We start from the raw sequence: 144,179 nt of genomic DNA, 5'->3' as shown, positions 1-144,179 counted from the left end.
CGTGGTATGAATGTGACCGTTTTAATGTGCATTATTGTGTTTCTTGTAAAACTAGCTGTATCCAGTATTAAGTAGTAAGGATTGAGCATTCAGTAATAAGTAAGCAAAATGCCGTTTTTCAACAAGCTAAAGCAGATAGGAACTAGGAAAGGGATACTGGAGGAAGAAATTCCTATTCCCCCTAGGGACACTCCAGGTAACTTTATGTATCACAAACATGGCATAGATGCCATATTGTATCTAGACTTATGGGCCGACTATACGAAACATCTAGACGAAAGACACAGATGGCCCGCTACCGGAACATGGGATGCCGAGTGCATCATGAAGGTAGAAGAAGCATTATGGAAAAAGAAAGCTAGACAATCTCAGAAAGACGCCATAGAATTTTGGCGTAAGGAATCACATAAGCGTGCTGAGAAAGCACTCCGTAGAGAAGACAGACTTAAAGAATCAGAAAAAGCCCAAGAAAACGAATTAGTTACTGAAGGGATCCGAGTAAAAACAGAACAAATAGACCGTGCCCGAAACAATCTCGTAAACGGTATGTATCTCGCGGCCGAGGGTACACCTGAGGCCCTATCAGAAATACCGAAAAATCTACCGCCACCATTAGTTTCAACTAAAGTAATGCATAAGACTACTAAAGACATATTCCTAAATTCTTATCTAGAGGATGTAGCACCAGCTTACACCAATCTGCCTGTTCGTGCCTTGCCTACTGATAGGGACGGGGATGGCACTCCGCCCCCAGATCATGTCCCGCCGGTACCGCGACAGACCTCCCCCGTTCCGCCAGCCCCGCCACTTCCCGCACCCAAAATTGACCTACCGAAACCACGTCTACCTGATCCTACTAAACGACAAATTCAAGTTCAGATACAGACTCCACAGGGAGATAATGCCCAAGCCTCCGCTTCAGGAGGTGCGACCGCGGGTCTTCGGACCCCACCATTAACACACAGATTCAATCTCAGGGATATGCAGAGTCCTCTCAAGTTCAGGTCACCCCGCCTTGACGCATTAAAAGAAAACCTTTCAGTTTGCAGATATGATCCAGTACCCGGAAAAGACGATCCAATGATATTGGCATCACTACGGTTAAGATCTGCTACTGATATCTTGCTATGCTATGTAGGAATGAAGGACCGTCTAGATAGAATATATGAGTTTGTTCAGACAGGGAAAGACCCTGACAGTATCAAGGATGCCATGGAGAAACAGAAAGTTGACGTTCAAGCACAGATACTACGATTTTTCATAAATTGTCTAATAAGAGAACGAGACAGGCCTGGAACAGATCAGAGTGAATTAGATGCACTGAACAAGTGGGGTCAAAATATAGCTGAAGGAAAACATGACAAGGGGACTTGCATAGCCAGTATGTACAAGAAAATTAGAAAAGCAGTGATAGCAGTACACCAAAAAGAGAAAGAAAAGGCTTCCTCCTCCGAGGAAGAAGAACTTGAAGAACCAGAAAGAGCTACAGATACTATAGCATATGTAGGTAAGGGAACTTACCTAAGGAAGGGTATCCGTCTGGAAAACAAGAGAGTTTTTCTCTCTGCTTTAACAAACCCGAATTCTTCTGAACATCAGTTCCAGGAGACTGATAAAAGACTACGAGAAAGAATGGGGTACCATGTACTCAATTCGATGGATGAACAAGAACTAGCCCGGTCAACCATATTATGGGCCGAAAATCTAGGAGGGATCCAAACAGATCAAGGATGGGTGACGAAGGGAAAATCTACATGGTTTCTCCCTGACTCTATGGTTCAAGTTATGATTAATACAGCACATAGTCCAGCACATCTAGGAGAGAAAGCGATGTTAGACAGTTTACAAAATCTTTGGAACAATAAACACTTACGAGCAGCAGCGAAACAGAAAGTGCGTACTTGCATGATCTGTTGTCAGTTCAATCCAGGTAAAAGCGTCCCTGTAGAGCAAGGTGGATTTCATCCTCCCGATCACCCTTTTGAAGTCCTCCAGATGGATTATATCCAGATGGACCGTTGTCGAGGATTTAAATATGTTCTCGTAGTTGTTTGTGCTCTGTCCCGCTGGACCGAAGCATACCCAGTCCCAGATTACACTGCTCCGACCACTGCCAGGCAGTTGGTTCGTGAATTCTTCCCACGGTACGGCTTGCCTCGTGTCGTGTACTCAGATAACGGTCAGCCATTCTCATCCGCATTAATGAAAGAAGTTTCTTTATTGCTAGGATACCAGTGGAAATTCCATTGTGTCCGACATCCTGAAGCCGCAGGCCTTGTAGAAAGGCATAACCAGACACTAAAGATCCGCCTCGCCAAAATATGTAAGGAGAAAGGGGTCGACTGGATAGTCGCCCTGCCCGTGGCACTATTCTATATGAGAATGGTTGCCAATTCGAGATCAGGGCTATCCCCGTACGAAGTGGTTTTTGGCAGACCACCGAATATGTGGGGGACGCCCATTCCGAAAAAAATTACTGATGTTGATTGCAATATGTTGACAGATTACCTTGCCTCCTTGATGTCTGCACTCCAATCATGTCGTTCACAGGTTGCCGCAGCCTTCCCTGACAACACTGATGTAAAGCCACATGATGTCCGTCCTGGGGACCTAGTATTGGTGCGAAACTTTGATAGGAAGAGCCCGCTGGAGCCCCGCTGGAAATCGCCAAAGACCGTCCTTCTCACCACGAGGACCGCCGTGAAGATCGAAGGGAGAAAGGGGTGGGTCCATACGAGTCATGTGAAAAAATTCCATGAACTGAAACCAGACCGAGACTCGTCCACCCCCACCAAAGACTGTGTTGAGCCAAAAGACTTTACAGTATCTGAACGAGAAAAAACTCCCCAAGAGGAGTATCGGTCGAAACTCCGATCTAGCAAGTCAGACAGTTTAATTGTTTAAGTCCTCCCCTAGGTGAATCGGTTAAATAGTTTCTGACATGTATCCCCTAGATCGAGATAGAGAGAGAGAGAGACGAATTAAGAAAAATGCATATTGCAAATCACTTCGTAGTCACTGTATAGTGACACTATTAATCATGTTTATTCTGAGTATTTTAATTATTGTTGCTAGCATCTTACTACCTATCTATTGTCCTATTTTCAAGCGTGAACAATCTGCCTACAATGTATCTGCTGAACACACTTTTAGTGAGTTGCCTCCTCATGAACTCTCCTACAGACTTGCGCTGCGCAACAACACATTCATTAGTATGCTACACCATTCCCATCAAACTAACAATGCTACAGATTGCTGGATATGTGGCCGACTCCCTCCCTACCAGAATTACAAGGGAGCTCTGCCCCTCTTTCCGTACCCGTTCACTCACAATGGCTCCTGCGGTGCATGGTTTAAAATAATTCATTCCTTAGATCCTGATATTGCTGTTTTCGACGGGGGCTGGGTTTGGGGAAACCTGAACTTGGTCCTGCTCGACGTCTGTTACCCTGATAAGGAGGGACTCCCCACTAGAATAGGAACTGATCTAGAAAATGAAGTGTATGGATTAGGTAATTATACAATTAGCCTTATGATTCTTACTGTTGAATCCGAAGCCGCACCTGTTATACCCACTATGTCAGTATTGCCAGTCACTGGCGAATTATGTATCAGGAAGAAAGGTTCAGTACACTTAGGTCATAGTAAATGTACTACTGTGATCGAATTCAGTGATCATGGAAAATCGTCCTTTAAAGCTATTCGTCATTCTTACTTTGTTTGTGGTCATACCGCATACATACGCCTACCTCCAGATTGGGATGGTACCTGTTACATTGCATTCCTTCTGCCACCTGTTTTCCTAGCTCCCCCTGATTACCATAGAAATACAAATCTAGTAAAGAATAGACCCAGAAGAGATATCCCACTTGTCGACTACACAGAAACGGCATGGGAACAGTATACCGATTTTAATAAAGGATTCTTTTTCTTCTTAGGACCCGTTCAGAATAGTAAATTAATACGCAGATTAACTAGAACACTTGAAGCAGTAGTGAATGAAACTGCCTCCGCCCTAGGTAACTTAACAGAAGAGCAGTCCGCCATGCGGGTTGTTGTCCTTCAGAATCGTCTTGTTATTGACGTCATCTTGGCAGATAGAGGTGGAGCTTGTAAGGTCATCGGGTCAAGTTGCTGTGTTTTCATACCACAAAACGCACCATCTGTATATCAAGCTATTACACGTCTCCATAAAATTGCAAATCAGATACATCAGAATCCAGGCACCTGGACTTGGTCCGGTTGGTTCTGGACAACGTTAACCGCTTGGGGATGGAAGATCCTATCCTTCCTAGGCATTGGCCTAGTCCTAGTATTCAGTTGCTGCCTGTGCCTGCAGTGCGGGCCAGCGATTTGTGGACTGTGTGTCACATCTTGTATTGAACATTCCAGTTTTCTCTCAAAACGTAAAAGAAAGAAAGAAGAACAAATGATGTTACAAGAACAAACTGATCGATTCATGAGGATCGAGATTTCATGAAGGGTCCGTAGGGAACAAGGAGGGAATGAGGAAATATAAATCTTATGGTCAAGTTGTGTTCCCTAGCGCGTACCCCACCGACTCCATGTACCAGCTTAAAGTGCATGTAACTTCCCTCCTGTGTCAGCTATGAAGACGCAAATACATTTGCGTCCAACGTTAACTTGTCCTCTTTCAGATCCACCCTGAATGGATTAAATAACCCGTTCCTAAATATGCTATGCCAACGTCTTTTTGTAGTGTACTTTACATGTTTTCCTGCTCTGGCCAAGTAGGCCCTGAATTTCTGCCATCGAGCCTCTTTTCTGGCTTCTGACTCTGACAGCCTCAGCCCAGGCTGCCTCTGTACCCGTGAACTCTGACTTACTTCCAGCGCGGCCCCTCGCGCTCAGCTCAGCCTGCTTTCTGCCAAGACTGACTATAACCTTCGAGTTATCTGTTCCGCTCCTCGAAAATGCATTCCTGCCTACTAGCTTCAGTAAACATCCTCCCCAGCTGCAGAGCCAAAGGGCCGACCTGTCTCAGTACAAGTAATTCATAGCTTCTGTTACCATGCTTCCATGGAAGGCCCCGTGCCCCCACGCTTCTCATGCAGACACTTAGGCGCTTATACACGCATCCACAGTTAGTATAGAATGGCTTCTGCCCTAGAGACCTTTCCGTCCAGATAATATGGTTCCTAAACATCAGATATCAGATATGATAGAAGTACAAGTTGATCTGACATGCCAGACTTCTGTCTCTTTCCGTCAGTGTAAATGTCAAGTCCCCTGCACCCTCCAGTTTCACGTCTATCACACGTCATGCAGCTGCGCGCGCATCCAAGCTTCCGATTTCTGCTGACATTGCAACATTCCTGTTTAGTGCCACCCCTTTGTGACACCTACCTGTGACGTTTCTAGCACACACCTCCAGTTCACGCCTAGTCCACGCCTCTTGATTACGTACTAGTAACACGTGTATACTGTTATCTTGTCTTCTCTCAGCTGTTACGCCTCCTGCACTGTTTCCTATGACATGAATTAAGTATATAAGCTATGTACTGTCAATAAAATGTAGCGCTCTATCCCTTCTTCCACCCCTGCGGTGGGAAGAACATGATATTATAGTCCTGACCATTCCTTTTTGAGGAATAAAACCCCTAAGAACTCTAACACCACGGACTCTGGTTCTTTCTTTCCGATTTGAGTTATTATTGATTAAGTACTTACCTGCATAGAAATTAAGAGAGTAAATTAATTATTTACGTCAGCTCGCTGCCTAAGCGGCCATCTCGCTGCCCGGTCGGCCAGGATCTATGACATTTGACCACACATTGCCACACCTGAAGGCGCTTAACTGGCTACCCTACGAAGCTAGAGTCCGCCAAAAGATGGCCTGCATCACTCATAAAGCTCTACACCACAATACCCCCAGTAACTTTCCCAGAAACTTACTTTGTCTGGAGGAAACAGACCCTCTAGGAGCTCCGACAATCTTCTCCTGAAACCCTCTCACTTCAGCAAGAAAAAAACTTCTGACAGAGCATTTTCCGGAACAGCACCAAGAATATGGAACTCGTTTCCTCCTTGCATTAGAAAAATCTTTTCCACACTACTATTCAAAAGGGAAGCAAAATCATTCCTGATGATCAAATTCCTCCCTTAATTCCGCACATGCCTCACTGTATGAGGACTACTAACACACCAGCTATTTCATTGACTTGCAAGGCACTAAACCAGCCTACTACATCAAACTGGTCTCTACACTCCCCTTAATGACTCCCTCACCATCTATAACTTACTCGTACCCGAACTTGGTCCCACTGTTCCTAACAGTCCACCTCGATTATCGCTTCTGCTACCTACGAACCTTGTATAACAATGTTATGTTTACTTTCTCTACTATGTTTTTGTAAAAAAATGTTTTATACTTACTTTGCTTTGTTTTGTAAAGCGCTCTTATACCCTATTCTGGGTCTTGTTCGCGCTATAGAAAACTCTAAAAATACAATGCAATGAAATTTATACACATAAATTTTGTGAGCTCCACATAGGTCCAAAACATATATAGACAAATCCAAGACACAAGACATAACATTATATATCTAGATGGTCAATTATACCCAATCATACCATACAAAAAACAGACATATCAAGACATTAAGCATGAATAACTCATGATAATAATTCCATATTAATATTCAATTTGTTGTATAACTTTAACATTTATTATATCCTTTTTTTCATTGGTAAAAACAAAATCAAGGAAGAGTTGCGCCTACTGGTCTACGGTTACAGCAAAACCAGTGGTTTTCTTTAAGTGAGGCTAGGGTCTATCCTGGGGGACCAAACTAAACTCCAATGACTCTCCCTAGTCCAGCACACTCAGGTGCAACTTTAGAGCATCAAGACTCAGTTCCCCAGGCGGCGCTTCAGGGGTCAGTGGCGTTCAAGAGGCTTCTTTATCTGTTGTGGCCCTGAGGGCATAACAGGAAGTCGACCAACTGACTCTTGAAGTCAGTTCCTCTGTCTGGGGTTCGGGATGATGTTCCCTCAAGCAGGGCATGACAGGCATATTCCTCTCTTTGCTAGCTCAAGGATTAGCAGGAGCAGTCCAGACTTTGGTGCAGACTGTGTTTGCCAGGTCTGGGGAACAGTATAGTAATCTCTCTTCTGTGCTCTCTATCAGTGCAGATGTAATCTGAGGTCTAGTTGCCAGGGGTGCCACTTTTATGTCCAGAACTTGCCCTTGGAAGATGCAGTGACTACTAGCCAATGGGATGCCATGTCCTCTACCACTCAATGCAATATGTGGCATCTAGCTTTCCCAGAATGCAATATTCTGTCCACTCCCAAAATGTCAGGATCTCTCTCGATGTGGTAGCTTGGTAGCCCAACCCAGAGGTGTAACTACCTACTGGCTACACACCCACGAGAAAGCTAATTTAGCTACCTGTTTACCAGAACAAAAGAGCAGCCTCTCTTGAATGTATCCAACATTTGCCCTTAAAAGGTGGCTTTTGCTTTGAAGCTCGCCATTTGGACACCCGCAATGTTTGGCTTTTCTGCTAGGGAGAGATAATACCTCTTCCAACAGCTGGCCCGTTGTGTTCCTTTCCAAGAGTCGTTCACACCTCCCCCAGGAGGGCAGAAGGCTGTCTCATGGCTAGCAACCATAATAGTCACTCGAAAACATGGGCAACAGAGTAGCAACTTTCTAAAGTTGCCATTTACTTAAAAGTGAAGTTAACCCCTTCCATGCTCATGACCAGCTCAGCTCGTCATGAGGCACAGTGGAGCTGTGCTGATGACGAGCTGAGCTCGTCATGAACAATGGTAAATCTGGGAATGCAGCACTGGCGGGGAAAACCTCTAGCAGCCAAGGTGTTAAATTTGATTTGAGCATTAAGTATATACATAAGCCAAATCAAGTGGATTTCATCACAATGATGTTTTTCTAGGTAGAGCAGACCTCCGAAAAATGAGCGACAGATTCAGAGTCAAAATCATGGTGACCGCTGCTGCAGAACTCCATGCAGACTCGAAAGCACTAACTAACACAACAAGTCGAAGAACTGCAGCCACCAGTCAAATACTAGAAACTATACTGGATGACTATGAGGGCCGGTTGTGGCGCCATAACGTACAGATAATTGAAGTTCCGGCGTGTGCAGAGGAGCCGGCAGTGAACCTTTTTATGGAGGAACTAGTGACACAGTACCTACAGCCATGTGGCCTCTCAAAATTCTTCTCAGTTGAAAGGGCACACCGAGTCCCTGGGGGATGCCCGAAACCCAGGGCCACACCAAGACCAAAATTGGCTCATCTATCCAATTTCCAGGACTGAGATACTATATTACAAGCCGCTCATAGTGCTACACCTGTAAAATATGAAAACAATACTATAACCTTATTTCCTGACTTTACTGTCAAAGTTCAGAAACAAAGGAGGCATTTTTTGGAAGTCAAGAAATTGTTGCTAAATGCTCCATACTGTTCCCTGCAAGGGATGGTTCTACCAGACATGGCCTGGGAATGGTTGGTTGGCTGGAGGGAGGTAGGGGGAGGGGTAGCCTCAGCGCACAAAGAGTCAGACAGTCAAAAAGATCAACAGAACGCAGGGAGCAGCAAACACAAGAAACTGGACGAGCGAATCCCAAGGAACCAGAAACATCGGAATGAGAAGGCAAACCCAGAAAAAGAGATGTACCAGTGGGAATCTTTCGACATTGGTGGATACCTATGAACGTTGTCCCGGGAAAAAGACTGAACTGTCGCAGCGTGAAACTAATCCTTTGTAAACCTGGTCAAATTTACTGGTTCCCGAACAGTATAGGGGAGGGCGGTGGATGTAGGAGTGAGGCCACAGTCCTCCATAATTCAGGTTGGGATGGAGCAACATGCACTCTGCATAGTTAGAGAAGTGGGTAGTTTAAAACACGGATTGCAGGGAGGCAGGGAGGGGAGTGCAACAAGTTCTATTCCTAAAAGTTATTATCTCAATAGCAAAGAGGGGAAGGGTGGGACGGTGATTTAAGAAGATAATAACTTCTTAAATCACCATGCCGGGCTTCAGAAGAGACAAGTGATTCTCTGTAGAGAAACAGAAAAGGATTTAAGCCGCCTGAACGTCGTAATAGATAACACAAGGAACGACTCCTCATGGGGCAACTGGTCGTCACATAGTAATCCAATGGGAGAAGGTAACTCAAGTAATTTGCTGGATATGGAGGAAGTAGGCGCTTTGAGTGACGTTGAATAGGATGGAGGGGGGTCGCAAGATTTAGGTCTCTTAACCTGGAATATAAATGGGTTAGGCAATGAGCAAAAACATGAGTATATAAAGGAAGTCATAAATAAAGTGGACATTGCCTGCCTGCAAGAGACCTGGTTATGCGACAATACCCCTACATTTGACGGATACGCCCAGATACAGCAGTCAGCCATAAAGAAAAACCAGGGACGGCCCTCGGGGGGGCTGCTGACTTTGATATCAACAAAAGCTATGAGAAATTTTGAAATGTTGAATACAAAATGCAAATGGCTACAAGCATGCAGAATTGAACTTATGAAGGTGGATCAGAAATATAAAATGTTGATTTTAATGAATGTATACATGCAGTGGGATAATGGGGAGGAATATGACAGGGAAATGAAGTGTTTCAAAGAGGATGTAGACAGTACTTTAGAAAAATATCCCGCAGAGACAATAATGATAATGGGGGATTTTAACCATAAACTAAATCCAAAAAAAGCAGATCTATGGAATAGGGAACAGTTAGAGGTGTATGGAATAAACACGGCTAAGTTCCCAGTTGGGCAAATCTCGAAACAAGATGTCGGTCTTGTACACACCCTAGGAGGTAGAGGCTTTCATTGCGTAAATGGGAGAATGGAGACAGACTCCCCAGCAGGAAAGACATTCATCCAAGGGCAACAGAAATGCCCAATTGATTATATATTCTTGCAGGCCTGGAATTTCACCCAGATCAGGGATTTTAGGTTAGAACAAAAAGATGTGAGTGATCACAAACTCCTGTATATATCAATGGCAGGGGGAAGTGAACTACAGAGAGAAAGGGTGATCACTCAGGAGGTCGAGTATCCCAAACGGGTGACGACACGCCTAACTGAGGAATATATGGAAAAATTGAAGGCTATTCAAATTAAAATAGTACCGGAAAATTGTGAGAATAAGAAATTGGAATGGTTCATAGGGAAATTAGAAGAGGTGGTTCAATGCCTAAAGATAAAGCTAAAAGGGAACCATCTCACAATGGTTAAACAAATAAATCGATGTAAAGGGTTTTCTGTGGAGTGCCAAAATAAGAAAAAGGAGATACGCGCAATACAAAGAAGACAAAAAAAGAACTTTACATCAGAGAGACAGGACCAGCTAGCCAAGCTGAAAAAAGAATTTAAGATAATGGTAACCAATGCAAAAAGGGTATATAAAGAAAAGTGCTGGCTAGAATTATTAGAAGCCATAGAGAATAAAAATCTAAGGCAATTTTGGAGATTATTAAAGTCGGTAGCGGGAACACCAGATGGAGAATTGAACTGTGTGGTGAGTGAGGCCGCATGGGAAGGGTACATAGGGGAACTATATGGGGTAAGGACTTCTAGAGAGGAGGTGGAGCCTAAAGTATGGCAAGAAATCTCAGATGACTTATTACTACAATTTAATGAAGACTATGTTGAGCGCACAATAAGAGAACTCAAGTTAACTCGGGCAGCAGGTCCGGACAATCTTCCTGCTATAATTTTGAAATCCGAGGTAAAATGGTGGGCAAGATTTCTTGCCAAGATGTTCCAGGTAGTCCTAAAAGAAGGGGTAATGCCACCAACCTGGAAGGGGGCAATAATTAGGCCAATTCACAAGAAAGGGAGCAAAGAAGAGCCACAAAACTATTGGCTAATCAATCTGCTAGATATAGGCGAGAAAGTGTTCTCTAAAATTTTGTTGAAACAATTGAATGCATGGGTAGATGAGTTTCAAATAATACCCACAGAACAGGGGGGATTTAGAGCAGGCCACTCTACAATAGACCACGGATTTGCACTATGGGCGATGGCAATGAAGTCGACGGAACAGAATGGCAAATTATGCTGCTGTTTTGTCGACTTCAGAGCAGCCTTTGATTCGGTGGATCGGGCCTGCCTATGGGAGTTATTAGAGAGGCTGAAGATTCCCAATGATCTACTCACTATAATAAAAGAACCCCACAGGGAAAACTGGGGGCAAGTAATTAAGGATAAGGTGGGTTCCTTAACACCAAAAATACCCATAGCGAATGGATTAAGACAAGGCTGTGTGTTGGCCCCACAGCTCTTTTCGATCTTCCTGTCAGATCTGCCGGCACATCTAGAGGTGGAGGGCAGTGCCAGCCCCAAAATGGATGGCAATAAAATACCCTGCCTATTGTACGCAGACGATCTGGTGATAGTAGACCAGACCGAGAGGGGCCTACAAAGGAAGCTTAACGCCTTCAAAACATACTGTGCCAGTAAATTCCTAACAATCAATTTAGATAAAACTAAAACCCTATGCTTTGGGAAAAAGATAAGCAAATTTACTTGGTATATAGGTGATCTCAAACTGGAGACTGTTAATGAATATCGATATCTGGGTTTGTGGTTCGATAGAGCTTTAAATTGGAACTCCCATCTGGATACCCAAAAAGCTAAGGCACTCTCCTCCATATGTGGTCTAAAAAGGTTTAATGGGGTATATGGAGAGATGTCACACCGACCTATGCTGAGAGCTTTCGAAGCAATGATACCTTCTCAAATTTTATATGGCGTAGAGATCCTTTATTTGAGCGGTAAGGGGTCCTGGGACGTGATAGAGGGGAATTGCTTAAAAAGACTCTTATCCCTTCCGCAATCTTCGATGATACAAGCCATCAGGTTAGAAATAGCCTCAAAATCCTGGAAAATACAAACCCAGATGGCTGTGATTAGATTCTGGAAGAGATTGGAAGACCCCGAAAGCCAAAAAGTAGCATATTGGTGTCGCAATGAAATACTGAGAAGCGAGCTAAAATGGGCAAAAGTCTGTAGGGACAAATTGAAAGGAATCTGCAACTCACTTGAGATCGATTGGGACCAGGAAACGCTGCAGGTCCTAAGTACCAAAGGGGAGCTGAAACAAAGGGGGAAGGAAGTTTCTAAAGCGATTGATATAGGCTATCTAACAAACAAAAAATCAGTGGCGCATATGCTAAATGCCTGGCCCAACGAAAATTGGTTCCCCTACCTTGATAGACTACCTAACCGCGGGTTCAGGCAAGAGATCCTGAGGTGTCGAATTGGGATTAATCCGTGGATAATAAATAAAGAGCTCAAAGTCACAATTCTAGACCAAGAAGGCCGTTGCAAGTGTAAGTTGAGAACTAAGGGAGACTGGCCGCATATTATGTTGGACTGCCTGTTTCTCCTAGAGCAGAGAAAATTATGGCTGCGCCCAGTTTTCCTAAAATATGGAATTAAAACAAGGACGCAGGCAGCCAGCCTCCTAACAGAAATACCCTTCATTGATATCGCAAATGCCCTAGGGAAATTTTTAAAGGTGACCCAGAGTGTACTGAGAACCAAGGGAAAAATGTAGTACTGTATGAAGTTTTACTGACTGAAACTGTTACGATGGTAAGAAAAGTGAATAGGTTTTTAATTTTTATAACATGTTTTAAGGCATTTGTAACTTTTATTGGTGATTAGTATTTTATAGTTGGACTTTGTATTTTTGAAAATGAAATGTAGAATTGTTTTAAAGAATAACTTTTTAAAAATAAGTATAGTTATTTACGGTATACACCCCCCTTATTGCGTTATGCTCACTGCTTGTTTGTTTAAAGACTACGGTCATAATAAACATACTTTGACTTGACTTGGATTTGAGCATTAAGTATATACATAAGCCAAATCAAGTGGATTTCATCACAATGATGTTTTTCTAGGTAGAGCAGACCTCCGAAAAATGAGCGACAGATTCAGAGTCAAAATCATGGTGACCGCTGCTGCAGAACTCCATGCAGACTCGAAAGCACTAACTAACACAACAAGTCGAAGAACTGCAGCCACCAGTCAAATACTAGAAACTATACTGGATGACTATGAGGGCCGGTTGTGGCGCCATAACGTACAGATAATTGAAGTTCCGGCGTGTGCAGAGGAGCCAGCAGTGAACCTTTTTATGGAGGAACTAGTGACACAGTACCTACAGCCATGTGGCCTCTCAAAATTCTTCTGAGTTGAAAGGGCACACCGAGTCCCTGGGGGATGCCCGAAACCCAGGGCCACACCAAGACCAAAATTGGCTCATCTATCCAATTTCCAGGACTGAGATACTATATTACAAGCCGCTCATAGTGCTACACCTGTAAAATATGAAAACAATACTATAACCTTATTTCCTGACTTTACTGTCAAAGTTCAGAAACAAAGGAGGCATTTTTTGGAAGTCAAGAAATTGTTGATAAATGCTCCATACTGTTCCCTGCAAGGGATGGTTCTACCAGACATGGCCTGGGAATGGTTGGTTGGCTGGAGGGAGGTAGGGGGAGGGGTAGCCTCAGCGCACAAAGAGTCAGACAGTCAAAAAGATCAACAGAACGCAGGGAGCAGCAAACACAAGAAACTGGACGAGCGAATCCCAAGGAACCAGAAACATCGGAATGAGAAGGCAAACCCAGAAAAAGAGATGTACCAGTGGGAATCTTTCGACATTGGTGGATACCTATGAACGTTGTCCCGGGAAAAAGACTGAACTGTCGCAGCGTGAAACTAATCCTTTGTAAACCTGGTAAAATTTACTGGTTCCCGAACAGTATAGGGGAGGGCGGTGGATGTAGGAGTGAGGCCACAGTCCTCCATAATTCAGGTTGGGATGGAGCAACATGCACTCTGCATAGTTAGAGAAGTGGGTAGTTTAAAACACGGATTGCAGGGAGGCAGGGAGGGGAGTGCAACAAGTTCTATTCCTAAAAGTTATTATCTCAATAGCAAAGAGGGGAAGGGTGGGACGGGAAAGGAAGTCACTCCCTACTTTTTGAGTTTTGTTTGTACAGTTTGACATGGGGGCAGTTGATATATCATACCAAATTGTAAACCACCCCGAGACTTCACATTAGAGAGGGAGGGTGAAAGGCAGAACACTAGTGAATCACTAGATAGACTAATGCTGGCACCAGGGCGGACCCGGGATTGTGACTTTTCTCTTGGAACTTTAATGGTCGGGATAAGCTGAAAGGTAGTGCTCTAATACATATAACAGCACTCCCCAGATGTAGTCCTGCTACAAGAAACACATCTGGTTGGTAATACTGTCAAGCACTCGACTGATGGGGGTATAAACTAGTCGCTTATGCAGGCTTTACCATGGGGTCTAGAAGAGTAGGGATACTCCTGCAAAAGTCTTTCCCCCTGGCGATAGACCACACCTGGGCAGACACACAGGGCAGATATTCGGCAGTGTCCAGTCCACGGGAAAGCAAGACTATTATATTATCCTAAAGTTATATGTCCCCTCTGCATTACATAATACCTCCATGACCTTGGTGACGTGCAGCTAGGTTTGCCAGATGGAGAGTTCCTGATAGGAGGGGACTTTAACACAACATTGTCAGATCAGAAAGACCGATCCCCCCACCTCCGAAGTCCACTACGCACACTCTCACAATTCTCTGAATTCCTGAAAGCAATGGGACTGGTTGATGTGTTGTGGACTCATAACCCAGAGGCACAACTCTTCACGTTTCATTCAGGAGCACACAATAGCTTTTCCAGAATAGACTACATACTCACCATAGCCGACCGAGCGATACATTTTAGAGAAATACGTCACCTGGCAAGGGATGTACGTCGTTACAACGCATGCTTTTACAACGCATGCCTTTACGACGCAACTTTTACAACGCACGTCGTTACAACGACTTGCGTTGGGGGGCGCTGGATAGTGAATAGTTTAATTTACTATTTCAACTCCAGTCCCCGTGGATAGTAGGGAAGGTGTTGGATAGTAAATTAAAACTATTCCCTATCCTAGAATGCCCCCCAGTGCAAGTTGTTGTAATGACTTGCGTTGTAATGGTTGCGTCGTAAAGGTACTGCGTCGTAAAAGTTGCCTTGTAAACGCTGTTCCTCCCTGGCGAGAGGCATTTCGAATCAGACTCTGCTATGGGCAACCTACACCACAAGCACGCCGGAATCCAGAAAAATGATGTTGCTAAATCTGTGGTACCTGAAGGTCCCACTGGTTAGGAAGAGACTGGTACAGGCAATAGAACACTACTTTAAAGAAAAGGAGGCATCGGTAGAGTCAGCACAGACTTTGAGAAGCCTTTAAGATAGTGATAAGAGGGCAGGCACTCTCCCTGGAAGAAGGTTATAAAAAGGATAAGAGAGCAGCTATAAGTCGACCAAAGAAGGAAATCCTAGAGCTGGAAAAAGAACTGACAAGGGAAGACCCAGATACCACCGGGCATACCCTGTGCCTTAAGAAAAAGAAGTATAAAGATTTAGCGACAGAGGTGGCAAAGGCTAGATATGTAACTGCGTAGCATAAAATATATGAAGTGGGAGATAAGGCAGGGAAATTGCTCACCTGGCTTGACTAGCATTAATGAGCAAGTAGACTAGTCACCCACACTAGCACTGATACAAATAAGAAAAGTCAAAGACCCACAAGAGATAGCGGACTCGTTTGCGACCCACTACTATCCTTTCTACTCGCCGAGTGAGACATCGACAGGACCAGAGGCTAAAGAAGTGCTAGCTGTTATACCCCTTCTCACCTTCACCCTCACCCCTGATGACCTAGCATTGATGGAGAGTAACTTAACATATGAGGAATTGGCCCAGGCGATCTGCAATATCCAGTCGGGAAAGGGAATGGGTCCCAATGGCCTCCCAATTGAGCTGTATAAATCGCCGGCAGCCTGTATCTGAGAGGAAGACTTCACCGGTGAGTGGGGAGTGGGCCGGGGGTTCGGCAGCCTTATCGAGCAGCGGGCCGGGAGGTCGGTGCTGGGCCTTCCCGAGAGGACCCCCCTCCCCTCCCCCTGTCCTCCGGGGTGATCCAGCATCCTGAGAGGCTACATCTGGACTTGTCTGGTCGGGCCCTGGGGAGTTCTGCTGGTGCTGCTCCTTGGACGGGAGGGTCCCTTCCTCCTAAAAGACTTGACCCCAACGGGCCCTCCGCCCCCCTGACCTGTCCCTTGACACCCTGCCGGGAGGGAGTACCGAGCCGGACACTGTGCTGCCACCTAGGACCGGGGCGCCCCTGGCTTTGTCCCCATAGCCCTGGCCTGTGAGGCTTACTCCCAACATACCCGGCCTGTCTCCTGCGGAGGCCCCTTCTTCCTCTGTCGGCTGCCATTTTGGGGGGCAGGGTGCTGTTGGGCGGCTTCCCGCCCTCTGGCGGCCCCCCTGCTCCCTCCCTCCTGGACAACGCCCACCAGAAGGCTCGCCGCTGAGGGCGCCTGCGGCCTTCTCTCTTCTCACCAATCATACCGCCAGACTGCAGTGACGTGTGGTATCTGGATGGCCCTGATGCACCCCTTGTCGCTCTCCTGAACTGTGGTGCTCACCCTGATCCAGTGGCTGAACTGGAAAGATTTGCGTACCCACAGTCAGGCACTTGGTTACGGTCTGCGTCCCTTCATTCCAACTCCTGCAGGCCTTGTGGCGCTGTCTGGCCACCGACTATGGGAAAGGACAGGGCTCCCAAATCTGCCGCCGCCCCCGTACAAACCAAAATGCACCGGTTCACCACCCTGGGGCACGAGCCACCTGAACAGGCCGATGGCGCTCCCCCCATCCCAGGCACAGACCTAGCGACCATCCTGCAGGCCATCAGTACCTCACAGGCATCGCTGGAGGGGAAGATAGGAGAGTTCAAGGTGGATGTTTCTCTCCTCCGGCAAGACATCTGTAATGCTACGGCCCGAATAACTGAAGCTGAATCCCGAATCTCGACATCAGAAGATGGTATCCGCCAGCTTAAAGATCAAGTGACCAACTTAAGTTCGCACACCAAGGAACTCTACCGGAGTGCAGAAGATGCGGAAAACGGTGCGTGCCGCAACAACCTCCGACTGGTGGGGTTCCGGAAGGGGTTGAGAAGAACCAGGCGGCCACATTGTGGAGGCTTGGTTCACCTCCTGGATGCCGAAAGACTCCCTCTCCGCTTGGTTTGTCATAGAGAGGGCACACCAGTCCCTTGCTCCAAAACCACCAGTCGAGCTGCACCTCATTCTATCATCCTGAAGATTCTCAACTTCAAGGACCGGGACTCCATCCTGCACGAAACGTGCTCTCTGGGTCCTCTAAAATTCCAAAACCACACCATCATGGTGTTCCCAAACTACACCAGAGAAGTGCAAGACCAACGTCGCTCATACATTGAGGTTAAGAAGAAGCTACAATCCTTGGGCTTTCAATACCAGCTGCAGTTTCCGGCACGCCAGCGGATAATTTTCCAAAACACGACACATTTCTTTGACCCTCCTCAAGCGTCCCCCCAGACAGCCGGTTACCCAGCCCTTGCAGCCCCGGTCGCTGGGGTGCCAGCACCGGCGACACACACATTCCCGTTGGAGACGCCTGTATCAGGTGGCATCCCAGAGAACCTCAAGCCAAACAGCTCATAGACTCTGAGACTCTTCAAGCCCCTCTGCCTTCCCTGCCTCCCCAAACTTCAATCCTCTGGCGGCCCGCTCGTGGATCCTCCACTGTCGACTCGGCATGACTCCCCAAGGGCAGACGCTGATCTCTCTCGTAGTCCGACCCTCTGACGTGCTGATGGGTGGCAGACAAAGCTGCAGGCACTTAGAGGTCATGCTCCGACCGCCGGAGTGCCTGGGACTCTGGTAGACTGTCTGCTCTGATTCTTAGTCTTTCTGCCGAGACACTGCACATCTGTTTGATATCGAGGGGTCCTTTCACTCATCTCAACCCAAGATTTTTAGTTTGGTTTTCTGGTTTCACTAGGGGGCCGACAGATGCTTCTGTTTGCAAAGTATAGGGTGGGGGTGGGGCGGGGGAGGGGGTTGGGATTGTTCTTTCCCAAAGTTTATTTTTGTTTTTTGTAGTTTTGTTGCACCAGCACTCACTTGACACTGTTTTATTTCCCTGTGGGACGCATCTGGCCCCTTCCTGGCTCCTGGTCCAGTGCGCTAGCGATCCCTCTCACGACCATGACTCCTGGTAAGGCTTCCTTCCGCCATTTCGACCACCTACCACCATGGCTGATACACCCATACCAAGGGTTTCCCTTCACATATTGTCCTGGAACGTCAATGGCCTCCTAGACCACTTCAAACGTATGGCTGTATTGCGATATGCACAACGCCTCGGGTAGAGGCTCTCCTACTTCAGACAACACACTTGCTGGGTAATCACTATCCCTTTCTGGCACATTACGGGTATGATTGGGTATGGCATTCTGGATTCACCAGGGGCTCCCGAAGAGTGGCAATCCTGTTAAAGCGTTCCCTCCCCTTTGTGACTTCAAAGGTCATTCACGACCCACAGGGCACGTCAGTGGCTCTGTGCGGCTCATTGAATGGCAGCCCCTTGAACTTAGTATCAACATACTCACCCCCTTCGATGCTTGCAGCGACCCTGGCAAAATCTGCCAAACTCGTGTCCTCACTGCCCCCGGGCTCCACTTTCATTGGAGGGGACTACAACGCGGTTTCATCCCAGGAACTCGATACGTCAGACCCCCAGTCCCACAGTAGAAACGTGCAGGCGAAACACTTAATGAACTAGTCCGAGTCACAAGGGCTCTGTGACACATGGCGTGTCTGGCATCCACAGACCAAACAGTTCACCCATACCTCTGCAGCCCATCACATGCAAGCATGCATCAATGCAATCTTTGTCCCCTCAACGGATTTTGTTGCGATCCAAGACGTCCGTATTCTCCCTATGGGTATATCCGATCACTCTCCAGTCCTACTTAGCACGGGGCCCCCTCCTCCCTCAATGCGTCAGAAGTGGAGACTGAATGCATAGTTCCTCCAGGATAAGGAATTCCGGAAAGTAGTGGGACAGGAACTCGAGTAGTATTTTTTGGCCAACGATGAGTCAGTGTCTTCTCCAGGTACCCTATGGGAGGCGAGCAAGGCCACAATCCAAGGTGTCACTAAGTGTCTGCTTAAGCGTCAGCGGCAGGAGCAACTGCAACAGATTTTCTTGCGGGAGGCGCAGGCGCTGCGCCTTGAACAGACATTGTCTGTGGGTGCGGACACGTCCGGGGAGAGACTTTTTGCTTACCTCCGCGCTGAGATTGGTCGTCTGTCCATGGTGGCGGCTAAACTTCTCTGGCGATCATTAGATGCCAGAGTATATGGATGGGGCGACAAGAACGCCTTCCTCCTTCACAGATTGGCCACCTATCACAGGGTGAACCGCATTATTCCTGAAATAGTCAATCCAGATGGCTCGGTGTACCCCTCCCCCTTGGAGATGGCTCACGCCTTCGCCTCCTACTACCGCCAACTATACACTGCCAAATCCCCAACACTTCACTCACGAGTTTACTAGAGAGCGGGGACACTCGCCTTCCGTACCAAGATCCCTCCATCCAGGCAGACCTGGACCGCCCTATCACTCGTGAGGAGATCGGTGAGGCAATAACCCTTACCTCCTTTGGCAGAACACCAGGCCCAGATGGCGTCCCGCAAGAATACTACGCTCTGTATCGCAAGACCCTCATAACATACCTTGCTGGGTGGTTTGAGGAGGCGGGTGACAGGGTTTCCTTCGGGTCTGAGACAGACATGGCCACCAACGTGGTTCTTCCTAAATCCCAGCCACCCTCCTTATGGTGTGCGGACTACCGCCCCATCTCCCTTATCAACACGGAACTAAAACATTTTGCGACAATCCTTGCCCAGCGGCTCCAACCACTCCTGTCTGTATTGGTTCACCCAGACCAGTGCGGTTTTATGCCCTTACGTGGCACCAGGCATTGTCTCCGACAGCTGCATCTGGCCCCGGCCCACTGTCACTTGCTCACTCCATATTTGGCGGTCCTCCTGGTGGACTTTGAGAAAGTCTTTGACTCAGTGGACTGGGGGTTTTCTGGATGCCGTTCTTACCACGATGGGCTTCGGTCCACATTTTCGGGGCCTGGTCCGAGTCCTATATGCCCACCCGAGAGCTCATGTCCAAGTCAATGGGGTCTTGTTGGAGCCCTTTTCTGTTGCCGGGGAACGAGACAGGGGTGCCCCCTCTCCCCATTACTCTTTGCCTTGGTGATGGAACGCCTGGTGGCTCTGATAAGGTCTGAGAAGTGTGTGTAGGGTTAGGATTGGCCCAATGCAGCGGCCGACAAGATCGCCCTCTACACGGACAATGTTCTTATATACCTGGCCGATCCCGCCCGGTCCGGCCCTCACTGCCTCTGGATTGTTCAATCGTTAGAGCGGGCTTCCGGCCTCCGGATGAATCCCGACAAGTCGGTCCTGGTCCCTCTCCACCTATCCAGAGAATGCTATGACTGGCAGTCCAACATACCACTCCGGCGCCAATCATTTAAATACTTGGGGATATGGGTGACTCTGCTCCCCGAATTGGGCTGGGCCCTAAATGTTCCTCCTCTGGTAAAGAAAGCTAAATTAGATCCCTAGAAATGGCAGACACTATCTTTGAACCCCATGGGGAGAGTCGCCCTGTTTAAAATTATGATTCTTCCCAGGTTCCTCCACATTCTCCAAAACACCCCCTCTGCTTTCCGAGGGCCTGGTTCCTGGAACTGGACAGTATGGCCTCTAAGTTCCTATAGGAGAAGGGAAGGGCTCGCCTGGCCCGAACATCTGTAGGATACCGTCATTTGATGGGGGTCTGGCGATGACTCACTTATATCTTTACTACCTGACCACGGGATTACTCTCCATACACGATTGGTTTAACGGAGGTTGGTCCGACCCAGCCTACAGGCTTGAGCTGAACGCACTGGATCTGAGTGACATCCAATCTATGCTATATGGGGACCCCATTCCATCCCAACTACCAGACGTGACGCGCTCTGTGCTGCTGGCCTGGTGGGCCGCACTGCGGCACACTCCGTGGACACGAAGGTTGACCCAGTGCACCACCCTCTGGCAAGGCACCTGGCTTAAGGAGGTGAGTGGACTACAGGGCTTTCATTCCTGGGATCTTATATGGATCTCACAGTTGGGTGATGTGTGGGCGAGTAGTCATATACCTCTTTTGCGGACCTCCGAACCCGGTACTTCTTGCATCAGTCACAATTTTACAAATACTTACAGCTGCGCTACACCCTCCATGTCACCTCACTGAAGGCACGCGGGTCCCTCAACACAGCCCGCCTGAGGCACAGATCATGCTTGGGGACTTGGGGAAGGGTGGAATCTCCCGCATCTACCGCACACTGATCAATAACACACTGGCCACGCTAGACCGAATCCGACATCAATGGGAGCAATGGGCGGGAGATCTGGATGAGGAGGACTGGCGCAACACCCTTATGGCCCCCAGAACTGTCACCGCTTCCCCCACACTCCGCATGGTCCAACTATATTACTTGCATGCAGCCTAACTGACCCCGTCATGCCTTCACCGGGCTGGTTTTTGCCCGACCCCCCTTCATGCACCAGGTGCGCCCATGAAACAGCTGACTTCTTCCACATGGTATGGGCTTGTCCCCGATTGACACGGTTCTGGGGTGACATTGAAGAGGAACTCATGGAGGTGTTAGGTTGGGAGGTTCCCCATAATCCTCGACATGCACTTATGGGTATAACAGATGAGCTGGATGGGTCCAGGAATGAAAAGTTGTTTCTCACTACTGCAGTGGCTGTGGCTAAAAGGGACATAGCTGCTTCTTGGAAATGCCCGGACCCCCAGAGCGTTGGATGCTGGCAGAGCGGGGTTGACTGGTGCGCCACACAAGAGAAAACACTGTACGAAGCACGTGTTTGTACCAAGAAATACAGTAGGGTGTGGGGGAAGTGGTGGGGGAAGTGGTGGGGGGATTGGTTTAGATTTACAGTGAATGTCTACATGTACTACTTTTTGTACCCTACAAGATTCGCATTTTGGGAAAGTCTAGCCGTTGAATATATTTATGCTCTTTCATTGTATCGCAATGAGCTGCTGATATTGTGTGTGAAAACAATAAAAATGTGTTTATCAAAAAAAAATTATAGACCAATAAGTCTAATTGCTTCTATTCAGAAGGTCTTTTGTCAGATGGAAAAAATTCAGGGGTGGATTGATGACAAAGAAATTTTAATCATCCTGCGAGCTGAATTCAGGCAGAAAACTAACACAATAGACCATGTCTTCCGATTTATGCTTTTGTATTGGAAAATTGAGTTAATCTGCAGAGGTCATTTTGATGTGGCCTTCATCGATTTGAAGCATGTCTTCAACCCGATACCCCAACACAAGTTGTGGCAAGTATTACGGGATATGGTTATGACCCCAAACATCTTATTAGTTGTCATTTGTTTGCATGAGGGCAACTTCGCAGGAGTATGATAGGGCGAGCGAACAGGGACAACTTACGAACCCAATCTTTGTTAACAAGGGCATCCAACAGGGTTGTGTGCTTGCCCCTATTTTGCTCTCTTTGTATCTTAATGACGTAGTACATTTCCTTTTATTGTATCCTGCTGATGCTCCATATTTGGCTAAGGCAAATGAACCCACCCTACTGTTTGCTGATCACATCTTATTAGTGTCCCAAACTCCAATCGGGCTCCAAAGCTTATTGAGTCACTTTGAAGAATTCTGTTCCTTGCGTGGCCTGTAAGTAAATACAGCTAAGACTCAGTACATGCCTAGTAACCAACATAAATCATACAGCTGGAGGACAATCCTGGGTGGAGTAGAACTGGAAAGAGTAGATGCCTTCATATATTTAGGAATTAAGATAACAACTAATATGTCATGGAAGATGCATTTGATAAAATAACCCTGAAACATAAACAGGTTGTGGGTGCTATTATGAAAGAACATCATGCAACGTATAGCAAACCAGTCACTCCAGCACTTCAACTTTATGTTTCAAAGGCTGTGGGCACTGCTATGCAAGGAGCAGAACTCTGGCGTTTTCGTAACTTACCAGACATGACTAGATCTGAACACAAGTTTCTGAGTAATTTAGTCTCCCTTCCTTCCAGCACACTGATATATCTGCTCAAACTTGACATGGGGAGGAAATTGATTTTAGACAAAACAAGAATATGACCGGTTTTGTTCTGGAGGAGACTGTTAGCCATCCCTGAATTAGCTGTTTATGCTGAAGCCCTGCAAAAGGTAGTTAAACAGGACAGATTTCACAAAATAGATTAACTTAACAACATCAAGAAGTTGCTGTTTTCTCTGGGCTTGCAAGAGGAATGGGATTCCAGTACATTGGAGTCCCTTCCCTCCAAAGAGCAAATCATTTGTTTTGCCGGCTATGCGCAGTGCAGAATGATGCTCAAAACACCAATAGAGGCATGCTGTCAAATTAATTTGCTGAATGTATGACTAATAGTGTTTTTGAACACTATCTGTATTCTACCAATTGATCCAATTGATAGGAAAGTATAATGTGTTCACAGCTAAATGGCCAGGTACACCCATGCCAGCTGTGTAATGCCCAGTTTGTAAAACTCACTATGAAACTGTAGCCCATGTTTTATTTGCCTATGCAGCTTACTCTCGCCTGAGATCTACTTGGGTTCAGCCAGTTTGTTTTCAGATTAGCACAAGGAACTATGCACTAACATTAATAATATTGAGATCAGACTCTAGACCCTTCTACGCTTGATATGTTTCCAAATGTATAGAATGGATGTGGATTATAAGGCGGAAAACTATGTCAATCTAAAAACAAAGTTAATAGAACAAGCCTTCATGTTCTGTGCGTAAGCGAGGTACTAACTCTTTTTAAGCACAACTCTGTCTCATTTTGATAGATATTTCAGATTCCAAAAGTTGATTTTAGTATTTGAATATGAACTAGTCAGAATAGCGCTATTGCGCAGAGGCCTTGTATTCCTGTATTTTACACTTCTTTCCTGAGTTTACACATTGCACTTTAAGGGATGTACAGTTGTGTTTATCACACTAGTAACTAGTATTCAGCTTGTTTTGAATACTCATACAACTAAATCAGCCAAACTTGTTCTCCTGGCATTACTTTAGAATGGAGGTCTGAACAAGAAGAACACCCAAAGAAGATCATTATGTATTGTATTTTTGACAATCCTATTGAACTTTTGCAAAGAGAACTCTGAAATAATTGATAGATCTTTTTCCTCTTAAATAATACTACAACTTGAATACTTTGTTGGTTTTATGATTTATACAATTTTAACTAATGCAAATGTTAGCAAATTTTACTGTAATGTGCACAACTTTTATGGCATCTGTTGTCGAAATAAAGTTATTTTACTCTATGAATACAAGATGGCTGCCACCACTGCAAGCCTCATAGGAGTCCCATGACGCTCTTGGACAAATAGTTTGTCTTGACCCCACTTGGACGTTTTGTGCAGTGCAAGCATCACAGCTGGTAAGCCTCCCAATAGGCAGCGACCTCACTCAATGCATACTCATAACCTCCTTGATGACAGAGAGTTAGAGCACCAAAGAAGTTCAGTGGAGCATGTCTTCATGTCCGCCCTGCAAATAGGGGCGATTGTGAGCTGCGGATCATGACACTCATTCCAAAATGACCTTAGTGGGCCATCTCCACAATTCTCTTCCTTTTGTTTGAATCTGTTTATTGCATTTTGGCTCAGTTACATGTATATACTTTACGAGCATAAAGATAGCAATCAATGTTTACATTGCACCATAACAGTTTCAACTTACATCAAGACTGAAAGGTATGTTAAAGGTAAAGTTGACATAGCTAGCTGCAGGTGCAGCTACCGATTGCACTGGCCCAATGTAGCTTCCAGCGTGGCAGATAGCATCAGTCAATAGAGAAGTGAGTAATGGACACTAGGTCAGACAAGCTGAATTTGGGCCAGCAACATAAAAGCAGGTGTACATCAGGTAAGGGTATGTTAGCCACACAGTAAGGGACATTGTGCATTATCAGAGACAAATAGTTGCAAACTCAAATAATGAGAGTTGGAACCAGAGGAGAGGAGTGAATAACATTAACTCATGCTTTAGCTCTTACCCCCCACCCCAGCCCCCAACACTCCATAATTCTCATCTTTAATCCTTCAGGAGCCACTAATCCCTTTTTTCTTTCAAAACTTCATCATGGCAGAAAAATTCTAACTTCATGCGACACCCAGTGTCCACATCATCTACTGCTGCTAATATGCATTTATCTTTGATATAATTCATGCATGAGCCTTAAGCAATTTCAGGATATTGCACATTTTTTGTCATTGAAGTTCACTAAAATCTTTGCAATATATTCTGCTATCCTCTATAATAAGTGAATTTATTCATTGTTAGTATCCCTTCCTACACAAAAACAAGCCTGTTCGTAATGCAGGCCTCCTTACACCATGGTGCAAGGGTGATTGCATTGGTGCTAGGCAGCCTCATTTGTGCCAGCACAGGGAAAGAGCTGAAGAGCACCATATCTTAGATATGGCAATTTTTAGCTCTCGCCCATTCATGCAAAGCAGCCCAGCAGCTTGTTTTGCTGCACTGCGAGGAGTGAATTGTAAGTAAATCTGCCACTTAGTGTGTGGTTGAGAAAGGTCATCCTAACTGTGTATACTTTTCAGAACAAACAGTAGTCATAAAAATCAGAGGCAGATTTATGTTAGATTTAAGTGTGGAGGTTGTACGCGGACATGCCTTTTTCCAACAATGCAAATGAGGGTCAATATGCACATACGTCTAAAAGCTATTAACACAATGCTACTTCATGTAACATTACATTAATAGATTGTGAGTACAATTGCATATGCCATGTAGGTAGAATATTACTATTCCACTGCATAAGATTAATGACAGGGTGGAATAAGAAATCAACCACACCTGCCTACAGTCAGACACAACAGTCCACGCTAATAATTTGAAGCATAGAATTACAACCAACACTCAGGGCCATATCTTCTTCCCCTTGTCTTTGAGCTACAGTGCTTCTACTGGCAGCAGCATGCAGTTCATCTTACTCATGAGGAAAATTAACTGAGAAGGGGCAAAGATTGTGGTGAAGTTTGTAGTTAACAATTAGACTAAACTACTTGATGTGCATCCACATACCCTCTGAGGAGTTAAAAAAAAGGCCATGGTGTTGGACATCATTTGTAGGTCAATGCATTGTTGGAGAAAAAGAGGAATGCACCGTGGCGGACATGAAAAAGAAATGTCCAGAGGAGAGGAGGCATCTTAAGGACAAGGCTACCAAAATGCAAGAGGCTGTATGCCCTGTCAGTGGGCCTAGCATGCTATTCAATGAAGCAGCATATCCTTGATACAATGCCCTCTCACCAGCGCCATGGCGTGCCTATTATTGAATAATATAATAAGAGAGAGTGCCCCACAGGGAAGGGGACAGGGCACTGTTAAGAAACAATGAGATCAAATTTTCCCTCAGGAAAATTATTGTAGTACCAATGCGCCAACCAATCACTACACGCAACACTCTAAATGTACATCACCCGAGGCAGAAGGCAATCCTGCAGTCCTACAGTCAAGCTAGTACCACAATAATATGGCAACCTTTAGGTTTTTAATAAAACGTTTCATAAACACCATCCATACATTTTTTCTTACATTTCTTAAAAATTAAATACAAGTGATCAAAAACCCCAAATCCCCATATTATAAGTTAAAACATCATTATACACTGACAATAAACTAAGGGGCCTTTCAAAGTTTATGGTTTGAACATTTAGAAAGCATGTATTATTGTGGTACTAGCTTCACTGTAGGAGGGCGAATGTTTGCACCATGCCCACTCATGCGCATTAGTGTCTGCTCTGCTGGTGCATGCCCATTAGGAGAGCAAGGGTTGAGCAAAGGCTCAAACCTCGGTCTCCTAATGGGCAGGCGGGCGAGAAGTAACCGTGCCCTTTGCCAATCCTGGCTCTGCTGGCAGCGACAGGATTGGCTGAGAGGGGTTGCCACCTGCCAGTCCTCTCCAGTGCCGTTCGAATCGTAAAGGCTCCAGGGGGAGCGAGCAGAGGTGGCGCGGACCGGCTGTGGTCCCACGGTGGAGCGCGGAAGGATGAAGCAAGCAAGCCTGCTGAGGTGAGGAAGATTGGAGCTCTGAGCCGCAATTTCAGTGGTGACGGTTAAGCATGGGCGAATTTTGCGAATCTGGCGTTCGCGAATTTTGCGAATTTGCGAACTCGCAATCCGCAAAATCCATGAATTCTCGCAAAGTTGCGGATTTTTTTTGTGTTCGCAAGGGTTTCTGCCAGTTTGCGAGGATTTGGTACTAGTTCGCAATTGCGAACTTACTTGTCGGCTCGCAACGGTCGCGATTATGTTGTTTCTACGTCTGGTTCATCATCACAGCCTCCCAGCACCCTCTGTTTCACCACTGCCACCCTCTCTTTCACCCATGCCACCCTCTGTTACATCAATGCCACCCTCTGGTTCATCATCACTGTAGAAGATGAGGGGGGGGAAAGCAAGCACAACTGCCCTGCTTTAACTGACATGAATTAATTTGGGGTTAGTTTATTAATGTGTCACTGTTTTAAAATTCCAGGTCTGGCACCTGCTTCCTTATCAGTAATTTGCTTTCTGTTGCAGTGCAATTTTTTTTTCCAGGACCTTTGTGGCCTACTTCTAGCTATTCTATGAGCCTGCTGTGAGGGTCAGAGCAGGGTCATACAATTGTTGCAACTAGCAACTGAACTGTGGAGGGGCCACAGTCAGGAAGCACTACAGTGAATTGTTACTAATGATGAGTTTGAACTCTTGCACCTGCCGATTGCTTTCAGTTTTGCAAAACTCGTTTTTCTGTAATTTCGCGGGATTCGCGGGGCGCGAACATGCGCGAGATCAGATTCGGAAGCCGCGAATTCTTGCGCATATGCGATTTCTTTTTTTGCGGCGTGTTAGTTCGCAAGGTTTTGTGCGTTTTCGCGAGCCGCTTATAGCGCAAGGCGCGAAGTTACCCTCGCGGTCGTTCAAGGGCGCGACCTTGTTTGCATGACGTATTTCCGTTTCCGGGCGCGAAGTGTAATCTCGCAAAGTGTGTGGCTCGCAAGTACAATTTCGCAAGTGTTCCAGAGGAACATCTCGCGCGAACTTACCCGCGCGGTCGTGAACGGGCGCGGCCATCTTGTTTCTCATTCATTGCTATGGTTCTGGGCATGCTTCTTGTATCCTCTCTAAATCTGTGCCATCCTTTGCTTGTTCGAAGTTTTTTTTGATCTATTTTACTTATTATCTACCCCTCTATTTTTCTAGCCCTATATTTTTGTGTTTACTGCTACTTTTTGTTAATTTTAAACTACTTTTTTAAACTCTTTTCTTTTCTTCTCTTCCCTATTCTATTTTCTTTATTCCTTTCCACCCAGACCATGGTGAAGGGAGCTGGGAAGCATCCCGAGAAGGGGAAGGGTCCCGCACCCCGAGCCCGGCTCCCGTGCGGGCGTTTGAGGGGGGAGACAGTCGCACCCCGGGAGATTTTCAGCCCGGAGGAGGTGGGCGCACTAGTGTTCTATGTACAGCGCCACCTCCCCAGGACCATAATGGCAGGCGGCAAGATTGGAGGCGGGTACGGGATGCGGGATCGCCGGAAGCGGTGGGATAAGGTGTGCCGGGCCATGTACCACCACTCTCGGGTCCGGCGCACCTATAGCCAGGCCACCCACCGCTGGACGGATGTCCTGACCCGTGAACGAGATCTGCTCGACCTGCTTGGCCTTGAGATCCCCGGGCTTGGTGAGTAGTAGTAGTAGCTATTTCTTTACTATTCTGTTTTCTCCTGCTGTGTTATTATATTGCATTTTTTTTTTTTTACCAAGAGCAATAATGCTGCTCATTACATTGTAGGTATATTATATTTCAAAATCTTCTGTGCATTTCAGGTGCACTGCTCTCCTTCTCAGTAGTGTTGCTACTATGCTTATTTGTTTTCGATTTTGTGTTCATTTCATTGGCCTGTGAAATTATGTATGAGTGTAGTTTAAAGAACTGCGTAATGCTACACACTAAGGTTCAGATGTTTAATTACCGGCGCATCCCTGCAAAGTAGCAGGGATGCGCCAGTAATTGTGCGCCACGCCACTATCACCCATGGTGCTCCGTATTTACAATGCGGCGCACCATGGGCCCAAAACGTCACCAAAGCGTTACGCATCTCTGCCGTAAGGGCGGCACATTGCTGGAATTGCGTCGCAACGATGGCGCAACTCCATCAATGCTCTGGGGTGCCCTATCTCCCCAAAGCTGCGTCAAGCCGTACGTCTGCTTCAAGCAGGCGCAGGGTTTGAGTCACGCATCATTGTCGTTAAAGTGAGTGATTGAAATCTTGTAGATTTCCCCGAGCCACTTTTAGGATGCGTTCCTGTGCAGGAACGCCCTCCCTTGCTCCGGAACGCCCCCTGATGGCGCAGGGCTTTACAACGTAATGCATCTCCCATATGCGTCACGTTGTTAATATACGCTGCATCATTGCGCCTCTTTTGTGCTGCCGCTGCGTCACAAAAGTCACGCAACAATGGAGCAATAGAGCCGCAAGTGGCTTCTAAATCAGCCCCTACAGACTCAAGTCCAGTCCTTCCTTTGTACACATGGCGATAAGAAGAAATAGTGGTGGTGGATTGATAGTTTGAGTATTTTAATGACTGGTTAATGTAGTAGGAAACTTTAGTGTTGTCGCTGATCTGCAATCACGGTGGACTTTGGCTGTCACTTCGCGTGCTGCGGACTGCTGCCTGCCAATCCTAGGCAAACCTTTTTAGTACTTTGTGTAGTGAGTTACATAAGAAGTTTACAATTCGACGGTCCGCAAATCAAGCAATACTAATAACGTAGTAGACCACATGAGATTGGTCAATAATATATCCCTTTGAATAGTTGTCTATTTGCTATTTCGCCAAAATATTTTGTTAGTTCTTTTGAAATGTTTGATTTGGTTGACAAATATCATCCATGTTTTCTGTTTTTCTTTCTTTCATGTTGTACATCAGCTTCCCCCAGGGGCAAGAGGAGGACACAGGAGGAGGAGGAGGAGGGTGCTGTTGAGGATGCAGGCCAGGATCGGGCAGGCGAGGGCTCCTTTGCTGGCCCCAGTAAGTTCTAATTTTAATATAGAGTACTTATTTTTTCCCAGCGTTCCTCATTCGATTTTTTCTAAATCGTCTTTGATATTCTTGTAGACTGGATCTAAATTCTTATCCTGCCTCGACTATGACTCTGTGTGGTATTACTAGATTATTCTTATTAGTCTGTCTGTGTAGCTAACTAAGATTGCACATTTGGCAATTCCATTGGACTCCCATTCTAGTCAGCAATAGCTCTATGCACAGAGTGCAGTCCTCTGGGATTGTCCATAATGTCTTTTCAAGTCTTCTAAATGTTTATGCTTTGACAATTGCCAACAATAAAAAGGTGAATGACCACCAAGAAAGAATAAGATACTACTTTACTTTTGGTTTGGATAGGAGGACAATCCATTCTACTACTGTTGCAGGGACAAATCTGCACAAACAGAACTATGGACACTAAATAATGCATTGCTTAGCTTATCAATTATAATAGGTGCTGTTAGACTTTCCACATACCTCAGTGATAACAGACTTTGTAGTTGAACCCCCAATCTCCTTACTGATTAGATAGTGTGGCAGAGTCATTTAGCTCCCAAAGTCACCGATGATTATGATTATTCCCCAATGATGTCAGAGGCACGGACTCATGCTTGCAAAAATTGCAAAACCTTTAGCTCATCCACTCTAGTCTGGAGGACCAAAAACCACAGAGTCTATTTAAGTTTAAAAGCTTTATTAAAAGTAAACACATTTATTAGAATCAAGTTTGTCATAAAAGTAAACGTTTAACTGAAAATGGAAAAGTGCTTAGTGCTGACGATTAATTGGACACATTTCTTGTGGTCGAGCCGAGCTCTCACCTGGTTTGAACTTGATCCTGCTCGTGTTCTTAGAAGTCAAGCTTCTGTCTGTTAGGAGAAAAAGTGGTACGTGTTAAAAATAAAAAGCAAGCATTCATCTGTTGTGCCAAAAAGTGCAGCAAGACAACAGCCTTCCCTGGAAAAAGGGACATTTTTACTTTATAGTAGACAGTCACAAATTATTACACTGTATACTGTTTTTTTCACATTTCTCTCTTCCTCCTTAGACCAAATATTATATAGTAGTGAGTGGTGTATTCTAACATTATTAAATGTACTTTGTAGGTGGAACATCTGGAGGCGGGGCCAGCGCGGAGGTGACGGTGGCATTGGACGAGGACAACTCTGGGGAGGAGGCGGTGGAAGTGCCGGACAAATCTGTGGGGGATGACACGGTGGTGGCGGGCAGAGGTAAGCTATATATTCCCTTACTTATTGAGATTGAAGACTGCAGAGTGTGCTTTCTGCACGGGTGTATTATAAATAAACCAGGTAGTAGCCTCCCTCCTCTAAATGTACTTTGACTTAGCTGTGAAGTTTTGGGCGAGAAGAATCCCTATCCAGAGAATGCTATGACTGGCAGTCCAACATACCACTCCGGCGCCAATCATTTAAATACTTGGGGATATGGGTGACTCTGCTCCCCGAATTGGGCTGGGCCCTAAATGTTCCTCCTCTGGTAAAGAAAGCTAAATCAGATCCCTAGAAATGGCAGACACTATCTTTGAACCCCATGGGGAGAGTCGCCCTGTTTAAAATTATGATTCTTCCCAGGTTCCTCCACATTCTCCAAAACACCCCCTCTGCTTTCCGAGGGCCTGGTTCCTGGAACTGGACAGTATGGCCTCTAAGTTCCTATAGGAGAAGGGAAGGGCTCGCCTGGCCCGAACATCTGTAGGATACCGTCATTTGATGGGGGTCTGGCGATGACTCACTTATATCTTTACTACCTGGCCACGGGATTACTCTCCATACACGATTGGTTTAACGGAGGTTGGTCCGACCCAGCCTACAGGCTTGAGCTGAACGCACTGGATCTGAGTGACATCCAATCTATGCTATATGGGGACCCCATTCCATCCCAACTACCAGACGTGACGCGCTCTGTGCTGCTGGCCTGGTGGGCCGCACTGCGGCACACTCCGTGGACACGAAGGTTGACCCAGTGCACCACCCTCTGGCAAGGCACCTGCTTAAGGAGGTGAGTGGACTACAGGGCTTTCATTCCTGGGATCTTATATGGATCTCACAGTTGGGTGATGTGTGGGCGAGTGGTCATATACCTCTTTTGCGGACCTCCGAACCCGGTACTTCTTGCATCAGTCACAATTTTACAAATACTTACAGCTGCGCTACACCCTCCATGTCACCTCACTGAAGGCACGCGGGTCCCTCAACACAGCCCGCCTGAGGCACAGATCATGCTTGGGGACTTGGGGAAGGGTGGAATCTCCCGCATCTACCGCACACTGATCAATAACACACTGGCCACGCTAGACCGAATCCGACATCAATGGGAGCAATGGGCGGGAGCTCTGGATGAGGAGGACTGGCGCAACACCCTTATGGCCCCCAGAACTGTCACCGCTTCCCCCACACTCCGCATGGTCCAACTATATTACTTGCATGCAGCCTAACTGACCCCGTCATGCCTTCACCGGGCTGGTTTTTGCCCGACCCCCCCTCATGCACCAGGTGCTCCCATGAAACAGCTGACTTCTTCCACATGGTATGGGCTTGTCCCCGATTGACACGGTTCTGGGGTGACATTGAAGAGGAACTCATGGAGGTGTTAGGTTGGGAGGTTCCCCATAATCCTCGACATGCACTTATGGGTATAACAGATTAGCTGGATGGGTCCAGGAATGAAAAGTTGTTTCTCACTACTGCAGTGGCTGTGGCTAAAAGGGACATAGCTGCTTCTTGGAAATGCCCGGACCCCCAGAGCGTTGGATGCTGGCAGAGCGGGGTTGACTGGTGCGCCACACAAGAGAAAACACTGTACGAAGCACGTGTTTGTACCAAGAAATACCGTAGGGTGTGGGGGAAGTGGTGGGGGGATTGGTTTAGATTTACAGTGAATGTCTACGTGTACTACTTTTTGTACCCTACAAGATTCGCATTTTGGGAAAGTCTAGCCGTTGAATATATTTATGCTCTTTCATTGTATCGCAATGAGCTGCTGATATTGTGTGTGAAAACAATAAAAATGTGTTTATCAAAAAAAATTATAGACCAAAAGTCTAATTGCTTCTATTCAGAAGGTCTTTTGTCAGATGGAAAAAATTCAGGGGTGGATTGATGACAAAGAAATTTTAATCATCCTGCGAGCTGAATTCAGGCAGAAAACTAACACAATAGACCATGTCTTCCGATTTATGCTTTTGTATTGGAAAATTGAGTTAATCTGCAGAGGTCATTTTGATGTGGCCTTCATCGATTTGAAGCATGTCTTCAACCCGATACCCCAACACAAGTTGTGGCAAGTATTACGGGATATGGTTATGACCCCAAACATCTTATTAGTTGTCATTTCTTTGCATGAGGGCAACTTCGCAGGAGTATGATAGGGCGAGCGAACAGGGACAGCTTACGAACCCAATCTTTGTTAACAAGGGCATCCAACAGGGTTGTGTGCTTGCCCCTATTTTGCTCTCTTTGTATCTTAATGACGTAGTACATTTCCTTTTTTTGTATCCTGCTGATGCTCCATATTTGGCTAAGACAAATGAACCCACCCTACTGTTTGCTGATGACATCTTATTAGTGTCCCAAACTCCAATCGGGCTCCAAAGCTTATTGAGTCACTTTAAAGAATTCTGTTCCTTGCGTGGCCTGTAAGTAAATACAGCTAAGACTCAGTACATGCCTAGTAACCAACATAAATCATACAGCTGGAGGACAATCCTGGGTGGAGTAGAACTGGAAAGAGTAGATGCCTTCATATATTTAGGAATTAAGATAACAACTAATATGTCATGGAAGATGCATTTGATAAAATAACCCTGAAACATAAACAGGTTGTGGGTGCTATTATGAAAGAACATCATGCAACGTATAGCAAACCAGTCACTCCAGCACTTCAACTTTATGTTTCAAAGGCTGTGGGCACTGCTATGCAAGGAGCAGAACTCTGGCGTTTTCGTAACTTACCAGACATGACTAGATCTGAACACAAGTTTCTGAGTAATTTAGTCTCCCTTCCTTCCAGCACACTGATATATCTGCTCAAACTTGACATGGGGAGGAAATTGATTTTAGACAAAACAAGAATATGACCGGTTTTGTTCTGGAGGAGACTGTTAGCCATCCCTGAATTAGCTGTTTATGCTGAAGCCCTGCAAAAGGTAGTTAAACAGGACAGATTTCACAAAATAGATTAACTTAACAACATCAAGAAGTTGCTGTTTTCTCTGGGCTTGCAAGAGGAATGGGATTCCAGTACATTGGAGTCCCTTCCCTCCAAAGAGCAAATCATTTGTTTTACCGGCTATGCGCAGTGCAGAATGATGCTCAAAACACCAATAGAGGCATGCTGTCAAATTAATTTGCTGAATGTATGACTAATAGTGTTTTTAAACACTATCTGTATTCTACCAATTGATCCAATTGATAGGAAAGTATAATGTGTTCACAGCTAAATGGCCAGGTACACCCATGCCAGCTGTGTAATGCCCAGTTTGTAAAACTCACTATGAAACTGTAGCCCATGTTTTATTTGCCTATGCAGCTTACTCTCGCCTGAGATCTACTTGGGTTCAGCCAGTTTGTTTTCAGATTAGCACAAGGAACTATGCACTAACATTAATAATATTGAGATCAGACTCTAGACCCTTCTACGCTTGATATGTTTCCAAATGTATAGAATGGATGTGGATTATAAGGCGGAAAACTATGTCAATCTAAAAACAAAGTTAATAGAACAAGCCTTCATGTTCTGTGCGTAAGCGAGGTACTAACTCTTTTTAAGCACAACTCTGTCTCATTTTGATAGATATTTCAGATTCCAAAAGTTGATTTTAGTATTTGAATATGAACTAGTCAGAATAGCGCTATTGCGCAGAGGCCTTGTATTCCCGTATTTTACACTTCTTTCCTGAGTTTACACATTGCACTTTAAGGGATGTACAGTTGTGTTTATCACACTAGTAACTAGTATTCAGCTTGTTTTGAATACTCATACAACTAAATCAGCCAAACTTGTTCTCCTGGCATTACTTTAGAATGGAGGTCTGAACAAGAAGAACACCCAAAGAAGATCATTATGTATTGTATTTTTGACAATCCTATTGAACTTTTGCAAAGAGAACTCTGAAATAATTGATAGATCTTTTTCCTCTTAAATAATACTACAACTTGAATACTTTGTTGGTTTTATGATTTATACAATTTTAACTAATGCAAATGTTAGCAAATTTTACTGTAATGTGCACAACTTTTATGGCATCTGTTGTCGAAATAAAGTTATTTTACTCTATGAATACAAGATGGCTGCCACCACTGCAAGCCTCATAGGAGTCCCATGACGCTCTTGGACAAATAGTTTGTCTTGACCCCACTTGGACGTTTTGTGCAGTGCAAGCATCACAGCTGGTAAGCCTCCCAATAGGCAGCGACCTCACTCAATGCATACTCATAACCTCCTTGATGACAGAGAGTTAGAGCACCAAAGAAGTTCAGTGGAGCATGTCTTCATGTCCGCCCTGCAAATAGGGGCGATTGTGAGCTGCGGATCATGACACTCATTCCAAAATGACCTTAGTGGGCCATCTCCACAATTCTCTTCCTTTTGTTTGAATCTGTTTATTGCATTTTGGCTCAGTTACATGTATATACTTTACGAGCATAAAGATAGCAATCAATGTTTACATTGCACCATAACAGTTTCAACTTACATCAAGACTGAAAGGTATGTTAAAGGTAAAGTTGACATAGCTAGCTGCAGGTGCAGCTACCGATTGCACTGGCCCAATGTAGCTTCCAGCGTGGCAGATAGCATCAGTCAATAGAGAAGTGAGTAATGGACACTAGGTCAGACAAGCTGAATTTGGGCCAGCAACATAAAAGCAGGTGTACATCAGGTAAGGGTATGTTAGCCACACAGTAAGGGACATTGTGCATTATCAGAGACAAATAGTTGCAAACTCAAATAATGAGAGTTGGAACCAGAGGAGAGGAGTGAATAACATTAACTCATGCTTTAGCTCTTACCCCCCACCCCAGCCCCCAACACTCCATAATTCTCATCTTTAATCCTTCAGGAGCCACTAATCCCTTTTTTCTTTCAAAACTTCATCATGGCAGAAAAATTCTAACTTCATGCGACACCCAGTGTCCACATCATCTACTGCTGCTAATATGCATTTATCTTTGATATAATTCATGCATGAGCCTTAAGCAATTTCAGGATATTGCACATTTTTTGTCATTGAAGTTCACTAAAATCTTTGCAATATATTCTGCTATCCTCTATAATAAGTGAATTTATTCATTGTTAGTATCCCTTCCTACACAAAAACAAGCCTGTTCGTAATGCAGGCCTCCTTACACCATGGTGCAAGGGTGATTGCATTGGTGCTAGGCAGCCTCATTTGTGCCAGCACAGGGAAAGAGCTGAAGAGCACCATATCTTAGATATGGCACTTTTTAGCTCTCGCCCATTCATGCAAAGCAGCCCAGCAGCTTGTTTTGCTGCACTGCGAGGAGTGAATTGTAAGTAAATCTGCCACTTAGTGTGTGGTTGAGAAAGGTCATCCTAACTGTGTATACTTTTCAGAACAAACAGTAGTCATAAAAATCAGAGGCAGATTTATGTTAGATTTAAGTGTGGAGGTTGTACGCGGACATGCCTTTTTCCAACAATGCAAATGAGGGTCAATATGCACATACGTCTAAAAGCTATTAACACAATGCTACTTCATGTAACATTACATTAATAGATTGTGAGTACAATTGCATATGCCATGTAGGTAGAATATTACTATTCCACTGCATAAGATTAATGACAGGGTGGAATAAGAAATCAACCACACCTGCCTACAGTCAGACACAACAGTCCACGCTAATAATTTGAAGGATAGAATTACAACCAACACTCAGGGCCATATCTTCTTCCCCTTGTCTTTGAGCTACAGTGCTTCTACTGGCAGCAGCATGCAGTTCATCTTACTCATGAGGAAAATTAACTGAGAAGGGGCAAAGATTGTGGTGAAGTTTGTAGTTGACAATTAGACTAAACTACTTGATGTGCATCCACATACCCTCTGAGGAGTTAAAAAAAAGGCCATGGTGTTGGACATCATTTGTAGGTCAATGCATTGTTGGAGAAAAAGAGGAATGCACTGTGGCGGACATGAAAAAGAAATGTCCAGAGGAGAGGAGGCATCTTAAGGACAAGGCTACCAAAATGCAAGAGGCTGTATGCCCTGTCAGTGGGCCTAGCATGCTATTCAATGAAGCAGCATATCCTTGATACAATGCCCTCTCACCAGCGCCATGGCGTGCCTATTATTGAATAATATAATAGGAGAGAGTGCCCCACAGGGAAGGGGAAAGGGCACTGTTAAGAAACAATGAGATCAAATTTTCCCTCAGGAAAATTATTGTAGTACCAATGCGCCAACCAATCACTACACGCAACACTCTAAATGTACATCACCCGAGGCAGAAGGCAATCCTGCAGTCCTACAGTCAAGCTAGTACCACAATAATATGGCAACCTTTGGGTTTTTAATAAAAGTTTCATAAACACCATCCATACATTTTTTCTTACATTTCTTAAAAATTAAATACAAGTGATCAAAAACCCCAAATCCCCATATTATAAGTTAAAACATCATTATACACTGACAATAAATTAAGGGGCCTTTCAAAGTTTATGGTTTGAGCATTTAGAAAAGCATGTATTATTGTGGTACTAGCTTCACTGTAGGAGGGCGAATGTTTGCACCATGCCCACTCATGCTCATTAGTGTCTGCTCTGCTGGTGCATGCCCATTAGGAGAGCAAGGGTTGAGCAAAGGCTCAAACCTCGGTCTCCTAATGGGTAGGCGGGCGAGAAGTAACCGTGCCCTTTGCCAATCCTGGCTCTGCTGGCAGCGACAGGATTGGCTGAGAGGGGTTGCCACCTGCCAGTCCTCTCCAGTGCCGTTCGAATCGTAAAGGCTCCAGGGGGAGCGAGCAGAGGTGGCGCGGACCGGCTGTGGTCCCACGGTGGAGCGCGGAAGGATGAAGCAAGCAAGCCTGCTGAGGTGAGGAAGATTGGAGCTCTGAGCCGCAATTTCAGTGGTGACGGTTAAGCATGGGCGAATTTTGCGAATCTGGCGTTCGCAAATTTTGCGAATTTGCGAACTCGCAATCCGCAAAATCCGCGAATTCTCGCGAATTTGCGGATTTTTTTTGTGTTTGCAAGGGTTTCTGCCAGTTTGCGAGGATTTGGTACTAGTTCGCAATTGCGAACTTACTTGTCGGCTCGCAACGGTCGCGATTATGTTGTTTCTACGTCTGGTTCATCATCACAGCCTCCCAGCACCCTCTGTTTCACCACTGCCACCCTCTCTTTCACCCATGCCACCCTCTGTTACATCAATGCCACCCTCTGGTTCATCATCACTGTAGAAGATGGGGGGGGGAAAGCAAGCACACCTGCCCTGCTTTAACTGACATGAATTAATTTGGGGTTAGTTTATTAATGTGTCACTGTTTTAAAATTCCAGGTCTGGCACCTGCTTCCTTATCAGTAATTTGCTTTCTGTTGCAGTGCAATTTTTTTTTCCAGGACCTTTGTGGCCTACTTCTAGCTATTCTATGAGCCTGCTGTGAGGGTCAGAGCAGGGTCATACAATTGTTGCAACTAGCAACTGAACTGTGGAGGGGCCACAGTCAGGAAGCACTACAGTGAATTGTTACTAATGATGAGTTTGAACTCTTGCACCTGCCGATTGCTTTCAGTTTTGCAAAACTCGTTTTTCTGCAATTTCGCGGGATTCGCGGGGCGCGAACATGCGCGAGATCAGATTCGGAAGCCGCAAATTTGTGCGCATATGCGATTTCTTTTTTTGCGGCGTGTTAGTTCGCAAGGTTTTGTGCGTTTTCGCGAGCCGCTTATAGCGCAAGGCGCGAAGTTACCCTCGCGGTCGTTCAAGGGCGCGACCTTGTTTGCATGATGTATTTCCGTTTCCGGGCGCGAAGTGTAATCTCGCAAAGTGTGCGGCTCGCAAGTACAATTTCGCAAGTGTTCGCGAGGAACATCTCGCGCGAACTTACCCGCGCGGTCGTGAACGGGCGCGGCCATCTTGTTTCTCATTCATTGCTATGGTTCTGGGCATGCTTCTTGTATCCGCTCTAAATCTGTGCCATCCTTTGCTTGTTCGAAGTTTTTTTTTATCTATTTTACTTATTATCTACCCCTCTATTTTTCTAGCCCTATATTTTTGTGTTTACTGCTACTTTTTGTTAATTTTAAACTACTTTTTTAAACTCTTTTCTTTTCTTCTCTTCCCTATTCTATTTTCTTTATTCCTTTCCGCCCAGACCATGGTGAAGGGAGCTGGGAAGCATCCCGAGAAGGGGAAGGCTCCCGTGCGGGCGTTTGAGGGGGAGACAGTCGCACCCCGGGATATTTTCAGCCCGGAGGAGGTGGGCGCACTAGTGTTCTATGTACAGCGCCACCTCCCCAGGACCATAATGGCAGGCGGCAAGATTGGAGGCGGGTACGGGATGCGGGATCGCCGGAAGCGGTGGGATAAGGTGTGCCGGGCCATGTACCACCACTCTCTGGTCCGGCGCACCTATAGCCAGGCCACCCACCGCTGGACGGATGTCCTGACCCGTGAACGAGATCTGCTCGACCTGCTTGGCCTTGAGATCCCCGGGCTTGGTGAGTAGTAGTAGTAGCTATTTCTTTACTACTCTGTTTTCTCCTGCTGTGTTATTATATTGCATTTTTTTTTTTTTACCAAGAGCAATAATGCTGCTCATTACATTGTAGGTATATTATATTTCAAAATCTTCTGTGCATTTCAGGTGCACTGCTCTCCTTCTCAGTAGTGTTGCTACTATGCTTATTTGTTTTCGATTTTGTGTTCATTTCATTGGCCTGTGAAATTATGTATGAGTGTAGTTTAAAGAACTGCGTAATGCTACACACTAAGGTTCAGATGTTTAATTACCGGCGCATCCCTGCAAAGTAGCAGGGATGCGCCAGTAATTGTGCGCCACGCCACTATCACCCATGGTGCTCCGTATTTACAATGCGGCGCACCATGGGCCCAAAACGTCACCAAAGCGTTACGCATCTGTGCCGTAAGGGCGGCACATTGCTGGAATTGCGTCGCAACGATGGCGCAACTCCATCAATGCTCTGGGGTGCCCTATCTCCCCAAAGCTGCGTCAAGCCGTACGTCTGCTTCAAGCAGGCGCAGGGTTTGAGTCACGCATCATTGTCGTTAAAGTGAGTGATTGAAATCTTGTAGATTTCCCCCAGCCACTTTTAGGATGCGTTCCTGCGCAGGAACGCCCTCCCTTGCTCCGGAACGCCCCCTGATGGCGCAGGGCTTTACAACGTAATGCATCTCCCATATGCGTCACGTTGTTAATATACGCCGCATCATTGCGCCTCTTTTGTGCTGCCGCTGCGTCACAAAAGTCACGCAACAATGGAGCAAAAGAGCCGCAAGTGGCTTCTAAATCAGCCCCTACAGACTCAAGTCCAGTCCTTCCTTTGTACACATGGCGATAAGAAGAAATAGTGGTGGTGGATTGATAGTTTGAGTATTTTAATGACTGGTTAATGTAGTAGGAAACTTTAGTGTTGTCGCTGATCTGCAATCACGGTGGACTTTGGCTGTCACTTCGCGTGCTGCGGACTGCTGCCTGCCAATCCTAGGCAAACCTTTTTAGTACTTTGTGTAGTGAGTTACATAAGAAGTTTACAATTCGATGGTCCGCAAATCAAGCAATACTAATAACGTAGTAGACCAAATGAGATTGGTCAATAATATATCCCGTTGAATAGTTGTCTATTTGCTATTTCGCCAAAATATTTTGTTAGTTCTTTTGAAATGTTTGATTTGGTTGACAAATATCATCCATGTTTTCTATTTTTCTTTCTTTCATGTTGTACATCAGCTTCCCCCAGGGGCAAGAGGAGGACACAGGAGGAGGAGGAGGAGGGTGCTGTTGAGGATGCAGGCCAGGATCGGGCAGGCGAGGGCTCCTTTGCTGGCCCCAGTAAGTTTTAATTTTAATATAGAGTACTTATTTTTTCCCAGCGTTCCTCATTCGATTTTTTCTAAATCGTCTTTGATATTCTTGTAGACTGGATCTAAATTCTTATCCTGCCTCGACTATGACTCCGTGTGGTATTACTAGATTATTCTTATTAGTCTGTCTGTGTAGCTAACTAAGATTGCACATTTGGCAATTCCATTGGACTCCCATTCTAGTCAGCAATAGCTCTATGCACAGAGTGCAATCCTCTGGGATTGTCCATAATGTCTTTTCAAGTCTTCTAAATGTTTATGCTTTGACAATTGCCAACAATAAAAAGGTGAATGACCACCAAGAAAGAATAAGATACTACTTTACTTTTGGTTTGGATAGGAGGACAATCCATTCTACTACTGTTGCAGGGACAAATCTGCACAAACAGAACTATGGACACTAAATAATGCATTGCTTAGCTTATCAATTATAATAGGTGCTGTTAGACTTTCCACATACCTCAGTGATAACAGACTTTGTAGTTGAACCCCCAATCTCCTTACTGATTAGATAGTGTGGCAGAGTCATTTAGCTCCCAAAGTCACCGATGATTATGATTATTCCCCAATGATGTCAGAGGCACGGACTCATGCTTGCAAAAATTGCAAAACCTTTAGCTCATCCACTCTAGTCTGGAGGACCAAAAACCACAGAGTCTATTTAAGTTTAAACGCTTTATTAAAAGTAAACACATTTATTAGAATCAAGTTTGTCATAAAAGTAAACGTTTAACTGAAAATGGAAAAGTGCTTAGTGCTGACGATTAATTGGACACATTTCTTGTGGTCGAGCCGAGCTCTCACCTGGTTTGAACTTGATCCTGCTCGTGTTCTTAGAAGTCAAGCTTCTGTCTGTTAGGAGAAAAAGTGGTTCGTGTTAAAAATAAAAAGCAAGCATTCATCTGTTGTGCCAAAAAGTGCAGCAAGACAACAGCCTTCCCTGGAAAAAGGGACATTTTTACTTTATAGTAGACAGTCACAAATTATTACACTGTATACTGTTTTTTTCACATTTCTCTCTTCCTCCTAGACCAAATATTATATAGTAGTGAGTGGTGTATTCTAACATTATTAAATGTACTTTGTAGGTGGAACATCTGGAGGCGGGGCCAGCGCGGAGGTGACGGTGGCATTGGACGAGGACAACTCTGGGGAGGAGGCGGTGGAAGTGCCGGACAAATCTGTGGGGGATGACACGGTGGTGGCGGGCAGAGGTAAGCTATATATTCCCTTACTTATTGAGATTGAAGACTGCAGAGTGTGCTTTCTGCACGGGTGTATTATAAATAAACCAGGTAGTAGCCTCCCTCCTCTAAATGTACTTCGACTTAGCTGTGAAGTTTTTGGCGAGAAGAATCCCAATCAGATCTGAGATGAACTTGATGGATGGGATGAACGAAAAGCGAAAGAAGGGTGTAAGTAAGTGTGGAAGGACGAGAAATGTAATGATGACTGGCAAAGAAGAATGATATGTGTTTGCTTGGTCCCCGAGGTGGCTGGGAAGGAAAGAATATGGTATGGTGCATGGCTGGGGGAATGATGAAGCAAGGATGGGTGGAAGTAGAACAGCCTGGGTGGGTGAAACAGAAACTGTATGTGTGCATATACTTTGAATGGATGGATGCCTGGATCATTCATGGTACTATCTGACTCTTAGATAGCATATGTGTATCTAGAGAGAGTAGACGGTCACTGGATGAATTAAGTGTTACTTTGAAGAGCATGTAACACCGCACCCGCACGTCCGTTCCAGTATAGGAAAGGCAAGGAAAAGAAGTTGTAATTTTGTCCAAATACTACCATGAATAGTAGCAGTAGTTTGTATTGCAACTGCAAGCACAGCATATATCCGGTTATTACGGTGGACACTCCCTACCTCTCTTAATAACTTTAGTTTAGTAGTAGTACGTCATTCATGTGTGAGTGTATCACTGTTCACTCAATAATAAGCAAAGCACCTAAAGTCATCCCATATGTCATCAAATACATCCCATGTGAAGTGATAGATAATCAGATTATTTAGCTTTTTCATTTTACTTTTCTAATACTCATTTGCACTGTAGGGTGAAAGCTAAATTAATTAAGCAGTAGCCCTTTTAACAGAGTATTCTCAGTGCCACCCGTAATAGAAAAGTAAGAGCTTCACCACCTGCATGTACTGGACCGGTACAGTAACGCGAGTCTGTCTCACTCACCATGGTGTGCGTCTGTTTTTCTCGGGTGCAAGTTCACTGCGCTGGCATTATGCTGGCTTGCATAAGATAACGTACCAATTTTCCTAAACAAGAGAGAAGAAGAAGAATAAGACTGGTGTACTGTCATAGTCGACTGTAATGGAAGTCCATAGTGCTCGTAGAATTTGTTCCTTAAACTCCCACTAATGTTAGAGCAAGGATGAAGAAGTCGGAGGTTACATAGATACTGTCCTCAATAGTTATGTACTGTGCTTTCACTTTGCTACTTGTACTGTGACAACTTTCTGCTCAATCATTTTGTGTTAATCTTAAGGAGCATTGGTTACAGACTATGTCTTTCTTTCTTCATGTAGTTGCTCCTTCCAAATCCAAGAAACCATCAAGGAGGAAGGAGCTGGCTCGAATGGCCCGGCAACGGAGGCTGGATGCCACTGTCGCTGAATATCGGCGGCTGGTGGCCCTGGAGGAAGAGGAGACGCAGTCTGGTAATACAACAACGTCCACTGGGACAGCTGCATCCTCCTCCGTGCGGGCTGCCAGCCAGCGCAGTGCTCCAGCGGTACGGAGCTGGGCTACCAAAGCCAAACGCCACCGCCGAGCAGCAAAGACAGCAGCTGCCCCCCACAGGATTTGCAAGGCAAACCGGCGCCGCTTATCCCTCAGACTGTCTTACCTGGAGCAGGAGGTCCTGAACTATAAGAACTTGGTGGAGGGCCTCCGCTTCGACCATGCCACCCTCCGCAAGGAGCATGATGCCCTGGCTGCTAAAGTCAACAGCACCCTGCCATAGTGTCCCTTGCCCCTTTTTTAGAGACTTTTGGGGGGTGGGAATTGGGAGTTGGGTTTTTGGGGACTTTTGAAGGACAATCGTTGGGGTTAGGGAGGGTCTTGCGGGAGATTATTTTGTTAGGGCTATAAAAATATACTTTTTGAAACTTTATCTGACCATACCTGTTTTTTACTGCTTTTGAGTCTGGTGGGTGGGGGTTTAACAGTAAGTTTGTTTTCCTGAATAGTCCTATGACTTTAGTAGTACTACCGTCAATCTCTCGTCTCTCCTAATACTCCATTATACTACCTCCAACCCAACGCTTATCTTACCTGTAATTTCTGTTTGAAAGTAGGGCTAGGCCCAGGGCTGGCTCCACGGGAAATGGCGATTAAGGTTGCAATCCAGGGTGGCTGAAATGTCCTCCTCCTTGTGGTGGTACAAGTGGTGTGACACAGTGGCAGTTGCATGGCTATGGAAAAAAAGAAAATGAAACCTGGTTTGTCCTTACTGCAGCATTACAACGGTACGATAGAGAATATAGCAGGTGACAGTACACTAGACTACAACAGTGCCACAATGTAGCCTAACAAATGGTAAAGTATTTATAGTATAACTTGTACTTGTTTCTTTGACATCGGCTAATACTACAAGAAATAGTACTGAAGCTGAGTAAGTCTAGAATATATCCTCGGATTCCTTCACCAGCCTGTTGCTATGACCTTATCCTCCCCAGCAAGTGTGTGGAATTATTGATGTCAGTTAGTCACACATCAAGCAAAACCACACAACCCGGGGGAAGAGGGTTAGGGTTTGTAAAATGGATAGGAATGGGGGTTTCTTTTTGGGTAGGTTTTGTTGGGAGAAAAAAAAAAGCACAGCATGGACAAACAATAATTGAACATAAAGAAATCTTTAGTTACAAAGCTAACCATAAATCTTTTACGTGACATAAAGGAAGTGCATGCACTACTGAATGCATTGTTACAGAAAATTAAGTAGTACTTACGACAACCGTGAATGCCAGAATGCGACAGTACAGGGCAACATTAAATTAGGTTAAAAAACATAGCCGAAGTAAAACATATAGAATGTCTGTAGGGATAAATTTAGAAGCAGAGAGAGATCCAAGAAATGCAGTCACACACACTCATTGAATAAAATAATGGATACTGTATCTGTATTGTTGTAGTTGTCCTGTTGAATTTGGTAAGTAAGTTGCATGCAGCAAACAATTCCTCTTATTAGCGGCACTCCTCCATTCCAGCTGACGCTTCGTCCATCAATGTTGGTGACCAGAAGACACCCTGTACACTGCCTGCCTGGCGGATGCTGAATTGCGGCTCACTAATGTGAAGCCTGACTCCATCCTTTTTTCCCCATTGCAGACTGAAACCCGGCCTGTAATTATTGAACGAAAAACAGCACTGATAAATAAATATAAGGTATGTACGCTGTGTAGTGCAAAAAGTCACACTTTGATTTTCCTAATAGACAGTACAACATTTTTGAAAGTGCGTACTCTGTCTGAGTCACCTTTTCAAGGATAAATAAGTATGGGCGAATTAATTTAGCGGATCTGTCCCCTCAAGCTAGGTGTACTGTAAACTGTGTTTTAGAGCAAAATTAGACCTTACCAGCAGTGCTTCCACCCAGACCCTTACTAAAGCCAGTTGCAAAAATGTAGAAGACCCCCAATCAGATCTCAAAAAACGAGGCCTAGCAGAAAACTGGTGACAAAACGTACTTCGAAAGTAAAAGTAGGCCAAAATACCCCCTTACCCACCGTGGATTGTATTCAAACCACTTGCAAGCAAGCAAAAGTATCCATAGCCAGCATCGCTCCAAGACTCGAAAACCCCCCCACCCAAACACATGCAATAGAAATACTGCTAACCCTAACAAGCCCTAAGTTAAGAATAGTGGCAAAGGCTTTGTTTAACTATGCCAAATCCCCCCTTTCCTACCATGGATTTTCTTCAAATGACTTGCAACCAAAATTACACATTCTCACGAGTGCTCTAAGACCCCAGAACTCAGTTGCAAAATTCTAGAACACCCCAAAACACATGCAATCCTGCTGCTAGGGCTAACCCTAACGAACCCTAAGTTACAAAAAGTGCCAAAAGGCTGTTCCTTATGAATTTTGTCCCAACCACTTCTATCCGGTATTAGACCTTCCCAGGAATGCCCCAAGACCCGCCAACCCACCCGCCAAAAAGCACAACACCCCCAAACAGCCCAAAAGCAAAATCTCATACTTACAATATTTCTCGGCCTTCGGTCCAAACGCGCTGTGTAGCTAGGCCATAACTCCAGTTTACCAGCACGGATTTCCTGAAAAGCAAATGCAATCAAATTTAGAGTGTCCCAGCAGTGCTCCCAGACCCCGAAACTCACCCACAAACAGCCGGCCCCCCCCCCAAAGAGCACCTCAAAGGCAAGCAAGTCAGCAAAAACACCAAAAAATTTCCGCCTCGGATTTGGTCCAAACCACTTTTATCCGGTATTAGAGCTTCCCAGCAATGGCTCCAGAGCCGTCAACCCAGGAGAAAACGAGTAGAAGACCCCCAAACAGCCAAAGAGCAAAAGTACAAAAATGGGGACTGTCATTTTTTTGCCAATTTCCCAATTTCGCGCGCTCTGCAGCTAGGCCCTAACTCCCCTCTGCCACCATGGATTTGCTTCAAACCTCTTGCAAAGTAAAGTATCCATAGCCAGCAGTGCTCCCAGACCCCAAAACCCACCCACAAACACCAGGAAGCCCCCCAAACAGGCCCCCGAAAACGCTACATTGAGCAAAATGTCAGAAATAGCAACTAAAAAAAATCTGCGTGGATTTTGTCCCAACCACTTCTATCCGGTATTAGACCTTCCCAGGAATGCCCCAAGACCCGCCAACCCACCCGCCAAAAAGCACAACACCCCCAAACAGCCCAAAAGCAAAATCTCATACTTACAATATTTCTCGGCCTTCGGTCCAAACGCGCTGTGTAGCTAGGCCATAACTCCAGTTTACCACCACGTATTTCCTGAAAAGCAAATGCAATCAAGATTAGAGTGTCCCAGCAGTGCTCCCAGACCCCGAAACCCACCCACAAACACCAGGAAGCCCCCCAAACAGGCCCCCGAAAACACTGCATTGAGCAAAATGTCAGAAATAGCAAAAGAAAAATCAGCGTGGATTTTGTCCCAACCACTTCTATCCGGTATTAGACCTTCCCAGGAATGCCCCAAGACCCGCCAACCCACCCGCCAAAGAGCACAACACCCCCAAACAGCCCAAAAGCAAAATCTCATACTTACAATATTTCTCGGCCTTCGGTCCAAACGCGCTGTGTAGCTAGGTCATAACTCCGGTTTACCACAACGGATTTCCTGAAAAGCAAATGCAATCAAGATTAGACTGTCCCAGCAGTGCTCCCGGGCCCCGAAACTCACCCACAAACAGCCGGAACCCCCCCAAAGAGCACCTCAAAGGCAAGCAAGTCAGCAAAAACACAAAAAAAATTCCGCCTCCAATTTGGTCCAAACCACTTTTATCCGGTATTGGAGCTTCCAGAGCCGTCAACTCACCCGCAAAGAAGTAGAACACCCCCACAAGTGCTGAGTCTTCCTTCATTGGGCGTAATCCAGCCCTCTGCTTTGATGGAAATAGGAGTCTGGAGGAGGAGGATAGAGGAGCATGTTCTTCTGAACTTGTGAACCTGAGGTATGCAGACTGCGGCACCTTCAAATCAATAAACAAACAAGTGAAGACAGTTCTGCTGATGGGCTTGTTTTTGTGATTAGGTGATTAAAGTTTGAATTATATTAACTGTGCACAACAAAGAAAGACAGACACACAGGAATGAAAGTGAATAAGGACGAAAAAGAAAGTTATTGATTCATCGTCTCATTTTCAGGGCTCGGTGTTAAGGTCCAGGAATAAGAATAAGGCTTCGTCTTCATACTCTGCGAATTCAGGCAGGGTGAGCTCAGTGTCACCTAACAGAGTAGAAATTCCCTCATCTACGTTGCTGTCCACCTCGTCTTCATCCGGCGCACTTTCTCGTACTCTGTAATCTGGTGGTATGAGGTGCTGATTCATCTTGATCATTGTTAACCTCTCCACATTTTTGGGCGAGAGGCGGCTCCGTTTGGGAGTTACAATGGCACCAGCAGCACTGAAAACACGTTCAGAAGACACTCTTGCGAGTGGGCAAGACAAGTAGTTTAAAGCCAGGTTGGAGAGCTGTGGCCACAATTCTTTTTTCCCATGCCAATACGCCAATGGGTCAGCATTAACATAGACCTCTGTTGAATCATTCAGATAGTCCTTCACCATCGACTCAAGGTCCTCATCTAAGGTTCCTCCACTTTGCTTAGCTGTTGCTGTGCCTGTGACTTTTTGAGAACCAAACCCAAGCCGAGCCAGCCAATCCTCTTCAGCCTCCAATGTTTCTGTTGTGTCTGGTGCAGATGATCCGATTGCTGGTGTCTTTAACGGCTGAGAGGTCACTTGTGCCACAGCCACAGGTGCAGAAGTGGATTGTTTTGACTGGGGATGGCCTGCTGATGCTGATGTACTGCCTTTTCCTTCAAATTTCTGCCGTTCTCTTTCAAACCTCTTGGCTGACAAGGCTAGCCAACGTTTGTACTTTGGAACATGTTCATCATCAAAAGGAAAGAATGCTTGGCCTGCCAGCGCTTTTTTGTAGCGTGGATCCAGAATAGTAGCACAAATGTAATGCTGTTCTGAGTGGATCATTTTAAGACGTTCATCACCACGTAGGCGCTCTAATAATTTCTCTGCCAAAACAAAAGGGTCTTTGTTTTTTTTATCTTTTCGAAACACAGAACACACCTCCTTCAGTTGGTGATCCAGCATGTACAACAATGGGATAGCTTTTCCCAAATTACAGTCCTCCTTGCTGACTGCACGCGTGAAGACCTCAAAAGGACGAAGCATGCGTGTCAGGCTTTTAACTATGTGCCATTGTTCCGCACCCATCCTCAGGTCCTTCTGAGCTGTACCCTGTGTTAAGAAATATTGATTGAGTACCGTATACTGCTCATACAGACTCTCAAGCATGTAGAAGGTTGAGTTCCAACGTGTTACCACCTCCTGGATGAGTGCTTTCACTGGCATTCGACGGTCATGTAGCAGGGTCCTCAGATGCTTCCGGGCCTTAAAAGAATGGCTGAAATGGTTGCACATTTTTCGGCAGGTCTCCACTACCTCGTACGCTGGACTCTCTTTATCACTCAAGAATTTTTTGACAACCAGGTTTATACAGTGCGCCAAACACGGCACTCTGAAATAGTGACCCAGCTCCATGGCCTTAATTACATTGGCACCATTATCCGTGGAAACATCACCAATCTGGTGTTTTTTTGGGGACAGCCAGTCAAGGACCTTTGTGTTAAACTCATCCAAAATGTTTTGTGCTGTGTGACGTTTCTCCAAACCAAACATGGCTAGTGTTGCATGACCCCGAGCAGCTTTGAAAACTTGGTCCGGGTCAACACCTGCGTTTAGCTTTGCTTTAACCCCTGAAAAAGAGACCCAGTGTGCAGTGATGCACATGTAATCAGCGCCTGCGCCACTGGTCCACATGTCTGTTGTCAGATGTATAGTGTGAACAGCACTCTTCTGCAAAGCTGCCCCAATCACCTCCAGCACATCTTCATGTAGTGCTGGAACCGCAACTCTGGCAAAATAGAACCGGCTAGGAACCTTCCATTTAGGGCAGAGCGCTGCCACTAATTCTAGTAAACCAACCCCTTCTACAAAAGAAAAAGGGAGAAGGTCCAGAGCTAGAATTTTAGCCAGCTTAGTGTTATACAGACGCGTCAGTGGGTGGTTGCGTTCATATTGCGCTTCTGTAAACAACATCTTTTTAATGTTGCCCTGGACCAAGCATTTACGGGATGATGATGATATCTTTGACCCAGTTACGCTCGCTGATGAACTTTTGCGCATTGGTGTCTCCCTCTTAAGTATGGGCGTAAAATCCGTTCCGCTCGCGGATTTTGCGGATTTTCAGTAAATTCGCAATCCGCGAGATTTGCGGATTTCCCGCAAAATCCGCAAATTCGCACGCAGCGGATTTTTTTTTTCTTGGTGATACAATTTTGCGGCGCGCGACGTTTACTTCCCGTCATTCATCGTTTGCCGAGTTATTTTTCTTGATATTTTGCGAGTGCTGCGCCATTTTGGATCTTGCTGCGGGATACCGCTGGAATTTGGCAAGCGCGATTACGTAATCGTGGCTTGCCAACTTTTACAGCGAGAGTTTGTCAACGCGCGTACGCCGTGATCACGTATCGCGGTACTTCGCAATTGCGAGCTTTGAGATGCGGCGAGCAGCAACAATCTCGCACTCGCGAAAATATAAAATTTGCAATTCTGCACAAGAAATCCACCAGCAAGCAGCATAAACCTTCTGGAAATGATGATTTTTATCTGAATAACACCTCAGGTTGACATTTGCCTGCACTTTTTTTGCGAGGAGTCCATTTTGGGGAGGGGGGGGGGGTGGGAGGAAGGAAGTGCCTCACAGTCTTCAACTTCCTGTTCCTGTCCAGCAGGCTCCTCCCAGTGCTTTGTCCATCTCCTGGTCACTTTTCATTTGGATCTGGAGCTGGAAGGATTACTTTTTGTGGATGCTGCTGGATATTTGGATTTGAGGCCTTTTTGACTTTCTTTGGATCACTTTTGGATTAGAAATTTCACAAGTAAGTTTGTTTGGGGCATTACAGTTGCTGCAACTGCAATTTTTGAATTTTCGATTTTTGGGCTGTTTTAGGGCCTTTTGCCCAGGGGTACTCAGTGGTGGGTGCACTGAGTCTTTCTGTGGGGTGTTTTGAATTTAAACATCATGGAGGGGCTGGATGACTTGGGACTGTGCTGATTTTTCTGTGATTTTCGTTTTTTTTGGCCTGTTGTGGCCTTTTCACCCGGGGTAGTGAGTAGTGCATGTGCCTAGTCTTTCTGTGGGATGTCTTGAATTTAAACATCATGGAGGGGCTGGATCATGGAATGGGATTGTGCTGATTTTTCTGTGATTTTCATTTTTTGGGCCTGTTGTGGATGGACAGGCCATGTGGTTGGGGGCCATTTTGAGTGCTGCTACAGGCCCTGTCCATGTGCTGTGATGGAGGGGGCCGTTTTGAATGCAGGCAGTGTTCTCAGGCCTGCACCCATTTTGCCTAGCTTTCATCCATTATGTCCAGGGCCCAGGGGTAGTGAGTGGTGCATGTGCCTAGTCTTTCTGTGGGTTGTCTTGAATTTAAACATCATGGAGGGGCTGGATCATGGCATGGGATTGTGCTGATTTGTCTGTGATTTTCGTTTTTTGGCCTGTTGTGGATGGACAGGCCATGTGGTTGGGGGCCATTTTGAGTGCTGCTACAGGCCCTGGCCATGTGCTGTGATGGAGGGGGCCATTTTGAATGCAGGCAGTGTTCTCAGGCCTGCACCCATTTTGCCTAGCTTTCATCCATTATGCCCAGGGCCCAGGGGTAGTGAGTGGTGCATGTGCCTAGTCTTTCTGTGGGTTGTCTTGAATTTAAACATCATGGAGGGGCTGGATCATGGCATGGGATTGTGCTGATTTTTCTGTGATTTTCGTTTTTTGGGCCTGTTGTGGATGGACAGGCCATGTGGTTGGGGGCCATTTTGAGTTTTGCTACAGGCCCTGGCCATGTGCTGTGATGGAGGGGGCCATCTTGAATGCAGGCAGTATTCTCAGGCCTGCACCCATTTTGCCTAGCTTTCATCCATTATGCCCAGGGCCCAGGGGTAGTGAGTGGTGCATGTGCCTAGTCTTTCTGTGGGTTGTCTTGAATTTAAACATCATGGAGGGGCTGGATCATGGCATGGGATTGTGCTGATTTTTCTGTGATTTTCGTTTTTTGGGCCTGTTGTGGATGGACAGGCCATGTGGTTGGGGGCCATTTTGAGTGCTGCTACAGGCCCTGGCCATGTGCTGTGATGGAGGGGGCCATTTGGAATGCAGGCAGTGTTCTCAGGCCTGCACCAATTTTGCCTAGCTTTCATCCATTATGCCCAGGGCCCAGGGGTAGTGAGTGGTGCATGTGCCTAGTCTTTCTGTGGGTTGTCTTGAATTTAAACATCATGAAGGGGCTGGATCATGGCATGGGATTGTGCTGATTTTTCTGTGATTTTCGTTTTTTGGGCCTGTTGTGGATGGACAGGCCATGTGGTTGGGGGCCATTTTGAGTGCTGCTACAAGCCCTGGCCATGTGCTGTGATGGAGGGGGCCATTTTGAATGCAGGCAGTGTTCTCAGGCCTGCACCCATTTTGCCTAGCTTTCATCCATTATGCCCAGGGGTAGTGAGTTGTGCATGTGCCTAGTCTTTCTGTGGGTTGTCTTGAATTTAAACATCATGGAGGGGCTGGATCATGGCATGGGATTGTGCTGATTTTTCTGTGATTTTCGTTTTTTGGGCCTGTTGTGGATGGACAGGCCATGTGGTTGGCGGCCATTTTGAGTGCTGCTACAGGCCCTGGCCATGTGCTGTGATGGAGGGGGCCATTTTGAATGCAGGCAGTGTTCTCAGGCCTGCACCCATTTTGCCTAGCTTTCATCCATTATGCCCAGGGCTCAGGGGTAGTGAGTGGTGCATGTGCCTAGTCTTTCTGTGGGTTGTCTTGAATTTAAACATCATGGAGGGGCTGGATCATGGCATGGGATTGTGCTGATTTTTCTGTGATTTTCGTTTTTTTGGGCCTGTTGTTGTGGCCTTTTCACCAGGGGTAGTGACTAGTGAGTGTTGCATGTGCCTAGTCTTTCTGTGGGGTGTCTTGAATCTAAGCATCATGGAGGGCATGGGATTGTGCTGATTTTTCTGTTTTTTCGATTTTTTTGGGGTGTATAACTGAACTGATGTTCCTCTGTCTTCCATTGTTTTTAGGTGCACAAGACTCAAGAGAACCACCAGTGCCAGGAAGAAGTCCTGCAGTGGTGTGTGTGTGCAGCATAACGTCACGCGACGTCACGTCTGGCCTCAGATAACTCTACAATTCGTGCAACTGCGGCCTGCTGTCTGACCTGCTCTGAAGAAGATGGCCCCAAAAAAAGGTCTCCGTAGCTCCTCTAGCAAGAAAGTTGCTAGTAAGGAGCAGAAGAAGCAAGTTACCAAGGAGGCTGGTGTGCCGGCCGCTGCGTTTTTTGGGAGCAAAAAAAAGTACGCCTGCAGCAGCAGCAGGATCTGCTGGGGACCAAGCTGGGAGCAGCACCCCCGCTCCATTGGGTTCAGTGCCTCCACCACGACGCCAACTTAAGTCAAAGCCCTTGAGTGCTTCAGAGGCAGTCAGTGTACTTCTCCAATCACCATCGACCAGTGATGTTGGCTCATCGCAAGAAAGTAGCAGCAATGTCCCTGAATCAACACAGGTTGTTGTAACTCATCTGACAAGTGTTGAACAACCACAGCCGCAACAACAACACCATGTGCAAGTACAAGCCCAAGTACATGTGGAAGGAGAGGCAGCGCAAGGAGATGCGCAAGCAGAGGTGCATGGAGGGTCACAAGTGCCCACAATAGTTGTTCCTCCCGAAGTAGGGGCACATCAGGAAATTGACAATCAAGCCAAGGTATCATTGGAAGCCACGCCTCCTGATGATCATTCATTGTCTTCCACATCCCTAGCAAGGAAAACATCAAGGTTGGTGTCTACATTTTCTTCAAGCCCACCTCCTTCTGATGAAACGAATCCCAATTGGGAACCAGCACCACTGCCGTCTGAGAGTGAGGCACACCATGATCTGACAAAGGTACCTAAGCGAAAAAGGAAGGTCGTCGAAAAACTCATAGCTATATGTTAATGTTAGCCACACTTTTAGAGCGCACGGCTACCCCGAAGGGTGTCCCGGCGCTTTAGCAAAGAGGCCCCTAGAAACAGAAAAAACCAAAAGGTACGCATACAGCAGAAAAACGCAGGTGACTAAGTGAAGAGCAGAGTCTTCAGCTCCTTCCTGAAGGTCAAGAGAGCTATAGAGTGTGATGAGGCTCAACAAGAAGTGACGGCTACTGCTGCTGATGAAGCCTCTCACGATGACGACGAGCCAGTCATCATAAAGGTCACTGCAGCCCCAGCGGGCATGCAGCAAAGAGACATTTTGACCCTATCCCGAGAAGCTACTGAGCGTGTTGATGATGTCGACGAGGAGGCAATGGAAATGGAAACACAACAATCATTAGATTTGGAGTTAACTAGTACACCAACACCTACCGCTTCCATATTTCTTTCTCGCAAGAAGGGACCTCCATCCACCTTGACCTCAATTAGTGGTGGTGAAAGTGCAAAACGTACTGAAGTTCGGCAATCCACATCCTCCACTTCATCTGGCATTAGCAGCAGGACCACCACCACCAGTATCGCCGCCTTCTCCGGCCCCCAAAGACATTTCAAGTCTCCAGTTTGGGACTTCTTTAGTGTTTGCCCAAAAAAGGAAAACGTAGCCATTTGTAGCATTTGTAAGCTTCGAGTTAGTCGTGGTAAGTTTGGTACCAACTATGGTACCGGAGGCCAGAGAGGTCATCTTGAGAGACAGCACGCTGCCCAATGGTTTGCGCACCTACAGGCGATCAAGGAAGCCCGAATTGCACGTAATGAAAACGTTGATGTTTCATCTGATGATGACAAGGAGGAAGAAGACGTGTCAAACACTTCACTTACACCCAGTACCCCTGTCAGCAGCACACCCTATGTGAGCCACACTAAGAGTGTGGGAGAGAGTGAGACACCAATGCGAAAAAGTTCATCAGCGAACGTAACTGGGTCGAAGATATCATCAACATCATCCCATAAATCCTTGGTCCAGGGCAACATTTAAAAGATGTTGTTTACAGAAGCGCAATATGAACGCAACCACCCACTGACGCGTCTGTATAACACTAAGCTGGCTAAAATGCTAGCTCTGGACCTTCTCCCTTTTTCTTTTTTAGAAGGGGTTGGTTTTCTAGAATTAGTGGCAGCGCTCTGCCCTAAATGGAAGGTTCCTAGCCGGTTCTATTTTGCCCGAGTTGCGGTTCCAGCACTACATGAAGATGTTCTGGAGGTGATTGGGGCAGCTTTGCAGAAGAGTGCTGTTCACACTATACATCTGACAACAGACATGTGGACCAGTGGCGCAGGCGCTGATTACATGTGCATCACTGCACACTGGGTCTCTTTTTCAGGGGCTAAAGCAAAGCTAAACGCAGGTGTTGACCCGGACATTGTTTTTAAAGCTGCTCGGAAACATGCAACACTAGCCATGTTTGGTTTGGAGAAACGTCACACAGCACAAAACATTTTGGATGTCTTCAACACAAAGGTCCTTGACTGCCTGTCCCCAAAAAAACGCCAGGTTGGTTATGTTTCCACGGACAATGGCTCCAATATAGTTAAGGCCATGCAGCTGGGTGACTATTTCAGAGTGCCGTGTTTGGCGCACTGTATAAACCTGGTTGTCAAAAAATTCTTGGGTGATAAAGACAGTGCAGCATACAGAGTAGTGGAGACCTGCCGAAAAATGTGCAACCATTTCAGCCATTCTTTTAAGGCCCGGAAGCATCTGAGGAGCCTGCTATATGAACGTCAAATGCCAGTGAAAGCACTCATCCAGGAGGTGGTAACACGTTGGAACTCAACCCTCTACATGCTTGAGCGTCTGTATGAGCAGTATACGGTACTCGATCACTATTTCTTAACACAGGGTACAGCTCAGAAGGAGGACCTGAGGATGGGTGCGGCGCAATGGAACATAGTTAAAAGCCTGACACGCATGCTTCGTCCTTTTGAGTTCTTCACGCGTGCAGTCAGCAAGGAGTACTGTAATTTGGGAAAAGCTATCCCATTGTTGTACATGCTGGAGCACCAACTGAAGGAGGTGTGTTCTGTGTTTGAAAAAGATGAAAAAAACCAAGACCCTTTTGTTCTGGCTGAGAAATTATTAGAGCACCTACAAGGTGATGAACGTCTTAAAATGATCCACTCAAACCAGCATTACATTTGTGCTACTATTCTGGATCCACGCTACAAAAAGGCGCTGGCAGGCCAAGCATTCTTTCCTTTTGCTGATGAAGATGTTACAAAGTACAAACAGTGGATAGCCTCCTCAGCCAAGAGGTTTGAAAGAGAACGGCAGCAAATTGAAGGAAAAGGCAGTACATCAGCATCAGCAGGCCATCCCCAGTCACAACAATCCACTTCTGCACCTGTGGCTGCGGCACAAGTGACCTCTCAGCCATTAAAGAGACCAGCAACCGGATCATCTGCACCACCAGACACAAAAGTAACATTGGAGGCTGAAGAGGATTGGCTAGCTCGGCTTGGGTTTGGTTCTGAAAAGGTCACAGCAACAGCTAAGCAAAGTGGAGGAACCTTGGAGGAGAACCTTGATTCGATGGTCAAGGACTATCTGAATGACTCAACAGAGGTCTATGTTAATGCTGACCCATTGGCGTATTGGCATGGGAAAAAAGAATTGTGGCCACAGCTCACCAACCTGGCTTTAAACTACTTGTCTTGCCCACTCGCAAGCGTGTCTTCTGAACGTGTTTTCAGTGCTGCTGGTGGCATTGTAACTTCCAAACGGAGCCACCTCTCGCCCAAAAATGTGGAGAGGTTAACAATGATCAAGATGAATCAGCACCTCATACCACCAGATTTCAGAGTACGAGAAAGCGCGCCGGATGAAGACGAGGTGGACAGCAACATAGATGAGGGAATTTCTTCTCTGTCAGGTGACACTGACCTCACCCTGCCTGAATTCGCAGAGTATGATGACGAAGCCTTATTCTTATTCACGGACCGTGATACCGAGCCCTGAAAATGAGACAACGAATCAATAACTTTCTTTTTCATCCTTATTCACTTTTATTCCTGTGTGTCTGTCTTTCTTTGTTGTGCACAGTTAATATAATTCAAACTTTAATCAGATAATCACAAAAACAAGCCCATCAGCAGAACTGTCTTCACTTGTTTGCTAATTGGTTTGAAGGTGCCGCAGTCTGCATTCCTCAGGTTCACAAGTTCAGAAGAACATGCTCCTCTATCCTCCTCCTCCACACTCCTATTTCCATCAAAGCAGAGGGCTGGTTTACGCCCAATGAAGAAAGACTCAGCACTTGTGGGGGTGTTGTTCTACCTCTTTGCAGGTGCGTTGACGGCTCTGGGGCCATTGCTGGGAAGCTCTAATACCGGATAAAAGTGGTTTGGACCAAATCGGAGGCGGAATTTTTTTGTGTTTTTGCTGACTTGCTTGCCTTTGAGGTGCTCTTAGGGGGGGTTCCGTCTGTTTGTGGGTGAGTTTCGGGGTCTGTGAGCACTGCTGGGACACTCTAATCTTGATTGCATTTGCTTTTCAGGAAATCCGTGGTGGCAAACCGGACTTATGGCCTAGCTACGCAGCGCGTTTGGACCGAAGGCTGAGAAATATTGTAAGTAGGAGATGTTGCTTTTGGCCTGTTTGGGGGTGTTATGCTTTTTGGCGGGTGGGTTGGCAGGTCTTGGGCCATTCCTGGGAAGGTCTAATACCGGGTAGAAGTGGTTGGGACAATATCCACGCCGATTTCTTTTGTTGCTATTTCTGACATTTTGCTCAATGTAGCGTTTTCCGGGGCCTGTTTGGGGGGCTTCCTGGTGTTTGTGGGTGGGTTTCGGGGTCTGGGAGCACTGCTGGCTATGGATACTTTACTTTGCAAGAGGTTTGAAGCAAATCCATGGTGGCAGAGGGGAGTTAGGGCCTAGCTGCAGAGCGCGCGCGGAGTGATTTGGGAAATTTGGGAAAAAATGACTAAGTCCCCATTTTTGTACTTTTGCTCTTTGGCTGTTTGGGGGTCTTCTACTCGTTTTCTCCTGGGTTGACGGCTCTGGGGCCATTGCTGGGAAGCTCTCATACCGGATAAAAGTGGTTTGGACCAAATCCGATGTGGAATTTGTTTTGTGTTTTTGCTGACTTGTTTGCCTTTGAGGTGCTCTTAGGGGGGGTTCCGTCTGTTTGTGGGTGAGTTTCGGGGTCTGTGAGCACTGCTGGGACACTCTAATCTTGATTGCATTTGCTTTTCAGGAAATCTGTGGTGGCAAACCGGACTTATGACCTAGCTACGCAGCGCGTTTGGACCGAAGGCCGAGAAATATTGTAAGTAGGAGATGTTGCTTTTGGCCTGTTTGGGGGTGTTATGCTTTTTGGCGGGTGGGCTGGCGGGTCTTGGGCCATTCCTGGGAAGGTCTAATACCGGGTAGAAGTGGTTGGGACAAAATCCACGCCGAAAAGCCTTTTGGCACTTTTTGTAACTTAGGGTTCGTTAGGGTTAGCCCTAGCAGCAGGATTGCATGTGTTTCGGGGTGTTCTAGATTTTTGCAACTGAGTTCTGGGGTCTTAGAGCACTCGTGAGAATGTGTAATTTTGGTTGCAAGTCATTTGAAGAAAATCCATGGTGGGAAAGGGGGGATTTGGCATAGTTAAAGAAAGCCTTTGTCACTATTCTTAACTTAGGGTTCGTTAGGGTTAGCAGTATTTCTATTGCATGTGTTTGGGTGGGGGGGTTTTCGAGTCTTGGAGCAATGCTGGCTATGGATACTTTTGCTTGGTTGCTTGCAAGTGGTTTGAATGCAATCCACGGTGGGTAAGGGGGTATTTGGGCCTACTTTTACTTTCAAAGTACGTTTTGTCACCAGTTTTCTGCTAGGCCTCATTTTTTGCGATTTGATTGGGGGTCTTCTACATTTTTGCGACTGGCTTTAGTAAGGGTCTGGGTGGGAGCACTGCTGGGAAGATCTAATTTTGTTCTAAAACACAGTTTACAGTACACCTAGCTTGAGGGGAAAGATCCGCTACATTAATTTGCCCATACTTATTTATCCTTCAAAAGGTGACTCAGACAGAGTACGCACTATCAAAAATATTGTACAGTCTACTAGGAAAATCAAAGTGTGACTTTTTGCACTCCACAGCCTACATACCTTATATTTATTTATCAGTGGTGTTGTAATATTATATCACTTCCTGTTTTTCGTTGAATAATTACAGGCCGGGTTTCAGTCTGTGCAATGGGGAAAAAAGGATGGAGTCAGGCTTCACATTAGCGAGCCGCAATTCAGCATCCGCCAGGCAGGCTGTGGACAGGGTGTCTTCTGGTCACCAACATTGATGGACGAAGCGTCAGATGGAATGGAGGAGTGCCGCTAATAAGAGGAATTTTTTTCTGCATGCAACTTACTTACCAAATTCAACAGGACAACTACAACAACATACAGATACAGTATTCATTGTGTTTTTCTATGACTGTGACTGCATTTCTTGGATCTCTCTCTGCTTCTAAATTGATCCCTTAACACATCACTTAGTCCACTCCACTATCACATCTGCACCACACATAGTCATTTGTAAGTGCTCCTACGTAATTCGCAAGTCGCAGCACGCCCCAGCCCGTAGAGGACTGGGATGGCCCCAATGATGAAGCATGTCACCAAGGGGCAACCCTGGTGAGTGAGGGGACACCTAGAAAAAGAGCAATTTCTCCTTTTCTATCTATTATACCTTCCAGACCAACCCCATTGAGTGTTGTGAATGGATTTATAGTGACCAGCAAGGCTCTCAGGTATCTGGCAACAGAGACCTTATGTTGAATATAGTTATCAATAATTCCACACACGCCCTGTACTGTCGCATTCTTTCTTCCACAGTTGTCGAAAGTACTACTTACTTTTCACTGACATGCATGCAGTAGTGCATGCACTTTCAAAGATTGATGGATAAGTTTGTACCCAAAGATTTGTTTATGTTCAATTGTTTGTCCATGCTGTGCTTTTTTTACAGGGTGTCTTCTGGTGACCAACATCGATGGACGAAGCGTCAGCTGCAATGGAGGAGTGCCGCTAATAAGAGGATTTTTTTTCTGCATGCAACTTACTTACCAAATTCAACAGGACAACTACAACAACATACAGATATAGTATCCATTGTGTTTTTCTAGGACTGTGACTGCATTTCTTGGATCTCTCTCTGCTTCTAAATTGATCCCTTAACTCATCACTTAGTCCACTCCACTATCACATCTGCACCACACATAATCATTTGTAAGTGCTCCTACGTAATTCGCAAGTCGCAGCACGCCCCAGCCCGTAGAGGACTGGGATGGCCCCAATGATGAAGCATGTCACCAAGGGGCAACCCTGGTGAGTGAGGGGACACCTAGAAAAAGAGCAATTTCTCCTTTTCTATCTACTATACCTTCCAGACCAACCCCATTGAGTGTTGTGAATGGATTTATAGTGACCAGCAAGTAAGCATGGGCGAATTTTGCGAATCTCGCGTTCGCGAATTTTGCGGATTTGCGAACGCGCAATCCGCAAAATCCGCGAATTCTCGCGAATTTTTTTTTGTGTTCGCGCGTGTTTCTGCCAGTTCGCGAGGGTTTTGTACAATTTCGCAATTTGCGAACTTACCTGTCGGGTCGTATGTTTTGCGAACTTGTTGTTTCTACGTGTCCAGCCTGTTCGGGACACTCTTCTTCATCACTGCCACTCTCTGTCAATACTGCCACTCTCTGACTACTCATGCCACCCTCTGGCCCACCCATGCCACCCTCTGTTTCATCACCGCACCCTCTGGTTGTCCAGTGTACATTATTTTCGGCAAAGCAAAGCACACCTTCCCTGCCTCAAGTGACCTGAATTAATTTGGGGCTGATTAATGTGTCACAGAATATTTTTTTAGCTGGCACCTGCTTCCTTAGTGCTTCCTGATTAGTGATCTTTTGCACTTGCTAAGTGCTTTCATTGTTGCAAAATTAGTTACAACACCTGCCCTGCCCCAACTGACAATAATGAATTAGGGGCTGATTAATGTGTCACTGGATTTAAACTTCCAGCCTGGCTCCTGCTTGTCTGCCTTAGCTGTAATTCAGGACCTTTGTGTAACTATTCTGAGGGTCAGAGCAAGGTCACATAATAGTTGCAAGTAGGCAACTGAACTCTGGAGGGGCCCCTCAGGAAGCACTACAGGAAATGGCTACTAATGATGAGCCTGAACTTTTGAACCTGGTAAGTAGTTTCAGTTTTGCTAAAATCGTATTTCTGCAATTTAGCGCTTATTCGCGGGGCGCGAAGTGTACTGGGAAGCCGCGAACTCACGCGAACAGTGCGAGCAAAATCCGCTGCTCGCGGATTTGCGGATTTTGCGGGAGATTCGCAAATCTCGCGGATTGCGAATTTACCGAAAATCCGCAAAATCCGCGAGCGAAACGGATTTTCCGCCCATGCTTACCAGCAAGGCTCTCAGGTATCTGGCAACAGAGACCTTATCTTGAATATAGTTATCAATATTTCCACACACGCCCTGTACTGTCGCATTCTTTCTTCCACAGTTGTCGAAAGTACTACTTACTTTTCACTGACATGCATGCAGTAGTGCATGCACTTTCAAAGATTGATGGATAGGTTTGTACCCAAAGATTTGTTTATGTTCACAATTGTTTGTCCATGCTGTGCTATTTTTTCTTGTCTCCCAAAACCTTTCCCAAAAACCCCCGTACCCATCCATTTTTCAAACCCTAACCCTCTTCCCCCGGGCTGTGTGGTTTTGATTGATGTGTGACTAAATTACAGCAATAAATCCACACACTTGCTGGGGAGGATAAGGTGATAGCAACAGGCTGGTGAAGAAATCCAAGGATATATTCTTACTCTGCTTGACAAAGACCCATGGCTAATGTCAAAGAACTTCAACCGAATTAGTAGTTATACTTTACCATTTGTTAGGCTACAATGTGGCACTGTTCTAGAGTACTGTCACCTGCTATATTCTCTATTGTACCGTTGTATTGCTCAGGAGGACAAACCAGATTTCATTTTCTTTTTTTTCATAGGCATGCAACTGCCACTGTGTCACACCACTAGTACCACCGCTATGAGGAAATTTTATCCGCCCAGGATCGCCAACCTTATTCGCTGTTTCCCATGGAGCCAGCCCTGGGTCTAGCCCTACTTTCAAACACAAATTACAGGTAAGATAAGCGTTTGGTGGGAGGGAGTATAATGGAGTATTAGGAGAGACGAGAGACTGATGGTAGTACTACTAAAGTCCTAGGACTCTTGAATTCACTTCACTTACTCTGTGAGAGGCACTTAGTGTTGAAAACATTTGGGCATTTACACTTAAAGGAAGAAAATGGAACTAAACCTTCAGGAAAACAAAGTTACTGTTAACCCCCACCCACCAGGCAAGCAGTAAAAAACAGGTATGCTCAGATAAAGTTTGAAAAAGTATATTTATATCCCTAACAAAATAATCTCCCGCAAGACCCTCCCTAACCCCAATGGTTGTCCTTTAAAAGTCCCAAACCCAACTCCCGATTCCCACCCCCCAAAAGTCTCTAAAAAAGGGGCAAGGGACACTATGGGTGGATGCTGTTTACTTTTTGGGCCAGGGCATCATACTCCTGGCGGAGCAAGGCGTGCTCTACGCGGAGCCCCTCCAACACATTTGTAAAGTGGTGGAGCTCCTGCTGAAGGCGGGACACCCTCAGGGTACTGCGGCACAGGCGTGCCTTGCAGTTACAATGGCTGTGAGAGGCAGCTGTTGTCCTTGCTGCTCGGCGTTTGGCGTTTGGCTTTAGCAGCCCGGCTCAGTCTGGCTGGAGCACTGTGCTGGGTGGCAGCCCGTGGGGCACGGAGGCCAATGCAGACGACGTTGTTGTTGTGGTCGACTGCACACTTTCGTCGTCCTCCAGGGCCACCAGCCGCCGATATTCTGCAACAGTGGCAGCGATCCTCCGTTGCCGGGCCGCTCTAGCCAGCTCCTTCCTCCTTGTTTGTTTGGAAGGAGCATCTATATGAAGAAAGAAAGACATAGTCTGTAACCAATGCTCTTTAAGATTAACTCAATCATTCAGCAGAAATTTGTGTTGCAGTACAACTAGCAACTTGCAAGCGCATTACATAACTATTGAGGCCAGTATCTATCTATCCTCCCACTTCTTCATCCTTGCTCTAACATTAGTGGGAGTTTAAGGAACAAATTCTACGAGCACTATGGACTTCCATTGGAGTCGACTATGAAAGTACACCAGTCTTATTCTTCTTCTTGTCTCTTGTTTAGGAAAATTGGTACGTTATCTTCTGCAAGCCGGCATAATGCCAGCGCAGTGAACTTGCACCCGAGAAAAAGAGCAAACGCCATGATGAGTGACCTAGACTTGCGTTACTGTACCGGTCCAGTACATGCAGGTGGTGAAGCTCTTACTTTTCTATTACGGGTGGCACTGAGAATACTCTGTTACAAGGGCTACTGCTTAATTAATTTAACTTTCACCCTACAGTGCAAATGAGTACTAGAAATGGAAAAATGAAGAAGATAAATAATCTCATTATCTATCACTTCACATGGGATGTTTTTGCTTACATATGGGATGACTTTAGGTGCTTTGCTTTTTATTGAGTGACCAGTGATGCATCCACACATGAATGACTGAGTACTACTAAACTTATTAAGAGAGGTAGGGAGTGGCCACCGTAATAACCGGATCTATGCTGTGCTTGCAATACAAACTACTGCTACTATTGATGGTAGTATTTGGACAAAATTACAACTTCTTTTCCTTGCCTTTCCTACACTGGAACGGACGTGCGGGTGCTGTGTTACATGCTTTTCAAAGTTACACTTAGTTCATCCACTAACCGTCTACTCTCTCTAGATCATGGGTACTCACAAACTTTCTCTCAGGGGCTAAATTTACAGTGTAGTTTGTGGCCGAGGGCCGCACTGGTAGGGGCGGAGTCAGAGGGGGCGGGGCTAAAGCAAAACGAAAACTTGTGACCATGAGGTTGCACACAGGTCCCTGCAGCAGATGCCTTCATCCACTGAGCCACCAGACCCAGCATTTACATACATCTCTCTCCCTCCTGCTCTCCCTCCTGCCCTCCCTCTCCATCTCTCTCTCCCTCCTGCCCTCCCTCTCCCTCCCCCTCTGTCATCTCACTGTGTGTGTGTCTGTCTGTGTCAGCCTTCAGCCCGGGCTGAGACATCTTCCTCAACGCGCACACACAGACAGCCACACCAAAGTACTTAACAGGTCTTTAAAAGACCATTAACATATTATTGAGGCTTTGTTTGTTGTAGTGCCCCTGCATCTCCACCCTGACAATCACTGCTTGCCCGGCCCCACAGGGCAGAGGCTTTGTTCTATTTCACCTCTTTGTGGCCCTGCATCTCCACTCTGCTCTGTGGGGGCCGGGGGAGCAGTGATTGTCAGAGTGGAGATGCAGCGGCGCTAACAGGTGAAATACAACAAAGCCTCTGCTCTGTGGGGGCCGGGGGAGCAGTGATTGTCTGCAAGGTCTGCGCACCGCCAAGGAAGGCTTGCCGGGCCGCCACCGGCCCGCGGGCCGTACTATGAGTACCCCTGCTCTAGATACACATATGCTATCTAAGAGTCAGATAGTAACACGATCCAGGTATATTATGGACACATACAGTTTCTGTGTCACCCACCCAGGCTGTTGTCCTTCCACCAATCATTGCTTCATCATTCACCCAGCCATGCATCTCATATTCTTTCCTTCCCAGCCACGTCTTCAATCTCAATAAGTAAGGAATATATAAGAGCTTACTTCTGCCCGCCACCACCACCGTCTGAACTCTCACAGCCGGCACTGGAACCGCCGCCTCCTCCCCTGAGGAATTGCCCTCCGCCTCCGTGTCGAGCACCACCACCTCCGCGTTGGCCCCGCCACCAGATGATTCCACCTACAAAGTACATTTAAGAATGTTAGAATAAACCACTCACTAGTATTTGGTCTAGGAATGAAGACATGTGAAAACAATGTAATTTGTGACTGTGTACTCTAAAGTAAAAAAAAATGTCCCTTTTTCCAGGGAACACCCTTCCTTGTCTTGCTGCACTTTTTGGCACAACTGATGAAGGCTGGCTTTTAAACACGCACCATTTTTCTCCACACAGACAGAAGATGGACTTCTAACAACAAGATCAAGTTGAAACAAGGTGAGAGCTCGGCTCGACCACAAGAAATGTCTTCAATTAATCGTCAGCACTAACCACTTTTCCATTCTCAGTTAAACGTTTAGTTTTTTTATTATGACTTCATTTTAATAAATGTGTTTACTTTTAATAAAGCTTTTAAACTTAAATAGACTCTGTGTTTTTTGGTCCAGACTAGAGTGACTGAGCGAAAGGTTTTGCAATTTTTGCAAGCATGAGTCCGTGCCTCTGACACTTCTTGACTCTGACTCCGTACTCTTGAGCTACGTTGGATAATCATCATTGGGGATCAATCATCGATGAATTCGGGAGGTAAATGACTGTGCCACACATGTAGTCAGTCAGTAAGGACATTGGGGGTTCAAAGTCTGTTATCACAGAGGTATGTGGAAACTGTAACAGCGCCTATTATAATTGATAAGCAATGCACTATTTATTGTCCATAGTTGTTTCTGCAGAAGAATTGTCCCCTCAACAGTAGTGGTATGGATTGTCCTCCTATCCAAACCAAAAGGTAGTATCTTATTCTTTCTTGGTGGTCATTCACATTTTATAGTTGGGAATTTTCAAAGCAGATAGAACACTTCAAAAGACATTATGGACAATCTCAGAGGACTGCACTGCACTAAGTTGATAGAGCTATTGCTGACTAGAATGGGAGTTTCGCCAACCGTGCAATCTTAGTTAGCTACACAGACAGACTAATAAGAATAATCTAGTAATACCACAGGGAGTCATAGGAGAGGCAGGATAAGAATTTAGATACAGTCTACAAGAAGATCAAAGACGATTTTGAAAAAATCAAATGAGGAACGCTAGGAAAAATAGGTGCTAGTCTAAAATGAAAACTTACTGGGGCCAGCAAAGGAGCCCTCGCCTGCCCGATCCTGGCCCTGTTCAACAGCATCCGCCGCCTGCTGCTCCTGTGTCCCTTCGCCCCTGGGGGGAGCTGACGTACAACATGAAAGAAAGAACAGAAAACATGGACGATTGTTGCTTGTCAATGTCAACCAAATCAAACATTTCAAAACAACAATAACAAAATATTTCCGCGAAATTATATTGATTAGGGTTAGTTTTCATTGATTTGCGGACCTGCGACTTCGAAAGTCACGTAACTCACTAAACAAAGTACTGAAAGGTTCACCTAGGACTGGCAGGCAGCAGTCCGCAGGCAAGACGCAAAGTGACAGACAAACTCCATTGTGATTTCAGTCAGATCAGTGACAACACTAACAGTTGCCTGCTACATAACCAGTCATTTAAATAGTCAAACTATCAATCCACCGCCACTATTTTTCTTATTGTCAGGGGTACAAAGGAAGGGGCAGATTTAAGCCACTTGCGGCTCTTTTGCTCCGTTCTTGCGTGACTTTTGTGACGCAGCAGCTAAACAAAAGAGGCGCCATGGTGCGGCGTATAATATTATAACAACGTGACGCATTTGGGAGATGCATCCCGTTATAAAGCCCTGCGCCATCAGGGGGCGTTCCGGCGCAAGGGAGGGCATTCCTGCGCTGGAACACATCCTAAAAGTGGCTGAGGGAAATCTACAAAATTTCAATCAATCACCTTTAGGACAATGATGCGTCACACAAACCCTGCACCTGCTTGAAGCAGACGTACGGCTTGACCCAGCATTGGGGAGATAGGGTACCCCAGTGCATTGCTGGAGCTGCGCCATCGTTGCGACGCAACTCCAGCAGTAAAGCTTCGGTGACGTTTTGGGCCCATGGTGCGCCGCATTGCAAATACGGCGCACCATGTTTGGTGGTGGTAGCGGGCCGCACAATTACTGGCGCATCCCTGCTACTTTGCAGGGATGCGACGGTAATTGCAATTCTGCCCCTTAGGGGCATACTTACTTACGCGTTCTGGCGCATCTCCAGAGATGCGCCAGATCAAATGCGTCACGCAAAACTACCCTTGCGACACGGCAGATGCGCCTCATTTACAATGCGGCGCGCCCTGGCGCAAGGGTAAGCACTTGCGTGACGCATCTCGTCACGTAAGAGCGGCGCATCGCTGGAGTCACGTCGCCAACGAAATGCAACTCCAGTAATGCTCAGGGCCACCCAATACTTAACATGCTGTGTCAGTCCTTACGCCTGCTTCAAGCAAGCATAAGGAATTGAATTGACGTAGCAACGTCGCAGAAGTGCCTGCGTTAAATCTTGTAGATTTCACGCAGGCACTTTTGCGAGGCGCACAGCCGCAGGACCGCCCACCCTGCATACTAGGAACGCACCCATTGTGGCACAGGCCCATGGCTTTATAACGTGACGCATCTCCCTAGATGCGTCACGCTGTAAATGACTCGCAGGGATGCGCCACGTTTACGCCGCTGTTGCGTCACGCAAGGCAACGTAAACGTGGCGCAAGGGGCTTGTAAATGTAATCTGCCCCCTAGTGTCTAGCATTACGCAGTTCTGTAAAGTACACTCATACATAATTGTTACTCAGGCCAATGAGACCACAAAATAGAAAACAAATAAGCATAGTAGCAACGCCACTGAGAAGGAGAGCAGTGCACCTGAAATGCACAGAAGATTTTGAAATATATTTTAACTACAATGTAATCGTCAGCAGCATTATTGGCTTGCTCCATGTAAAAAACAAATATTTGCAATACAACAACCGGACTTATGGCCTAGCTACGCAGCGCGTTTGGACCGAAGGCTGAGAAATATTGTAAGTAGGAGATGTTGCTTTTGGCCTGTTTGGGGGTGTTATGCTTTTTGGCGGGTGGGTTGGCAGGTCTTGGGCCATTCCTGGGAAGGTCTAATACCGGGTAGAAGTGGTTGGGACAATATCCACGCCGATTTCTTTTGTTGCTATTTCTGACATTTTGCTCAATGTAGCGTTTTTGGGGGCCTGTTTGGGGGGCTTCCTGGTGTTTGTGGGTGGGTTTCAGGGTCTGGGAGCACTGCTGGCTATGGATACTTTACTTTGCAAGAGGTTTGAAGCAAATCCATGGTGGCAGAGGGGAGTTAGGGCCTAGCTGCAGAGCGCACGCGGAGTGATTTGGGAAATTTGGGAAAAAATGACTAAGTCCCCATTTTTGTACTTTTGCTCTTTGGCTGTTTGGGAGTCTTCTACTCGTTTTCTCCTGGGTTGACGGCTCTGGGGCCATTGCTGGGAAGCTCTAATACCGGATAAAAGTGGTTTGGACCAAATCCGAGGCGGAATTTTTTGTGTGTTTTTGCTGACTTGCTTGCCTTTGAGGTGCTCTTAGGGGGGGTTCCTTCTGTTTGTGGGTGAGTTTCGGGGTCTGTGAGCACTGCTGGGACACTCTAATCTTGATTGCATTTTCTTTTCAGGAATTCCGTGGTGGCAAACCGGACTTATGGCCTAGCTACGCAGCGCGTTTGGACCGAAGGCCGAGAAATATTGTAAGTAGGAGATGTTGCTTTTGGCCTGTTTGGGGGTGTTATGCTTTTTGGTGGGTGGGTTGGCGGGTCTTGGGCCATTCCTGGGAAGATCTAATACCGGGTAGAAGTGGTTGGGCCAAAATCCACGCCGATTTTTTGTTGTTGCTATTTCTGACATTTTGCTCAATGTAGCGTTTTCCGGGGCCTGTTTGGGGGGCTTCCTGGTGTTTGTGGGTGGGTTTCGGGGTCTGGGAGCACTGCTGGCTATGGATACTTTACTTTGCAAGAGGTTTGAAGCAAATCCATGGTGGCAGAGGGGAGTTAGGGCCTAGCTGCAGAGCGCGCGCGGAGTGATTTGGGAAATTTGGGAAAAAATGACTAAGTCCCCATTTTTGTACTTTTGCTCTTTGGCTGTTTGGGGGTCTTCTACTCGTTTTCTCCTGGGTTGACGGCTCTGGGGCCATTGCTGGGAAGCTCTCATACCGGATAAAAGTGGTTTGGACCAAATCCGATGTGGAATTTGTTTTGTGTTTTTGCTGACTTGTTTGCCTTTGAGGTGCTCTTAGGGGGGGTTCCGTCTGTTTGTGGGTGAGTTTCGGGGTCTGTGAGCACTGCTGGGACACTCTAATCTTGATTGCATTTGCTTTTCAGGAAATCTGTGGTGGCAAACCGGACTTATGACCTAGCTACGCAGCGCGTTTGGACCGAAGGCCGAGAAATATTGTAAGTAGGAGATGTTGCTTTTGGCCTGTTTGGGGGTGTTATGCTTTTTGGCGGGTGGGCTGGCGGGTCTTGGGCCATTCCTGGGAAGGTCTAATACCGGGTAGAAGTGGTTGGGACAAAATCCACGCCGAAAAGCCTTTTGGCACTTTTTGTAACTTAGGGTTCGTTAGGGTTAGCCCTAGCAGCAGGATTGCATGTGTTTCGGGGTGTTCTAGATTTTTGCAACTGAGTTCTGGGGTCTTAGAGCACTCGTGAGAATGTGTAATTTTGGTTGCAAGTCATTTGAAGAAAATCCATGGTGGGAAAGGGGGGATTTGGCATAGTTAAAGAAAGCCTTTGTCACTATTCTTAACTTAGGGTTCGTTAGGGTTAGCAGTATTTCTATTGCATGTGTTTGGGTGGGGGGGTTTTCGAGTCTTGGAGCAATGCTGGCTATGGATACTTTTGCTTGGTTGCTTGCAAGTGGTTTGAATGCAATCCACGGTGGGTAAGGGGGTATTTGGGCCTACTTTTACTTTCAAAGTACGTTTTGTCACCAGTTTTCTGCTAGGCCTCATTTTTTGCGATTTGATTGGGGGTCTTCTACATTTTTGCGACTGGCTTTAGTAAGGGTCTGGGTGGGAGCACTGCTGGGAAGATCTAATTTTGTTCTAAAACACAGTTTACAGTACACCTAGCTTGAGGGGAAAGATCCGCTACATTAATTTGCCCATACTTATTTATCCTTCAAAAGGTGACTCAGACAGAGTACGCACTATCAAAAATATTGTACAGTCTACTAGGAAAATCAAAGTGTGACTTTTTGCACTCCACAGCCTACATACCTTATATTTATTTATCAGTGGTGTTGTAATATTATATCACTTCCTGTTTTTCGTTGAATAATTACAGGCCGGGTTTCAGTCTGTGCAATGGGGAAAAAAGGATGGAGTCAGGCTTCACATTAGCGAGCCGCAATTCAGCATCCGCCAGGCAGGCTGTGGACAGGGTGTCTTCTGGTCACCAACATTGATGGACGAAGCGTCAGATGGAATGGAGGAGTGCCGCTAATAAGAGGAATTTTTTTCTGCATGCAACTTACTTACCAAATTCAACAGGACAACTACAACAACATACAGATACAGTATTCATTGTGTTTTTCTATGACTGTGACTGCATTTCTTGGATCTCTCTCTGCTTCTAAATTGATCCCTTAACACATCACTTAGTCCACTCCACTATCACATCTGCACCACACATAGTCATTTGTAAGTGCTCCTACGTAATTCGCAAGTCGCAGCACGCCCCAGCCCGTAGAGGACTGGGATGGCCCCAATGATGAAGCATGTCACCAAGGGGCAACCCTGGTGAGTGAGGGGACACCTAGAAAAAGAGCAATTTCTCCTTTTCTATCTATTATACCTTCCAGACCAACCCCATTGAGTGTTGTGAATGGATTTATAGTGACCAGCAAGGCTCTCAGGTATCTGGCAACAGAGACCTTATGTTGAATATAGTTATCAATAATTCCACACACGCCCTGTACTGTCGCATTCTTTCTTCCACAGTTGTCGAAAGTACTACTTACTTTTCACTGACATGCATGCAGTAGTGCATGCACTTTCAAAGATTGATGGATAGGTTTGTACCCAAAGATTTGTTTATGTTCAATTGTTTGTCCATGCTGTGCTTTTTTTACAGGGTGTCTTCTGGTGACCAACATCGATGGACGAAGCGTCAGCTGCAATGGAGGAGTGCCGCTAATAAGAGGAATTTTTTTCTGCATGCAACTTACTTACCAAATTCAACAGGACAACTACAACAACATACAGATATAGTATCCATTGTGTTTTTCTAGGACTGTGACTGCATTTCTTGGATCTCTCTCTGCTTCTAAATTGATCCCTTAACTCATCACTTAGTCCACTCCACTATCACATCTGCACCACACATAATCATTTGTAAGTGCTCCTACGTAATTCGCAAGTCGCAGCACGCCCCAGTCCGTAGAGGACTGGGATGGCCCCAATGATGAAGCATGTCACCAAGGGGCAACCCTGGTGAGTGAGGGGACACCTAGAAAAAGAGCAATTTCTCCTTTTCTATCTACTATACCTTCCAGACCAACCCCATTGAGTGTTGTGAATGGATTTATAGTGACCAGCAAGTAAGCATGGGCGAATTTTGCGAATCTCGCGTTCGCGAATTTTGCGGATTTGCGAACGCGCAATCCGCAAAATCCGCGAATTCTCGCGAATTTTTTTTTTGTGTTCGCGCGTGTTTCTGCCAGTTCGCGAGGGTTTTGTACAATTTCGCAATTTGCGAACTTACCTGTCGGGTCGCATGTTTTGCGAACTTGTTGTTTCTACGTGTCCAGCCTGTTCGGGACACTCTTCTTCATCACTGCCACTCTCTGTCAATACTGCCACTCTCTGACTACTCATGCCACCCTCTGGCCCACCCATGCCACCCTCTGTTTCATCACCGCACCCTCTGGTTGTCCAGTGTACATTATTTTCGGCAAAGCAAAGCACACCTTCCCTGCCTCAAGTGACCTGAATTAATTTGGGGCTGATTAATGTGTCACAGAATATTTTTTTAGCTGGCACCTGCTTCCTTAGTGCTTCCTGATTAGTGATCTTTTGCACTTGCTAAGTGCTTTCATTGTTGCAAAATTAGTTACAACACCTGCCCTGCCCCAACTGACAATAATGAATTAGGGGCTGATTAATGTGTCACTGGATTTGAACTTCCAGCCTGGCTCCTGCTTGTCTGCCTTAGCTGTAATTCAGGACCTTTGTGTAACTATTCTGAGGGTCAGAGCAAGGTCACATAATAGTTGCAAGTAGGCAACTGAACTCTGGAGGGGCCCCTCAGGAAGCACTACAGGAAATGGCTACTAATGATGAGCCTGAACTTTTGAACCTGGTAAGTAGTTTCAGTTTTGCTAAAATCGTATTTCTGCAATTTAGCGCTTATTCGCGGGGCGCGAAGTGTACTGGGAAGCCGCGAACTCACGCGAACAGTGCGAGCAAAATCCGCTGCTCGCGGATTTGCGGATTTTGCGGGAGATTCGCAAATCTCGCGGATTGCGAATTTACCGAAAATCCGCAAAATCCGCGAGCGAAACGGATTTTCCGCCCATGCTTACCAGCAAGGCTCTCAGGTATCTGGCAACAGAGACCTTATCTTGAATATAGTTATCAATATTTCCACACACGCCCTGTACTGTCGCATTCTTTCTTCCACAGTTGTCGAAAGTACTACTTACTTTTCACTGACATGCATGCAGTAGTGCATGCACTTTCAAAGATTGATGGATAGGTTTGTACCCAAAGATTTGTTTATGTTCACAATTGTTTGTCCATGCTGTGCTATTTTTTCTTGTCTCCCAAAACCTTTCCCAAAAACCCCCGTACCCATCCATTTTTCAAACCCTAACCCTCTTCCCCCGGGCTGTGTGGTTTTGATTGATGTGTGACTAAATTACAGCAATAAATCCACACACTTGCTGGGGAGGATAAGGTGATAGCAACAGGCTGGTGAAGAAATCCAAGGATATATTCTTACTCTGCTTGACAAAGACCCATGGCTAATGTCAAAGAACTTCAACCGAATTAGTAGTTATACTTTACCATTTGTTAGGCTACAATGTGGCACTGTTCTAGAGTACTGTCACCTGCTATATTCTCTATTGTACCGTTGTATTGCTCAGGAGGACAAACCAGATTTCATTTTCTTTTTTTTCATAGGCATGCAACTGCCACTGTGTCACACCACTAGTACCACCGCTATGAGGAAATTTTATCCGCCCAGGATCGCCAACCTTATTCGCTGTTTCCCATGGAGCCAGCCCTGGGTCTAGCCCTACTTTCAAACACAAATTACAGGTAAGATAAGCGTTTGGTGGGAGGGAGTATAATGGAGTATTAGGAGAGACGAGAGACTGATGGTAGTACTACTAAAGTCCTAGGACTCTTGAATTCACTTCACTTACTCTGTGAGAGGCACTTAGTGTTGAAAACATTTGGGCATTTACACTTAAAGGAAGAAAATGGAACTAAACCTTCAGGAAAACAAAGTTACTGTTAACCCCCACCCACCAGGCAAGCAGTAAAAAACAGGTATGCTCAGATAAAGTTTGAAACAGTATATTTATATCCCTAACAAAATAATCTCCCGCAAGACCCTCCCTAACCCCAACGGTTGTCCTTTAAAAGTCCCAAACCCAACTCCCGATTCCCACCCCCCAAAAGTCTCTAAAAAAGGGGCAAGGGACACTATGGGTGGATGCTGTTTACTTTTTGGGCCAGGGCATCATACTCCTGGCGGAGCAAGGCGTGCTCTACGCGGAGCCCCCCCAACACATTTGTAAAGTGGTGGAGCTCCTGCTGAAGGCGGGACACCCTCAGGGTACTGCGGCACAGGCGTGCCTTGCAGTTACAATGGCTGTGAGAGGCAGCTGTTGTCCTTGCTGCTCGGCGGTGGCGTTTGGCTTTGGCAGCCCGGCTCAGTCTGGCTGGAGCACTGTGCTGGGTGGCAGCCCGTGGGGCACGGAGGCCAATGCAGACGACGTTGTTGTTGTGGTCGACTGCACACTTTCGTCGTCCTCCAGGGCCACCAGCCGCCGATATTCTGCAACAGTGGCAGCGATCCTCCGTTGCCGGGCCGCTCTAGCCAGCTCCTTCCTCCTTGTTTGTTTGGAAGGAGCATCTATATGAAGAAAGAAAGACATAGTCTGTAACCAATGCTCTTTAAGATTAACTCAATCATTCAGCAGAAATTTGTGTTGCAGTACAACTAGCAACTTGCAAGCGCATTACATAACTATTGAGGCCAGTATCTATCTATCCTCCCACTTCTTCATCCTTGCTCTAACATTAGTGGGAGTTTAAGGAACAAATTCTACGAGCACTATGGACTTCCATTGGAGTCGACTATGAAAGTACACCAGTCTTATTCTTCTTCTTGTCTCTTGTTTAGGAAAATTGGTACGTTATCTTCTGCAAGCCGGCATAATGCCAGCGCAGTGAACTTGCACCCGAGAAAAAGAGCAAACGCCATGATGAGTGACCTAGACTTGCGTTACTGTACCGGTCCAGTACATGCAGGTGGTGAAGCTCTTACTTTTCTATTACGGGTGGCACTGAGAATACTCTGTTACAAGGGCTACTGCTTAATTAATTTAACTTTCACCCTACAGTGCAAATGAGTACTAGAAATGGAAAAATGAAGAAGATAAATAATCTCATTATCTATCACTTCACATGGGATGTTTTTGCTTACATATGGGATGACTTTAGGTGCTTTGCTTTTTATTGAGTGACCAGTGATGCATCCACACATGAATGACTGAGTACTACTAAACTTATTAAGAGAGGTAGGGAGTGGCCACCGTAATAACCGGATCTATGCTGTGCTTGCAATACAAACTACTGCTACTATTGATGGTAGTATTTGGACAAAATTACAACTTCTTTTCCTTGCCTTTCCTACACTGGAACGGACGTGCGGGTGCTGTGTTACATGCTTTTCAAAGTTACACTTAGTTCATCCACTAACCGTCTACTCTCTCTAGATCATGGGTACTCACAAACTTTCTCTCAGGGGCTAAATTTACAGTGTAGTTTGTGGCCGAGGGCCGCACTGGTAGGGGCGGAGTCAGAGGGGGCGGGGCTAAAGCAAAACAAAAACTTGTGACCATGAGGTTGCACACAGGTCCCTGCAGCAGATGCCTTCATCCACTGAGCCACCAGACCCAGCATTTACATACATCTCTCTCCCTCCTGCTCTCCCTCCTGCCCTCCCTCTCCATCTCTCTCTCCCTCCTGCCCTCCCTCTCCCTCCCCCTCTGTCATCTCACTGTGTGTGTGTCTGTCTGTGTCAGCCTTCAGCCCGGGCTGAGACATCTTCCTCAACGCGCACACACAGACAGCCACACCAAAGTACTTAACAGGTCTTTAAAAGACCATTAACATATTATTGAGGCTTTGTTTGTTGTAGTGCCCCTGCATCTCCACCCTGACAATCACTGCTTGCCCGGCCCCACAGGGCAGAGGCTTTGTTCTATTTCACCTCTTTGTGGCCCTGCATCTCCACTCTGCTCTGTGGGGGCCGGGGGAGCAGTGATTGTCAGAGTGGAGATGCAGGGGCGCTAACAGGTGAAATACAACAAAGCCTCTGCTCTGTGGGGGCCGGGGGAGCAGTGATTGTCTGCAAGGTCTGCGCACCGCCAAGGAAGGCTTGCCGGGCCGCCACCGGCCCGCGGGCCGTACTATGAGTACCCCTGCTCTAGATACACATATGCTATCTAAGAGTCAGATAGTAACACGATCCAGGTATATTATGGACACATACAGTTTCTGTGTCACCCACCCAGGCTGTTGTCCTTCCACCAATCATTGCTTCATCATTCACCCAGCCATGCATCTCATATTCTTTCCTTCCCAGCCACGTCTTCAATCTCAATAAGTAAGGAATATATAAGAGCTTACTTCTGCCCGCCACCACCACCGTCTGAACTCTCACAGCCGGCACTGGAACCGCCGCCTCCTCCCCTGAGGAATTGCCCTCCGCCTCCGTGTCGAGCACCACCACCTCCGCGTTGGCCCCGCCACCAGATGATTCCACCTACAAAGTACATTTAAGAATGTTAGAATAAACCACTCACTAGTATTTGGTCTAGGAATGAAGACATGTGAAAACAATGTAATTTGTGACTGTGTACTCTAAAGTAAAAAAAAATGTCCCTTTTTCCAGGGAACACCCTTCCTTGTCTTGCTGCACTTTTTGGCACAACTGATGAAGGCTGGCTTTTAAACACGCACCATTTTTCTCCACACAGACAGAAGATGGACTTCTAACAACAAGATCAAGTTGAAACAAGGTGAGAGCTCGGCTCGACCACAAGAAATGTCTTCAATTAATCGTCAGCACTAACCACTTTTCCATTCTCAGTTAAACGTTTAGTTTTTTTATTATGACTTCATTTTAATAAATGTGTTTACTTTTAATAAAGCTTTTAAACTTAAATAGACTCTGTGTTTTTTGGTCCAGACTAGAGTGACTGAGCGAAAGGTTTTGCAATTTTTGCAAGCATGAGTCCGTGCCTCTGACACTTCTTGACTCTGACTCCGTACTCTTGAGCTACGTTGGATAATCATCATTGGGGATCAATCATCGATGAATTCGGGAGGTAAATGACTGTGCCACACATGTAGTCAGTCAGTAAGGACATTGGGGGTTCAAAGTCTGTTATCACAGAGGTATGTGGAAACTGTAACAGCGCCTATTATAATTGATAAGCAATGCACTATTTATTGTCCATAGTTGTTTCTGCAGAAGAATTGTCCCCTCAACAGTAGTGGTATGGATTGTCCTCCTATCCAAACCAAAAGGTAGTATCTTATTCTTTCTTGGTGGTCATTCACATTTTATAGTTGGGAATTTTCAAAGCAGATAGAACACTTCAAAAGACATTATGGACAATCTCAGAGGACTGCACTGCACTAAGTTGATAGAGCTATTGCTGACTAGAATGGGAGTTTCGCCAACCGTGCAATCTTAGTTAGCTACACAGACAGACTAATAAGAATAATCTAGTAATACCACAGGGAGTCATAGGAGAGGCAGGATAAGAATTTAGATACAGTCTACAAGAAGATCAAAGACGATTTTGAAAAAAATCAAATGAGGAACGCTAGGAAAAATAGGTGCTAGTCTAAAATGAAAACTTACTGGGGCCAGCAAAGGAGCCCTCGCCTGCCCGATCCTGGCCCTGTTCAACAGCATCCGCCGCCTGCTGCTCCTGTGTCCCTTCGCCCCTGGGGGGAGCTGACGTACAACATGAAAGAAAGAACAGAAAACATGGACGATTGTTGCTTGTCAATGTCAACCAAATCAAACATTTCAAAACAACAATAACAAAATATTTCCGCGAAATTATATTGATTAGGGTTAGTTTTCATTGATTTGCGGACCTGCGACTTCGAAAGTCACGTAACTCACTAAACAAAGTACTGAAAGGTTCACCTAGGACTGGCAGGCAGCAGTCCGCAGGCAAGACGCAAAGTGACAGACAAACTCCATTGTGATTTCAGTCAGATCAGTGACAACACTAACAGTTGCCTGCTACATAACCAGTCATTTAAATAGTCAAACTATCAATCCACCGCCACTATTTTTCTTATTGTCAGGGGTACAAAGGAAGGGGCAGATTTAAGCCACTTGCGGCTCTTTTGCTCCGTTCTTGCGTGACTTTTGTGACCCAGCAGCTAAACAAAAGAGGCGCCATGGTGCGGCGTATAATATTATAACAACGTGACGCATTTGGGAGATGCATCCCGTTATAAAGCCCTGCGCCATCAGGGGGCATTCCGGCGCAAGGGAGGGCATTCCTGCGCTGGAACACATCCTAAAAGTGGCTGAGGGAAATCTACAAAATTTCAATCAATCACCTTTAGGACAATGATGCGTCACACAAACCCTGCACCTGCTTGAAGCAGACGTACGGCTTGACCCAGCATTGGGGAGATAGGGTACCCCAGTGCATTGCTGGAGCTGCGCCATCGTTGCGACGCAACTCCAGCAGTAAAGCTTTGTGAAAAATAAATTCAAACTTGGTGAACATTATCGGCGCCATCTTGCCCCTTTTCCAAGCCCATTCGTGCGCGTAAGCGGCAGCCAGTTTGAGCACCATGGCCTTCCTGCCCCTCGCTGATAGCCAGCACGTCTCTCTCTCTCTTAACCTCGCAAGCATTCCCCCGCACGCTGACAACCCCCGCTCTCTCATGCCTTGGGTCATAAACCCCTCTCCAGCGCAGCTTCACCACGGAATCCCATCCTGTTCCCAGCGCGACACCTCCCCTCATTCCTTTCATGGCCTCAAACCCTTTTGATGCAAACCCCCTTTTCCTGTGTCCCCGTTTGTCTTCCTTGTTCCCAAGCTGCCACCTGGCCCTGCGGATACTGTTTATTACCCGTACAGTAGGAAGCTTCCCCTCCCCATCAAAAGATCCCCGAACCGATCAAAGCCCCCACCCCATGAGATCCGATCAAACCCCATGCATTCCGTGAATCGGCGGAATGCCCTGCTGTGCGACAACCATCACCTGTTGTGACCGGGGTGGGGAATCCAACTGTAAATGTGTGTGGGAACGGGCCTGCAGGGGAGATTCCGAGGATGTTCTTTCTAATACTAAAATGTTGCAAGAATGTGTTATGTGCAATAAAGATCGTAAACCCTAGTATAAGAGGCCAGGCCTCAGAGATGTGGTTAGAGCACCTCGTGACGATACTTGCTGTCTGAATTGATGTGTTCTCCTCCGGAGAGAATAAAATCCTCGTTTCCTGCCTTCCAGTCTCCAGCGCCTGCTTCTTCATTGATTAATATTGGTGGGTCATAGAGGCGATACCGCCGGGCAACATAAAAGGGTCTTTGGTTACCGGTTGTCTTGGAACCCTTTTTAACAATTGGCGTCCCAAACGTGGGGCCCATCAGCGACTCGTGGATCCAGTGGGAGAGGTCCCGACGACAGAGTGAACGACTGCAACGATCGGAAGGTACCCTGTCCGATAGACCCTTGTCTGACAGCCGATCATCCGAACTTCACTGGTTCCGAACAGACCTCTCTCGAGTGATCTGCGGTCCTGACTGGGAACCATCAGGAGTGCCACGAGAAGTACGAAGAGAAGAGGACGATCGGGCGCTGGATTCGGAAGACGAGAAACTGTCCATGCGGTCCGGGTAAGGTCGTGTAAACACGACGAAATTGCGATAGTGATAGATAATTGGAAGTAATTGATAATTGTTGTGAAAATACTAGTATTACTCTTTGTTAATTTATTGGAGATTCACTGTCTACAAACGGAGAAACAACAGGCTCTCCCTTTATAAACAGCGAAGGATAGGTACGCACCCGTCGGACCTATTTTTCTCCCCCATTGATTAACTGTTATAGATTGTTTTCTGGAGATTCTCTGTCTGCAAACAGGGAAGAATAGGTCCCCTCTTTGCAGATAGTGAAAGGGTAGGTGACGCGAACCTTTGCGAGCCTACTTATTCTCCCCATTGACCATATTGATTTTTTATTTTTGACCTAAACATTGATTAACTGTTATAGATTGTTTTCTGGAGATTCTCTGTCTGCAAACAGGGAAAAATAGGTCCCCTCTTTGCAGATAGTGAAAGGGTAGGTGACGCGAACCTTTGCGAGCCTACTTATTCTCCCCATTGACCATATTGATTTTTTATTTTTGACCTAACATTGATTGCTCAGAATTGGTTCATGAGGTATTCACTACGTGCAAACAACGTAGAATAGAAATATTCTGTCTAGTCTTTGCGCGCAGTGATAAGATAGGTAGTGCTGACTATTATCCCATTGTGATCCGTCATGCCTGTCTTCTCCCCACTGGTCAGTAGCCTGTTTTACCCGGACCGCTTATTAGAGATGAACCATCCGGCTCCGCTGGAAGGCACCCCTAATAAGGACATGTTCATGAAGCATGGATTAATCGCTATAGCCTACAGTGAGCTGTGGCATAAATATACGAAAAAGGATCGAGAAAGACAGTGGCCACTGAGAGGATCCTTTGATCTTGACAAAATAGAAACGGTGGAAATAGCCCTTCGTAGAAATGAAACAACACCTATTATGCTCGATAGTCTCGGCATGTGGCGCAAAGAAGCCGCACGACGAAGGGAAGGCGACGAATTCGGAGAAGGTGAAGGGACACGACGGACAACCCCCCAAACGTCTAGTAGGCAAAGGGAAGGGCCAGCGATGGCACAGTCCCGAGGAGTAGACATGAAAAGCGAACGGTGTAAAGGGATGTGCCGACAAGCCAACCCCGGAACACAACGACCCGAAGGTAATCCCCCGACATTACGCACAGGACGGACAGATTTAAAACCAAACCAATGTGCTTTCTGTAAATGTCTTGGACACTGGAAAGCCCAATGCCCGACTCTGCAAAGCAAAGGTAAGAATGGAGGATTGACAGAAAGGACGGACCGACAGAAAGGAAAAAGACGTGAGATAAAAACCAATCCGACTAGTGCAGACAGAACAGACAGGACCACCCCGTTTGATTATGCTCGGTGGCACAGATTTCGTCAGACCAATTTTAACGACATGTTAGAGTTCTGGGACTGATTGCTCTCTGTTGCTCCCCCACTCTGAAAAACAAACACAACTGCAGGTCAGTGTAAACGATCCCCCGTTAGAGAAAGGACTCAAGAAAGCCAAGCGTCTATTATATAACTTAGGATTTAATTACGGTAAAACACACAACCAACAGTAAACAGAATAACTAGTAGAACTCTCTAAAAAGCAAACTTGACTAATAGGAAAAATACAAAACATATTATGCTCACTCCGGAAGTCCTCCAATGTAACAGTTCGATGGTCCCGCCCATCCGAAACACATAGCACGTGTGGGGCGGGGCCTGCCAGCAACCATGGGCCAAAAAGAGAACGCTGGCGAGAAGGTCCTGGAGGCTCCACCAAGCAGGCAATGAAATGGTCTTTCCATACTACCCTTCCAGGGATGGCGTCCCCCGGGCCGCGAGTAGGGAGGGGGCGGCTGCAAATGACCCCCTCCCTCGTATCTCCTGGTCCGGCCATCACGAATTCCTCCATCGAACGGATGCAGGGTGGGCAGGGAGGAAGAGGCGACGCGGACGAGCCTCTTCCACCTCCACAGGTAGGAGGCTTCCCTGCCCTGGCCCGACGCCGATGTCCTCCAGCCGGGCGACGGCCATATTTCCGCAACACAGGACATACAATGCCCGACTGGTATACTTTCTCAGCACAGGACATACAATGCCCGACTGGTATATTTTCTCAGCACAGGACATACAAGACCCGGCTGGTATACTTACGTAGTACAGGACACACAATGTCCGACGGGCATATTTACGGAGCACCGGACGTACAGTGGTCCCCCCAAGAGTCGGAATCAGGGGTGTAGGGTGGTCATCATGTGCGCCCCTGATTCCAAGGGACGGTGTAGGATGCGCCGGGAGATGAAGACGGCACGGACGAGCCTTTCTCACCTCCCCAGACGAAGGCTCCACTGCTGCACCCTGGCGCCCCGAACCAGAATGTCCTGCTCCAGCAGCATGATGCTCTGTCTTTCGCCATCACAAGAAGTTTCGTCCACTCCTGATGGATACGGCAAAGGTGACTGCCACAGGGTCTCAAAATGGCGTCTGGGCCCTCGAAAGGCGGGTCTAGGCCGCTGGAGTAACTTTGTCCGAAATTGCAACTCAGGCGCTTGCCCACCTGGGCGCAAGCCCCCACCATCGACAAACATCCCCTCGACTTTGAAGATTCTACCAAAGTCCCAAGAGCCCTCGGCCCCTTCAGGCTTCCGGTGAGGAACAGTTGCATTGATCTCAAATGAAATAACCACGGCACAGCAACAAGATGGCGGTGCTCTCGTGTCTGCATCAACTTCCGTCTGAACCACCAAGGAACATTATGGGCTAACGAACTCGAGCAAGTTCCGGCTGAACATCAACATGACCCGGTAAGAGAGACTCTACCCCCTCCCTCTCTTGATTGACGGTCCACACCACCAGCCCCTCTGTTAGCACAGTTTTCTTTTGAACTGCCGAAAGGGACTCTGGTCCAACCGCCAATTGTCGGGGATATTTTGCCCCTGATGCTACTTCCGGACTAAACCGGCCTCGCCCAAAATGGCGCTGGTATCAATGGAAACTAACGGATGCCTCGTGGTGTTCCTTAGCTAATGAAACTTGATGTACTAAGATATATATATATATACGAACCATTGCGCACTCGATGTTAAAGGGAGGAGGGTTCACTTGGCAAACATTTAAGAAGGGTTCCGTAAAATGTTGATTTCAATGAACAAATTATTTTTGATATTTGTTGTAACTGATACATAACGTCGCTTATGATGCACACCCGCGTTTTACATCTAGGAAATGTGATTACGATGAACTTGACTGTGTTTCCATTTATGAACTGAAATGCCCCTGATTCCTTCGTCACGCAATAAAATGTTTTTGGTTACTTGCAAATAATTAATTAGACCTTTTTTACATGTTCTTGTGCTACAAAATAACCCCCTACCGTATGTGCTTCCATCGACGACATGTCAGGCCAAAATATGAATTGCGCTCTCACATTTTACGTACTGAATAATTCTACAAATAAAGGTCTTAAAAAGCTATGGATAGGCATCGCGTACTTTTGTAAATGCGGGTATCGGTGGGAGGGTTTTTCTGTGCGCAACTGTTCTGCTTTTTTTTTTAAGGTTATCCGAGAAATGGTTGTTCGGCCCTGGGTTGATGGTCGAATCGAAGGTATGATACGCTGCCTCCAAGATATGCGACTGAGCTCAGGAACTGACGTATGAAGAAGGACCTCGACTTCTGAGAATGGGTAAAGTAAAACGGTGTGATTGATAAAATGTTATAAAGATATGGTGGTCGAAGGTACTAAGGTACAGGGTTGAACGAAGAACTGATATGCCTTAGAACATCGCAGCTTTGGGAATGATTTAGGGATCCCGATGGCCGGATACATCTACAAAACCGGGTACCTCACGCTAGGCACCTCTGATTCCTTTTTAGCGTTTTCACTACACACGATCCTTAATGCCATCCTCGAACCTCCCCATGAACAACCTATCACATTGCCTGCCCCCATGACTTTAGGAAACCAAAACCCTAAGGGATTATATCCCGAAGAGATAAGTACGAGAATGTGGTAAGTAAAGGACTTTCGTGCCCATACATTTGATGTGTTCGAATGTTGTCCCCTTTTTTCCCCCTTTTTTCCCTCTGCAGGTTACATTAGAATCCCGATTAGAGTACCATAAGGGATCTGGAACCACGTCACGCCCGATGCATGAAGACGGACTAGCGCTGCAAAACGGCACAACAAGGACGCTCTACCCAATGCATGACCTTTTTACCTGATCTAATGCTCTTCTGTCCCAAAACTGCATGCTTTCTACATCCTAACACAGACCCGAAACGTCTAAACGTCAGGTAACGCACTGAATAGCCCAAACAATACACGGTCATTCCCCATGTCACACGTGTACTGTTTGGCCTATTGTCTGTCTCTCTCTCTTACTCTCTCTCTCACTCTCTCCCTCTCTCTCTCTCTCTCTCTCTCTCTCTCTCTCTCTCTCTCTCTCTCTCTCTCACTTACTCTTCCACCCCTCCTCACTTTCCCTCTTCCTAGCAACTGGCACCTAATTGGCGAACCTGGTGCACCTCCTGATTGGCCCCAAATACCACAAGTATTTGCACAAATTTGTCCTAAATAAAATTGTATCGATACCACGTTACTACCTCTCCTTTTCTACTAAAATATGGATGAAATTTAAATTGGCCAATAGGAAAGGGACAGGTAAGACGACTAAGGTTCCCTAAATTTGACCCACTCTGAGGGAACTATTTGTCAGTGGCTTCTATGATAAAATATGTCTGTGGTAATGCGACCATCCCCATTGCAAATTGTCTCCGTACCCCAAGCTGTAAGAAATGATCGAGACACCCCCATCTACCCAAAATGCCCCCAGTTTGGTATCAGCCGCCCTGAACGAGAACTCGAAAAGCGCCCCTTGCTCCGATTCGTTGTGTTCCTAATCATTTTTCATAAGATCCCACCTTCCCCGAGGATAAGTTTAATAATTATCGCAAACCACCCCCCGAGTTTTTGTAGTAACCAGGTTGCGAGGATTTATATAGAAAGTTAGAAAGATATATGCAAAGTTAAAAATTAGATCGAAAATCGAAAGACCTTGTTGCTGTAAGCCTTGCTGAAAATAAGATGTTTTGATGTAATGAAGACTTGTTTAGCCTATGCTCATCCCTCAGAAGGATGCCTATCAGACTATGGTGAATAGCACGTTGCACTTTTTGTAAAATACAAGGCCCTGAAGGCCAGCCTAGCCTTGCAAGACTCGTACTAGGGAAATGGGTCTCTACCAGAGGAACTGACATCTACTATAATAGACGTATGCAATGAATGAGTACCAGACCTCGTACCTATTACAAATGAACGTAATAATCATCAAAGCGCCAAAGAATTAGCCGACAAAAGGAAGTTGTAAGGAATCCAGCAAACCCATCATCAATTGTTTATACGGTAGCCGCAAAAATCTCAAATGTAGCGAGTGCTTACCCCTGCTGCTTGGTGTTGGGAGAGAAATAGATTTATGTAATTACCTTCTTCTGCAAAATCTCTAAAGACTGTCTTTTCAAACTCGTTTAAGGGTACCACTGTCGGAGGAGAAAGAGACCGGATGTGGGAGCACGCGGCCTGACTGCGGATTGTGGAACATCAGCAACGGAGGCCGAGGCGAGACCACAGCAGTAAGGAGTCGCAGGACGGGGCACTGTTTCAAACAAAGCTAAGGAAAGGGCTGACCTGAAGCCCCTGCTCTATGATCAACGTGTGCCAGAAAGTCCCCGCTCTCTGAACATGGTTACGGACCCGCCTGTCGCAGACCCTCCGTCCCCCTGATCTGTTCCCGACTTGGCCTTGCTCCATCCCCTCCTCCTCCGACCTACCATAAGGACTGTTCACGCCCGCACCTTTCCACCCGAACTCCCAAGTTCCTCCAAATCCTACTGAGCTCCCCAGAGAAGAGTACTCCCTGCGTCAGAAGGGAGGGAGCTCCGACTAAATAGACCACGAACTATGTTGAAATCCCAGAACGGTGACCTAGAACTCCACCAAGGGTCGCCCCCGAAGAAAAGATAAACAAAGTCTGTGGTTCTGCCCGCTACCAAGCACCTTGAAGATGATGGAAGCAACAGGAAATGCCCACCACAGAGACTCAGGAAACGAACAGATCTCACAATTCTGGAACAGTTGCATTTTCCATTGCAAAATCTATGCTCTGCATTACGGAAGAAGATGCATCTGCTCCAAAACAGTAACGCATTGCTCCTATGAGGCCTGGCGAAACAAGACAAAATGTGCCCCTGCCCGCAGACCTCCAACGACTCAATCCACATGAACATTCCTGTTGACAGACCGAATTGTAATCCAGGTGCTTAACAGTGCCAACAGAAGACGACAAAAGACAACGAGAACTCTGATATTTTTACTATCTCTCCTTTCTCTCCCAATCACCATTGGACTGACTATGCACCCGCCGTATACAAAAAGGACTTACTTATATGATAACTTACCAGTTCATATTCTATGATCTGTACCCAACACCCTCGCTACATAATTCTAGTCTGATATTGCATAACGATGACTTTTTCTGCAACCAACTTAACGATGGACCCGCCTACTAAATGATGAGATTTTTCAATATGATGTTTATAATGTGATGTTTATGTACAATTCTTTCGCCTAAGTCCCCTCTCCCTTACTTATGATCGCTGCATATAGGTATAGATAGGAAATAGACCAGCAAGATGTCTTGGAAATGTTAAAGGGAGGACTGTGAAAAATAAATTCAAACTTGGTGAACATTATCGGCGCCATCTTGCCCCTTTTCCAAGCCCATTCGTGCGCGTAAGCGGCAGCCAGTTTGAGCACCATGGCCTTCCTGCCCCTCGCTGATAGCCAGCGCGTCTCTCTCTCTCTTAACCTCGCAAGCATTCCCCCGCACGCTGACAACCCCCGCTCTCTCATGCCTTGGGTCATAAACCCCTCTCCAGCGCAGCTTCACCACGGAATCCCATCCTGTTCCCAGCGCGACACCTCCCCTCATTCCTTTCATGGCCTCAAACCCTTTTGATGCAAACCCCCTTTTCCTGTGTCCCCGTTTGTCTTCCTTGTTCCCAAGCTGCCACCTGGCCCTGCGGATACTGTTTATTACCCGTACAGTAGGAAGCTTCCCCTCCCCATCAAAAGATCCCCGAACCGATCAAAGCCCCCACCCCATGAGATCCGATCAAACCCCATGCATTCCGTGAATCGGCGGAATGCCCTGCTGTGCGACAACCATCACCTGTTGTGACCGGGGTGGGGAATCCAACTGTAAATGTGTGTGGGAACGGGCCTGCAGGGGAGATTCCGAGGATGTTCTTTCTAATACTAAAATGTTGCAAGAATGTGTTATGTGCAATAAAGGTCGTAAACCCTAGTATAAGAGGCCAGGCCTCAGAGATGTGGTTAGAGCACCTCGTGACGATACTTGCTGTCTGAATTGATGTGTTCTCCTCCGGAGAGAATAAAATCCTCGTTTCCTGCCTTCCAGTCTCCAGCGCCTGCTTCTTCATTGATTAATATTGGTGGGTCATAGAGGCGATACCGCCGGGCAACATAAAAGGGTCTTTGGTTACCGGTTGTCTTGGAACCCTTTTTAACAGCTTCGGTGACGTTTTGGGCCCATATTGCGCCGCATTGCAAATACGGCGCACCATGTTTGGTGGTGGTAGCGGGCCGCACAATTACTGGCGCATCCCTGCTACTTTGCAGGGATGCGACGGTAATTGCAATTCTGCCCCTTAGGGGCATACTTACTTATGCGTTCTGGCGCATCTCCAGAGATGCGCCAGATCAAATGCGTCACGCAAAACTACCCTTGCGACACGGCAGATGCGCCTCATTTACAATGCGGCGCGCCCTGGCGCAAGGGTAAGCACTTGCGTGACGCATCTCGTCACGTAAGAGCGGCGCATCGCTGGAGTCACGTCGCCAACGAAATGCAACTCCAGTAATGCTCAGGGCCACCCAATACTTAACATGCTGTGTCAGTCCTTACGCCTGCTTCAAGCAAGCATAAGGAATTGAATTGACGTAGCAACGTCGCAGAAGTGCCTGCGTTAAATCTTGTAGATTTCACGCAGGCACTTTTGCGAGGCGCACAGCCGCAGGACCGCCCACCCTGCATACTAGGAACGCACCCATTGTGGCACAGGCCCATGGCTTTATAACGTGACGCATCTCCCTAGATGCGTCACGCTGTAAATGACTCGCAGGGATGCGCCACGTTTACGCCGCTGTTGCGTCACGCAAGGCAACGTAAACGTGGCGCAAGGGGCTTGTAAATGTAATCTGCCCCCTAGTGTCTAGCATTACGCAGTTCTGTAAAGTACACTCATACATAATTGTTACTCAGGCCAATGAGACCACAAAATAGAAAACAAATAAGCATAGTAGCAACGCCACTGAGAAGGAGAGCAGTGCACCTGAAATGCACAGAAGATTTTGAAATATATTTTAACTACAATGTAATCGTCAGCAGCATTATTGGCTTGCTCCATGTAAAAAACAAATATTTGCAATACAACAACACAGAGCAGGAGAAAACATAGTAGTGAGTGATGAAATAGCTACTACTACTCACCAATCCCGGGGATCTCCAAGCCGAGCTGGTCCAGCAGGTCGCGCTCCCTGTCCAGGACGTCCGTCCAGCGGTGGGTGACCTGGCTGTAGGTGCGCTGGACCCCGGAGAGTTGGGACATGGCCCAGCACACCTTCTGCCACCGCTTCCGGCGCTCCCGGATGTTGTAGCCGGCCGCGATCCTGCCGCCTCCCGCGATGGTCCTGGGCAGGCGGCGCTGGACGAAGTAGACCAGCGCGCCCACTTCCTCCGGGCTGAAGATCTCCCGTCGGGTCACCTGCTCCCCCCTCAATCGCCCGCATGCTGTCCTGGCACGGGGTCCAGGACTCCTACTCCCCGCCGCCGCTGCGTCCCTCAAGTGCCTGGGCAGCTTCACGGCGCCTGGCTTCACCATGGTCTGGGCAGTTTAGGTAGGAAGTAGAAAATTAAGAAGGAATAGGATAGGGAAGAAGAAAAGAAAAGAGTTCAAAAAGTAGTTTAAAAGTAAACAAAAATAGCAGAAAAGACAAAAATATACAGCTAGGAAAAGAGAGGGATAGATAAGAAGCAAAATCGTTCGAAAAAAAACTGAAAACAAGCAAAGGATGGCAAAGATAGCAAGAGGATAAACACCATGCCCAGACACAGGAAATGAATGAAAAACAAGATGGCCGCCCGTTCACGAGCGCGAAAGTAAGTTCGCACGCAATTTTCCTCGCGATCTCGTGCGAACTTGTACTCGCAATGCGCTTACCTCGCGAGAATATTCATAGCGGGCGGAAACGGAAATACGTCACGCAAACAAAATGGCCGCGCCCGTACTCTACCTTGGGGTAAATTTGCGTGTTGCGCTGCAAGCGGCTCGCGAATACTGCAAAAAAACTCGCGAAATAACACGCTGCAAAAAAAATATCAAGCTCATTCGCCGAATAGGCGGCTTCCGCGGTCGGTTTCGCACGACGCCGAGCCTCGCAAATAGCGCGAAATTACTGAAAAACGATTTTTGCAAAAGCAAAACAAATGAGCAGGTGCAAAAGGTCAATCTCATGATTTGTAACGATTCCCTGTTGTGCTTCCTGAGGGGGCCCTCCAGAATTCGGTTGCCTGCTTGCAACAATTGTGTGACCCTGCTATGACCTTAACTGTATGCCACAAAGGTCCTGACTCCTGATTTACAGCTAAGGGAGCAGACAAGCAGGTGCCAGGCTGGAACTTCAAATTCAGTGACACATTAATTAGCCCCTAATTCATTATTGTCAGTTGGGGCAGGGCAGGTGTTGTTAATAAACTAACCCCAAATTAATTCATGTCAGTTGAAGCAGGTCAGGTGTGCTTGCTTTTCCCCCCCATCTTCTACAGTGATGATGAACCAGAGGGTGGCATTGATGTAACAGAGGGTGGCATGGGTCAAAGAGAGGGTGGCAGTGGTGAAACAGAGGGTGCTGGGAGGCTGTGATGATGAACCAGACGTAGAAACAACATAGTCGCGACCGTTGCGAGCCGATAAGTAAGTTCGCAATTGCGAACTACTACCAAATCCTCGCGAACTGGCAGAAACACTTGCGAACACAAAAAATAAAATCCGCAAATTCGTGGGAATTCGCGGATTTTGCGGATTGCGAGTGCGCAAATTCGCTAAATTCGCGAACGCCAGATTCGCAAAATTCACCCATACTTACTCCCTCTTAGTGTGGCTCACATGGGGTGTGCTGCTGACAGGGGTACTGGGTGTAAGTGAAGTGTTTGACACGTCTTCTTCCTCCTCGTCATCATCAGATGAAACAGCATTACGTGCAATTCGGGCTGCCTTGATCGCCTGTAGGTGCGCAAACCATTGGACAGCGTGCTTTCTTTCAAGATGACCTCTCTGGCCCCCGGTACCATAATTGGAACCAAACTTACCACGACTAACTGCCAACTTACAAATGCTACAAATGGCGAGGTTTTCCTTTTTTATGGAAACACTAAAGAAGTCCCAAACTGCGGACTTGAAATGCCTTTTGGGGCCGGAGGAGGCGGCGATACTGGTGGTGGTGGTCCTGCTGCTATTGCCAGATGAAGTGGAGGATGTGGATTGCCGAACTTCAGTACGTTTTGCACTTTCACCACCACTAATTGAGGTCAAGGTGGATGGAGGTCCCTTCTGGCGACTAAGAAATATGGAAGCGGTAGGTGTTGGTGTACTAGTTAACTCCAATGATTGTGGAATTTCTTCCATTACCTCCTCGTCGACAACATCATCACGCGCAGCAGCTTCTCGGGCTAGGGTCAATATGTCTTTTTGCTGCATGCCCGCTGGGGCTGCAGTGACCTTTATGATGACTGGCTTGTCGTCGTGAGAGGCTTCATCAGCCGCAGTATCAGTCACTTCTTGTTGAGCCTCATCACACTCCATAGCTATGAGTTTTTCGACGACCTTCCTTTTACGCTTAGGTACCTTTGTCAGATCATGGTGTGCCTCACTCTCAGACCGCAGTGGTGGTTCCCAAGTTTGATCCATATCATCAGAAGGAGGTGGGCTTGAAGAAGATGTAGACAGCCCTTGATCTTTTCCTTGCTAGGGATGTGGAAGACAATGAATGATCATCAGGAGGAGTGGCTTCCTCAAATGATACCTCGGTTTGATTGTCGATTTCCTGATGTGCCCCTACTTCGGGAGGAACAACTATTGTGGGCACTTGTGACCCTCCATGCACCTCTGCTTGCGCATCTCCTTGCGCTGCCTCTCCTTCCACATGTACTTGGGCTTGTACTTGCACATGTGGTTGTTGTTGCGGCTGTGGTTGTTCAACACTTGTCAGATGAGTTACAACAACCTGTGTTGATTCAGGGACATTGCTGCTACTTTCTTGCGATGAGCCAACATCACTGGTCGATGGTGATTGAAGAAGTACACTGACTGCCTGTGCAGCACTCAAGGGCTTTGACTTAAGTTGGCGTGGTGGTGGTGGTGGAGGCACTGAGCCCAATGGAGCGGGGGTGCTGCTCCCAGCTTGGTCCCCAGCAGATCCCGCTGCTGCTGCAGGCGTACTTTTTTTTTTACTACCAAAAAACGTGGCGGCCGGCACACCAGCCTCCTTGGTAACTTGCTTCTTCTGCTCCTTACTGGCAACTTTCTTGCTAGAGGAGCTACGGAGAAATTTTTTTGGGGCCATCTTCTTCAGAGCAGGTCAGAACAGCAGACCGCAGTTGCACGAGTTGCAGAGTTGTCTATGGCCAGACGTGACGTCGCGTGACGTTATGCTGCACACACACACCGCTGCAGGACTTCTTCCTGGCACTGGTGGTTCTCTTGAGTCTTGTGCACCTAAAAGCAATGGAAGACAGAGGAACATCAGTTCAGTTATACACCCCAAAAAATCGGAAAAAAACTGAAAAATCAGCACAATCCCATGCCCTCCATGATGTTTAAATTCAAGACACCCCACAGAAAGACTAGGCACATGCACCACTCACTACCCCTGGTGAAAAGGCCACAACAGGCCAAAAAAACGAAAATCACAGAAAAATCAGCACAATCCCAAGCCATCCAGCCCCTCCATGATGTTTAAATTCAAGACAACCCACAGAAAGACTAGGCACATGCACTGCTCACTACCCCTGGGCATAATGGATGAAAGCTAGGCAAAATGGGTGCAGGCCTGAGAACACCGCCTGCATTCAAAATGGCCCCTCCCTCCCAGCACATGGCCAGGGCCTGTAGGTGCACTCAAAATGGCCCCCAACCACATGGCCTGTCCACAACAGGCCAAAAAACGAAAATCACAGAAAAATCAGCACAATCCCAACCCATCCAGCCCCTCCATGATGTTTAAATTCAAGACAACCCACAGAAAGACTAGGCACATGCACCACTCACTACCCCTGGTGAAAAGGCCACAACAGGCCAAAAAAACGAAAATCACAGAAAAATCAGCACAATCCCAAGCCATCCAGCCCCTCCATGATGTTTTTTTTTTTTTTTTTTTTTTTGGTGTAAGACATTTATTTTGAACAAATGAAAGAGAAGTTGCACACTGCGTCACGCCAACAACCCGGAGGCAGGCCGCTATCAAGAAGTGCATACAAAAAATTTTGAGAACCAGATAGGTGCCATCACCCAACCGGGTGTAACATACAGATGCAAGCATGCAACACAATAGAATTTTGAGTTTACGCAGTATGACTTCAGCAAGGAAACGGTCTTACGTTTTGTACAGTGCCTCCAACAATTGAAAGAGGTGGGAAATCAGCGAGGCCGCTCCTAAGGAAGGAGCAGTAAGCCACCCGCTACTGCATGTCCTGAAAAGGATGTGTCCGTCGGCACCATTTTTCTCCCAACCAACCCCCCAACAAATCAAGTTAGAAACTACAAACAGAGGTGCAAGTACATGGAAAACACATCCATACAACACGTCAATCCACAAAAGGGTCACATGGGCCAGCTACACGACCTGCATGTCAAGTGCCATCTATTACCAGAGCGAGAGTGTAAAGTCGCCTTGTCCGTACACGCATAGGCGCGGGGTTAGTGGGCGGGGGGGGGGGGCAGGGGCAAAGTCCAGGGCACGGGACTGCCAGTGGGGCGCAGGGGGGGGGCAGGGACTCCAACCGGGTCAGTGAGGACAGCAGTCGCACAGTATGCGTCCAGGCAGGGTGTGCCAGTGTTAACGTGGGAATTCAGGACCACCCTAATTAACCTACGCATTGCGCACCCTCAGCCCATATCATCTGAAATGCTTGTATCACGTGAGGCATGTGGGGTGTCAGTGTTTGTGCGTGCAGAGGTCCACTGTATAAACGGGCCCCATATGTCAGTGGGTCTGGAAGCGGTGGGCATGGTCTCCCAGTAATGTGTCAATTGCGCGTGGCCGTAAGTCACGTCTCTGATCCAGCTTTCGAGAGAGGGGGGGGTCGGTCTGCCCCAGTGCAGTGCGATTTGTCGCTTGGCATATAATAGGAGTAACGCATGCAATTTCCTGTCGCAGGGCTCAGTGTCCTTAACATACCCCAGCAGCCCAAGCAGTGGAGACGGTGAGTCCTCCCGTTGGGTGATTTGGTTAATGGCCGCGAAGACCTCTGTCCAGTAGTTAGACAACTTGGGGCAGGTCCAGGCCATATGGATAAAGGACGCACCTTCACCTCCACATCTCCAGCAAGATGCATCCTCCCGGATGCCCATGCGGTGTAGTAGTGTCGGAGTACGGTAATATCTGTGTAGGAATTTGAAGTGGATGAGCCGCAGACGATAATTTGGGGACAGGGCTGTGAGTTGTGCACAACAATACTCCCACGCGTCGTCCGGCATCTCGTCCCCCAGGTCTGCAGTCCAGGCGGTTTTGGCCGTGGCCACTGTCACTGGTGCCTGTTCCTGCATACAATTATACAACCTGGACACCAGCTTTTTGGGGGAAGGCCTAGAAAGCAAGTTTTGAAGGGCGGCGAGCGCGCCGGGCTCCTCCGGGAAGCACGGCCCTATCTTCTTGCAAGACTCCTTAAGGGAGTGATATAGCAATATGTCAGTGAATGTGCAGGGTTGGTCCACTGTATCGGCGGGCATCTCGAAAAAAGTGCCATCCGGATATAAGCCAGCAAAGGTGAGAAGTCGATTGCCACGGATAGTGAGGACGTCGCCTCTGGCCGTTAGACAAGGCAGCAACGGGTTACCCCTCAGGGGGACAGCCGGCGCATAAAGCATGGAGAGACCGGCTCGCCTCTGAAGTTCGCGCCAGGACCAGCGGACCATTTCCACCGTGTCCACCTCGCGTGACGGGCAAGTAACTTTACCATACAAGGCCACTCGCAACGGCAAGGGGGCGACCACGGCTAGCTCCACTGCCACGTGCGGCTGGTAGGGGGTAGGGAACGCCCAGAAGTGCAGGAATTGGGCTTGCGCACAGAGTGCGTAGAGTTTCAAATCTGGGGCACCCAGACCACCTTGTTTTAGCGGAAGCGTGAGTAGGTCCCAGGAGACTCTGGCCTGACCTCCAGCCCACACCAGTTTAAGCAGCAGGGAGCGGACCCGGGCGTGGAAGTACGCTGTCATAGGCAGCGGCACGTTGACAAACAAATACAAGAATTTAGGGAGGACCACCATTTTAGTCAATGCAATTCTCGCGACCAGGGACAGCGGCAGTTTATTCCAGATCTCAACCTTCCCTTCCAACCAGTCTACCGCTCTACCGAAGTTCATCGACCACAGCTCCTGCACATTCCGGCTTATCCAGATGCCCAGATATTTGACAGCTTCTGTTTCCCATCTGAGGGGGTAGTCAGGAGCGGGGCGTTCAGTGCTCTCCGTAAGGGGGAAGGCCACTGACTTCGCCCAATTAATGGATATCCCCGCCAGGCCTTCAAATCGTACAAATTCCCGGAGTAGCGGGCTCAGGTTATCTTTAGGATTCAGGACATACAGTGTTACATCGTCCGCATATAGCGAGATTAGCAAGCTTCTAGCACTGAAGCCAATGCCCCTGGCAGTGTGGTGTTGTCTGACCCTGGCCGCCAGCGGTTCCATTGCAATTGCAAAAAGGAGCGGTGACAGAGGACAACCCTGCCTAGTTCCTCGTGAAATACTGAAAGGCTTGGAGACGAGACCATTAACGCTCACCCGGGCTCTTGGTTCCTGGTACAGGAGCTTAATCAGGGTCATGAAGTTTAGACTGAAGCCCATCCGCCCTAAAACACTGAACAGGTAGGGCCACTCCAGTGAGTCGAAGGCTTTGGTGGCGTCCAGAAACACCACCGCCGCCTGTACCGACGGGTGTAAATAATGAAGGACCGAGAAAATCGTCCTGAGGTTGTGTGATGTCGCGCGGCCAGGGATGAAGCCCGATTGATCCGGGAGCGCTATCAAAGGCAGCATCGGCTGTAACCTATCTGCGATGACTTTCGCGTAAATCTTAGCATCAACGTTTATAAGGGACAGGGGCCTATAGGAGTCCAGCTGCTGTTCATCCTTATCTGGCTTGAGTAGTGTAATAATTAGAGCCTCGCGCATGGAGTCCGGAAGTGAGTTTAATTCGAGGGCCTCGACAAATACAGAGTGCAGTCTCGGCGCTAGTTCAGTAACATATGTTTTATAGAAGGAGGTGGTCAGGCCATCTGGGCCAGGAGCCTTATTGGCCGGCATACTCTTAATCACCTGGGCGATGTCTTGTACCGTGACTGTGAGGTCCATGTATTGTCTATGGTTGTTGTTGAACCACACCAGCGCTATGGAGTCAAGAAAGTCTCGCAGGGACGCTGGTGTAGTGGGCTGTCGCGAGGTGTACAGGGTAGCATAGAAGTCTGCGAAGGCGCCTAACACCGCCTCCTGGCCTGTTACAAGGCGTCCAGTGGCATCATAGATAGTGTGTATATAATTTGATTGTGCGCGGGGAGCAATCAGTCTGGCAAGGGTCCTGCTGGGTCTATCTCCTTCCCCATATCTGCGCGCCTCTGCCTGTCTCCCCAGGAACTTCACCTCTCGTTCCGCTTCCTCGTTAAATGCCAGCAATTTGGATTTCAGAGCGCCCGCAGTCACCAATGATGGGTCAGCACTAAACGCTACATCTAGGGCTTTCAGTTCTCTTTCAATTTTAGCTAACTCATCCCTTATAGTGCGTAGTACCCCCGCTTTGCGTGCAATACATTGGCCCCTAATTACAGCCTTAAAGGCATCCCAAACAATTGCCTCAGATGTGGCAGACCCAGCATTTTCAGCAAAGTAATTATTAATGTCCTCCCTCAACTCTTCTACGAACACAGGGTCAGTGAGTACGTGCGGGGGAAGTCGCCACTGGAATGCCCTATGTGCAGTGCCTGGGGGGTGCAATTCCAACATACAGGGAGCATGGTCCGACAAGGATCTAGCCATGATATCCACATTCGTGACCCATGTCGCAACTGCTGGGGAGACCAACCAGAAGTCTAGCCGTGACCAAGCGTCCTTATGATATGTGTAGCAGGTCCCCAATTTTGCTCCCGGGTGTCTAGCCCGCCACACATCAGTCAGCAGTCCCTCACTCATGATATCAGACACCGCCTGGCGCGCCCTAGTGTGCTCTGGCCTACTTACACCTCTGCGATCCATGTCATCATTCAGCACAATGTTGAAGTCTCCTCCCAGCACAACCGACTGACAGTCCAGCAACACTATTTTCGCCCAAACAGTTCTAAAAAAATCAGGATCGTCCACATTGGGTCCATAAATTGCAGCCAGGACAATAGGTCGACCCTGTAATGACCCATGGAGCAGGACATATCTACCCTCCTCATCCCGAACTTGGGAGTACTCCCGCCAATCCAGCCCCCTACGGATGAGAATCGCGACACCCCTCGCATACTTTGAGTATATGGAAGAATAAACATGTGCCCATCTGGAGTTTTTCAATCGAGCCGAGGGGGCGACATTCAGATGGGTCTCCTGAAGGAAGCACACATCCACATTGTGTCTGGACAACATTCCATGCAGTAGACGAGCTTTCTTGAAGTCCCCCAGGCCCCTAATGTTCCAAGTCCAGAGTTTAACACCTCCCATTAAAGTACTCGACTGCAACCCGCCCTCCCCACCAATCCCCGACCTGTAAGGCCTCTCAGGCACCCAGACGCCATATTTGCAGATGCAGCATTCAGATACATAGGTATGTGTAGTAGTACATCGCACCAAACACGAACAGAAATTCGTAACTTTTGAGTATCCCCCCCCCAACCTCCTCCCTCAGCAACCCCCCAATCAGGTCGTGACATATCCCATAAGCATTCACGCAATGCGTGGAAACACCCCAACAACAACAACAAAAAAGGGAGGCACCCCATGAGGCGTGGTGCGCTCGGCAAACATCCCCGGTTACGCGGGGTGGCTACAGTCAAACTTTCAAGTTCCTGGGTCCTGACAGTGGCCCCCACCCCACAGTTCACAAGGGTCAAAGGCAGTTGTCGTCCCAGCAGAGGCGCGGTGACTGCGGCCAAAAGTTAGCGCAAAGGCGGCACAATGACTTACCCCAGATGGGACAGTGCAGTGGGAGCATAACTTTGTGGGTGACCCATCTGGGTCGTCCAACCCCAAAGCAGAGAGCATATTAGTCACCGGGCCGGGGAAGCGCTGTGGAGATGTCAATCATTGTCACTTAGCTGGTCCGAGGCTTCTTCAAGTCTCGGCGATTTTCTCCTTGCCCCAGCACATATGTGTTTAGCGAACTTGAGGGCGGATTTGGCGTCAGTGAAGAAGTGAGAGGCGTTTTCGTGCTGCACCTTCAGCTTTGCCGGGTATAGGAGAGAGTAGGGCACTCCAGCTTGCAGTAAGATCTTCTTTGCAGGTAGAAATTCTTTACGGGCCGCCTGCACCAGAGGGGTGAAATCCGGGTAGAAAGAAACGTGATTTCCCTGATGCAAGATTTTACCTTTTTCTCTCGCCAAGCGTAGAATGACATCTCTATCCTGGTAATTGAGCAGTTTAGCCAGAATTGGGCGCGGCGGGGCTCCCACCGGAGGTTTTTTCCCAAGGGACCTGTGCGCCCTCTCCACCGTAAAAACCGGGGACAGATCCGGATCGAACAGTTCATGGAGGAGGTTTGACACAAACAGTTCCATTTTCCCTGTGTTCGTAGTTTCTGGAATGCCCGTAATGCGGACGTTGGATCTTCTGGAGCGCGCTTCTAAATCGTCCGACTTGGCGCGCAAGTTGTCAATGTCCCGCTCCAGCGTCGTGATGTGTCTCTTGGCCTGCTGCTGGAATTCACAACATTCCGTCTGTCTATTCTCAAGACAGTCCAGCCTCTTCTCGTGGGTGTCCACTTTCGCCTTCACGGTTTCGAGCTGCGCCGCCATGTTGTCAAGCTTGGCATCTATGCTCTTTAAACTGGTTCTCACCTCCATGATGAGGGCCACAAAATCTATGTCCGGGGCATCATTCCGTGCCGACGCTGCGCCCCCATCCGATTCCACCGCCGTGGTCCTCGGTGGTTTCCTATTGTCAAAACTCAGTTTAGGTTGCTTGACGTCGTTCTTCCCCATTCTCGCGGTTAGAGAGTCCTCCGGTAATGTAATGGGGCAGCACCTTACTGCGTCACAGCCACCAAGTGCTCCGCTAGCATGCGGGTTCCCAGGCTTTACCAGTGCGCGCCAGGTGCAACTATGGCAGCTCAGTGGATAACGAGATCCTCTTCACGGACTGCTCCCGGTGTCCAGCGGGGATCGCAGGCTGCCGCTCGCGGCCAGGGCCCCCTCGTGGTTCAAAATGGCGGGCGCCTGTAGTGTATGTGGGGATCGACTCGCACCGGCAATGAAGTGCAACTCGCTGGTCTCTGGGGTGCAGCGCGGCAAGGTGTCCCTCCAATCGCGTGATATCAAGCCCCAGCAAGTCACATAGCAGTGGAAGGGCTCGGCGTCCCCATTCATCGGTATGTCCCACAACCTACTTGAAACAGTCCAGGCTCCGCTGCAGCGCTCGCCCTCCTCCGCTCTCGCTGCCGCGATGCCGCAATCGGTGTCAGTGCGTCTCCTCTGTCCCTCGCCGGGCTCTATCAGTGTCAGCGCCGCTCCGACAGCTGTGGGAGCGCCACGAAGCGGCGCGGCGGCTTGTACTTAGCTGCGCCGGTTCCAGCGACCCCCTCGTAGACTCACGCCAGGCGGAATCAGCGTCGGCTGCAGTGAGGGAACCGCCGCAGACAGTCTCCAGCAGTGACTATGGTAGCGGCTCGTCTGGGTCACTCCGCAGTATGGGCCCGAGTGGCTGGGGCCTCTGCAGCCGCGGCGCACAGTGTTATCCGGCCCTCGACAACAGGCACTTCCGGTCGGGGATCCGGTCTGCCCGCCGGCCGGTGAGGACGGGGGCTCGTCTCGCTGCTCGTAATAGCCGCCTCCGCGCTTCAAACTTGGGCAGGAGGATCACCCGGGTCCAAGGAGCAGAACCCCAGAGGAGTGAGGGTCCGCAGTCGCCAGGAACAGGATTATTTAAGGATTAATCGTAGCAGCCGGCGGAGCTCACTCAGAGAGCGGCCATCTCGCTGCTCGGCTAGCCACGCCCCCCCCCTCCATGATGTTTAAATTCAAGACAACCCACAGAAAGACTAGGCACATGCACCACTCACTACCCCTGGTGAAAAGGCCACAACAGGCCAAAAAAACGAAAATCACAGAAAAATCAGCACAATCCCAAGCCATCCAGCCCCTCCATGATGTTTAAATTCAAGACAACCCACAGAAAGACTAGGCACATGCACCACTCACTACCCCTGGTGAAAAGGCCACAACAGGCCAAAAAAACGAAAATCACAGAAAAATCAGCACAACCCCAAGCCATCCAGCCCCTCCGTGATGTTTAAATTCAAGACAACCCACAGAAAGACTAGGCCCATGCACCACTCACTACCCCTGGGCATAATGGATGAAAGCTAGGCAAAATGGGTGCAGGCCTGAGAACACTGCCTGCATTCAAAATGGCCCCCTCCCTGCCAGCACATGGCCAGGGCCTGTAGCAGCATTCAAAATGGCCCCCACCCACATGGCCTGTCCCCATGAACACCCCAAAAAATCGAAAATCACAGAAAAATCAGCACAATCCCAAGCCATCCAGCCCCTCCATGATGTTTAAATTCAAGACAACCCACAGAAAGACTAGGCACATGCACTACTCACTACCCCTGGGCATAATGGATGAAAGCTCGGCAAAATGGGTGCAGGCCTGAGAACACTGCCTGCATTCAAAATGGCCCCTCCCTCCCAGCACATGGCCAGGGCCTGTAGCAGCACTCAAAATGACCCCCAACCACATGGCCTGTCCACAACAGGCCAAAAAAACGAAAATTACAGAAAAATCAGCACAATCCCAACCCATCCAGCCCCTCCATGATGTTTAAATTCAAGACAACCCACAGAAAGACTAGGCACATGCACCACTCACTACCCCTGGTGAAAAGGCCACAACAGGCCAAAAAAACGAAAATCACAGAAACATCAGCACAATCCCAAGCCATCCAAAAAAATGAAAATCACAGAAAAATCAGCACAATCCCAAGCCATCCAGCCCCTCCATAATGTTTAAATTCAAGACAACCCACAGAAAGACTAGGCCCATGCAACACTCACTACCCCTGATGAAAAGGCCACAACAGGCCAAAAAAACGAAAATCACTGAAAAATCAGCACAATCCCAAACCATGCAGCCCCTCCGTGATGTTTAAATTCAAGAAAACTCACAGAAAGACTAGGCCCATGCAACACTCACTACCCCTGGTGAAAAGGCCACAACAGGCCAAAAAAACGAAAATCACAGAAAAATCAGCACAATCCCAAGCCATCCAGCCCCTCCATGATGTTTAAATTCAAAACACCCCAAAGAAAGACTCAGTGCACCCACCACTGAGTACCCCTGGGCAAAAGGCCCCAAAACAGCTCAAAAATCGAAAATTCCAAAATTGTAGTTGCAGCAACTGTAATGCCCCAAACAAACTTACTTGTGAAATTTCTAATCCAAAAGTGATCCAAAGAAAGTCAAAAAGGCCTCAAATCCAAATATCCAGCAGCATCCACAAAAAGTAATCCTTCCAGCTCCAGATCCAAATGAAAAGTGACCAGGAGATGGACAAAGCACTGGGAGGAGCCTGCTGGACAGGAACAGGAAGTTGAAGACTGTGGGGCACTTCCTTCCTCCCACCCCCCCCTCCCCAAAATGGACTCCTCGCTAAAAAAGTGCAGGCAAATGTCAACCTGAGGAGTTATTCAGATAAAAATCATAATTTCCAGAAGGTTTATGCTGCTTGCTGGTGGATTTCTTGTGCAGAATTGCAAATTTTGTATTTTCGCAAGTGCGAGATTGTTGCTGCTCACCGCATCTCCAAGCTCGCAATTGCGAAGTACCGCGATATGTGATCACGGCGTACTCGCGTTAACAAACTCTCGCTGTGCAAGTTGGCAAGCTGCGATTACGTAATCGCGCTCGCCAAATTCCCGTGGGATCCCGCAGCAAGATCCAAAATGGCGCAGCACTCGCAAAATATCAAGAAAAACAACTCGGCAAACGCTGAATGACGGTAAGTAAACGCCGCGCGTCGCAAAATTGTATCACCAAGAAAAAAAAAATCCGCTGCGTGCGAATTTGCGGATTTTCGGTAAATTCGCGAGCGTTCGCGGATTGCGAATTTACCGAAAATCAGCAAAATCCGCGAGCGTAACGGATTTTCCGCCCATGCTTAGTGACGGTCACGGTTCATGATTATGTTCACTAGCACTACTAGTGATAGTAAAAATAATCATGAACCGCGAGTGTGACAGGCATCCTGGTAACAGGACGCCGCCTGATTACTGACTGCAGAGGGAGACAGACGGGTGTTGTTGCAACTTGTGAGCCGAAGGCCAACCCTCGAACCTGGTTCACCTGAGGGGACCCAGGTTCGAATCTTGGCATAGTCAGTTCAAAATCCTGTGATCTGGGCAAAAATCACTTAATTACACCGTGCCCGCCGCAGCTCTTGAAAAAAACTGGTGCAGAGTACAATGCATACCAGTCCTGGCGCAGACAGAAATGTTGCTTGAATTTGGGCCCTTCTGGCACGCACCTCTGGGAAACGGACAGGGTACTGCAATGCTAGATGGAGGTGCGTGCCAGCAGGGCCTAGCTTCAGAAACATTTCTAGCCACAAGAAATGTTATGTTTCTGAAGCTGGGCCCTGCTGGCACGCACCACCGAGAAGCATTGCAGCAGCTTGTACGCTTCTCGGAGGTGCCTGCCAGCAGGGCCCAGCTTCAGAAACATAACATTTCTTGTAGATAAAAATGTTTCTAAAGCTAGGGTCCGCTGGCACACACCTCTGAGAAGCATTGCAGCAGTGTGTCGGCTTCTTGGAGGTGCGTGCCAGAAGGGTCTAAATTCAAGCAACATTCCTATCTACAAGAAATGTTATCTTTCTGAAGCTAGGCCCAGAAGACCCTGCTGGCATGACAGAGGCCCCCAGCCTTTCAGACCGGACAAAGCCAGGTCGGTTGTGCAGAGTCTTGCCCTGATGACCTCCAATAAATATTGGAAATATTATGTTCAATACATTAATTTTTAATATGGGTTATGTGTGAGACTAGAGTTTACTGCAGATATTTGGCAGAGAAATGTTGAGTTTTTTCCTGCAACATACATAAAAAAGTTTCTTATAGATCTGAACAGGACCTCACAAAGAAAAAACGGGAGGGTGTCACAGAGATTATTTGATTAGTGAGCTGCTACTGTGTTACAATATTTGAAACACACCTAACTAAACCTGAATGTTTAGGTGTGTACACCTTTCGAATAGGCTAAGAGGGCCTTAAAGAGTAGAAACTGGATCATAAGTTGAAAGCTGTTCTGAACAGGGGCCCTCCAAAATAGGTTTGGCCCAGGGCCCCCAAAATTCTTAAGTTATCCCTGTTGCATGCACCATCGTGACCCTGCGTGCAAATGCTCTTAGCTTCAGAAACATTTCTATCTACACGATAGAAATGTTACTAAAGCTAAGAGCATTCGCACGCAGGGTGTATATATGCTTCTCTGTGGTGCGCAGAGATGTTTTTTTCACTGTTAGGAAATGCATTGGCAAGTCCCGAACTAGAAAGAGAATGGCCTGGAAGGGAGTACCCTGTAATTGGTGGAGATGTGGGGTTTCTCCACAAAAAAACAGTACAGTTCTCATTTGCAACTACACTTCTGCAAAGTGTTTTCACGTGTAAATAAATGCACAGCTCATATATATATGCATATGTTACTGCTTATAGTTTTATGTAGGGCCATCATAGGTTTGCTCAATACAGACGTAAGCAAAATGAATGAAACATTAGCCCTTACCCCTCAACCAGGGAGATGAGCAATCAGAGACGTTTTTAAGGCATGGGAAAAGTGGGCTCTGGCCTACGTCCCCAGCCTATCAGGCTGAGAGAGTCAGCTTTGTTCTGCAGAGTCTTGCCCTGATGACCTTCAAAAATTCTTAAACATATTTTATTGATTATCACTTTCCTGTCATTTATTTTTAATGTGGGTGATGGTGCATGTGCTCTATTACTCAGTCCTGCTATAACAGACATTTTGCAGGGAAATGTTGTTTACGTTTCTGTAGCCGTGGGGCTGGGCAGGAAGAGGGCACAAACTTATGTACAGACTGGTGGACCACTGACCTGCGTTCCATCCCCTCTCTCCCACCGTATCAGGGCACTTGGGAGACCGAGTCCGAGGAATGGTGGAACCAGCAACCTAGAGGAAAAGAGGAAGGCTCCTTCAACTGGGCCTACAACGAAGACGAGGACACGCCCCCCTATGACACACTACATTGCGGATTGGCCAAAAGACCGGAAGAAGGTCCGGTGTGTTTCGATACCGAGGAGAGTGGAGTGGATGCGGGAGAGAGAGCTGAGGAGGAGGAGGATTGAGCTAGGAGGAGAAGACCGAAACCAGAGGATATGAGGACGGAGGAAGCTGTGCCCAAACTCTAGTCTCACACATAACCCATATTAAAAATTAATGTATTGAACAAGGTACCGTGAAGCACCCAGCCACACTCACGGAGGAGTGTGGCTCAGCCAGGTACGTTAGCGTGTGTCAGGCTGGTTGGGAAGGCGAGGCGACGCTGTGTGAATAGTGTAAATAACCTCTTCCCCCTTTATTGTCTTCACCCCTCCTACCTTCTTGCCCTCACAACATACCCTTCACTATCCTACCACTGAGCGGACTGTATAATACACCTTCACCGGTGTCCTCACATCCCGGGAACCCGTTGAGATATCGCCTAGCTGAGCATTATACTAATAGAGTCTTCTTTCCTCCGCATGTGGTGCTGGGACGCAACCAGAGGAAATGTAGCGGCCCACGAAGAGCCCGGACAGAGACGGACAAGCCCCACAGGTTCCCGCGCACTACAAGCTCCCATAGACCCGGCTACTTTAGCCCGAGAAAGGCAGACTTTGAGAAAGAAAAAGACCTTTATAAAAATAAAGCCTTATCTCCCTCGCACCTGTCTCCGTGCCCCTTCATCAACCCCGCCACAGTTTCATACAACATTACTTTGAGATCAAGACAGGACCTCACATATGAGAAATGGGAGGGTGTCACAGAGATTGTTTGCATTAATATTAGTGAACTGCTGCCGTCATAATATTGAAAACACACGGCCCCCAAAATCCTTAGGATGTCCCTAGAAGTGTGTGCCAGGAGGGCCTAGCTTCCGAAACATAACATTTCTGTTTTGTAGATAGAAATGTTTCATAAGCTAACAGCATTGGCAGCAGTGTGCTTCTCAGAAAAATGTCTATCTTGTAGATAGATGTTTCTAAAGCTAGGCCATGCTGTCACGCACCTCTGAGAAGCATAGATGCTGCTGTCAATCTGTGAGGTACTCCGCATTGTTATGTCTGTTGTGATGCTCTGTTGTCATATTGAATAAGCAGCTATCTATATTATTATATGACATCTCTTTATTAATGCAATAACTGCACTTTCACAATTCCTTCAATAACCTTCTTGCTTTCTCAAATTTCCTTAAATATGCACCATTTGCCCACTCTTTTTTCAATATTTTCACCGGGGGGAGAACACCTCAAACCCCCCTTAAGTTGTTCAGGCTTGCTCGCCACACTCGCTCGACGCCGTGCACTCAAACACAGATTTTACACCCCACCATTTTCCTATGTCACCATCCACCACTGCCGATTACCCCTTGTAGGCCACTCTGAGAAGGTGGGGTCCACATCAGCCCAGGATTTTCATACTGAGACACCCTTGGTAACATGTTCTGGCTGACCTCTGCAGGTGCAAACTGTTTGTTGTAAACCTTATCAACAACCACACACTAACTAGATCCCCAGTATCACATTTGCATATATGTGCAAATGTTGTTTGTCACCCATCATATATTTCCCATGCTGATGAGCCTGTGCATATTTGAAGAAGATAGAAGCATTTCCTAATGTTTTCATTCTAACACATCATTACATTGTGTTTATAATGTGTTTCTTCATTCAACTGAAAGTGTTTACTATTTTAAGGACATACTGTATGAAACCAAATTAACGTTTCCCCATCATTTTTCAAGTGTTTAATTATTTTTCTAATAAGTGCAAATAACAGTAATACACAATGTTTACGTGAAACTGCGTCTGCAGGGTGTATTATTGGAGTGAAGTCTAACTTTTCATTCCAGCATGCGTTTTTTCAATGTCTCACGAATAAGGCCTTGTGACACCTGGATGTTTCCTAATAGATACATTGAGGGTCGGACTGGCCTATAGGGCAATCAAGCAATGCCCAGCGGGCTGGTCTGACAGGTCAACGGTGGGCATGTTTTTTTAGCAGCTTGTGGGCCTCTTTTATGATCTGCTGGGCCGGGTTCACTGTTGATTTCCCTGATATTAAAACAAAGATTGCCTGCAGCAAGCTCAAGTGCATTCAGACGTCCATACCTTGCAAAACCGCTACACAGCATATCTGTCAAAGTTCAAAACTGCCACAATTTGCAAACTTTGGGCACTGTTTTCGCTATCTAAGGGGCACATGTACAAAGTCTTTTTCTGGTTGCAAACAGCCTATTTGCGGAATCGGCCCATTTGCGAACCAGTGGCGTAACAAAACTTGAGGGGACCCCCCTGCAAAGGACATGGAGGGGCCCCCTTCCCGACTTACTCCAGAGCTCTCAGGCCAAGGTACTGTGCTTAGGGGGTCCCTTGGAGCTCGCCCCCCACTGCGGGGTGCAGAGGTGCAGGGGCCTGTGTTAGGTCCCTGTTGCAAACACAGAAAAACTTTTTCCCACGTACAAAGCCCTATTTATGATTTGGTAATCTATTACCGAATTGCAAATTGGGTATGAGATTTGGTATTAGGAAGGGGTGTGTTTAGGGTGTCCCTTCCTAAAAAAGAGCCTTGGAGAATAAGGGACCTGGATACTTAAGATGTAGACTCAGGCTTTACTTTTGGAGCAGATCCCTCAGGTTCAACTCCCAGAGGCTCCTGCAGATCCCTAGGATCCACGGGGCCAGACGAGGGGGAAGGTCTTTCACCTTTCTGATGGATAGGCTGTGACGCCTGGCTCCTTACGAAAGGATTTTTAAGAAATGCCTAAAGACCCACCTGTTCAATGCTAAGTCTATTTCCATTTGATTTGACAGCCCAGCTGTTAGCGCTGGGAGGCTTGTTCGGGAGCAGCCGTGCGCTCTACAAATGGCTTTGTACTGTATTGTGTTGTAGTACCCAATTGCAGTGGTATGTCTGAATGATTTGCGACCGAAATGTGGTCACAAAACATTTGCATTTTACCACCTACTTTAAGTTTGTAGTAACCCATTCGCACATGGGAAGGGGTCCTTGGGGGACCCCTTCCCCTTTGTGAATGTCATTGTAAAAATATTTTTTTAAGAGCAGGCAGTGGTCCCACGGACCCCGCCTACTCTTAAAAAATGTAAAGAAAACGTATCTTTTTATCTTTTTTAAAAAAAAATGCTTTCCATTTTCTTTTAAGGAAAACGGGCTGCATTTAGAAAAAAAAAGGATTGCTTCATTTACAAGCAATCACAAACATGGTGGTCTGCTGACCCCAGCAGGCTACCATCCCTGGGAATTTACGATTCCCAATGGGTCGCAAACCAAGACCTGCCTACTTAATATTTATGAGGTAGTCCTATTTGTCACCCACTGGGACTCTCAAAATTTGTCAAAGACCCATTTGTTCATTGGTGTTTGTGATTACCAAATAGCGAATTGCAAAAATGTGTATTGGGTAATAGCAAATTATTTCCTTTGCACATGTGACCCTATTTTACTAATGGGGGGACATTTATTTTGGAGCCCAGGCTTAATTTCTGTCCCAGGATACATTGTAATGTATTGCACATTCTTGTGCTGTGATTTCCACATGTTTGACCATTGCTGTTCCAATTCACCCGAAGAGACTGCCAATGTGTGGCTGTCTCAGGACTGAAGACTGGCTGAGTGTGGCTACCAATTTGTGGTCAAAGAAGTGTAGACTGTTGGATTGCGGGTCATTCAAAGAACTCCCAGATGTACAGGTTTGCACAGGAACAGTTGGGTCTGAAAGGGAAGATGTTGAGCTAGCAAACTTCACCTGTATTGAACTGAAGTAGGATTCACTGCCAGGAACATCAAAAGCACTGGGAAGACCTCTCTATAGGAGGCACTAGACATCCTTCTGTTGGTCTCCCATTTGAAAAGCATTGTGTAGCACAGGCTCACCTCACTGCACAGTAGAGTATCAGAGCCTTGACCCTTGACCCTTGGGTAGGTTGCTTCCCTACCGCTGAAGCTCCGCCTGCTCCTGACTGCTGTTCCTGCTTTCTGCTGTTTCTCACCCCAGCTCGGCGCCGATTTCCCTGCGCAATCGCCGCCATTGACTGCCTGTACCCCTTGCCTTATGTGCCCCCGTGTGCCTGCCCTCACCCCTTCTTTTTTTCTGTAGCCCGTATGAGTGGCTGCTAATTTACCTTTTTTTGTCCTCCTGTTTCTTTTTCACGAGCGTCACCGGGCTTGTTTTTCCCACCGCTGCCTCCCGTGCGGCCCCGCCCCCCTGCTTCCATTGGATCTCCTACCCTCCCACCGCCCAGCTGACCCCTCCTCCCCTCCTACCCTCTTATGGCGGCCGCGCGCAGCGGGCGCACCGAAGGCGCGCCAAAGGCAAGCCCGTCTGCGCCCGTCCGCGTCCGGACCGCGCCCAGTGCCAGAACCCCTGGCCCCCACCACACCCAAAGCTCCCGACTAAGATACGACTCCGCCTTACTCAACGCCCTCAACACCGGACGAACAGCCACCTGCTACCAAGCCACCCCCAAGCAAACCCAGGGACCCTTCACCTGTCAAGCCTGCAAATACACATGCCTCCGAACCTGCAGACCACCCACCGGCCCGCGCAACAACAACAACCACCTCAAGTGCATCCTCCTCAACACATGATCCGTCCACAAACACGTCGTTGAACTTTGGGACCTCCTGGACACCACAGCACAAGATGTCGCCTTCATCACGGAAACCTGGATGAATGCCTCCTCGCCCCAGACATTGCCATAGCCATTCCCGACGGCTACAAGATCGCCCGGAAGGACCCCATCAACCAAACCAGAGGAGGAATCGCCATCATCTACAGGAACACTATCAACATCACGACCTCCACCGAAGACACACCCCTCACCGCCGAACACATTCACTTCTAGATTCACACCGACCCCAAAACCACCCTCAGAGGAACACTCATCTACAGACCCCCGGGCCCACGCGCACCATTCAGCGAAACCATCGCCGACTTTATCAGCCCACACGCCTTAGCCTCACCAGAATACATCCTCCTCGGGGACCTGAACTTCCACCTGGAGAAAAACAACGACATCAACACCACCACCCTGCTCGACAACCTCGCCAACCTCGGACTCAAACAACTGGTAAGCACCCCCACACACAGTGCAGGCCACACCCTCGACCCCATCTTCTCCGCCAGCAACCACGTCTCCTTCAGCCACTCCTCCGAACTGCACTGGACCGACCACAGATGCGTCAACTTCACCTTCGAAAGGGATACCCACCACCATCGCACCCAACAAACCCCCCGCAGATGCTGGAGCAAAATCACCATTGAACAGCTCCTCTCAACACTCAGTCAGAACCCACCAGCCAACAGCTCTGACGCCAACAATGCAGCCCACAACCTCACTCAGTGGCTCACCACCTGCGCCGACAACCTCGCACCTTTCAAAAAAAACCCTAGCGGGACCAGCAACAGGAAAACCCCATGGTTCACTGACGCCCTCAAAGTTTCCAAGAAATCCTGCCGAACCCTCAAAAAAACCCGGCACCAAGAACGGACCACAGAAAACATGACAGCCCTCAAGAGCGCCACCCGTGAGCACCACCAGCTGATCTGCGCCACCAAAAGGACATCATTCAAAGAACGAATAGACAACATAACCCACAACAGCAAGGAACTCTTCAACATCATCAAAGAGATCTCCAACCCCAGCGCCAGCTCCAACGACATCACACCGTTGCAAGAATTCTGCAACTACCTCGCCACGTTCTTCCACCAAAAGATCGCGGACCTACACGACAGCTTCGGAACCCAGGCCCCACCTTCTACCAACAAACCAACAGCCCCCTCCACCACCATCAGCTCCTGGACCCCCATCAACTCAGAAGAGATCACAAGCATCATGAACACCATCCACTCCGGATCCCCTCGGACCCCTGCCCCCACCACATCTTCAACAAAGCAGACACCATCATCGCACCCCATCTCCGGAACATCATTAACAGCTCATTCGCATCTTCCATCTTTCCCGAGAGCTGGAAACACGCAGAAATCAGCGCCCTCCTGAAAAAACCCATGGCAGACCCCAATGACCTGAAGAACTTCCGCCCCATCTCTCTTCTTCCCTTCCCGGCCAAGGCCATCGAGAAGACCGTCAACAAGCAGCTGACCACTTTCCTCAAGGCAAACAAATCGCTCGACCCATCCCAGTCTGGATTCCGAGCCAACCACAGCATGGAAACCGCCCTCATAGCAGCCACTGACCACATCAGGACCTTAATGGACAACGGAACTCTCGGCAGCCTTCGACACCGTGTGCCATCACACCCTTATCACACGCCTCCACTCCACTGGAATCCTAGGAAAGGCCCTCGACTGGGTCATCTCGTTCCTCTCCCACAGAACCCAGAGAGTCCGCCTCCCTCCCTTCCGCTCAGAAGCCACCGAGATCATCTGCGGAGTACCCGAAGGATCCTCACTCAGCCCTACCCTCTTCAATATCTACATGAGCCCCCTCGCCACCATCGCACGCAAACACAACATCAACATCATCTCCTACGTCGACGACACCCAGCTCATACCCTCCCTCACCAAAGACCCTGCCACCGCCAGAAACAACCTACAGGAAGGAATGAAAGACGTCGCGGAATGGATGAGGCTCAGCCGCCTTAAGCTGAATTCAGACAAAATGGAGGTCCTCATCGTCGGACAGTCCCCCTCCGCCTGGGATGACTCCTGGTGGCCCACGGCGCTGGGCACCGCACCGACCCCCACGAACCACGCACGCAACTTGGGGTTCATCCTGGACTCCCACCTCACGATGACCAAGCAAGTCAACGCTGTCTCATCATCATGCTTCAACACCCTTCAAAGCTATGTAAGATCTTCCGGTGGATCCCCACCGAAACCAGAAAGACGGTTACACATGCCCTCGTCACTAGCCGGCTGGACTACGGAAACACCCTTTACGCAGGAACCACCGCCAAGCTTCAGAAACTACTACAACGCATACAGAACGCCTCTGCACGCCTCATCCTCAACATTCCTCGCCACAGCCACATATCCGCCCAGCTAAAAAACCTGCACTGGCTACCCATCAACAGAAGGATAACCTTCAGGCTCCTCACCCACACACACAAAGCTCTTCACGACATGGGCCCCGAATACCTCAACAGCTGCCTCTCGTTCTACACGCCCTCCAGACAACTCCGCTCCGCCAGCCTCACCCTCACCACCGTCCCACGGATCCGCAGAACCACCGCCGGAGGAAGATCCTTCTACTACCTGGCGGCCAAGGCATGGAACTCCCTCCCCGCACACCTAAGAACTACCCAGGACCATCTCGCCTTCAGGAAACATCTCAAGACCTGGCTCTTCGAGCAGCAGTAGCACCCCCGCCCCTTTCAGCGCCTTGAGACCCTCACGGGTGAGTAACGCGCTCTATAAATGGACTGATTAATTGATTGAGTTGACTTGTGCCATCCTTTATGTCTAGGTTCAGGAACATTTAAAACAGCAAGGCAGTGCTTACCATCCACTGCTTAGAACATGGACACATGCTCAACTGAGTGGAATGTCACACATGGCAGTGAAGGAAAGTGACTTCAACGTGGGAATAACATCAAGGGCAACTTTTGTTTGGGGTATTTAAAGTAGAGAGAATATATGTGTAGACATGATAGGATACATCGATCCAGCTCTGTTGGAGAGGTTGGTTGCATTGCCTATCTGAGTGGGACTGTTGCCAACACCCAAGCTGGTATAGGTGGTAGTCCTTGCAGGAAGCAAGGATGTTCTAAGACTGGAGATGCAAAATTACACCAATATTGCTGAATGTTCATTTTGGATATAGGTGGGAAAAATGTGGGGTATATCCTACATACTGGCACATTGCACATGGCACCATGGCAATGTACTTAACATTGGAGTGAGTAAAGAGGTAATGGGGAGGGAAAGGCTTTTAGGCAATGGTGTGGGTGATGCCATGAACCAGGATACCTTTCAGATCTACCAGGGGTTGGCTTTATGACATGTATCAATGGCACCATCAAGACAGCCTCACTGGTGGTGGTGGCATGAAGCAGGGAGTGTTTCATGCCTAATGCTACAGTGTAAGACAGATATAAGTTTCTGGCATTTGATAAAGTTGGGAAGTGTTTTCAGTCAACAGATACCACACAGCTTTTAACATAATTTTTTTAAATATTTTATTTTGTATTCCGACCAGCAGACATACATCCGACATTGCCGTATAGCAAAGAGTGCAATTTACAGCTTACACCTGTAGAGTAGTATCGTATTGTACATAAAATCCACCAGACAAACACACATAGCAGGACAGATATCAATGATAGCGTAATACTCCTCCTCCTCCTCTCCCCACCTCACGGATCCGTACATATCTATCAACCACCTTTCAGACAAGTATTTTTGCATAGATACCTGCACAACAGTGTGAGACATGATTAACAGTCGTGTATTGCGTTTAATTAGAGGTGTCTTGCAAATATAGTGTCAGCGGCTCCCAGAAGTCCCTGGGTCTGGACTCCATTGGTAGTTCTCCAGCATAGACCTCAAGGGTCGACTTACAATATGTCATATCAGTGATCCAGTCTTTGAGCCTAGGCGGTCGTTTACTACCCCATCTGATGGCTACTCTACGTTTCGCAAGGAGCAGTGCCATTGCCAGAAACTTCCTACGTCTAGCTTGCTTGAGTTTCTTGATTCCCAATAGGCACGAGTGCGGCGTGTTCGGAATATGCTCCCCAAGCATGGTTTGCAATGCCCCCGTGACCGCGTGCCAGTAGGCCTGCAGGCCCGGGCAGGACCATGCCACGTGCAGAAAGTCCGCACCAGGTGCATTGCAGCCGATAACAGGAGTCATCGTCTCTGAGTCCCAGTCTGTGCAGTTTTGCGGGCGTGTAGTACACCTGATGTAGAAATTTAAAATGAATTATGCATAGATTACAGTTAGAGGTAAGGAGTGTGAGCTGTGTGCAGCTATACTGCCAGTCCTGTTCATCAAGAGGTGTACCCAACAACCTCACCTATCGACATTTAGGTGTCGTAATCTCCGTGGCCTGTTCGCGTTGCGCTGCAGTGTAGAGTCTTGTTACCAAGTGTGTGCGTAACGGGGCCATCAGCAACGCCTGTAGCGTCGCCAGCTGATCAGGTTCGTTAGGGAACAAAGTGTAAAGCGACTTCACTGCCGCGCGAAAGCGCAAGTAAGCAACATTTTTTATGGGGGTTTGATGTGCACACAAGGCAGGGTCTGACCATCGGAGAAATGTGTTATGCGGGAATGCTTGACCCATAGTGCCGAAACCCATCTCCTCCAACAAAGTCTGCATACTGGGTTCCTGTGTCACTGAGAGGTTGGGGTGTTGAGCTGTTGGCAAGGTCCGCCCGTATACTGGTATTTTGTTCGCTCTTCGCGCCAGTGCATGACACGCCCTCGAGGTGCTCTTTGCTTTGTTTATCGTGTCTTTTGTTGTGTAGGATATGGGGTCCACCAACAGCGTCAACAGCGGCTTCGGGGAGATGCTGTCATGCTCCACCGCTACGTGTGGCATAAATGCATGTGAGCGCCTCCAATAGTGTGCATACTGAGCTTGTGCGCAAATATAGTACAATTGTAAGTCGGGCGCTTTAAATCCCCCCAGGTAGTACGGCTTGGTGAGGACTTTCCAACTCACTCTGGCTTTCTTTCCGGCCCATGTCAGTCTCTGAAGCACAGAGCGCAATTTGTCAAAGACCGTGTTTGTCAGCCATGTGGGGACATTCCAAAACAAATACAGAAACCTGGGTAATATAATCATCTTCTGGAGGGCTATTCTGTCAGCCATGGAAAGGGGCAATTTTATCCATCTCTCCACTTGTTCTTCCAGTTTAGTCATTGCCTTCCCATAGTTTTCCCTTATGACTATCTCTGGGTCTCTGTGGATCCATATTCCCAAATACTTGACTGGGTCAGTGCTCCACTTTAAAGGGTAGTCTAGTTCCGGCTCCTCAGTAATGGTAGTCAGAGGGATTATCACCGATTTGTCCCAGTTGATGCTGAGACCGGCATACTGTTCATATTCTCTTATGAGCGGGTTCAGGTGTCTATCCGGGAGTGTAGTATAGAGTACCATGTCATCTGCGTATAGTGAAATGCTAATTGGCCTAAGAGTGAATTGCAGGGCTGTGTCAGAGTGTTTTTGTTGAATTTTGCAGGCTAGTGTTTCAAGTATTAGAGCAAAAAGCATGGGTGATAGAGGACACCCCTGTCTCGTGCCCCTAGTAATTAAGATAGGATCGGAAGTTAAGCCATTAACTCGTACTCGTGCTTTCGGTGTTTTGTATAGGAGGAAAATCCATTTCAGGAAGGGTTCCGGGAACCCCATTTTGCGTAAGATGACAAACATGAACCTCCACTCCACGGAGTCAAATGCCTTTGCGGCGTCTAGCAGGGCCGCAGCCGCCGGCACTTCCGGGTCTAGTTGGTGATAGAGGGAGAAGATCGTGCATAGGTTTTGAGCAGTAGATCGCGTTGGCATGAAGCCAGCCTGATCTGGCAATACTAGATTACAGAGAAGTGGGCGTATTCTGTTCGCTACGATTTTTGCTAGGATCTTTGCATCTATATTGATTAGTGACAGAGGCCTATAGGATTCGCATTTCAGGGGGTCCTTTACCGACTTCGGGAGAGCTATTAATAAAGCTTCTGTGAGTGTGTCCGGCAGCGTGCCCTCTTCATATGCTTCTTCAAGCATTTCCGCAAAGTGTGGTACTAGTATATCACAATATTCTTTATAGAATTACCCGGGAAGACCATCTAGGCCAGGGGCTTTATTATTGGGTAGTGAGTTGAAGGCCTCTACCAGTTCGTCTTTGTAGATTGGGAGACAGAAATATTTTCTATGTGTATCGGAGAGCCATGCTAATCCTATGTCATCCAGGTATTGCCATATATCTGGATCGGGGGGCACATCACGGGCCGTATACAGTTGTGCGTAAAATTCAGTAAAACTATTTAATGTGGACGGCGTATCATACACAGATTCATCCAACGCGGACCTCATATCGGTTATCTGCGCCATTGTTTGTGCTGGCTTAAGTTTGAAAGACAGTGCTCTACCTGGCGTACCACCCTCGCCATAGTTCCTAGCTACATATCTACGGGAGATGTATTTCACTTCATCTGCTGCAAAGCCGTCATATTTGTTAATGTGTTGTCTTATCTCAGCCAGTATAGAGGCAGAGGGGTTCGCCGCTTACTGGCATTCTAAAGCCTTATGTCATTTTTTAATTTTCTCCAGTTGACTCTGAATATCCTTTAATATACCCGCATGTGTGCTAATGCAGTATCCACGTATGGTTACCTTAAAGGCCTCACTGTAGTGGGGCTACGTCTCGCCCTAGACAATCGCACTGCTAAATGTGCCTATTGTGTAATTGTAAGTTATTTTATATCACTTTAATCCTTGTATTCCATAATCTTGTCAACTTCTCATATTTTTTCATCAACTTAAATGCGAGTGCGCACGCTCAGTGTATATGCCATTTACGATTTGTTACTGCTCCCACCATGTGCATCCAGACCTTCAATGTGAACAGGACTGACGCATAAATTCATTTCAGACAGCATTTATTAAAAAAACCCAATGCATTTCGGGCTCAACGCCCTTCTTCGGGGGTTACTGTGAATAAATAACAAATAATCACAATCACTGATTATGTTCTTCATTTCAGTATGACATTTCCAGTTTAACTCAATTGTAATTGTTTGACACGATATCAATAAACAGTTTTTACCACTTTAAAACGTTGTGCTATAACTGGATGCATTAACAATGCCTACCTTAAAGGCCTCCCATAGAGTACGCGTGCTCTGGACGGAGCCTGTATTATGCTAAAAAAAGCTCACTATTGCCTGTCGCAGTCCCTCCCGAAACACCTGGTCCTGCAGTGCTGTGGGTCTCAGTTTCCAAGTAAACTGCCTAGGGGTATGCTTGGGTATCTCTAGTGCGAGCAAAACTGGAGCTTGATCCGACAATGTCCTAGGCATGTGGGCCTAGCAAAGAAAACTCCCATGTGGGCCACCTCTGTGGTCCAAGTGCAAACGTTCTGTGTCACTAACCAGTAGTCCAGCCTAGACCATGGGAGATGTGTGGACGAAAAACATGTACCCTCCAATTTATCTGGGTGTCTCAGTCGCCATACATTCAGCATAGCCCATTCAGACATCCCTTCCCTTAAGACCCTGGCTTAGCGTTTGTCAAATCTGTCCTGGCCAGATGACCTGTCAATTGATGGGTCTAAGCAGGTGTTGAAGTCGCCTCCCCAGATTATAGTGCCAGGCTGCGTCCCCCTCAGTGTCGCCCATATTTTATCATAGAATGCGGGGTCGTCTGTGTTTGGGCCGTACACATTCACTATAGTTAGGATCGATCCCCCAAAGTTACTGTGAAGTAGTGCAAAACGCCCCTGGTCGTCACATAATGATTGAAGGTGAGTGAAAGGGACAGTACACTTTACCCATATCAGGACCCCTCTAGCATAGGACGAATAGGAGGATGCCAGACGGAATGAGTCCCATCGTTTACCGATATGGTCGGTGAGGTGCGTCTCTTGCAAGCAAGCAACATCAATTTTGTGTCTATCGAGATATGCTATCATCCTGCGTATTTTCTGCGGGTTGTGTAAACCACGCACGTTCCAGGTGAGGAGTCTAAGCGGTCTGCAATCTTTAAAGGGACCCCCCATGATGTGTGGACGAGTCCAGTGTCAGCCCCCTATGTGCGCGCTGTCGGAAAGTGTCGGTCTCAAGTGTATCAGCTGTTAGCCTACCAGGCAGAGTTTTTTGTTTCCCCATACCACCCCCTCCCACTCCACCACCCCAACCCTAGTGGAGACATCCCCTATAATGTACTGCGATATGCCCCCAACCCAACTCAGTGATAAACAACAAAACAAATACATAATGCAAAAACTGTGTTATTCACGCAAGGGGGTCAGAGCTGCCCACCCGTTTCCTACAACCAGCGTTGCATGGGTCTGAGACCACCACGTCATATTTACCCGCTTACTCGCACCCGCCATGCCTATCACTTTTGTGAAACCATGAAAAGAGCTGTGTTACATTACTAGCAACAGTCCCCTCAAGTGTGCAAACAGCCTGCAGAGTACATTAAATGTCTAGCAAAAGTTCACTTGTCTGGGAGCACCGTCTGCTGTAATCAGGAAGTCCAGGTACTCACGTCCAACTTTTTCAAAGCCAAGTGTTACAGTTGTGACCGCACCCCACCCCATTCAGGCCCTGCTCAACTCAGATCCCAATTATTTGACATCAGACATTGCAGGTTGATCGCCTTGTTCGCTTCTCGGTGATCTTCTCCTCACACTGTATTTTTCTTTTTGCTTCAGGAATTTCTGCACCTCCGATGTGTCATTGAAGATCCTTGTTTTACCGTCCACCGTGATCTTGAGCCTTGCGGGGTACAGCATTGCATAGGGTATTTTGAGCTCTCGCAGTTTCTGTTTTGCGTCCATGAACTTTTTCGGTGCCTCTTGCATCATCGAGGTAAAGTCTGGGTATAGAGAAATGTTCATGCCTTCGTGGGTGAGCGTGCCAAGTTCCCTTGCCTTCCGCAGCGCTGCGTCCCGGTCTCTATAGTTTAGTATTTTAGCTATGATGGGCCTCGGTCTAGACCCTGCGGCCGGACGTGGGGCCAATGTCCTTTGCGCTCTCTCCACAATGAACACTTCCGAGAAGGTTTCCCCTCCAAGCATAGAGATAAGTAGTTTCTCCACATATTGTTCCATTGGGCCCGTGTTTGTGGTCTCGGCAACGCCCATCAGGCAGATATTACTCCTCCTAGACCTGACCTCCAAATCCTCCGCCTTGGCTTCCATCATCACCAGCTGTTTCTCCATCCTCGTTTGTTTCGACTCCATATGTACCTGAGAGTCTTCGGCCTCGGAGATTCGTCTTTCCGCCATATCTAGGCGTTCCGTGTGCTTATCTAAGCGCTCAGACATCCTATCGACTCTTTTTTAGGGGTAGGCACAGATGCAACCGGAGATCCCGGAGAACACAGTACATTAGAACAACAACGTCCTATAGCCCAGTCAACGAGGAGCCACAGAATCTAATAATAAACATTTCAAACACGACTATCTCCTCTACTCAAAACAAAGTCCTACAGAAAGGGATCTCGTTTGTCCCCACCTACAATTTGAATGACCTTGAAATTCAGACCAGCTTGTTTAAATTTATGCGAAATTTGCGACTAAGACACTTTTTTTCCAATATTTGTTCTACTCCCTCCAATACAGAGGAACATACATCCTTAGATTTACGTCCCAAAAGCACTTTCATGGCCCCAGTGAGCCACAAAACTTTGGATCTATTTGAAACCTTGGTACAAAAAGACCTAGACAAAATTCATAAATTGCCTACAAGACACAAGCAAAACTTGAACAATCAAGAGAGAATGGCTTTGAAACAACTAGCCACTAATGACAACATTATGATCTGCCCTGCTGATAAGGGTGGATCCTTAGTTATCATGGACAGCCAATTCTACCTCGACAGTGTACAAAAACATCTTACAGAGACCAACCCCTACATGGAAATTCCATCGGACCCAACAAAGGAGTATGCTGCTATTCTTCAGACAATCGTTGACAAAACTGTGTCCACTGGAACCATCACGACTAGAGACCGTAGCTATCTCATCAAGAACTATCCCAGTGTTCCATATTTATACATGATTCCCAAAATCCACAAGCATCTAACAAAACCACCATTCAGACCCATCGTCAGTACCATTAACTCAATTCATGAACCAGTCGGAACTTACATTGACCGTCATTTACAACCATCTGTTAAATCCATGACCACTTTCCTACAAGACACCACAGATTTCTTAGCCAAACTCAGTCAGGTGACCATCGATCCACACATACCCATCTTGTTGTGTACCATTGATGTAAATTCCCTTTACACCTCTATTCCCCACAACCTAGGAATACAGGTAGCAGAAGCAGCATTGATAAAATCGGACAAACCGCAAAACTTGCACATTTTTCTAATGGAACTTATCGAATTTACCTTGATGCACAGCTACTTCAGATACAACAACAAATTCTACAGTCAACTATCTGGAGTAGCCATGGGCAACTGTGCTGCTCCGGCATATGCCAACCTGTTCATGCAGGAGTTTGAAAATGAACACATTCTCTCAGTACCACATTGGAAAAATCACTTGCAAACCTACTATCGTTACATTGACGATATCTTTCTAATCTGGACAGGCACGGAAGAACAACTAATATTTGCCATCACTGATTTGAACAACATTGATGAAAGAATCCAATTTACCCACCAATATAACAGTTCAAACATCACTTTTTTGGATGTCAACATCACCAAGAAAGATCACAAACTGGAAACATCCATGCATATCAAACCCACCGATCGCAACAACTGTTTACATTACTCCAGTTTCCATCAATCCAGCCTCAAAATAGATCTACCATATTCACAACTCCTCAGAGCAAAAAGAATAGCTTCCACCGAAGAGTCATTTGTACAGGACAGTTCCACCATCATGAATTTTTTTTCAAAAAGAGGTTACCCACAAAGGATCATCAACACTGCTTACCAACGTGTTATATCCACTGTTCGTTCTACACTATTGCAACCCAAGAAGAGAACAAGTGCGGATACACAACCCAACGTGTTTGTTTCTAAATTCTCTACCAAAAGTCACTTGATTAAAAAAACTATCAAAACTCATTGGCAATTGTTACAATTAGAACCAGATTTCAACAGGATTTTCAATGACATGCCTATATTTGCTTACCAAAGATCTAGAAACCTACGGTCATTAATCAAACCATGGAGCAATGAACTCACAGTATTCAAAGGAACCATTCCATGTCATAACTGTCAAAATTGCCACAACATCATCCCAGGGACAAACGTCAATCATCCAAGTTCAGGCAAACTGATTCCTCTGAGAACTAATGCCACCTGTGATTCCACCAATGTGGTATATCTTTTAAAGTGCCCTTGTGGATTACCATACATAGGTAAAACAGAGCGTCAAATAAAAACACGCCTCAACGAACACAGAAGTAATATCAGGAACAAAAAATTAAAATCCTACGTGTCTGCACATTTCACTAAACAAAACCATACGAACAGCCAGATTCGTTTTTTGGTTCTTGAAACTGTAAACAAACCGGAGGGCATGGATCCTAAAAAATATCTATTACAAAGAGAACTATTTTGGATTTTCAAATTGGGAACGACTGTGCCACACGTTCTCAACGAACGCCTGGAATTTAGCAGCTTCCTATGACATTGTGTACAACATTTTGAACGTTTCGCCTGCTGGTTGATTAACTTTTTTGTGCATACATTTACCATTTGATTTATGCATTGTATTTAGTTACATACTTTCGTCCATTCTCTGTTCCTTTCTTTATTTAATTGTTTTCTTCTACCACCTTGACATTCTTCACATATTTCTCATATACACCCCCATGCGGGGTTTTTGCACATCTTTTTTACATCTTTTTTACATCTTCTTTATACTACTTCGGCACTGTTTACTTTAACATTGCACTTTCCCGAGGTGTGTGTTCTCCTTGAGTCTCTCGTTTGTGTTTACTAGCCGCACCTTTTGCGTAGTCCGTTTTCCATTGCACCTGCTCGACTTTTTTAAACGCCATTGCGGCTCCACGAACACTTTCACTCACGGCTGCTCGCGTCTTTACTATCGGCTTTCCCGCGAAGCATGGTTTTCTGCATGTTAATGCTCGGTAAGTGCGACCGGACACAGTTACTAAAACATGAATGCTAAAGTCCGCTGTGGACCACGCGGGTTTATTTATTCCATTTACTTTTGGTGACGGTAATTGTTGCTATCTCACTCGGCCAACCTTGGGAAAACAGCGTTTACCGATTTCACTCTTTTCAGATATTTTCACCAGCTTTTCAGGCTCACTTTGTTTATTTCCATAACGCACGCGCACGGCCCATTGGTTCATTTAGTAAGTGACTAGAGCACTTGCATGTTGGTTTATATTCCCATCTTAGAACTTTGTTATTGTTAGTTTTCACCCATTTCCGGCTCCTCATTGATACCACCTTCCTCTATTTTATTCACAGCTTATACCCCCTGACGAAGAGCCTCTGGGCTCGAAATGCATCGGGGTGAGGATATATGTATGTGATGCCACCGTATTGGATTTGAATACTTTGGACAAGTCTTATTCATTGAATGAATATTTGCTTATGACTTGAACATCATTTGAAAAACATTTTTTGAACAGTATCATGAATACATTTACCTAATGAAAAAAAAGTGAATAAAACTTTTTTGAACACTAACCTTTGGATTACACTGGCTCATTATAGCACATAGGTGTGCTGAGGTTAACACCCCTGTGCCTACAGGGTTTCTTCAGGCAAAGTGTCAATTTTACCATCTATGTTCGTAAGTGATGTCTGTATGGTACGGAACATGACCTGCACAGCATCATTTGTAATTGCTCCCGCTTCCGATGGCTGGAGCGTGGGGTGGCCTGCATCTCCGCGCTTCCATCCGGCTGTTTTTGGTCTGGGCAAAAGTTCTCTTTGGCTGATTGGGATCCGGTTTTCCCATGATCTTGCCTGTGTGGGTCATGTGAGATTAGTGAGGGAGGGTGTTATAGAAGCCAATATGGTAGTTGGTGTCCTGGCCCGGGGCCCGGAAAGGCAGCGGCACCAGCTCGCAAAGAGCGCTAGTTTGACCAATGGCGGCGCTGCCGCGCATGTGTAGTCTTGTCTGTAGTGTCTGTTCTTTGCCCCTCGCCCCGGCACGCCTCGAGCGCCCCACACCAAAGCTAGGGTAGTCCTACACCACCTCCGTGAACTAGTCGAAGGTTGGTCTGCTAATGTTGTATCCCGGCGGCGTCACTCTCATCCACTGCCGTAAGGTATCTTCCATATGCCACCACAGCAGCCTCTGCAAAGCGCTCCTCCACTCCACATGCAGTTGGGGAGACGGCCCCAGCGGGTACAAGTGCAAGTGTCCAGCTCCCCTCACACTCTGCAGGACTTGGGCCCCCTCAGCTTGTGCCCCTTCCGTCAGCCAACTGGTGTCCGCACAGGCCGCAGTCCGCTATGCATATGTCAAGGGCGCCGCGCCCGGCCCCCACGCGGCCTTCTTCAAAGTCCCATAGCTGAGGCCCAGGACAAACCAAGGACGAGAGTGAGGCTCCGTGCTCGGTAGCCCCTTCGCCAGTTTCGGCCCTCCAATCAGCAGGCCTAATCTTACCAGGGTCCAGTCGGGCCACCACTGGTAACTGCACCTCCGTGTCTCTTCGGGGGCCACCGAAGGCAGAGCACTCCCGATCCCGAGTCTCCCGGCGTCCACCACAGCTCAGCGCCTGGTGCGGTGGGCGGAACTCTCCAGTCGGCACGGCCGCCACGCACGGCTTGCGTCCCAGGTCCCCGCTGCATGCAAGGCCGAGGCTCTAGGCCCACGTCGGCGTCACCAGGCTTCCGGTCCCACTCTCAGCAATCCGGCACTCCGGGGATTTCAGGCGGCGTGTTGAGCACCACTATTGCTGCTCTGCAGTTCTAGCAGCGGAGCGCTTACGGCGATGCAGGATCAGCAGGACAGAAAAGGATGGGTATGCAGGATAGTAGGGTCTCAGACGAGGAGCTCGCTCAAGCAGCAGCCATCTCGTTCCGTGGCTAGCTCCGCCCCCCAGCTTTTAACATTATACATTACCATTTTAACATTAGGCATCATAGGATTGTGGTAATGGGTAATGTGGTGTCTGGTGACCTATAGGAGATGCAGTGTGGGTGAAGCCATGAGACAAATGCACCTACCCTGGCAGAGAGGTGGGCCGGTTGTGTTCAGGTTGTGACAGCCAGATAGTTGGTATGGCAGTGGTTGCTGTCTGTGAAACCAATGGGCTTGCAAAGGAGTAACACATAGATAATCAGCTTGACTAATTTGGTGTCTGAGGATATGTTTGTGTTGGCAGGCATAGGCAACTATGATTTGCTAGTTTAACATTGTTTTAAAGTGTTAAAGTGTGAGTTGAAGATGAAGATATGGGTTAGTGAGACTGTAGCTGTAATGTTTTCACTATGTGGAGGAAACACAGCAGGCAAAGTAAGTGCACATTGCACTGTTCTTACTTGGCCTAATTGCAGGCCTTGTAGCATATGAGGTGCATCATATTGCTCACACGTTGCTCTGTTTGGGCAAATCAGAGCTATCCTGGTCTGGTACCAGGCATTGAAGCTTCTCCTTGTATCCTGATGTACATTTCCTTGACCTTCCTCTTTTTGTTCTGTAGTTTCTTCTTCTTGCCCTCATCCTTGGGACATCTCTCTATGCCATAGAATTCATGAAGTCCGGACTCTCCTGTTACATGGCCTACTTTTCTCCTGCACTGAGGGAGTGTGGAGTCAGACTAACAAATTCCCCATTGTGGTTAACCACATAGGACACCACAATGGCTCTTCATCAATGAAGTTTCTGTACATTGGCATAGCCTTATTATTGGGTTTATTCCTCAGGAACTCAGCGCTTCTAGAAACGAAGAGACCACTTTTGCAAGTTAAGGGAAAGTGTTTTGGTGTGTGACTTTTTTCTGGGGAGAAAATATTTTTCTCATCTGTGTCTGATTTTCTATATGCACAGTTATTAATGTTACACCATGTATATTTGCGTGGTGCAATGTTATGTTAAACTGGCACTGGAGAGATATTCCGCTACCTTCATGCATTTTCTCATGCTATTACTTGCTGCTCAGTGTTGCAGAGAACCCGATGATAACCGGGGACCTCGGGTAAATACAAGTACAAGAAATACTGGCCCCACAGTTGAAAACAGTTCAATCAATACAAATAAACCAAATGGTTATTTTAATCATTAGTTATAATAAATCATATATAAATAACTTTTATAAAAAAAATACATTTACTTTGTGATGGCACAGTGAGTGTGTGTAGTGAGAAATGTCCTCAGTGCTCTCATCAAAGTGATACATACAAGTGAACAAATTCGTAATGTTAAGCAAGGGCATGGGTGGGGGTGGGGGAGGTGCGTATGTTGCTGATTATAAGACGGATATTTGTAACATGGGCATGTGTAGTTATAAACCGTGCTATGGGTTGTTTTATGTTTTACCCACCAATTTGCATGTTTCAATAGTTTTTGTTGATAAGTGTTCTGGCCGATACCTGTTAAAAGTAACCCTGTGTATGGGAATAGTGGCGTTACTAGGAATGGTGGGGGTTTCTTTTTGATTTTGTACGGTTAACCAAGGACGGGGGTGGGTGTCGGGGTGGTGCTTATGCTGCTGATTGAAACACAGAATTTAGTAACATGCAGATGTTGCGCTACTAAAGGAGATATAGTACCACTGGGAGCACTTATAAAGTGCCATATGGCATGGGATATGTTTTAGTCATAACTTTGCATGTTTTAATACGTTTTGCTGATAAATGTTTTGGGAGACATCTGTTGAATTTAAGCCTCTGTAAGCTATAGTGGCGCTTCTACGTTTGCTGGGGCTCTGTCTTTTATTGCGTAAAGTTAAGCAAGGGCGGTTGTTGCGGTGGTGTAGTGGTACTGTGACTATTTATAAACTGTCTTATGGTATGGTGTATGTTTGAGTTGCATAATTGCAGGTTTTAATAGCTTTTGCTGATGAGCGTTCCGGCAGACACCTGTTGACATTAAGTCTATGTATGGCTATAGTGATGGTAACTGGAGTTCTGGTGCTCGTTGTTTTTATTTCATACGGTTAAGCAATGGCATGGGTGGGGGAGGTGCATATGTTGCTGATTATAAGACGGACATTTATAACGTGGGTATATGTAGTTACTAAAAGTAATGTAGTTTGACTGGGCCCATTTATAAACCGTGCTATGGGATGGTTTATGTTTTACCTGCCAATTTGCATGATTGAATAGTTTTTGCTGATAAGTGTTCCGGTAGACACCTGTTAAAATTAACCCTGTGTATGGGTATAGTGGCACTACTAGGAATGGTAGGGGTTTCTGTTTGATTTTGTGAGGTTAACCAAGGGCAGAGGTGGTTGTGGGGGAGGTGGTTATGTTGATGTTTGAAACACAGCATATAGTAACATGGAGATGTGGAGCTACTAAAGGTGATGTAGTACCACTGGGAGCACTTATACATCGCTGTATGCCATGGAATATGTTTTAGTGGCAAATTTGCATGTTTTAATACGTTTTGCTGATGAGCTTTTCGGGAGACATCTGTTGAAATTAAGGGCCATATGTAGGTAATCTCAATTTACCGATTCTTAAATACCGAATTTTATCGATTCGGTATTTAGGAATCGGTAAATATGATGTAGGTAAAAAAATCGATAAAATTTACTGATTCGGTAAATACCGATTCGTTAATAAGGAATAACTTCCCATTCATTCCTATGGGCCTGGAGGCCCATAGGAATGAATGGGAAGCCATTCACTATTACCAATTCGGTATTTACTGAATCGGTAATAGCGGGAGCATATTCAAGGGTGGCAGGGTGTCACATTGACACCCTGTTGCACCCCTGAATCGTGCATGTGTGGACATGTTTCGCACATACATGCCCTAAGGGCATGTATGTCTGCCACATGGCACTTTGAAAAAAGCAAATAATTGCTTTTTTAAAGGTATTCAGTATTTACCACCAACTTGTAGTTGGTGGTAAATAACGAATCCTTAAAGCAAAAATGCTCTCACTTAAGTGCTACCTACATAGGTTTTAAGGATTCGGTACTTTACCGATTCCTTAAAATAAGGAATCGGTATTTCACCGATTCCTTAAAATAGGGAATCGGTAAAAAACCGAATCCTTATTTACAGCCTCCTACATTAGGAAGGGCTAAATAGCGGTCGGTAATGGGAAATTAACTGATTTTCGGCCGTTACTGACCGGTATTTCGCTACCTACATCTGGGCCTAAGTCTCTGTATGGCTATGGTGGGGCTTCTACGTTTGCTTGGGTTCTTTCTTTTATTGCATAAAGTTAAGCAAGGGCGGGTGTTGAGGTGGTGTAGTGGTACTGTGACTATTTATAAACCGTCTTATGGTATGGTGTATGTTTGAGTTGCAAAATTGAAGGTTTTAATAGCCCTTGCTGATGAGCTTTCCGGCAGCCACCTGTTTACATTAAGTATATGTATGGCTATAGTGGGGGTAACAGGAGTGCTGGGGCTCGTTGTTTGATTTTGTACGGTTAAGCATGGGTATGGGTGGGGGTGGGGGAGGTGCATGCATGTGTAGTTAGTAAAGGTAATGTAGTTTCACTGGCCCCATTTATTAACCGTGCTATGGGATGGTTTACGTTTTTGCCTCCAATTTGCATGTTTGAATATTTTTTGTTGAAAGTGTTCCGGCACACACCTGTTAAAATTAGGTCTGTGTACGGGTGCAGTGGCGCTAGTAGGAATGGTGGGGATTTCTGTTTGATTTCGTACGGTTAAGGAAGGGCGGGTGGGTGTGGGGGAGGTGGTTATGTTGCTGATTGAAACACAGAATTTAGTAACGTGCAGATGTCAAACTACTGAAGGTGATGTAGTAAAACTGGGAGCACTTAGAAAGTGCCCTATGGCATGGTATATGTTTTACCCGCAAATTTGCTTTTTTTTAATACGCTTTGCTTATAAGCGTTCCGGCAGACAGTTGTTGAAGTTAAGTTCATGTATTGCTATAGTGTGTCTACTAGATTTGGTGTGGCTCTTTCTTTGATTTTGTAAGGTTAAGGAAGGATGGGAAAAAGGGTGGTGCGGTGGCAGTGTGCCCATTTATGAATCGCTTTATGGTATTGTATATGTTTTTCTGGCAAATTCCCAAGTTTTAATACCTTTTGGTGATGAGTGTTCCAGCAGATAGGTACACAAATTACACAACATTTCTGTGGATAAGAAATCTTCGTGCTGATAGACACTCTTGTACTGTGGTAGAAGGCTGATAGCGTTGATGGAAAATGATGAAACTTGGTGCCATTGTAGATTTCAATGGAAGCTTACACTGTTTCTTTGTTACTATGGTGTAGTTAGGGTTCTAAGTGGGAGAAAAAAAAGTGGGGGTGCTCTAAAAGGGGGTGGGGGGGCAAAGCTCTTAAAGGGGTGTGGGCTATGCAAGTTGGGCCGTGGTCTAAATCAAGATAAGTATCATAATGTGCTTTAGAAAATCCTCGTCAATTATCCTACGTTCAGAAAAAAACATTCTTTAAAGGATTTCCCTTCCTTTTACAACGTGGGTAACCTAGCGTGATGTGTCTAGTTCTCAGAAGTGTGCAAAATAAGCATGCATACATCGATGTGCATGCTCTCACTGCAATCTAATAACAAATAAAAAAATGTACTATCTTTGAGAGGACCGAAAATAGAGCCTGATAGAGAGCCATTTGGAGGCTCCCTGAAAATAAGTTCCTGTCCTTAGACCCGGCCCAATTAAAGCTCAGCATGCATCCATCCTAAGCACTGCGCCATCGAACCATCTTTTACCTGATGCATACATTTCTCTTTATATACATACATACATCTGTTCCTGCACTTATCTTAAGGATCTATGAGCGCACTCGCCTATAGTAAGCACTGTGCCATTCATGCAGCCATACGCCTATATATGCATAGATACATCTGTCCCAGAACCTATCCTAAGCATCTATCAGCCAATCCGTCTATCCTAAGTACTAGCCGCTACATTCATTCATCCTTTCATCCATCCATACATTGATACATCCATCTATGTATCTGCATTGATGCATCTGGCCATACATCCACTCGCCTTTTATTCAACTATACGTTCTTATTTCCGTTCATTGTCTACCCCGATCCTAAATACGACATATTATACTCATCCTCCCACCCTCTTAAGGCGTCAAAAAGGCTTGCGAAAAGCATTGACAGGCAGATTTTTTTATAAAGAATAATAAAGCTTTGAGTTGCTCTTTGTGGAGCATAATTCATCACCCTTCTCTGGTGGTGTTTTAAACAAAGGTACATCTAGGGAAAGAAATGTAAAGGAGCTTTTAAGTGTAAGACGTTCATTTAGAAACATAACGTTTTGTCGAGTTGTATATAGGTACACTGTTTTAAAGTGGCCATGACTGACAGATACTGAATACCTGTACTTCTTACATTTGAGAAAATATACAAGAGAGCTAAGTTGGGGTGGTGAGAACCTTGAGTTCTATATTTCCATGTGAAGCACAGTATAGGAATATAAAAGTAATTGGAAAGCTTTTATGTTCATATTAAAGAGCGGGTGTGAGAAGTAAGTGAGGCAGGCAAAGTGTGAGAGCAGGTTCGTGCTGGAGTTGCCTGCTTGTGGTCGTTTGCAGAGGTGCAACCAGAGCTAAATTGTGGGGGAGCCTAATTCTTTCAGCAATAGGTGGGGATGTAGGGACTTTAAAAAGGTGTGTAAAAGAACAGAGTCTCCCTTACAAAAAAATGATGTTTTGAAGACCTGTGAAGTACTCTGGTGCGACTCTGTGTGTGTGCCCGAAAAGATGTCTCAGAAAGTCTGGGGCAAAGGTGCGTTGTGCGCCTGGTGGTCTGTCTGCCAATCACCACACGATGATGTTGCTCCTGCGTTGCAAAAAGAGAAGGGAAATCCTGAGAGAAAATGGCTCTCTTTAAAGGATTTCCCTTCTCCTACAATGGGAGTCACTTGGCATGATGTGTCCACTTCTAAGTAGTGAGCAATGTGTATACTCTCACAGTGTCACTGCAGTGCAACAAAGCAAATAAAATGGATTACGGTTGTGAGGCCCGAAAATAGAGCCCTATAAAGACCCGTTTCAAGGCCCCCAAAAATAAAATGCTGGTGGTCAGATCCCCACAGACACCCCACCCACTTGAAGCCCTGGTTGCAGTGTTATTTTGCGAAGTTGTAGATAAAATTGTTAGGCTAATAATGGAAATTTTTGTGTGCTGTTTGGTTGTAAATATTCTAAGTACATAGATTAAATAAAAAAAAATACTATTTATAAAGTTGTTTGCAGTGGGTTGCCGAGAAAGAGCTGTGAGGTGATGTGGTGTGGCGGATAGGTGAAAAGTATAAGGTAGTGCAGTTATTTATAAATTGTAAAGGAATATGTAAATAATTAAATAACTACTTGCTGTATGTTCTATGGCACTACTTGTCATCCTAGTGCTCCTCTGTCGTGCTCCATCACGTTACAGCACTGGGTCTGGAAGTCGCTAGTGGACGTTTTGTAATTGCATGTTATTATTTTAACATAGTGAACCGATGTGAAAAATAATTGAATCTATTTCTTGTTTTTCAGAAAATTATTTAGTTTGGATTAAAAATTGGAAATGCCTAGAAGAAGTGAAAGGAAAAGAAAAGAGAAGAAACATATATATTTGAGTAAAAGAAAAAATATTCAAGTAGAAAAAAATGCGAGTAGTAGAGAAACAGTTTGTTCTACTAAAAGTAGAAGACAACTTTTGAAAAAAATATTGCGAACATTTAATGAAAAAAGATCACACAAAGCAAAAAGAAGAATTTTTCAAGTAAGGGGAAGCACAGTTCAATTTCAAATACGAAGAAAAAGGAAACATGATAAAGAAATAGCATCTGCTACTCGGAGGCAAAAGCAATTTCAAGAAATTTGTCAGAGACTTTTTCGATCCAGAGTGATTCAGAATTTAATGAAAACATGCTGCAAATATAAAAGAAAAATGTTGTAATTCAAAGAGAAGCAGCATATTGAACGTATAGTGGATACTGCTTTCAATTTAAAACAGAAGTTATTCATTTTGATTTTAAAGAGAATGAAACTATTGGATAAAATAGTAAAAGTATTGAAAAACAAAAGTAGAAAAAAGAGACTTGTGAACAGAACCAACTTTTGTAAAATCTTTAGTAGACATTGTGGACATACTTCTACTACTGAGCCTTTTCCTAATGAGGAAAGTTACTTCCAGGAAAATAGTTTATCATTTGCAGTTGATACTGGAGGTCGTTGCTACGAAGTTCAGGATGATTGTCCTCTTCCAAAGGAAAAAATGGTTGGTAAAAGTGCAGAAGAGTTAATAGCTGAAGAAGTGTATGTATGTATTGGCATTTATATAGCGCACTACTTACCCGTAGGGTCCCAAGGCGCTTCGACCGCTGCGAAACCCTTCCTGGCTTCCCTGAGAGATGGTCCCTTAATGGGTATCTCCAGGGTGAGACCAGGCATCCCCGGCGGTCTGGTGGGGCCGTTAGTGAAGATGAGGCAAGCTAATGCCCAGAGTTGCCGAGTGTGATCGCTGATCAGAGTGGGCACCGAGGCGAGAGAATTATCGAGTCTGCTGACCCTGGTCCAGAAACCTGCCGCGCCGGGAATCGAACCCTGGTCCCGGGCCGTCCTCTGCTCTCGGGTCTGCCGCCTCTAACCAGCGAGCCACACTACTTCACAGAAGTGCAAGGGAAACGTCCACAAGCTCCTGTGTATAAGTGGAGTTGTAGTAGTATTTGTAGTATTTGACAGGAATCCATTGATATAATGCGAAATTTGCTATTTGAAAATATAAAACAGAAGATTAAGCTGTTACAAGGACTAAATCCATGTAATGTAAGAAAATATACTTAGAAGTATGAGCATTCTCTGGCTTGTCTTTTAAGAAAAGTTGGTAAAAGTGTTTTTTATCATTTGAGGATGTTAGCAGTACACCATTCTAAAATGCGGAAGTTTGTAAAGAAACTGTACTATGTAAAAAGTCCTGCATTAAGTTTAAGTGAACTGAATACTAGTCTTTTATTTGGCTCTTTATCAGAGGTTCAAAAAAAGTGTGATGATATTGAAATGCGATATTTTGGTTCAGAAGAGCATTTCATAGAAAGTGAACAATTGACACTTGACAATTACAGATGTTGGAAGAGATGAGAAAGTGATTAGCACTGATCAGTTTGAAGAAGAAATTTGAAAGTTTATTGTAGTGTGCTCTGAAGTACCAAACTATGTTTGTGTTTGTTGTTGACGTACTCATTATAAAAGTCAAAGTAGGAATGTTGATTTGTATTTGAAAAGTGAAAAGGAGAACAATGGTAAGTGGGAAGAATTTGCAACTTGTTTGTTGAAGGTCGAATATGTAAATATTGTTACAACAAATTAGAATAGAAAAAAATGCCTGCTGGAGCAGTACATAATAACTTGGAATTAGTAGCTATTCCGGAGGAGCTGGCCAAATTGAATACATATGAGTCGGTTCTAATTGAATCTGTTCATCCTTTTCAAACTATAATTCGGATGGAGCCTAAAACAGGTAAACAGCCACCAACAGACTTGCAAAGAGGGCTGAAAGGAAGAGTGGTGTACTTACCTTTGGATTTTAAGAAAAACATTGAAACTATTGCTGGAGAGAAAGAGGAAAATGAGGCAGTAGTTATTTTTGTAAATGGTGTACCAACAAAGAGTAGGAAAATATGGCAAGAATTGGTGGATGTTAATAAAGTTGAAAAGGCTACCCTATATCTTAATAAGAACAATATTTATTACAGAAATGTAAATGTGGATGAACAGGTAATACGTTTGGAAGATGAATCTGAAATTTTAAGTGGTCAAATAGAGAAAGTGGACAAGTCAAGGACTGAAGATATTTATGAACATTACCCAATATGTCCTTTGCATTCAAAAGAAGTGATAGGAAGTAGCATTGAGTTATTTCAAATTTAAAAAGCACGGGGGAACTCCAATGAGTGTATGGGAGAAAAGCTTGGTAGCTCTTTGTTTCCCACAGTTGTTTCCTACTGGAGAAGGTGGATGATATGATGACCAACCTTTACGGATTACAGCTTCAGAATATCGGTCAACATGATTATATTCTGAAGGTCCCAGATTTTGACAGTACATTCCATACATATTTCACCTTTTGTTTGAAAGTGACCTGTCTTCTCTGTTGTATGCAGTGAATCATATACTTAAAACTGGGGTTCTGCGAAAGAATTTGTGGAGAAAGTTCAAGAAACAGATGAGAATTTAGAAGCACAGTTAATTAATTTGATAGCATGTCAACATGGAACAAATGAGTATTGGTATCATCGTCATGGAGAACTCAAGTGTATGTTACGGAACTTAGGTACACCAACATGGCTTGTCACACTTAGCTGTGAAGAGTATGCATGGGAAGATTTGCTTGACTTTATAGGAGAAGCAAATTCCAATATAAAAAATGTTGAAATAAAGACTCCTGGTGAACTGTGTTCATTGGATCCTGTAAATGTGTGCAGATATTTTAATCATAAGTTTCAAGCTATGATGTCTTTTATCTGTAATAAAATAATCCACCTCTTAGAGAAGCTACTGATTACTTTTGGAGAAAGGAGTATCAAGCAAGAGGTGCACCTCATATACATATCCTACTATGGATCAAGGAAGCACCTACATTTGGAAATGATTCTGATGAAACAGTATTGTCTTTCATCAAACAGTATGTGACATGTGAGATTCCAAGAGAAGGAGGAGATAGGAGCTTGAGACAGCAAGTTTTATGTTTCCAAAGTCATCGTTATGGAAAGTATTGCAGAAGAAAATACAAGTGTAAAGGAAAATTTTACACCAAATGTCGGTTTGGTTTCCCCCCGTACAGTCATTTCTAAATGAAGAGTAAATTCTTTTTTTTCTTCTGTAAGGCACACAATAACTCAGAAATCTCCAGAGAATACCTACAACTTAAAAAGAACAGAAGTGTCAAAGTATATCAATGACTACAATCCAGTCATTTTAAAAATGTGGAATGCGAACATTGACATCCAGTATCTTGCAGAAAACTCAATTGCAGTTGCACGTTATGTTACATTGTACATAACAAAATCTGAAAAAACAGAGATGAAACAAATGTGGGAAGAAATTGCACAAGAGAATAGCCTTAGCAAAAAATTGTACAGCTTTAGTTTGAAAATGCTTTCCCACTGAGAAATTGGATCGTATGAACATTCAGACCGCTTGTGCTCTTCAAGTTTATATTCAAAGTCATGAGGAGTCATTTGGATAAGTTTAGGTCTTGCCTGCAAATGAAATAGAGTGTTGAAATCATTGGAAGAAATTGAACAATTAGCAGCAAATGAGCCAGACAGTATCAACATTCTTAAAACTAATATGTTGGACACATACTATCGGATAAGGAGTCGACATCTGGAACAGCTATGTCTTTATGAAGTACTTCAACATTACAGCTTCAAAAGAAATGTTAAACAGAATTTAAAAGAAGGAAAGGTTGCAGTAGTTGGATGTCATGGTTGTATAGTAAAACATGCAAAGGGTAATCTTATAAACGACAAATAATCTAGGGACCAATTACGATGTCGGACGGACTCAGGTTCGTCCGACATCGGTCAGGAGCCGTAACTGGCCGACCTGCTGTGGTCTTTTACAGCCCTGCTAGTATGATGCGAACGATCCCTGTTGGGTCGCATTCATATGATTCACAATGCAAGCATGCATTCCGAGTGGAATGAATGCCTGCATTGAGAAAAGCAGGGGTGCAGTTCATCCCTGCACCCTGTAGTCGGCACCCCAAGGTACCTGCCACCGGGTGCAGGGATCCACAGATGGGCACCATAGGTGCCCCAGGCTGCCATTCGGCAACCTTGCACCCATGAGGACCCTGCTTGGGTGCCCCCAAAGACACTTTCCAACTGCCTTTTCGTGCCAGACAGACACACGAAAAGGCAGAGAAAAACTGCCATCGTACTCCCTCGGTCGTAAAGAGGCGACCGGGGGAGTACTGGAGGATTTACAGATGGCAGACAGGCTCTCTGAGCCCGTTGTAGGCCATCCGGAAACCTGAGTCAGATTCCTTTCCGACAGAGCCCATCGGAATGTCTTGGTCGGAAAGGAATTTGTCCGACACGTACTGATTCGGTCGGAAGGGCTCCGAACATGGTTCGGAGCCCTTCTGACCTGAATCGGAATCGGCCCCTTAGTTGTGAAATTCTAGATAAGCGAGAATTTTACTATTTAGCACTTCTGCAATTGTTTAAGCTATGGCGTAGTGAAAGTGAATTACTTGGAGAGTTTGACTGCTACAAAGATTCTTTTAATGATTGTAAAGATAGCATTGGATGTCCAATTTTCCCTACATATTTAAAAATGTTGAATGATGAAGTTGAACAGGAAAAGACTATTATAGCTGAAATAGCTCATGAAAGTTCATAAGATAGTCAAAGTAGTGGTCCATGTAGTCAAGATCCTCTTGGACAACCAATGCTGGAAAATGAAGCAGCTATTGCTGTGCATGAAGTTGAAATTGCAATGCAACAAGCATACGAGGAGAATATTACATTGGAATAGTTAGAAGAACAATTAAATGTTGAATAGAAAGAAATATATGTGCAAGTCAGAGAACGGATAGAACATGGTTTGTTGCATGAAAAAAAGAATGTCTGTGTTCATCTTTTAAACCTCTTCAGATGTACCTCAGTGGTCAAGCTGGGACAGGTAAAAGTTTTTTAATTAAAGTTTTGACCAGTCATCTTCAAAAAACTACTGGTTTACATTTATTTTGTGTGGTAACAGCTCCAACTGGATTACTAAAACTGATGTCATTTGAGATGTCATCAGTGATGTCATCAGTGATGTCACTGACCATTCATGAGTGATATAATATGTGACTTCATCAGAAGTGCATTGCGGGCACACAAGTTATAGTTAGCTCAACTAACTATAACAGGCGAATTTATCTGGTTTTATGTGAGTCAAATGTTCAACTAACTATAACGTCCCTGAAACCTATGTTTTTTTACTGAACTTCTAAGGTTTTTTAAATGCCAATTCCTAACTTTAACATCTGTTAAACCTATGGTTATTTCAGTGAATTTCGAAGGTTTTTTAAATGTTAATTTCATATTTTAATGTTTATAAAAACCTATATTTTTTCTATTATATTTTTAAATATTTTGGAACTCTATTATACTTTTTTTTTACTTTAAAAATCATGTAATGTTTTATATCTTCCTCCAAAAATATGTATATATACTTTTTTTTTAGGGTGGGAGAAAACTGCACTCCCATACCGGTAGCGTACCAAGCTCCATCACCACACGAATCCTATCCGCCATATTGCTAAACTCATAAATGATGCGCATTTCGTATCCGACGACTTTGTGGCACCGTGTCCCATGTAACATCATATACACATTAAGTCACCCCAGGTACTACTTTGGTATCCAACGGGTACCCAGTACCAGCACACGCGTTACGTCATGTACATATGGGATGGCGCCTGCTGTACGTTGCGTATTCGACGAATGCACACTGCCAGGCCCTGTGTTATGTCACGGACGTATAGTATTGTGCCTGGTACGCCATTCCCTTTTTTTTGTCTCAAAAGTATATCTAAATAACTTTAAACAGTATATGAGAGCACGCTAAAATCTAAATTATTTCAAACATTTATATATTTCGAACTTATATTATGATAAAATATTTTTTCAAAATCGCGTCGGGTGCCCCCTCCTTGCGCGCTCGGTGCACGATTGCCATGTGACCTTAAAAAAAGCATTTGATTGGTTCATAACATTTCCAATTGTAACAGTTGTACGACTCACCCATTTTACTCATTCTCTACACAGCGTTTGATGAGAGAAACCTCTTCTGCTTAGAAAGCTTTTTTGAAAAGTGTTTTCCTGTATACACCTATCTTATACTACACACAACATGCAACGATCATCTTGATCAATATTCATGCTCTGTACATTAGCCTTCCACGTGTGATTGCCATGCATCTCAAACGTTCCATCAAAAAATAAATATATGTTACACGGTGCTCCTGGTGTGTGTGTGTGCATATTATTGTGCTGCCTTTCGGCCTGAGTATTAGTGTCTCTAAGGAGCATCATCAGCCACTGGCAGACTGCACATCCTAGATCACATGTCATCTCATTTACGATAGTTTCCGCCCTCCCGACACATGCTACACTAATCTAAATTGCACACTCTGCGAGGTCAAAACTACAAAAGAAACACACATAAGTTCACTTCCTGTCCAGGCAGGAACTGAACAACGCCCAAGTCCCTGGAATAATTATTCACACCCCTACGCTGGCCTGTCGTACGCAAGCCCAGCCCACTTTGCGTATGTATAAATAGGATAACCACGACGCCAAACGTCCCTCTTCTTCCACACTACCTCAAATGAGATGCTGCAGCCACCGCGCATATCACAATGCGCAATAAAAAAGAAGAAATGGATCCATGAGGTATACACCATCCTGGCAATCAACACGGGCTCTAAATTGTGTGCCCTACTGCCCGTCGTCTACGAAAAGGATCCTTGAGGTGTACACTCTCCTGCAATTAACACTCCATCTGAATTGTGAGCACTGCTGCCCGTAGTGTTTGCTCACACAACAATGACAGCAGGTAAGCAGAGCAGCCTGGGTGCACCGGGCTTCCAATTGAGCATGGTGCGGCGGGGCGGGAGGGGTGGGGTGCTTTAGCCTGGCTGAGCAGGTGTGAACAAACGATATTCAGTCACATCTCTGCCTCATTTTTAAGACCAGCTGTACCATAAGAATGATTCAGAAAAAGGGGGTGGTGATGAACAGAGTGTCTGAATTAAGCAGACCACTCTTACCCAGTCCAAAGATCAGGGCTTGATCCATCACCGTTATTTATCTCACTGCACCATCCCAGCTCAGAACCTGGCTATATGCAAATCAGTCTGTCCCTGGCCCAGTGCATCGTGGGAACAGGGCAGACTAAACTACCAAGCCAATTCTTCACCAGAAAGGAGACAAGCTACCGGGGACCGGTTTCTGGCATTTCAGCCGTCTTCGGCCCGGCTTGCTTGAATCCTGATGGTGCAGTGAGAAAGGGACTCATGTCCGAGTATACCCTGCCACACCTATAGTGGCCAAAAACGATTCAGAAAAAGGGGGTGGTGGTGAACAGAGTGTCTGAATTAAGCAGACCACTCTTACCCACTCCAAAGATCAGGGCTTGATCAATCACCGTTATTTATCTCACTGCACCATCCCAGCTCAGAACCTGGCTATATGCAAATCAGTCTGTCCCTGGCCCAGTGCATCATGGGAACAGGGCAGACTAAACTACCAAGCCAATTTTTCACCAGAAAGGAGACAAGCTACCGGGGACCGGTTTCTGGCATTTCAGCCGTCTTCGGCCCGGCTTGCTTGAATCCTGATGGTGCAGTGAGAAAGGGACTCATGTCTGAGTATACCCTGCCACACCTATAGTGGCCAAAAACGATTCAGAAAAAGGGGGTGGTGATGAACAGAGTGTCTGAATTAAGCAGACCACTCTTACCCACTCCAAAGATCAGGGCTTGATCCATCACTGTTATTTATCTCACTGCACCATCCCAGCTCAGAACCTGGCTATATGCAAATCAGTCTGTCCCTGGCGCAGTGCATCATGGGAAGAGGGCAGACTAAACTACCAAGCCAATTCTTCACCAGAAAGGAGACAAGCTACCGGGGACCGGTTTCTGGCATTTCAGCCGTCTTCGGCCCGGCTTGCTTGAATCCTGATGGTGCAGTGAGAAAGGGACTCATGTCTGAGTATACCCTGCCACACCTATAGTGGCCAAAAACGATTCAGAAAAAGGGGGTGGTGATGAACAGAGTGTCTGAATTAGGCAGACCACTCTTACCCAGTCCAAAGATCAGGGCTTGATCCATCACCGTTATTTATCTCACTGCACCATCCCAGCTCAGAACCTGGCTATATGCAAATCAGTCTGTCCCTGGCCCAGTGCATCATGGGAACAGGACAGACTAAACTACCAAGCCAATTCTTCACCAGAAAGGAGACAAGCTACCGGGGACCGGTTTCTGGCATTTCAGCCGTCTTCGGCCCGGCTTGCTTGAATCCTGATGGTGCAGTGAGAAAGGGACTCATGTCTGAGTATACCCTGCCACACCTATAGTGGCCAAAAACGATTCAGAAAAAGGGGGTGGTGATGAACAGAGTGTCTGAATTAAGCAGACCACTCTTACCCAGTCCAAAGATCAGGGCTTGATCCATCACCGTTCTTTATCTCACTGCACCATCCCAGCTCAGAACCTGGCTATATGCAAATCAGTCTGTCCCTGGCCCAGTGCATCATGGGAACAGGGCAGACTAAACTACCAAGCCAATTCTTCACCAGAAAGGAGACAAGCTACCGGGGACTGGTTTCTGGCATTTCAGCCGTCTTCGGCCCGGCTTGCTTGAATCCTGATGGTGCAGTGAGAAAGGGACTCATGTCTGAGTATACCCTGCCACACCTATAGTGGCCAAAAACGATTCAGAAAAAGGGGGTGGTGATGAACAGAGTGTCTGAATTAAGCAGACCACTCTTACCCAGTCCAAAGATCAGGGCTTGATCCATCACCGTTATTTATCTCACTGCACCATCCCAGCTCAGAACCTGGCTATATGCAAATCAGTCTGTCCCTGGCCCAGGGCATCATGGGAACAGGACAGACTAAACTACCAAGCCAATTCTTCACCAGAAAGGAGACAAGCTACCGGGGACCGGTTTCTGGCATTTCAGCCGTCTTCGGCCCGGCTTGCTTGAATCCTGATGGTGCAGTGAGAAAGGGACTCATGTCTGAGTATACCCTGCCACACCTATAGTGGCCAAAAACGATTCAGAAAAAGGGGGTGGTGATGAACAGAGTGTCTGAATTAAGCAGACCACTCTTACCCAGTCCAAAGATCAGGGCTTGATCCATCACCGTTATTTATCTCACTGCACCATCCCAGCTCAGAACCTGGCTATATGCAAATTAGTCTGTCCCTGGCCCAGTGCATCATGGGAACAGGGCAGACTAAACTACCAAGCCAATTCTTCACTAGAAAGGAGACAAGCTACCGGGGACCGGTTTCTGGCATTTCAGCCGTCTTCGGCCCGGCTTGCTTGAATCCTGATGGTGCAGTGAGAAAGGGACTCATGTCTGAGTATACCCTGCCACATCTATAGTGGCCAAAAACAATTCAGAAAAAGGGGGTGGTGATGAACAGAGTGTCTGAATTAAGCAGACCACTCTTACCCAGTCCAAAGATCAGGGCTTGATCCATCACGGTTATTTATCTCACTGCACCATCCCAGCTCAGAACCTGGCTATATGCAAATCAGTCTGTCCCTGGCCCAGTGCATCATGGGAACAGGGCAGACTAAACTACCAAGCCAATTCTTCACCAGAAATGTGTCCCTTGCTCATTGCACCATCAGGATTCAAGCAAGCCGGGCCGAAGACGGCTGAAATGCCAGAAACCGGTCCCCGGTAGCTTGTTACCTTTCCAGTTTAAGAATTGGCTTGGTGGTTTGGTCTGCCCTGTTCCCATGATGCACTGGGCCAGGGTCAGACTAGTTTGCATATAGCCAAGTTCTGAGCTGGGATGGTGCAGTGAGCTAAAAAACGGTGATGGATCAAGCCCTGATCTTTGGACTGGGTAAGAGTGGTCTGCTTAATTCAGACACTCTGTTCATCACTACCCCCTTTTCTGAATCATTTTTGTCCACCATAAGCGTGGAAGGGTATACTCAGATGTGAGTCCCTTGCTCATTGCACCATCAGGATTCAAGCAAGCCGGGCCGAAGACGGCTGAAATGCCAGAAACCGGTCCCCGGTAGCTTGTTTCCTTCCCAGTTTAAGAATTGGCTTGGTAGTTTGGTCTGCCCTGTTCCCATGATGCACTGGGCCAGGGTCAGACTAATTTGCATATAGCCAAGTTCTGAGCTGGGATGGTGCAGTGAGCTAAAAAACGGTGATGGATCAAGCCCTGATCTTTGGACTGGGTAAGAGTGGTCTGCTTAATTCAGACACTCTGTTCATCACTACCCCCTTTTCTGAATCATTTTTGTCCACCATAAGCGTGGAAGGGTATACTCAGATGTGAGTCCCTTGCTCATTGCACCATTAGGATTCAAGCAAGCCGGGCCGAAGACGGCTGAAATGCCAGAAACCGGTCCCCGGTAGCTTGTTTCCTTCCCAGTTTAAGAATTGGCTTGGTAGTTTGGTCTGCCCTGTTCCCATGTTGCACTGGGCCAGGGTCAGACTAATTTGCATATAGCCAGGTTCTGAGCTGGGATGGTGCAGTGAGCTAAAAACGGTGATGGATCAAGCCCTGATCTTTGGACTGGGTAAGAGTGGTCTGCTTAATTCAGACACTCTGTTCATCACTACCCCCTTTTCTGAATCATTTTTGTCCACCATAAGCGTGGAAGGGTATACTCAGATGTGAGTCCCTTGCTCATTGCACCATCAGGATTCAAGCAAGCCGGGCCGAAGACGGCTGAAATGCCAGAAACCGGTCCCCGGTAGCTTGTTTCCTTCCCAGTTTAAGAATTGGCTTGGTAGTTTGGTCTGCCCTGTTCCCATGATGCACTGGGCCAGGGTCAGACTAATTTGCATATAGCCAAGTTCTGAGCTGGGATGGTGCAGTGAGCTAAAAAACGGTGATGGATCAAGCCCTGATCTTTGGACTGGGTAAGAGTGGTCTGCTTAATTCAGACACTCTGTTCATCACTACCCCCTTTTCTGAATCATTTTTGTCCACCATAAGCGCGGAAGGGTATACTCAGATGTGAGTCCCTTGCTCATTGCACCATCAGGATTCAAGCAAGCCGGGCCGAAGACGGCTGAAATGCCAGAAACCGGTCCCCGGTAGCTTGTTTCCTTCCCAGTTTAAGAACTGGCTTGGTAGTTTGGTCTGCCCTGTTCCCATGATGCACTGGGCCAGGGTCAGACTAATTTGCATATAGCCAGGTTCTGAGCTGGGATGGTGCAGTGAGCTAAAAAAACGGTGATGGATCAAGCCCTGATCTTTGGACTGGGTAAGAGTGGTCTGCTTAATTCAGACACTCTGTTCATCACTACCACCTTTTCTGAATCATTTTTGTCCACCATAAGCGTGGAAGGGTATACTCAGATGTGAGCCCCTTGCTCATTGCACCATCAGGATTCAAGCAAGCCGGGCCGAAGACGGCTGAAATGCCAGAAACCGGTCCCTGGTAGCTTGTTTCCTTTCCAGTTTAAGAATTGGCTTGGTAGTTTGGTCTGCCCTGTTCCCATGATGCACTGGGCCAGGGTCAGACTAATTTGCATATAGCCAAGTTCTGAGCTGGGATGGTGCAGTGAGCTTAAAAACGGTGATGGATCAAGCCCTGATCTTTGGACTGGGTAAGAGTGGTCTGCTTAATTCAGACACTCTGTTCATCACTACCCCCTTTTCTGAATCATTTTTGTCCACCATAAGCGTGGAAGGGTATACTCAGATGTGAGTCCCTTGCTCATTGCACCATCAGGATTCAAGCAAGCCGGGCCGAAGACGGCTGAAATGCCAGAAACCGGTCCCCGGTAGCTTGTTTCCTTCCCAGTTTAAGAATTGGCTTGGTAGTTTGGTCTGCCCTGTTCCCATGATGCACTGGGCCAGGGTCAGACTAATTTGCATATAGCCAAGTTCTGAGCTGGGATGGTGAAGTGAGATAAAAAACGGTGATGGATCAAGCCCTGATCTTTGGACTGGGTAAGAGTGGTCTGCTTAATTCAGACACTCTGTTCATCACTACCCCCTTTTCTGAATCATTTTTGTCCACCATAAGCGTGGAAGGGTATACTCAGATGTGTGTCCCTTGCTCATTGCACCATCAGGATTCAAGCAAGCCGGGCCGAAGACTGCTGAAATGCCAGAAACCGGTCCCCGGTAGCTTGTTTCCTTCCCAGTTTAAGAATTGGCTTGGTAGTTTGGTCTGCCCTGTTCCCATGATGCACTGGGCCAGGTCAGACTAATTTGCATATAGCCAAGTTCTGAGCTGGGATGGTGCAGTGAGCTAAAAAACGGTGATGGATCAAGCCCTGATCTTTGGACTGGGTAAGAGTGGTCTGCTTAATTCAGACACTCTGTTCATCACTACCCCCTTTTCTGAATCATTTTTGTCCACCATAAGCGTGGAAGGGTATACTCAGATGTGAGTCCCTTGCTCATTGCACCATCAGGATTCAAGCAAGCCGGGCCGAAGACGGCTGAAATGCCAGAAACCGGTCCCCGGTAGCTTGTTTCCTTCCCAGTTTAAGAATTGGCTTGGTAGTTTGGTCTGCCCTGTTCCCATGATGCACTGGGCCAGGGTCAGACTAATTTGCATATAGCCAAGTTCTGAGCTGGGATGGTGCAGTGAGCTAAAAAACGGTGATGGATCAAGCCCTGATCTTTGGACTGGCTAAGAGTGGTCTGCTTAATTCAGACACTCTGTTCATCACTACCCCCTTTTCTGTACCATAAGAATGGTCTGAGCCTACCGACAGCGCTGCCCTACAGACACCTGTTGAGCACGATGCTTCAGGAGGGGTAGGGTGTATCATCCTGATTGCGCATGTGTGAAAAACTGACGTTGCCATGCATAATGATGTGATCTTTGACCTCATTCAGTCACATCGGTCTAAATTTAAGGACCTGTTGGACCGTACTGTAGGCCTGAGCGAGCGGGTAGCACTGGCCTACAGACACGTGGCGTTGGCTTTTATGACACTGTAGTGAGCTCCTTACTAAGTTTACATGCACACAGGCTCCCTCCACTGCATTACACACGCCCATTATGCTTCTAGCATGCGCTCTGTTCCTTTGTATGTGAACGTTGGTATAACATATTATTATTTAACCTTGTGTATTCTCGTGCACTCCAACTCCTCTTTGAACCATGATTACCACTAACAGTTGGTAGATCGTACTTCAAAACCGAAGGGTGCACTCAACTCGTATTTTCTATCAAGCTTGAAATAAACCTTCATCTACCTCCAGACGTTTCCATCATTAAATTATTCCTCCCTTTTCAGACATTCCATTGATTGCCACTAGAAGGGTGGAGCAGGAGCTGACCAAATAAAGCACTTCCTAGGACTACTGAGGCTTCAGGGACTGCTGTGGCCCACCCTGCAGATTTAAATAAAGACCCGGAGTGTGGCGATCCCCGGACTTCAGTTAGCCTCGAACCCCCCGAACATTAGTAAACAATACCCAGGAAGGTGGCGCTCCCCTAGGCCGCAAAACATCTCTGTGCCCTTCCACGCCTAATTTACATGTGACATTAAGATCCCCAGTCCTACAGAGACCCCGCAATATAATATTTGGATTGGCCACGGAACATTACCCACTCATTTAAAAAGATGGGTGAAAGCCCACTTTTTTTCTTTTCTCTCCATTTTTCTCATCTCCATCCCCACGATTACAGTGGTAACAAGGTTTTCCTCCTCTCGCTTCAAGTAGTCGAACAAGTATTTGCTATCACAGGGTGGAAGCCATGTACCACCCTCTAATAGCAAACACAAATGTCCACCGAATGCAAAACCCGAGACATTGTATGAGCTGTGCCTGAGAGGTCACCCTCCCTACTACCATGATGCATTTGTTAGTGTAAACTTATACTAACACTACTTACACACGTGTAGTACAGTGACCGGAATGTAGTGAAGAAGCAGAGGAATCGCAAAATTTAAAAATATAAATCCTACCAGAAGTTGGATGACATAGTTCAATGAGCCGACGACCCTGAGTAGAAACAGCTACACAAAGAAAATGGTTCATCATACCTAATAGGACCAGTTTGGGGTCTAGCGGCAGGGTAACCTCCAGGACCTCTCCAAGTTCTCTCATGATCTCCGTCCAAAACTTCTGTATGTCAGGGCAATCCCAAATAATATGATAGAAATCCCCCCTCCCCTGGCCACACCTCAGACAGTTCGGGTCACTTGCCCTCCCCATTCGGTGAAGGCGAACTCTATTGTAGTAGGCCCTATGTAGGATTTTATATTGAATAAGGCATGGGCGTGATTTGATAGCAACTTCTCTCGGGTGCATCAGTACTGTGTCCCAGTCTACTGTATCCATCTCCCCTACATCCTGCTCATAGTTTTTTCTTAGTTTCACAAGGCCATCTGGTGTGTTGTTTATCAGGGTTTTATACGTCAGGGAGATTGCCTTTCCCGGGATGCATTCCTGCAACAAACGTCCCTCCAGTGGTGCATACTCTGGGATATTCCCCACCAGTGCCTCCTCTGCCTGCCAGGCATGACGCAGCTGTGCGTATTTGAAATACTGCGTGTGGTGCAACCCATATTCTATCCATAGTGCCTGGAAGGGTTTTGGTTCCCCTCTTGTCATCAAGTCACCCAGTACTGAGATACCTATGTTGTCCCACCTCTGGAAACCTCTGAGCTTGGCGAGTTCCTTCAACCAGGTGCACTGCCATATCGGCGTTTGTTTTGTCGGTTTATGCACCCAACCCATGGCCCTAGTCGCCCTCTCCCATATCCCCAGGGTAGTTCTAGTGGCGGAGTGCAGTCGGTCCTTCCCCTTACCAACATAAAGATAGTATATGCATGTGCGCTGCACCATGGCACTCCTCTCTAGCGCGTAAGTTGGGTGTTCTGCAGGGGCATGCAACCAGTCATTGATAGGCACCAGATGTTCCGCCCAATAAAAGGCTTCGATGTTCGGCAATGAGATTCCACCATTGTATTGGTGACGTTGTAGGGTCCCCAATGCCACCCGAGATTGCTTACCCTGCCACAATAGGGCCCTCAGTTCTGAGTTTATGTCACGAAATACCCTGCGGGGGAGCAGGAAGTACTCGTTCTGGAAGGCGTAAAGAAACCGCGGTAACACCATCATTTTAAAAATGGCCGCGGGCCCAGAATCATGAGGGGGAGCATTCTCCACCTAGCTGCGTCCTCTGCAAAATTATACAGTACCCGCTTAACGTTCCTCTCGTAGGAGAGGTTACTGTCTACCGTCAAATACACCCCTAGGTATAAAAACCCTTCGCTCGTCTTCTTCAGCCTCCCAGGCAGGTTGGACCAGTCCGTTCCCCCCGAGGGTCTTAGAGAATTGGCTTGAGCCAATAAATCCGATAGCCTGCATGCGCTCCATAGCGGTCCAGCTCCGAGAACAGAGCCGTGATCGTGGTGACAGGGTGGGTGATGTACATGAGGACATCGTCTGTGTACAACGATATTTTCTCCTCAAGGGTGTCAGACTGGTTTATTATAAAGCCCTTTATATCCCGATTCTGCCGGACAGCGCATGTCAGAACTTCTATGGTAAGAGCAAAGAGGAGTGGTGACAGGGGGCACCCCTGTCGGGTCCCCCTTCATACAGGGAAGTCCGCAGACATCACACCATTGACCTCAACTCTAGCTCTAGGGTCTGTGTATAGTAACTTCACCCACTGCCGAAACTTGGGTCCGAAGCCGAAACGGGATAGCGTCTCTTCTAGAAAAGGCCAGTGTACAGCTCAAAGCGCCTTTTCAGCGTCAAGGGATAAAAACAGATGTGGGTCTCGCCTCCCATTCACCTCCAGCAGCCAGTTGTGGGTCGTTCTAAGGTTCAATCTGGTGGCCCTGTCTGGGAGAAAGCCTGTTTGGTCCA

This window comes from Lissotriton vulgaris, chromosome 6, assembly GCF_964263255.1.
Source record: "Lissotriton vulgaris chromosome 6, aLisVul1.2, whole genome shotgun sequence".
NCBI classification, from domain to species: domain Eukaryota; kingdom Metazoa; phylum Chordata; class Amphibia; order Caudata; family Salamandridae; genus Lissotriton; species Lissotriton vulgaris.
The sequence above is the reverse complement of the archived record's forward strand: the minus strand, read 5'-3'. Positions refer to the sequence as shown.